General features: G+C 46.2%; 7 protein-coding genes and 1 long non-coding RNA gene across 15 annotated transcripts; 5 read left to right on the top strand and 3 right to left on the bottom strand.

Annotated features, from left to right (window-relative positions):
- The first annotated feature begins 604 nt into the window (after positions 1–604).
- LOC135366644 (uncharacterized) lies at positions 605–8428 on the top strand. Its single transcript, XM_064599439.1, has 3 exons — positions 605–2479; positions 2805–6889; positions 7768–8428. Exons 1-3 carry the CDS (start codon positions 685–687, stop codon positions 8377–8379), a joined length of 6492 nt encoding a protein of 2163 aa, XP_064455509.1. The 5' UTR covers positions 605–684; the 3' UTR covers positions 8380–8428.
- Positions 8429–9370: 942 nt separating this feature from the next.
- Positions 9371–26231, top strand: LOC135367547 (uncharacterized). The gene is made up of 10 exons (XM_064600840.1): positions 9371–9383; positions 11110–11421; positions 12621–12788; positions 14767–14886; positions 15837–16007; positions 22100–22342; positions 22646–22810; positions 23011–23145; positions 24125–24304; positions 25619–26231. Exons 1-10 carry the CDS (start codon positions 9371–9373, stop codon positions 25981–25983), a joined length of 1872 nt encoding a protein of 623 aa, XP_064456910.1. The 3' UTR covers positions 25984–26231.
- Positions 26232–32263: 6032 nt separating this feature from the next.
- On the top strand, positions 32264–38717 carry LOC135366643 (thiosulfate:glutathione sulfurtransferase-like). Its single transcript, XM_064599438.1, has 4 exons — positions 32264–32578; positions 34304–34486; positions 34613–34775; positions 35863–38717. The coding sequence occupies exons 1-4, from the start codon at positions 32416–32418 to the stop codon at positions 35915–35917; spliced, it is 564 nt and encodes a 187-aa protein (XP_064455508.1). The 5' UTR covers positions 32264–32415; the 3' UTR covers positions 35918–38717.
- A 1537-nt stretch (positions 38718–40254) lies between these two features.
- On the top strand, positions 40255–49855 carry LOC135366642 (pleckstrin homology domain-containing family B member 2-like). Of its 4 annotated transcripts, XM_064599437.1 has the most exons (10): positions 40255–40343; positions 41112–41178; positions 41313–41458; positions 42062–42171; positions 42737–42776; positions 42842–42911; positions 43493–43570; positions 45383–45445; positions 48420–48460; positions 48626–49855. In XM_064599437.1, exons 2-9 carry the CDS (start codon positions 41133–41135, stop codon positions 48437–48439), a joined length of 573 nt encoding a protein of 190 aa, XP_064455507.1. In that variant the 5' UTR covers positions 40255–40343; positions 41112–41132; the 3' UTR covers positions 48440–48460; positions 48626–49855. The 4 variants fall into 4 exon arrangements, with proteins under 4 accessions (XP_064455507.1, XP_064455504.1, XP_064455506.1 ...); XM_064599434.1 differs by lacking the exon at positions 48420–48460; XM_064599435.1 differs by lacking the exons at positions 40255–40343; positions 48420–48460 and adding an exon at positions 40375–40590.
- Positions 49856–50860: 1005 nt separating this feature from the next.
- On the top strand, positions 50861–103422 carry LOC135366321 (uncharacterized). Its single transcript, XM_064598993.1, has 14 exons — positions 50861–51243; positions 77708–78025; positions 79400–79636; positions 80397–80489; positions 81489–81686; positions 83561–83667; positions 86169–86355; positions 87909–88074; positions 96970–97187; positions 99794–100030; positions 100998–101090; positions 101183–101377; positions 101908–102017; positions 102089–103422. The coding sequence occupies exons 2-14, from the start codon at positions 77851–77853 to the stop codon at positions 102266–102268; spliced, it is 2196 nt and encodes a 731-aa protein (XP_064455063.1). The 5' UTR covers positions 50861–51243; positions 77708–77850; the 3' UTR covers positions 102269–103422.
- LOC135366640 (retinol dehydrogenase 11-like) lies at positions 52262–72217 on the bottom strand. 3 transcript variants are annotated; one of them, XM_064599433.1, is made up of 10 exons: positions 71005–72217; positions 70470–70564; positions 69632–69859; positions 66057–66302; positions 60848–61079; positions 58878–59114; positions 57756–57848; positions 57464–57649; positions 53930–54039; positions 52262–52688 (listed from the first exon to the last, which is right to left on the bottom strand). In XM_064599433.1, exons 5-10 carry the CDS (start codon positions 61062–61064, stop codon positions 52482–52484), a joined length of 1050 nt encoding a protein of 349 aa, XP_064455503.1. In that variant the 5' UTR covers positions 61065–61079; positions 66057–66302; positions 69632–69859; positions 70470–70564; positions 71005–72217; the 3' UTR covers positions 52262–52481. The 3 variants fall into 3 exon arrangements, with proteins under 3 accessions (XP_064455503.1, XP_064455501.1, XP_064455502.1); XM_064599431.1 differs by having other exon boundaries at positions 70470–72217; XM_064599432.1 differs by having other exon boundaries at positions 66057–66198; positions 70470–72217.
- Positions 72234–104251, bottom strand: LOC135366641 (uncharacterized). The gene is made up of 3 exons (XR_010414243.1): positions 104122–104251; positions 75969–76029; positions 72234–73530 (listed from the first exon to the last, which is right to left on the bottom strand). It is a non-coding gene; the product is annotated as an uncharacterized LOC135366641 (long non-coding RNA).
- A 549-nt stretch (positions 104252–104800) lies between these two features.
- LOC135366637 (retinol dehydrogenase 12-like) lies at positions 104801–116666 on the bottom strand. 3 transcript variants are annotated; one of them, XM_064599429.1, is made up of 7 exons: positions 116458–116666; positions 114318–114543; positions 113802–114038; positions 112087–112194; positions 109504–109701; positions 107437–107546; positions 104801–105062 (listed from the first exon to the last, which is right to left on the bottom strand). In XM_064599429.1, exons 2-7 carry the CDS (start codon positions 114466–114468, stop codon positions 104844–104846), a joined length of 1023 nt encoding a protein of 340 aa, XP_064455499.1. In that variant the 5' UTR covers positions 114469–114543; positions 116458–116666; the 3' UTR covers positions 104801–104843. The 3 variants fall into 3 exon arrangements, with proteins under 3 accessions (XP_064455499.1, XP_064455498.1, XP_064455500.1); XM_064599428.1 differs by lacking the exon at positions 116458–116666 and adding an exon at positions 115214–115317; XM_064599430.1 differs by lacking the exon at positions 116458–116666 and adding an exon at positions 115214–115317 and having other exon boundaries at positions 112087–112179.
- Positions 116667–116923: the final 257 nt, after the last annotated feature.

Here is a 116923-nt window from a genome sequence, read left to right as displayed (position 1 = left end):
AACCAAGAAATCAGAAAAATGCTCCTGGTAGAGGTGGTGGTGATGAAACTGCCTGCCGCAGTCGACCACGCTCGAGCAGGCAACGTCACGACTATTGCAGGGGGAGATAGGGCGTCCTGGGCCGACTTCACAGGGAAAACTGTGCCGACGTTTGTCATAAAGTGTCTGAGGAAAACCCAGGGAAAACACCAAGACAGTAGTAGCCGGTATCTCCCGGTAAATGCTCCTGGTGGTGGTCATGGTACCGCTGAAAGAGGTCACCGTTGTAGGCCTCACAGGGGTGGGCAGCGTCACGACTGACGCCCTGGGGGAATGTGCGTCCTGGGCCGACTTCTAAGGGAACTGTGCCGACATATGTCTGAAAAGCGTCTGAGGAAAACCCAGGAAAAACACCAAACAGCACAGCCGGCAACGAGATTGGAACCCGGGTACTTGCCAGTCTCGACGTGACATGGCTGTCGGCCTGGTGTCCTGATTATGGTCCACTGGCGTCTTGATTTCCAGAGCGAATGAAGTGGATTGGATCGGATGGATGGAATGGATGAATTGGGTAGGATTGGATTGGATTTTGAAAGTGACGTAAAAGAGGAAGCTTAAACGCGGCTCGTGCGCGCATTCCTTCCCTAGCTGAGCTTCGTAGTTGTAGGCTTCGTCTCAACCGCTCACTCAACGGTTACGGCAGAGATGGCTCCTGAGCCTCGTAAGGGTGGTCTCAAGAAGAAAGAACCCAAGGCCAAGCGCAAGAAGAAGGGCAAGTCGGATGATGGTACCCAAGGGGACAAGGACGACAGTAAGGAAGAGAAAAAGAGCATGAAGGGCAAGGATGACAAGGATGATAAGGAGGAGAATAAGGAAGAGAGAAAGGACAAGAAAAAGGACAAGAAAGACAAGGATGATAAGAAGGAGGATAATGAAGTCGAGAAGGAAGACAAAAAGGACGGCAAGAAAGACAAGGATGATGAGGAGAATAAGGAAGAGAGAAAGGACAAGAAAAAGAGCAAGAAAGGCAAGGATGATAAGAAGGAGGATAATGAAGTCGAGAAGGAAGACAAGAAGGACGGCAAGAAAGACAAGGATGATGAGGAGAATAAGGAAGACAAGGAGGACGGCAAGAAAGACAAGGAGGATAAGGAGGAGGATAAGGAAGACAAGAAGGACGGCGAGAAAGACAAGGAGGATAAGGAGGAGGATAAGGAAGACAAGAAGGACGGCAAGAAAGACAAGGGTGGCAAGGAGGAGGATAAGGAAGACAAGAAGGAAGGAAAGAAAGACAAGAAGGCAAAGAAATTGAAAAAGTACAAGGCGAAATCTAAGCGAAAGCTCCCGGAGGATCTGCCAGGCGCACCTGGCGGTGCTGGCAAACGAAAGAAGTCGGACACAAAGTCTTCAGGTGGTGAAGACAGCAATGTCGAAGAGAAGGGAGAGAGCGCAAGCAATATTACTGTTGCGTCTGCAGCGGCAGATGAGGTTGCAGATGCCGCAGGTGTCGGGCCAAAACCCAAAAAGAAGGACGGTGCGCCTCCTGTTACGGAACCATCCACCGCGGTCGGAGATCTACCAACGGCCCCACCAACTGGGCCTGCACAGGCAGAACCGGACGTAACTGCAACCACAGCTGCCTCAGGAACAGAGCAAGTTCCAGCCGGACAAGCACTGAAAGATTCAGAGGAATCTGCGAAGAGTGAGCCGTCTGCGCAGCCACCTACCACACCCGCCGTGCCGTCAACTGTACCGCCACCTGCGCCACCATCGAAACCGTCCGCAACTGCTGAACCATCCACAACGACTCCCAAGACAGGGACGGAACCGTTAGCAGAGTCAGCTAAAGTAACGCCGGCACGTCCACCAGATACCACTGCTGATACCGTCCCACAGTTTTCGGCACAAGAACCATCCCTGGTGACAGCTCCACTTGAAGATCAGAAACAGCCAGCGGTGGCAACTAAATCTTCAAAGGGATTCACCATTCGTATAGCGGATGCTTTGAGCTCTTTTGGAAGCCTTTTTATGCGTAAGAGCACGTCCGAAGTGTCATCTTCTAGTGTTATTAAACCACAGGGGAAGCCGCAGACAGCAGAAGTTCTGCAACAACCGCAAGCTCCGGACCAGCCACAACATAAGCCTGCCGAACCACAAGAAGTCCAACAACCAAAACCGCAATCAACCGTATCGGCACCCACGGTGCTGGAACACACAAAGACGATCAGGGGCATTATAAAAGGTACGCGTCCTCCAACTGTTGTTAAAGAAGTCGAATATGAGGAGGTCGATTACTGGACAGCGGGATCGACAAGCGATAGCGACGTCGTGCGGCCCACCACAACTGTGACTTCTTGCAGCGTCGAATTCTACGCTTCTCCTTCCAAAGAAAGCTCGTCGGAGGAACAGAACCACTTATGGAAATCCCATGGTTCGGTCGAACAGAAGTTCGAACAAACTATCGAGAAGATTTTGGCCAAGTACGGCTTACCGACTTTCCGTAAGTGGTTACTATTACCATCATGGTTAGTACACGCTGCTCCAGGTGTGGTCGTCGAGGATGGTTCAAGAATAGGGCCATAGGGTCGGGAAACTGTCGCTTACCTGTAGCGATTGCGATTATAATCTGCCTAAAGCTCTGCCAAATCGATAACGCCTTTCTACGTTTCTCGCCTTATCACAATGTGTGCCCATCCGATGAGGCCCTGATAACGTATATAAGTACGGCTTCGGTCTTGGCTTAGCAAAACGGTTCGCAAATACGTGGCAAACGCTGTTCTAGAATGGCAGTTATGAAGCTGCCTATGCTTTTGATCCATGCGCAGGCCCATCTTCAGAGTTCTCCAGCGATATCTCCGATGACTTCACTGGCTGGGGGCAGAACATAGCTTTGGCCCCAACTGAGGCATTCCGACCAGACGCTGTAGCACGAATCGAAGACCCCCTGGATCCATATGGAAAGCCGTTGGTCACATCGGACTTCATAGTATCAGCAGCGTCCAGGCGGGTAAGATGGGCCGCAGCCATGGCCGAGAACCTTCGTGTCGCCGCGCAGGCCATTCAGCAAGTCGACCTGTTCCAACGTGATGCACGCGGGCAGAGGGATCGTTTCGCTACCGAGCTGCTGCGACGTGCTGCTCTTGCAAGCAAAGACGCTCGTGCTGCCTCCAAAGCGGTCGTCAAGGCGAAGGAAGCGTCAAAGGACAGATCAAGAAGACGGAGGTTGGAAGGAACCTTCGACAGCCACCCTTCTTTAAAGGCATTTGCTGCGAATGCTAATGCATCGTTCAGTACCTTTCAAACCAACAGTAGCGCTGAATCTGCGGGAAAAAGCCAAACTTCCAAAGCAATTGAGAGACTGCCCTCGAGACAGAAGGCGCTATCGGGAGAACAGACTCTCGCGGGACGTCCAGAAAAGATTCCAGAAGGTCGGGAATTAGTTGCGAAGGCACCAACGTCTCAGCCCTGTTGGGGAGACGCGCTTGTCCAAACAACACCAGGGAAACGTACGGTGAGCGCAGGCAGTAGCAAACCATCCAGCGATTCGGTAATGGGACGAGAAACAAAGTTTACGTTCGCCGTTTCTGACAGAGAGACAAGAGGGAAGAGCACTACTTGCGTTTTCTTTAGACCCAGCAGAAGACTTCTCCAAGAGCAAATGCAGGCACGCAGCGTTGACAAAGGACGGAAGCAAACGGAAGAGTGCGAAGTTTGCGGTTTTGCAATAGAGACGAAGCCGTCCTTCAGGATCGAGCACGAGACGCCAGCAGGAACGGAATCTTTGGCCTGGTGTGACAGATGTAACGACCTCACGCGCACTCATGTCGCGGCATCTTCACCGATGGCTTCAACACCTTCATTAGCGACCTCTGCACCACAAAAGAAGAAACGTGCGGACGAGATTCCACGGGCGAGCATTGAAGAAAAATTCTACACAGCTCCAGAGGAAGTAAACGGTTCCGACACGTTGAAATCAAAGAAGATAACCTCGACCATTAAGCCTGAGCGTACTGATGCGTATACAATGGCAAGTTATTTTTCTGACAGCGTGTACAGCCCAGGTCAGCGTTCTTACATACCTGTCTCAGACAACATGCCCAGTGCCGGTCCCGCAGCAACAGACATCGTAGCAAATGTAGCACTTTCTAGTCCTATGCGTGGCGCACAGCAGACTAATGCTCTTGGAGACAGTAGGCCAAGAAGCCCACTTTCAGGTGGCGCTATCCCCGGAACACAACTTTCAAGCAATCAGTACTCAACCAGGGCGCCACTGTCTCCTGGAGACACAGTTCGAGTTTTGGATCTTCTTGCCGAACAAGGCAGGGATCAAGGAATGATTCTCGCTGCTGTCCCAGGGACGGGAGCTGGAGTTTATAGCCCCGTAGGTATGCAGGGAGTGGTACGATACCCGTTGAGTGCACATGCTGGGGAACGACCTCCATATCTCACGCGAGATTCGTATGGAAGTGTGTACTTCACGGCGAACGAGGAACTAAGTCCACAAGGCACTGTACCAGTTGCAGCGTTGAGTCCTAGGACGGGAGTAATGCCAGGAGCGATGCTTCGACAGAGACTAGGCGTTGATTCTGTCGTGCAGAGTCCACGGTTCCAAATGATGCCGGCACTAGCAGACAGCCCGACGGCAAGTATGGCTCTAGCACAGCAGCCATACTTCAGCCCAGGGTTAGCAGAAGCACAAGACGCAGGAACCGCTGTGCTGTCTTCATTTCCACAGGGTGAGGAAATCTTGATAGCGGCACCTCTCCCTGCAGGCAGAGGATTCGCTGCGGCGGCTACAGTGCGTACTCCAGTACATGGTAATCTCCCCGCTGCTCAACTAGTTCCGGAACAGTACATGTCCCCTATTGCAAACGAGCAAGACGATCTTATTAAACGGACTGGCCCGCAATATGTAGAACTTGTCACGGCAGATACACCGCAAGCTCAACTACGTGATACGCAAGCAAAAAGCCAAGAATTACGTAATGTACCCGCATTACAGGCTGAGGAGCAAGAAGTGTCTATGCCGTATGCAGCAAAAGCCCCAGATACAGTAGTGGTCGTAGAAGAAGACATTAGCGTGGCTGCTGCTCCAGCTATGGCGGAAGAAAGACCAAGCCAGCCAGCGACGCCAGTCTTGGTGCAAGGGCAAGAACCCCTAATGACACCGTTCGACGTACAGGGACCAGATCAACAAGCTATGTCTGAGGTGCCTTTGCAACAGCAGACATTGTCACCTCAAGCTGCAGGACCTGTACAGCAAATCACTGGTGCTGCAACGACCCCAGACAAAAACGCAAACGAAGTCGAAGCATCGTGGAAGGAACTCAGCACCACTGTAGTCTTGTACCCTGAGAGCGCTATAGTTTGTCTCATAGCTGTTGTCTGCGGCTTGTGGGTGATCTACCAGATTATTAATCCACCTCATTATGCAGAGAACAGCACAGTAGCAAGAAAGGCTGTGCAAGGTATTAATGTACACTACAGAATGGATCTGCCAATAGCAGGAATCCGCACAACATATGAGGACTACGACACCGAGGTCCATACACATGATTTCAATGCTACAAAGAACAGCCGCACGTCTCGTAAGCCGACAACTCCCACCATGGACCTCACCTGCACTACAGTCCTGTGTCACCGAGAAGCGAGGTTTCTCGACGGCATTTTGCGAGGAGATCCCTGCCAGAATTTCTACAATTACGTCTGCAAAAAGGTGGTGCAAGAACGTCATCCTTACACTGGCGTACCCATATCCACAGATACGATCATAGTAGATAATCTCGAAGATCGCGCCCTAAAATATCTGAATCAGATAGCCCATGAGGATGTGAAACTCGCGAGGGAAATGCTGTCTGAATGCATTAACTCGCGGCCACAAGACCATGCTGACGAGGCTACGGACATCGTACGATCGTACTCTCCAACCGGATCCTGGCCGTTGCAAGAGGTCTCTTCGCCCGACATTCCATGGACAATGGCTGGACGCGTACTCCGAGACCTGGGCATCGGAGCTCTGCTGACGGCGTCCCTGGAGCAAAACCCTCTTGCAAGCGGAGAGGTTGTTGTCAGTATCGACAAGCCATCACTTCTGTATTTAGACGAGGATACCGACAAGATTCTTAACAAGATCTACCGGGCTATCGAGGACGTAGTCCCCCTTGTGAACCCCTCCGCAAACGCCGCGGCTGTCGCGGAAATGATAGGTGACGTCGTTCGGCTGTTCGCTCGGAAGTTTACGCAGGAGTTCCACTACGACCCAGAACCGCTTCCCGTAGCGGACCTTCACGCGGGCGTCAAGAAAGTGTTAATTACCGTCTTCGGGAGCCCGTTACCTCCTGCGGTGCTCGTCAATACAGCTCGGTTTATGGGACCCCTGGTGAAAGCAGTGACCACGAATCCTGCCGCGCACACTAATTACGTCGGCTTCCTGACGTTGCTCTTTTTCGCGCCATACCTCGGTATCCCATCACTGACTGAAGTCTTCCCACTGATCCTTACAGCACCTCCTGCCGACTCTCAGCGTCTATGTTCGAGGCTCGTCGAACGTGTCATGCCCATGGCGTACATGAGGGCTTTAGCTCACGAATTCACTTCCGTGCCGTTCGCCCACGTGTGGGCCATGCGGGTAGAGAACAAGTTCTTCAAAGCGCTGTCCAGGTTGAAGTGGCTGTACGCTGCTGGGGCACACGGTGACACTGTGGACGCGCATTTGGTTAAGTTTAAGTTGAAGCGGATACGAGTGGCCCACTTCTTCCCATTGAGAACAGTCCATAACGCCAGCTGGGCAATATACGAGAGCCGACTGAGAAGAGAACTGGGCCGTGCACGAGGGCCCCTGGGTCGGGTGCTGGCAGCGGCGAAACTGAGGCAACGGGATGGCAACATCACATCAATCTTCGACGTGAAGGTGCGAGTTGGAGTTGATCGCGAAGCGATGCTTGTCTCTTCATTTGGTATTTTTTCAACTCAACGCTTGTCACGTGATGGAACGACAACGTGTAGAGCACAGGGGTGGCATCCAGTGTATTGCTCCGTAGACGAAAGCGTGCTGGGCGAACGCAATGCCTCCTGGACAGGTCCTGGTCGCATGTCACAGCAAACGTCAAGGCGCAAGTTACCTTCCTTAAATATGGCGGCGTCCGTGATCGGCGACCAAACCGTTTGTAAACGATGCGTGTTGTTGTTTCCGCGCGACATTTTGGATGTCTTTCGATAACGGTAATTATTTTTATCCGACAATCTCGCAGTCAAACGCGCAGTTTTACACACAAGGCCCCGTACTGTTGAAGACTTCCAAAGATGTGATGACTACCGCGCGTTAAGATTCACTGAGCCGATGCGATGTACTTAAACTAAGGAGAAATGAGACTACCATGTTGCGGAAGAAGCACCGCATAGTTTATGCTGGCAAAATACGTTCACCTCTTGGCCTTATGACAACAAAATATGTCGGTAAGCGGCAAAACGACATGTAAACAGTGTCACATGACCTCAAAATGACGTTTTCTATGACGTGCGACCAGGACAAAATTGCAGTTTTGCAAAAGGCACAGGATGAGGTTAGTTACAACAATGGCGAGTTCGTGTTAGCCCTGTGGTGTAGAGCTGGAAATCGAGAGCGATGCGCATAGATCTTCCTGCGCATGCGTATGTCACGCGTTTATCTACTGTTAAATGTCAGTCATTGGACCAATCTATCGTTATAGCAACAGTAATAGTTCCTTGTGAGTATGTGCGCACCTGGCAGAACCATGCGCAGAATAACGAACATTCCTTTAAATGCAGGCGTCGTACGTAGCACGGAAGAAGCTGCTCTATATTCCAGTAGGCATCGTCAACGCCAGTGTCCCCGCGAACAGCACATTATTTTACTTTCAAACCGCGCGCTTCGGGGTACGCGCCTACCGGGCGCTGCTGGCCACACTCCGCGCGGACTCTGCGGGTACCGGCGACCTCGCCTTCAGCAGCGCCTACAAACAACGTCTACGGCAGATCTACGGGTGCCTCGAAGAAGACTATAGAAACGCCCCCGAACAGCTCAAGTCTGGCTCCGCCACGCAACCGCCGGGAAATCTCCTCTTGGAGCAAGCGGTGGCAACGATGCTTGCCTACAGAACTTTCCAGGAGCTCATGGACACGACCAAGAACGTACTGGCGTCGGACTTCAAGCTGCCGGGACTTGAACAGTTGTCGTCCGATCAGTTGTTTTTCGTCTACTTCGCGCTTGACAACTGCGAGAGGAATGACTACTCCGTGACCGGCAGGCAGTCCTATGTGGCGGCAAGTGTGCGGGTGAATTTGCCGTTACGGCAGTGGGAACAGTTCGGAAGAATCTTCCGGTGTAGGGACGGGCGTGACATGGTGGCGTCCGATGCTTGTCCTCTGATTGACCCGTAGCACATACAGCTATAGTATATATATAATATACCGGTAATCATTTAATTAATTTTATTGTTCTGCCATAAACTACATGATGTATTAAGAATGATCTGCAATGATCACCTCGTGTGTGGTGGTGATGGTGAAAGGGCTTGCCGTTGTCGGCCTCACGTATGTGGGCAACGTCACGGCTGACGCCCTGGGGAAATGTGCGTCCTGGGCCGACTTCTAGGGGAACTGTGCCGACATATGTCTGAAAGCGTCTGAGGAAAACCCAGGAAAAACCCCAGACAGCACAGCCGGCACCGGGATTCGAACCCGGGTACCTCCCAGTCTCGACGGTTTTGTACCTAGCCTGCTTGACAGCCAGTCATCCGTAAGGGATGCAGGTGCTGGGATAGTGTCGACAAGAATGTTTGGTCAGAATCGCGAGTCAATTATGGATAATTAAATTAGTCATAATTAAAGATAGGCAGCAATGCAAAGTAGTTGTCATGGGAGTTCTCCATTGCCAAATAGTAGGTCGCAATGCAACAATCTGGTACCAAAGCACTGTCGCGAGCTCTCTTACCGCTCGAAATATTTCAATTAAATTCGCAGCCTTTGCTAATTGCATTTTATAGCCAGCGTTGTCTTTACCCTGACGTCGCTGCCGGTAGCAATCACTTGCACAACTGAGGGGTGACCGTCGTCTTATCCCGCGATAAATAATGGCATCGCTCCAGTGGACGACTATCATTCCTTCGGCGTCTCTGCTTGAGGAGGGAAACATGCCTCCACAAGATGCTGCGTTGACTCATCCGACGCGATTCAATGTCACATATATCCGGTGTGCTACGACATACCGACTGTGACAGGCGAACTCACCGCGCTGGTGTTCACTGTGCCGGCTCGGAATACCTGGATCACGGCTCTCTTCAATCTCCTGATTACCAAGGTTCTTAGAGCTACGCTTGCGTCTTGTCAGAACACAATTCCCTAAATCGGCCAGACACTTGATATGTAACGAATGGTCAAAACTGGTCAGTCCGTGGTCCGTGGGTCCTCAAGTTCGGCTCATCACAACAGACTACCCTAAAAGCGCTGCGTATCTTGCTGGAAGGTGTGGTAGTTTGGTCCTCATTCGGAGGTTCACCACCATAGGCTTCGTCAAATAATCGCTAGTATCGCTTCTTGCGATGAAAAAATCTGCTCATATTCATCGAACTCAAATGTTTACATCAATGAAGGACACTGCTGACCTACGTTTTACCTTTAACATCTGGATTCATAGCCATAATTTTAGACCACGTTCAAACGTCTCCAACCTTCAGTGCATGGCTCCATAGCTATAACTGGAAGATATAGCGACAAAACCACACAACTAGACAAGACCTCCGCGGCGTCGCACTTTCAACTAATTTAATGTCAACACACGGGGAAACGCGGAAACATGAAAGCTACAATCCACGAACCCTGGCGGCAAAAATCCTTACCCCGCCCCCTTTCCTTCTCCTTGATAACGCGACTCCCCTTATCAACGGAACGTCACTCCTTTTTCTTTTTTTTTTTCTCCTGTTTTCGAGAAAGGATCCCAAGCAGCACAATGTACTGAAAGTCGAGTGCAATAGGGGTGGACGGTATGTGTCTTATCGATGTTCCTTAGTTTCAGGAGTCAGTTCAAGGCCTTCCACCTACCCGTCCACCCCTATTGCACCCGACTTTCAGTACATTTTGCCGCTTGGAATGGCTGTGGATGCACTGGTTGTGTGGTCTTGCCGCCATCTTCCAGTCATGTACCACCCGGCCCCATACTTCGTGAATTCATAGCCATAATCTGCCATGCACATATAGTCACAGCCATAGCCAGAACACCTTCAAACATCTGCAACCTTCAATTCATGGGTCCATAGCCATAGGGCGCGTTAAGTAGCGGCTCCGGAGCGCCATGGGTTTTTTCTTTCTTTCTCTTTCTTTTTTTTTTTTTTTTTTTACTAAACGGGACATTTCCTTTTGCGGAGTGTGGCGCTCCCGCGCTCCTACCCACGAGTCGGAGTGCTTCTCGCGCTCTCCAGTCTCCTCTCCTTTTAAGACAGCCGGATCGGAGGACGGCTCTACCGGGAGAGAACATCCAGTAACACCCAGAGGCGCTTCGCACACGCAACGTGCACACACCACGTGCGCACGCAAGGCTCCCTTGGCTTAAAAACCCGTTTAGCAGAGGCTCCGGAGCGAGAGGGACAGAGTGCATGGAGCATAAAGCACGGAGCGCGCTCTGCAGAGCCTCTACTTGACGCGCCCATAACCTGCCCTAGCCCACGACCTACTCTATACTAAAGACCTGGACAGCTGGCGATCCCCTATGGGAGAGACGGGTCACGGGTTAGTTACGTTAGTGACCGCTGCAAGCGCCACATAGCATTATTGGGGAGAGGGAATCACCCTTGCCACCGCCTTTATTCTGCTACGCAGGGATACACAGGCTGTTGCTAAGCACGCGCTATTATCTCTCTTATACTGCTTCGTCGTTGTCAACACAGCCTACCATACATCGCCGCGGTTTCGACAAGTCACGTGGTAACGAATAGTGCGAGCTAGCGCCAAATCCCATAGCCAAGCGGCGATTGCCAGAACGACTACCCCGGTGCTGGGAGCATTGCGGATGTCCAGGTCTCTAGTATAGTAGTAGGTCATGCCCTAGCCTAATAATAGTAGGACGTGAATCTGTCATGCCTATAGTCATAGCCATAGCCGTAGCCATATTCTGAGCCCACCTGTGCCCTTTTGCAGGTGATGAGGAGATCCCAGGACCACCGGATGGCACGATAGATGGTGATTTTATACCTCCAGAGCAAAGTCTTGGTTTCGCATGCGTACTAGCGTTGCCCTCCGGACTTCTCGGCCCGGAGGCCTATCTGGGAAACCGAAAGCTTGCTTCTGGGAACGTAGTTCCCCACGGTGCTGTCGTCCGGTTCCACTGCCCCATACCGCGCTACTACAGGCTAGATGGCGCTGCTGCGACTCAGTGCGTGGACGGAGATTTCAACCAGACTTCTCCGACATGTGAACCAGGCATCATAGGTAAGATAATATAACAAATTTCAGTGTGCTCACGACGCTACCTTGTGGCGCGTAAAAAAAATAACATTAATGGCAAGTAATGCGTGGAATCTGGAACATTTCACTTCTAAGCACGTGTCTTCTGGAATTAAGTATGACACGAGTTCTTGCGGCCATATCGTGGCATCCATCTTGGTTTCTGGTTATTATGAGAGCTCCGTTTAAAAGATTAAATAAGATTATTAATTAAGGTCCATGATTAAAGTGCCACTACGGACTACCTACCAAATGTCATGTTACTGAAACCTTCTTGTCTCGCTTTAGAGACCTGCAAAATATTTTGGCTCCACGTGACGTGAAAGCTAGAGAAAATTATTTTTTTTTATTTTTGAGAACTGTAACGTTATGTTAGGTTCCGACGGAGCGCCCGGCTCTCATCTGGCAACCTTGTTGCCCTTCGCGTCTTCCGCGGAGCTCACTTTTTGCACTCCGTCAGCGGAACCCCCACGTGACATATATCATCCGACCGCTGCGACCCTCGCGAACACACAAAGGAGGGAGAAGACATCTCTCCCATTATCCCCATATAGAATCCTTGAGGCACCTTCTTTTCATGGACTAAAGAAAATAAACGCTGATTTCCGAGTCCGGAGTAGTACTTTTGCATACCCTGATAGACGGCACTCCGGTACAGACACCAATGGACCAGCGGGTTACGAGCCCGATTGCAAGGTTCCGTGCACGACCTTCCAACGTTGCTGGCACGACCGAAACCGTAGCCGAACCTGCACCGAAAACCGTTATAAAACGTTACGTTTTGCTGAACCAGAACTGAACCGAACTGAAATTGTGTTTTCCGCTGCTGAACCGAACCGGTCATTGAACTGCAATAAATATGAAACATTTGCCGGTTACGAAATGGTCAGGAAAGTTTCCGTAAAGTTACTGTTTCGTGGCACGACGCGAGCAAATCGGAGAATGTTTAAAAAACATTGTAAACTTGTAGATGAGCGGCTTTTACAAAAGAATCCAGGAACTGTAGCACACAAACATGACAGCCCACGCGGCCAATGCTTTAGCTATGTTTCAGTTCTATGGCGAAGCCGTGAAACAATGTTCTTTTATTTTTTTTATTTTTCATGGTATCACCTGCTGACGTAGACGTGGCGTTGCGCCCCGTATGACTGCATCAAGCACTCATCACTGCTCTAACTTTCTAGCTCGTAGGTTGGTGGTCGACGTGGAAGCCGAATACGTAATCGGTCCCGGTGGGCTGTACGTGGTGCCGCCTGGCGTGCCTGTAAAGATGGACTGCTACAAAACTTTGACAACTGGTGGAAAGGCACCAGAATGGCAATGGGAGGCGAACAGAGAGGTATTCGTGAAGGGTAAGTGCAAAGACACGTTACGAGTTCGGTCGCAACGGATCACGTAAAATATGTCTGCTGATGAAGAAAACCAGTTTTGCTATGCTAAAAGTCTGTTTACACGAGCGACATCCCCACGGAATATTCTAAGAGAAGAAAAAGCAAAAATACTGCTCACGGAATGGAAGTTTCACCGCGTCTTATGTTGAGCATGAGCATGCGCCAGTATATCGGGAGTGGCTCACTGCGTACGTATAGCAGACGACGCCATCGACCCTGTCGTCTGCTACAAATATCTTGCGGTTGAGCCGCTGGCTGCTCCCCATGGTTAGAAAAACACGAAAACATATGACGATGAGCGCTCGCGCTCACGTGATACAAGAAAGCTCTGACGTGTTGTGCATCTCCTGCTGGAATATTCTGGGGAACGTCGCTCTGGGGAACGTCGCTCTGGGGAAAGAGCTCGTGTGAATGCAAGTTATACATTTGAAAACTTCAACGTTCCTCCCAAGCTCTCATGTTTCCTGTTTACTTGTTTGCGACAGATAACTTCCTATGGTCTGACAGTGGCATTTAGCATTGGTCCAAACTCCGCTTCATTCCATCCGCTTCTCCTTCAAATTTTGCCCGTGATGGATACGGCGTGGCGCTACTTGCGGCAGACTAAATACGTCACGGAGTGACGTCAGCATCTCTCATTCACTTACAGGCTCTCTTAAGGAGTGGAGGGGTTTCTAGAGGGTGCGTAGATCAAACCCTCTCGCTCGCGCTACATGTGAACTACGACCACCGTTCTTACGAAGGAGTGCATGTTACATATTGCACATTACGCCGCAGGAAGAAGGGAATAATTTATGGAGGTGCCTTAGAGTTGCTGTACAGAAGTGCTAAGTATACAAAAATACGAATATATGCCGTTAGCTTGACATCAACACTACGACAGGAGTCATCTGTTGCGTCGCTCGTGAATTATAAGCGACAGAATGCACTATGCGCGCTTTTCCCCTCCCTCTCCTTCTCAAGAAGGTTGACAACGCGGAGCGCGCTTTCATTAGTCTCAGCAAACGCTTTTGTCCAATCATCGTGCGAGATCGTTCGTAGAGACCAATCCGAGGCCTCTCCACATCGCCGCGCTCTGCGAGAAAGTCGGGGAAAGCGTACATTGTGGTTTCTTTCGCTCATAAAACGCGAACGACGCAAAGGATGAATCCCGTTCCTTTTGTGTTAGTATCAAGGTAATGGTATCTTCCGTTCCGCGAGGATAAATTTTTGCACTTTAATGGCTTATTACATCGTCCACCACAGCAAGCGAATTTAGCGCTTCAGTTCTATTACATTCGAAACTCCGCAGGTGCGATAGCACAAGAATACGTGGGTAGGTTCACGGACACTCAGGAATTATGGTGGCTGCGATTTATCTCACGGTTTTCGGAGTCGTAAACTGGGAGGTGGTAGGTTCGAACCCAAACCCCGGCAGCGATTCCAGACGAATGTCGGCACAGTTGCCCCTGAAATAGATATCTACCCGAGAAACGTCATCATGACGTTGGTAAAAAGACTGAAACCGAAACAAATCGGAAAGGGAGGGCTGGGTTCCACGAATGGGCACTTGTTCGGCGCCTCCTATCGAAAGAAAAGTAGGAACGAAGGTCGCGTCCCTTTCAGGGACCATTGTAATCCCCTCAAGACCGTGGCTTTCGGGCGCGACCTTGTTCGCCTCTAGCTTCGAGCGTTGTTCAACTCTACCAAACTGGTGGCGCTGTCGAGCACTATGACGTCATTTGTTTACAAACGTGGAGAGGTCTATTGGCCCCGGACGCATACTAACCCCCTCTCCCTCTGCCCTGTCTCTCAGTCCTTCCAGCTGTCCTCTCTCCATCTATCCACGTCTGTATGGCGCTCAAAGCCAGTGTTGCTTCGCGGCGCTAACACGAAATAAAGCAAATTCAAGCATGCAACACTGTCTCACTGGAGACGTGACGTTTATTTCCTCTTTCAGAGGACAGTTTCTTGGGCAGCAAGTCATCGTCTCTTCGGCTGGACACCGTGGAAGGCACGAAGGGTGTCTTCGTCTGCTCAAACCAGCAGGAGGAAGTTATTGTTCGCTTGGAAGCCAGAGGTACAGTATGCCTATACTGTTGCTGTCATCAGCGAAGCGTTTGCGAATAACGGATTTATTGGGAGCACACAGAGAGATGCGCGAATGTCTACTTCGCTGTCGCCTCCCTCCAACTGGCATCACCGTAATATAAAAAATAAAAATAAAAATACGATTAGTAAAGTGGAGAATTATGACAGCTTGTACTCCCCTTAGATTGCAATTAACACCCCATTTTAGTCAACTAGCTCCTGCACTTCGCAAATTGTCCTTCGAATTGAATAGCGCAATATGTGCGGTACTTTGATGGACCGAAGCATATAATTAAGCAGGTTTCTTCCTACAGAGTAAGAAATACGTATTGGTTCGCTCTTAGCGAGTCGTAAGGTGAGATGTGATGTGATGTGAATAAAGAAAAAAATGGGGATGTTAGTTTCGACGAAGTCAAACTGGCTACCCCAGTACACTTAATACAGAAAGTTCAAACCGATGATGAGATGATGAAAACACAAAGGGATGATGTCCAGAGACGAACAGAAATGATAATGGAGTTCAACATGTCGTAAGGTACCTTCATTTATGCACATAGGTTACGTGCATTGTGATGACAAAGTGTGAAATCAGATCATTTTGACCCACGCATTTAGTCCCGAAATGGACTAGTGGTTGTAAAAATGCATATAGTAAAAAAAAAAAAAGACAACGAAATAATAATAAATCTGAGCTTTACGCCACGAGACAACAGTGATCAAGAGCGAAGAAAAAAAATCCCTTTTCGTTTAGAGTACACAGTTCTACTACGGGCTCCAGTAAAGGGGCCGCCAGTGTTGTTTGCAATCATGGCAGAAATCATATTGTAACACGCTTCCACGTGAGGAAGTTCCGGAAACGCCAATAACATTGACCACGAGATTTCTGAACGATGCATACAAGCACATTGTTTTCAGCTGCCCTATTATACGTGCTTTTAGGTGACCGCTGTCTAGGTATTCCTCGCTGCCCGGGACTGAGGGTTCGTTCGAACACCCTCAAAGCGGACTTTGCTTGTCAACCCCCGGGAATCCTGCAGGGGCCCCTGAGTGCGCGCTGCCAACATTTCAGAGACTGGGACGTGCCTGCGCCTAAATGCCTCTACAAGACATGTGAGTTTTTATTGACTACAGCATAGGCGAGGTCAGCTTCCGGTGTGCTTCCGACATTCCAGCGACTTTTCAGTCTATACGGCAACCGGACCTCACATCGGGACTTGCGTTTGTTTTTGGGACTTTGAATACAGTCAACCCTCGATTTATGAACCTTCGATTTATGAATTCCCTCGTTTTATGAACACTAGCACGAGGAACCAAACATTTTACATGCATTTCTCCCTCGTTTTATGAACCTCGATATTCGAATAATGAATGGAATTTCTGGAAACCAACTAGGAGGTGCCCAGCGTTTTTGCCCTCAATTTATGAACGGATCGTTCCGAGGCCAACGAAAACCTTCAAAGGGATTATTCGTGGTCTTATGAATAACGCCTGAACAGAGAAAACGTTTTCGAGGTATTGCACCCTCGGTTCTTAACCCCTCGAAATCCGAACAACAAACGGGATTTTGCAGAAGTGTTCCTTACCTCAATTGACACAGCGGAAGGCATGGTCCAAAGCAAAATTAAACTATTTAGTATTGCATAATAAACAGAGTGTGAATGCGCTAACATCTGTGTTTTGTGAGACTGATACAGCAGAAGGCATGGACCAAAGCAAAATTACACAATATATTGCATTATAAACACAATATCAACTCGGAAATACTGTTCCATTTGCTCGATAGTACTCACTTAACGGAATTTTCGATTTATGAATCCCTCGATTTATGAACGATTTTTCGGGGAACCGAGGGTGTTCATAAATCGAGGGTTGACTGTATAGCCAGAAACGGAGCCAGTTTTTATTTTCACCAGCTCCCGTGTCATTGTGGCTATAGGATGATCGCTTTCCACGCCGAGACTGGGAGGTGACACGGGTTCGAATCCTGTCACCGGCTGGGCTGTCTCAGGTTTTTCCCTGGGTTTTCTGAAGACTTTCCGCAGACGAATGTTGGCACAGTTCCCCCCTGAAGTCGGCCCAGGACGCATACTAACCCCCCTGTCTCCCATTCCTTCCTGCTGTCCTCTCTCCGTCTGTCCACGTCTGTACGCTGCTTATAGCCACAGTTGCATCGCGACGCTAACACGGAATTAAAAAAGCTTTTATTTTATTTCTAATGTGCTACGGTATGATCCGCGACATCCACACGTGGTTCATTCATTGATCAATTGACGAGGAACAAGTACATAGCTGTTCTTTGTTGATGTTTGCTAGCATATGGCACACGTTCAATGCCACCTAGATAACAAAAGGCCCGAGCTATCTTTCGATAACGTCACGCACCTGGCCAATGCCACCTAGATAACAGAGAGCCTGCGCACTATATGTTTCATTTTACGGCACGTGCCTGAACCCACTGTCGCTGTTGGCGATAGATGTGTTATCGAAAGAGGAGTGCTCAGGCCTTTTCTTATCTAGCTGGCATTGACCTGGACAACACCTCCTAGACAGCAGAATGCCTGCGCCCTGCGTCACGCACGGAGGTCTGCGTGAGCTTCGCGAGCTGCTTCGAGCTTTTCTCTTGTTCGCTCTTTCAATGACGTCATAGCAGCGTCAACTGTTGTAACAGCAGACCTCCCTGTGCGACGTAGTGCGCAGGTCTTCTACTATCTAGGAGGTGTTGACCTGTCCCGGCTGCCGTGCATTTTCAATGAGGGAGCTTTTCTCTTCTTCGCTATTTCGGTGATGCCACATCTACGGCAAACAGCGATAATATGAGGCCAAGTGCGTGACGTCAATTGAAAGAGTGCTCAAACCTATCTAGGTGGCATTGACACGTTCCATTATATTCTCTACTTCTCCAGGTTGTCCATAAATAAAGACCTACGCACTGGAGAGAAGTTTGAAGGTTTGAAAGTGAAAACTGCTTATAAAAGAGTTCTCACCTATACGTCACATTGTGACGTGGCAGTGACGTAGCATGCTCGTAAGCTCCTCCCACTGGTGACCACTTTGCGTGCTGGCGGCATTGAAAGATGACAAACTGTGCTATTCTTCAATGCAATAACCATAGTTTTCATAAAAGAAAATGTGAGAACGACAATGACGAAGTGTCTTCGGGATAAAAGGAAGGGTACGGACGCGACCGGATTTCAAAACACCATTCAAGGCTTCGTTTCCTAGCAAATCCTAGATAATCTCGGCAGATGCGTCGAAAAAGTGAACACCACCATGGCAGCCATGGTTGCGTTTGACGTCATGTGGAAACACCCTATAGTGCTAGCTGTGGTCCGAAGCGAAGCTTACGGTGTTTCAAACGCTATGTCTCACTTCCATTAATGTCCTGTATCTGCCCGGTTTTATTCTTTACTTACTTGTAGAATGGATGCTCACGGAAGCGTGGTGGACTATAGGGGTGTTCAGCCGAAGAGAGGCACGTTTATAGCTCTTCGCTCCGCTTGTTCCTACGCGCCATATGCAAGTAGGTCAGCTCTCTGCCCGGCTCCCCAGTTTCCCTCTTTCCCCTATTGCCAGTGGAGAGACGTCATTGGTCCCTCTCCTAAATAAGGGGGCGACATTTCAAGGTTGAGACGCCCGGGGTTTCTTCTGTGGGCCCATGCCAGTCTATGAGTACCCTCTTAATCGCTGCCTTGCGATTGGACAGACACTTCGTCACGTGGTTTTTCTGAACTTTGCCCTCTCCCCTGCGCGGGGAGATACTGTCGTAGCGTATTGGCTTCAAAATAGCTAGCCCCATCACCCTACGCCGAAACTATAGAAGTCATACTTGCGTGACCCGCTGGCGCAGCAGTACCTTTTCACTCCGGTGGAGTAACTCAGTTGGAGTTGACGGGCTACGTTTAGTGTCGTTCTTAGGTTGAGCACGAGTACTTTTTTTTTTTTTTGACGTCACGTGACCCGCCTCTCCACTTGCTCAGAAAAAACACAAACCACTGAAAAGAAACTTAATGTACCGGGCAGAGCTTGAAACAGGGTGGTCCGTTTTTGACGACAAATGTCTTATCCCAAAGTTTGGTGGTCTTCAGTTGGTCTGAACTGTGTATCCGCACGTGAACGTGATGACATGTGTAGCATGTGATAGAATGACAATGGCACAGCAGTGGTATAGCAAAACCCGATAATGTATTTTTCGTACGAGTTGTCCCTATACACAAAAACGCGATTCAAGGAATGAGCGCCGCCATTAGTGCTGCCACCACGTGGTAGTCGCAAGAACTATACACGTGTGGAGTGCCGTTTCCCGAGTGCCTTCCCAAGCAGCACAATGTATACTGAAAGTCGAGTGCAATAGGGGAGGACGGGTAGGTGGAAGGCCTTGAACAGGCTCGCGCAACTAAAGAACATTGATAAGACACATACCGTCCACCCCTATTGCACTCGACTTTCAGTACATCGTGCTGCTTGGGTTCATTTCCTGTGTGTGTAGTTCGTTTGCGTGTTCGTTCGTGTTCATTTCGTGCCGGTTCACTTTATCCCGCTCGGGAACCGGTGTAGAACCGATATCGCGTCGTCCAGCACTCCTCACGTGAACAACTGTGCATATCGCACGCGGAAGCAAAGCAATCTTCTTTTCCCTTGATCTTTCAAACGTTGATACACCACTCAGACGTTTACCAGATGACTATTGTTATGTTACTATAGTATGTTACGTTATCGTCAGTCGTACTCATTAAAGACGGCGGCCACCAATATTCATACCAATGGGAAGAGCGATTTTGGCAGTCCACCCCTGTTGTGTCGTCGCTGGGAACGAGGCTAAGGAGCGCACCGAGACTAGTGGTTTGAGAGTAACGCGACAAGGTCTTTTTTCTTTGGCTTTCCAAAGTTTCAGCATTGTTATTCTTTACGGGGAACGAGGCGCCCCGCAGTGCGTCGTGCCAAATATTATACGATGTCTCGGAGGGTGCCAAACTAAAATGTGCGGCGCGCGAAAAGAGATTGCCGATAACGGGCTGCCGCCGGGACCGGACGCCCCAAAATAGCGGCGGCGCGAACCCAAATCGCCAGACGATAGCTATCATCCCCCGAACGGGGTTTCCCCCTTCCTTTCATGATTTACATCTCAGAACTTTGCTCCACCGCGCCGCAACGCGTTGATGCGAACGGAGCCCCGGCCCGATTTAGTAGATTCAACGATGGGCTCCGCATTTATTTGTTTTCGTACGTAGCCCCTTCATAGGCGTTCTAAGTACATTGTGATCTCCAGTTTTGGGGGGGCGAGATATATGGAAAACGTAAACTCTGAGGCCATCTTGCGCTAACAAAAGAAGCCGTCGAAAGGTACACGTTGCGAGCTTCTTTTATTAGAGCGAGATGTGCTCGGGCAGCATTATCTTATTGTTAGTATGCGATTCGTCAACGTCAACGGACTGCAGTCAGCGCATCACTGACACGAAGACCTGTTTTGTCGTCTTGAAGTGAATACGACAGTAGATGTCGTTTTTACTTTTCACATACGCATGTCGTCTTCCTTATTTCGTCGCAGTAAAACGTGCGGGCTGGATGTTTTCTGTTTAAAAATTTTAATGAAACTTCGATTAAAGGAACTGATCGTTCGAAAACTATGGAGTCAACTGTGCCTTGTAGGGAACCTGAGTAACATACTACAAATTCTTTTACCCATATATCTAGACAGAAAAAAAAATCGAGTTCCTCTAATTGAACTCCGAAATTATTCCAAACCCTTGAAACCTTTAACCTGAACAGGCTAAAAACGGGAAGCCTTCTATGTTTTTAGAGTTCGAAATAACGTTTTTCTTTTTGGGCTCACCAGACACGAAACCCCAGTTCATCATCATCACCCTTTTGTTTTTCAAAAATCAGCACATGCCGGCAAACGCACACATGCAGAAATTATGCGGATTCGCGACCATTAAGGCTGCCTTCTGCCTCATTGCCTTCTTAAGAATTAGCGCGACAATTGTGGGTGAATTTCACTGGTCGATTACCGTTCGGTCGCCAGATCCAGAGATCCAGCAGGAGTCACCGCAGCTGAACTGAAACATGATATAATTTTGGATAAGGTGAACGGACGCTGATCAGTTTGTTGCATACTGCTCTCCGGGACCTCATGCTTCTGCCGATAATGACCACCGCTCCAAGACGCGAAACTTTTTCACCCGCCGTGGAGCAAAACAAGGCAAGGGGGACTTAAGAGAACCAGGTCTGTGCGCGACAAGTGAGGACAGCAACGTTGTAGGGTTTTTCTCGGTTTGTGTAGTTCGGTAGAGGCCATAAATTAGTCCTGAACTAAAAAACAAGCACTACAATCTGCAGTAGGTCGTGATTCCGAAAAATCTTGAAGTGGTTGCGTCGTTTTGTGCGCAGCATGGTCAATCGAATCCAAGAACAGACATTCAAATTGCAGCGCTGTGCACTGTGCGAGATGTCCTCTGCTTCCGCCATTCCATGGGGGACGTAAACCCATGTGACATCACCGGCAACAGGCACTTCACATGGCACATGGGCGACATTCCCATAGAATATTCTAGTGGAAGGAAAAAGCATAAAAATGCGTCTCACGTTGAGCATTCGCACGTCGCCGGAATATCAGGAGTACCGCGCTCATAGCAGACGACAGGGATAGCAGACGACACCATCGGCCCTGTCGTCTGCTACGGGATAGCTTGCGGCTGAGACACAGGATGTTCCCAATGATTAGAAGAGCACAAAAAGACGTGACGTGGAGTGCTCATGCTCATGTGGCAGCAGAAAGATATGACGTTTTGCGCATCATCTGCTCAGCATTTTAGGAATGCCGCTCGCACCTCTCCCTGTTTGTAAACAAATGACGTCATAGTGTTCGATAGCGCCACCAATTTGGTAGAGTTGAACTACGCTCGAAGCTAGAGGCGAACAAGGTCGCGCCAGTCACGGTCTTGAGGGGATTACGATGGTCCCTGAAAGAGACGCGACCTTCGGTCCTACTTTTCTTTCAATAGGAGGCAGCGAACAAGTGTCCATTGGTGGAACCCAGCCCTCCCCTTCCGATTTGTTTCAGTTTCAGTCCGCCCCCCAACGTCATGATGACGTTTCTCGGATAGAGATCTATACGGTGACCAACTTCCGCCGTTGGGCAAAAATTTGCTATCTCAATGGTATGCGTCGCAAGTACCTTCATGCACACTTTCTTTCTTATCTAGGCAGTCCACAGGACCGTTCGACGCCTCCACGATTCCCTTGCACCCTACCAGAGATTTCCGGGGCCTTGGTAGCGTTCGCCGGCAACGCAGGGCGCGTTCGGTCTGGCGATGTCATTGAATCTGGCCAATGGGTGCAGTTCCACTGCCATCCCGTCGGCATATACTTGTTGGCTGGTCAAAACAAACTGACATGCGACGATGGAAAGTGGGACCATGATGTGCCCATCTGCGCTCTCAGCACAAGTAAGTACCAGATAAAGTACAGTGAAAAGCGTGATTAACTCACGCGTCTTGTGTCCAGCTCACTTGTCAGCGAACATATGTTAGCTTCCAGTCGTAGGTAATGTTCGGTATTACTGAGAGCTGGTGGTGGTGGTGTCGGTGAAAGGGTGGGGAGGGTGGAATACTGAGATAATACGTCTGAACGTAAGCGTTACTCAATGAAGAAGGTGCAGAGCGTGGTGGTTGGAAATGAACATGATGACCGAACTGAGCAAAACACGAGGCAGACATTGACTGCCTTTAACGATTTTTGTTTATTTCCAGCCAACACAGTGTTGGTGATGCTGGACTTTGCGCACAGCATTGGGCCCGGCGGTGTTGTGCACGTGCTGCCTTACACTGACGTCATCATGCGATGCGTGTCGACTGACAAGAAGGCGCCTCCAAGTTGGACGCACGAAGTCATCGATACCAAAGTTGTCGAACGGAGTAAGTACCTCAGCACTCCTGTTGCTTGCGCTCTAAAGACAGAAACCTTAGACATTCCCCCTACGAGGGGCAGTCCATTATCTGAAAGTACGAAAAATCGAAAGCTCTGTGCGAAAAATTTTATGTAAACTATCCGCGGAATTACGCAGGACGTGACCGTAGCAGTGCAGAAATATAACCGTTTTGCACTCCTTCTACAGAGACGTCGGAGCGGCATACTTCGACAACAAGACTGATTTTTCGAACAACCGAGAATACAACGGGAACTTTTACTTGCCATTCGAAAGGCGCCAGACGATCGCCAGAGACAAAGCAGATACGATTGGTTACAACAGGTAAGAAACAGCTGTTCGTGTAATAGCATAATGTCCTTTGCGCTGTCCAGTGTGATGTGGAGGCATGTTGTTGGGATGGAAATATTCGTAATGGGCCGACTTCATAGGTAACTGTAGTGTCGACATCTGTGTACAAGTGCTTTTGGGATAGGGAGGGTATAGAACCCAGGGATCGTATACGTGTGAAGCGGATGGGCGTCACGGCAGACAAGTGTGTTCCAAGTATGACTTCTGGCGAATAGACCTTCTTTATAATTTGCCAATGCGCATGCGCGTGGCGCCTGTTGCCAACAACGACCGCTCGCTCGTGCTCGCAACATTGTCTCGTCTGCACTCGATAGATGCACGTAGATGGCGCAGAAGAAGAAGACAGGCACTGTAAATCGACCCAGTGATTGATTGATTGATCGAAAAAGAAAAATATGGAGATGTGAGTTCCGACACAGTCGGGACAGAGTCGGCCAGTGAAATTTGCTATTATGTTTCGCATATCTGGTGATAACTGAGGTGCAGATAACGTATTGTGATACGTGCTTCCGTTTGATGTGGTGGGACGAAGACAAAAAGCCGCTATATACGAGTGCGGCGCACTAGAGATGATATCTAAGACGTCATGACGTCTTAGCCATCATCTCTACTGATGATTCTTGTACATCTACTGTATACAACTACTTTCACCGCGCACGTTCAGTTGAAACATTTGGCCATGTATGTAGTGTGTCACACGAAGATGGCCCAATTGGCTAAACGGTGAGCGGTTGTACTTGATCAGAAGCTACATCTATAATCAGATTGAAAAGCTATTGCGTACCTCTAGTGCTGGAAGTGCATAAACCCTTACCACAATATGCGTGGCACTCGTATATAGCGGCAGGTAGGCAGAGGTGATAGCAATTATCCATGCGGAATAATGAATGGGGCACCTTCTAAAAGAGTGAGTAACCGGTAGACAGCGTGCCTGAAGAAGCTTTCCTCGCAGCTCCAGTCTGCCCAGAAATAGCAGAAAGCGGAGGCCTGCGCGTACGAGCCAACTTCGAGATGGCTGTCTTCGCGTGCGATCCACCAGGTGTTTTGATTGGTTCACCCGTGCTTCGCTGCCAGGTCTTCGGTCAATGGAACCATCCCGTGCCGTACTGCTTTTACAGGGAGTGCGAACATGGTAAGCACTTTATTACGCACGAAAGAAAAGGAGAGGCCATTCATTGCACAGCGACGCAGCAATAACTTTCAGTGTTATCCAAACCACGAGCTACTAGATTATAACGACGAAGTCATAGGCACCCCCTTCCGAGCGCCGCATTTCGAAGCTAGCGGTGGCGCTACGCATCGGCCCGGCTATTGCTTACTCAATTTCTTCAATACTTTGTACTTCACCTTAGCTTAGTATTTTTGCACATGCGGTGGATGTCCCACGGGAGATGCTTTTTTCTAAAGTTGATTATCATCATCATTCTACGCGTTTTCATAGGAGCTGTTGCTGTCGTCTGCTACCGTAATCGTGCGCCCGTTTCTGCGCGTAACATGCCAAAACAGTACGAGCTTACTTACTCAGCATGTTCCAGCGGAAGATGCGTAAAGCGTCACCTATTTCCGCGCTCTTCTAACCATGAGCCTTGTCGTCTGCAACGCAATATCGATGCTCCGTAGCAGACGACAAGGCCGATGGTGTCGTCTGCTATGTGCGCAGTATAGCGGAACTAACGCCCCACGGGTAGTTTACTTTTTCTTCCACCGGAATATTCTGTGAGAATGTCCCTCGTGTGGATACCCGGATACAGTCTTCGCACTATCTGGTGCGTCAACACATTAATAGCACTACGCTTATCATAACGAATAATACGGAGACGAACACACGCTATACAGAAGCCGAGCATCCGCATACTCGCCGCCTCTGTACATTCCTTCCGATATGGACTATGCGCGATTACACACCAGACAGCAAAAGGCCATGTCGCAACATATCGGGTGAGAATATTATCGCCCACCGCTGTACTTCACAGGTTGTCTGTTAGCTGAGAGGTTGTATACCCAATCTGTCGATAAAGGGACATCCAATTGGAAGATAAACGGCTACGACATACTGTAGGTGGTCAACGTCGCTGTCTTGAATTCGCGAAATCGCTATAGGCGGGACATTTGTGTGGAGTTTTATATCGTGGATTTCATCTGAATAACTGTCTGGATATCCGGACAATCGATGTGCGCTAGTGCGAATATCGACAAACTGCACCGCGTGGGTCAGTTCGACTTGGCGAAACGCTCAGACATTTACAAACTAGAAGTATTCTAGGCGTTCCCGTCATCCTTATCAATATTTCGCGGGACATCAAACTGGCGGAAAAAATGGCAAAATGACCGAACGAGTGGTAAATTATAGTCCTTCGCGAAAATTACTATTTTTACAGTAGTCTCAACAACCCTGTGGGTCTTTTCTTTGGACATAATGCTCTGTCCCATTATCTTGTTCCACTAGGCAACGCCTCGCAGCCAACGACCCCAACGCCTTCAACCAGCTCCTCGCCAGATGACGAGCAACTTACAACCGCGAAGCCCCCAGTCCCAACGCTACCTGCCGTCAGTAGTACGCGGCGCCCAGCCACGACGTCTCCTCCGAAGAAGGCTGTCCCGGACAGTTCTACCGCGAGCCCACCGCCGTCCGACCAGTCTTCGCTTCCGACGTGCCCCGAAGAAAGCGGCATTTTTCCTCACCCGAGCGATTGCTCAAAGTTCGTGCACTGTTCGTTCGGGAAGCCGAACGTCATCCAGTGCCCCGGGGAAACAGTTTTCAACCCCGTTCACAAGGTGTGCGATTCCCGAACTGCAGTGACTTGTCCATAGTCCATAGTTCTTTCTGTGTGTCATGCCATATACACTGTAAACTGGAAAACACCCTTATGGGTGTAAATGGCTTGTCCTATAACTGACACCTCTTTTTACACCGTACATGGTCTGGAACACCCTTTTTAGAGGGTGTATTCCGTGTAAATCACCCCTGGAAAGGGCGCTTTTCTTTGAAAATGCCCTCTTTTGCACCCTTTAAACACCCTTTTAGGACGGTGTAAGATCGTTAAACACCCTCCTAAAAAAGGTGTATAAAGGGTGCAAAAGACGGCATTTTCAAGGAAAAGCACCCTTTCAAAGGGCGTTTTACACGGGATACATCCTGTAAAAAGGGTGTTCCAGACCATACGGTGTAAAAAGAGAAGTCAATTATAGGACAAGCGATTTACACCCATAAGGGTGTTTTTCAGTTTACAGTGTAGTTTCGTTGCAACAGGGCAAACAGGCGCGGTGCTATACGCCGTTATAAAAGATCGTGGTGAGACAATCCACTCGCATGTTGATGTCGTCATTTTTCCAGTGCATTTTCGATAAATTCATTCGTATGACATTACTCGCAAGGGAGCGCTACAGTTCTTAGCGGATTTGCAGCCATGCATGAAGCGATGGAGCCCTAAGCCCTTGGAATGCTGACCCTCGCCTCGCATTCACAATTCGTTTGGTATTTCTATGTCGTACTGTATGTACAGTATTCCTAGTAATTTTCGTGTTTTCGTCGATCAGGTTTGAGGTCTTTTACGCGGCATTTTACAGCGAAAGAAAACCGGAACCAAACGTCGTTGGACATATACCGTATTTTCACGCGTATAAGCCGCACCGCAGATAAGCCGCAGGACGCGTTTTTAGGAACGTTTTGAAAAATTTCCGGCAGATAAGGCGCACTCGCAGATAAGCCGCGGACAATACGAGACGACTCCTATGTGCGACAAAGGTGTGTGGTCCATACTCCGGGATCGGCACAGTGTACAACAAAGCTGCATGGGGGCAATCTACTCGAATGTGGACCCATCCCTGTTAGGCACTGTTCGTGCATCAGCAGGGCAGTGCTATTCCTGAGACACTGTCGACCCTTTCGTTAAAATCAGTGTATGGGGAAAATACCTAAAAAAAAGTCATCAGATAAGCCGCACCGGTGGATAAGCCGCACAGCGCCCATGAGAAAAAAAAACGCGCATAAGCCGCGGCTAATACGCGTGAAATTACGGTACATACGTGAAACATGAAAGAACTGATGTTCTGAGGCTGGAACAACATAGAACCGCCTGCGTCGATCCCGTCGTATGAATGTATGTGTGAGTGAGCAAAAAAAAATGTAAGAGTGAAAGGAGTATAAGTGAGAGAGAGTGGCTGGTTTGTCCCTTCAGATGACGCACCCTGGAAGTCGCTGAGAAGGCGTGTTAGCTTAGCTCAATTGGTACAGCCCTGGACCGGCAATCCAGAAGATGTGGGTTCGAGTCCTACAGCTGGCTAACCTTTTCAGTGACTTTCATCTTTCTTCGACATATACATACCGGTGGTCCCGTCTTATCAAAGCTAGTTCCCCCTGGAGGGTGACGCCAGTAAATTGACGACCTTATTAGGGCCGACGGACCCGATAGCGGCATGCTAACATGACTTGTAGAAAAGTCAATTTTCCACAGGGGCCGAACATATGCTTGCAACGCATTTCTTAATTGTGCGGTACGTTGATCCTATATATGCCGCCTTTTCAATGATTGCCTGAAGTGATCCAAGGGCGTCGAGACCCAGAACACGAGGCAAGGTCGCAGCCTCCCTATATACGCGGCCAGAAAAGCCTAAAGTGGAGAGTATACGGTATACGTAAAGTGCAGCATGTACAGGTTGGGACAAAAGTTTACGGAACACGCGAGCAACGTACTCTTTCCCCGGTGCGACACCCTAGCGGCTGCCGGAAGCGAGTGAGTTCACTGTTTCGGAGGGGTGGAAGGGTGCGCTGTTAGCGACACACAGCGGTAACTTGAACTTCCCAGGCACGCATAAGCGACACTGGAACCTGGAACCACCACTGTGTGTCGCTAACAGCGCATCCGTCCACCCCTTCGAAACAGTGGACTCACCCGATTCCGGCAGCCCCTAGGGTGTCGCACCGAAGAAAAAGTACGTGGCTCGCGTGTTCCGTAAACTTTTGTCCCAAGCTGTACTGCTTGCGACACGTTCGTCCGAAATCAGCACCACGTGGTTTGTCACATCTCAAATCTCCAGGTGTCGGAAGATCATTTATTTTGAGCAATAAATACGTGCAGCGTATGGTCTTTCCTTTAAATACGATATTGGAACAACATTTCCGAGGGCAACCAAGGAAATATTGGCTGCAGAACTACCGACAGGCGATTCCAAACAACCGAGTCGCAAGCAGTACCATTTATGTCGTTGCTATATGCAGGAACGCTGCCGGTATGGTGAGCTAGCCTTCTAGCCTGAGTGAGCCTTCTGAGTGAGCCTTCTAGCTCACCATACTGCCGGTTCCGTTGTGGTGCCAGTGTGTTGTGCCCAACTGTCTGAGTACTGCTGCAACCGCATAGCCATCGCAACTGCAGTCACCACTTCGAAGCATTTCAAAGCACAACAAATAAAGCAAGACGAAGGACATCAAGGACACACCTTTAGATAATGATGTAGTGCCGTACAATGGAATTCTGGAGCAGATCCTGCTACCTCGATCTTACAGATACAGGTGTTGAACACATAAAGCACAGTACAAAGCGTGGCCCCTTCCGACAAACTAAAGAGAAAGTGAGATCAGATGAACAGCGTTCGGCCTCTACCCGAAAAACATCGTCATGACGTTGGTAGACAGACTGAAACCAAAACAAATCGGAAGGAGAGTGTAGGGCTCCACGAATGGGCACTTGTCGACTGCCCCTCATAAACCTCTACCAGAGAAACGTCATCATGACGTTGCCCAGACAGCAAAATGTCATCCCGCAAACGTCTCAGGGATATTCCTCTGTGGTGGCGCTGGTATATGGAGCGCGGCAGAGCCTCTGGAGCGCGGAAGAAGGACGAAGAGAAGCGGCGGCGGCAGTTCCTTGCAGGTGCAGCTCGAGAGAGCTACTATATTATCTCTATCCTACTATATTATCCTACTATATTATCTCTATGCGAGAGAGGGTGCGGACTGGCTTCGGTGGAAAGAGGAACTGGACGGAACTTCTGGCTCGAACCGCAGACTTGCAGCCACCGGCCCTTAGTGGACTTCAACCTCCACTGCACTTCCCCGTCTATCCCAGCTGCCGCCTCACTGTCACGTCGTATGAGGGTTCTCCATCAGTTCGGCCATTCATCCCACATGGTTCCAGTTACCCTGGGCGGTACCCGAAAGGGTCCGGCGACATCCCTGGCAGCCCATACCACCGAGGGAGTAAAATCACGTTCAAAACCCTCTGTTGTGTCTGTGTCTCGATGTTTCCCACTATGCTCCCCACACCAGGTGTAGGCCAGCTTACCGTGAGGTGAACGGGCTCATTCACCACATCCTCTATGGATATTCAATATCCCACCTGCATTCCAGAAATGTCTCTGGGTAGGCACATGCATGTCCCCCTGGTACCCCTTTGGACATTCCTAGGAATATCCCAAGAATGTATCACTTGGATATTAATGACCCTTAATGCAACTACCATTATTTGATGTGTCCACCCTACCAGACGGTGCTCCAAAACTTCACATTATTGCTGTAGTGTACTGTGCGCAAGTTCCAGACGTTTCGCACACCCGTGTGAAATTACACTGCATTTCTTCGATCGCCACGCAGACGTACACACATATGAGGACAAATGAGCCAGATTCCTGAGTCAGTGTGTAATGCCCTGGCAAACTTTATTTACTCTGGTAATCTACAAAAATTACAAACTTCCAATTACATTCGATTTGCATGTTGTAGGACTGGATGACTATCTCCAAAGCGTTTACTTCTCGGAGGCCTACATGAGAGGCATTTTTGGGGATTAACTTGCTATTGTCGCCACATAGACCACACTACAACAAGCGTCACGTGTGTACTGGAGATCTCTAATCCAAAGTGCGCTCGCGTTCATGTATAGTGCGTTCGTTATGCGTCTCCAATTCACAACGATCGCGTTCAATCGGGGAACGCAATTATCTTCTGTGTTAGTTACTGCGTTATTACCCTGGCGTAAATCTGCACTGATTTTGCCTCATAATGACGCAGTATACTTCTCCGATAGCATTTCCATAAGCAATCCAAGCGGGACATGATTGTTTAAAAACTGGTACTCTGACCAATTGTGGTCACGCCATTATGTAAACAGCCTGCATTTACTTTCTAAGGCTCTATACCAGTGCATTATGTATACGTTATAGTACGGCATACTTACTTTTACGAAAGAAGAAACTTTGAATGAACCAGTCCAGCCAGCCGCGTCTACTCCCGGGGTTTCACAGTTTCACATCACTTTCAACTAACTGAACAGCGTCTTGACAGGGCTTCGTGCTTCATCGCCAAACAGGCAACTTCGCCATTCGTCTCCCGGCTCGAAAAGTGTCACGTGACTACTGCCAGCGCGAACCCCACTTGTCCCTCAACACTTCCTCCCCCAGAGGAGTGAAAGGCCCGACCGCGGTGTTCTCGGTGCATTTTTGGATATACATATCTTTGTGGATGCTACCCGAAATGCCCTCTTCGGCAATCTTCGAACATTCTTTGGATATACCTTCGCGACCCTCACATGGAATGCCCGCTTCGGCAATCTCCGAATATTGTTTGGACATATAAATTTTGTTGTGGTTGTCTGGGTGGTAGACAGACCGAAACAGGTCGGAAGGGGAGAGCTGGTCTCCACGAATGGACACTTGTTCACTGCCTCCTATTGGAAGAGAAGTAGAACCGAAGGTCGCGTCCCTTTCAGGGATCATCGTAATCCCCTCAAGATCGTGGTTTTCGGGCGCGACCTTGTTCGCCCCATAGCTTCGAGCATAGTTCAACTCTACCAAACCAGTGGCGCTGTCGAACACTATGACGTCATTTGTTTACAAACAGGGAGAGGTCTATTGAAAGAAAAGTGGGACCGAAGGTCGTTCGCCTCTTTCAGGGACCATCGTAATCCCCTCAAGGCGCTTTCGGGCGTCGGGCGCGACCTTGTTTGCCCCCTAGCTTCGAACGTACTGCGTAGTTCAGCTCTACTAAATTGGTGGGCTGTCGAACACTATGACGTCATTTGTTTACAAACAGGGAGAGGTCTATAGTGGACCGGTGCTTCGCCGGAAGAGCTTAAAAGGAAATGGCGTGGCAGTCAAGGTGGAGCAAACGGGTATCCAAAACAAAAAGCTATGGTGCATGAGGATGTCTTTCTAGTTCACCATAGGAAGGCAATCGTGCAATAGGAGCCATAGAGGAGCTTGAAGAATTCTGTGCAAAGCAAAAAGTAATGCAGTTCCAGAAAGAGTAGCAGAAGCGCCTTCTACCCCACACCATTCTACCGCAGTGCGTAGATGATAGCCCTAACTGCATTAGGTTATCGATTGGTCTGTTTTGCTTATATTAGCTCCGAATGTGTAATAAAATATTTAGATACGAATATAATAATTAGAGTCTCCAGTGGCGCCTGGATATTTGGACCGGCTGCCACGATGACACACTCCTGACAACAGCCCGTCAGTCCTCTGATATTCTTACCATATGCCCCCACAAGAACTCGATGAGCTCCGGCGTTGTAAGGTGATCCGGTGCGCAACAAAGCTATCGACCACTTTAGATGGCAGTTTGCTCCTGGTATTTCCGGTAAGGGCGGGCTTTCCCAGCTACTCAACCAGGTGAGTGGAAGTACCGTCCAGAACAGTGCGAATATGTAGCGGTGCGTGGCACTTCGTATTCATGTAAACTGTCACAAAACGGCGAACGACCTACGGCACATTCTAGACCTATTTTCAGAACAACGTGAAGTGCACCCAATATTGCTTTGAATTGCACCTTGGACTTTAGACCCCAGCTACAAACGACCGCTAGAGGGTAGTTACGAAAATGGCGGACATAGGGCCCCACCCACTGATCTCTATACTCTATAGAGATCAGTGGCCCCACCTGTGGACCCCAGTCTTCTGCGGTGAACGAAAGCAGTGTTAAGCCTAGCGGCTTCGACAAACCAATACCATGATAACAAAAGACAAAGAAAAAACACGTCCGCATTTGAAGAGCGTTTTTGTCGGAAGTGACTGTCTCCACGGCAGATCCGAAACCGAAACCAAATCCACACGAAAAAAAACGCCGTTACCTGTTATCCAAACAGCGTTCCGTGGTTGCCCAATCGGAATACTGCTGCTGCTGTGAGTGGTCACGCCGAATCTTGTCTGCTATTCAGTCCATCCAAGTGTACGAACTTCGAAACTTCTGGACGTAAAACCTAATTTCCAACATTCTCCTTCACCGCTATAACATTTCATCAACTGCAAATGTTTGCCAAGGCGGCGGTAACAATTCCTCGCGTTGTTTATCGCTTCGCGAGGGCACCTGCGCTTTCAACCTCGAAGAGAAACATCAGTATTCTCGGCGTAACATGGCACAGAAAGTTATCCACACACGATGCGAGGTCACATTACACCGTTATTCGCGATGGTGAGTAAGCTTTGCATTGTTGGGTGTAAAATATACTAGACAAAGCAGTACATATGAGAAATAGAAAAATGGCTAGCAAGCAAGCGAGCTGGTGAATATGATGTATAATGTAAAAACCCCGAGACTAGGGAACACGAAGGGACAGACACCACAGAAGTGTCTGTCCCTTCGTGTTCCCTAGTCTCGGGGTTTTTACATTATGCAACATACGAGATGCTGTGCTCATCACGAAAGCTTTTTGTTTTTGACGTGAATTTCGTCCTCGAATTTGCGTATCGGTACACGTTTATCTGTTATCTTACTGCTCAATTTGTGAGGCTTCGCGAATTCTTTCCTCGGTCGTTTCGCGCTTGGAAGCGAATAATTTCGTGTTTTTAAGACTTATGTCGAGTGTAATTAGGAGATATGTTGAATACATGATTAATAACACGAAATGGCGCACAATGGTTTGTCAGGAAAGCACTGTGGGGCTGTAATAATGACATACCATAGATGGATTGATAATGCCCCTCACCCCCCCCCCCCCCCACACACACACAAAAAAAAAAAAAGGAAACTGAAAGAAGGAAAGAAACGAGGAAAAAAAAAAAAAACATTGGGTGGGCGATCTGGATAATGCACTATGCCTGCATATGTACTTTGCAGTCTTGAACAGAAATTTACATTTTGGGTGTGGCAACTCGGCCAGAAAATGTTTGCAAGTGGAATCACTCAACAGGTGCCCAATTGCACTTGCAAAGTGGTCTTTATTAGGTACGGAAATTGCTTTATAAGCTGTCGGTAGGTCATGCCACTTGAACACATTTTTCACCTGGGGAAGCCGATCTCGTTTTATAAATAAATAATAAACTTAATTTTTCTGATTTTGTAAAATAAATTTTTCAGGACCATTTTTATTCTCAAGCACATACTAGTTGGGCAACCCTGTGTCACTTTAGAGAAGTATAGAATATTTTGTCAATGAAACATTTTAGAAGTTTCCCATGGGCCGCAACACTGAGTATTTACTTATTTATGTTACCCCAAGGGCCCATACGGGCAACACTATGAGTAATCGAAATAGCAGACACAACGTAAATTGCAGAGATAATTGCTGTTTGTAGGCACAGGTGAATACAGCAGGATTCTGTCAGCAGGGAAAGCTGGGCCAGTTTGTTAATACACAGCTAGTAAGAAAAAACTCTGTTCTGCTCAGTTCAGCTCCTACTGACAAACTACCCTGAACAAACCATGTCCCTGTACAAGCAAACAAGCTCGTACAGTGATATAGCAGCACTCCAGGACAACCAATGCAATAAATATATGCAGTATTACAAAAACACAGTACAGTCTCCTGACAATAACCAATTAATAGTGTGCATTAATGTTTATATTACTATGCCAAGTGGATTTCATTATCTGTAATAAGCTCCGGTCCACTACACAATGAAATAGATAATCATCAATTTGTATCCTGCAGCACATTTACGTCATAACTATACCAAAACAGGCTAAGCTACTCCGATTACACCGTAAAACTAATTAATTATATCTCTGTTGGTCAGACCTAGCACTCCAACTATCGAATGTTGAACACAGAATGGTGAAAAACTTCAGTGCTCAAAGCTTGTGAATTCCGAAAAAAACATAGAAGCCGATAGGGGCCACAGAATCACCCACAAATATAGTTACCAAGAACATAGTTCACCAATGAATTTAGTATTACTGCACTGTTTTGTTCTCTAGGTAATATTACCGCAGGTTACTGCGGTTGCCGGCATATCAGCACTACCGACATCTCTTTTAAGGACATCAGCCTTGAAGATCTCGAAGCATTGATACAGGGTGGTGACATTCAACTCATAGATGTCAGGGAACCATCCGAAGTTAAAGGAACTGGCATGATTAGCAAAGCGGTCAACATTCCTTGTAAGTCTTTCCGTAAGTTTTTTTCCGTAAAGTAATTATGCACCTCTGAGATCACTTCACTTGATTCGTTTTACTTTTATTTATTACCAAAAATTAATTAGTAAAAAAACTTAATTTGAATTTCAGTGGGACAGGTTAAAGAAGCACTGCTCTTGCCCGATGAGAGCTTTCAAGACCGCTACAAAGCACCCAAGCCACAGGCTCATGACCACAATGTTGTCTTCTATGGCTTGGGGCCAATAAAAAGTGAAGCTGCACTACAGCTGGCCAAAAAGGCTGGCTACCTTTAGTAAGTTGCTGCTCAGTACAAATATACGATACATACAAAAAATACAAAAACGTATCTGCATTTATCTTTCACTAGAGGTTGGTAGTGTATTTTGACCAGAGCTGTGAGGTAATTAGCTACAACTAATTAAGTTACTGTAATTACTTATTTACTGAGTAATGAATTACTGCACCTATATGCTTTCAAACATGGGTAGCTATAATTTCATACATTTTAACCGTTGTAACCTGGACTCTACAAACAATTACTTTCTACTGTGGTGGTTACAAATTTCTGTTTGTAGTACTGTCTCCTTCTAAAGGCCGGGTCTTTTCTGCTGCGGTAAGGTTTTCCATTTTTCTCGTGGCTACTGATTTTGCACAAGTTATAGCATTCATTTAAAACACTCATCACATTCAACCATTACGTATGTCTATTTCTAACATCTGTTTTCATAAATTTGTTTCGTGGCAGTATGTAGGCACTACTTCAATGATGAGTACCATGCCTAGTGTCATGCACTGACTAATTTAACATCGATCTTAAATGTGCTTTCTTGGCTCTGTTCAGGCATTCTGTTTTCTGGAATAAGTTTCATTGTAATGGTCTGGTTAATGGGCACCACCTGAAGTGACTCAAAAGTAACTCAGTTACATCTCATCGGTTACTAACTTGGTTACAGTTTGGTTTAGGTAATTTTCCCTGTAACTAATTTACTTCCTGAGTCATGTAACCAACTTAATTACCTTTGCTGAGTAACTTATGCAGCTTCGATTATGATTACTTTATCTCTACTACGTCAATTTCTTTGTAGGAGTTTCACATTTTACGTGTAGGCGTTAAAACCCCAGTGCTTCAGAACACAAACACAAGAAAGAAAAAACATACACGGCAAGGCACTGACTGACAAACAATGATGTTTTAACGTTTCCTATGGATAAAAAAACAGCTCAATTTCTTACTCTGTAACATTTTGTGTGTTTATCAATTTTTTTCTTAAATGATGTGCTGTAAGTGATGTACTTTAGGACCAACCAGTCCTCATTGAAAGCAGAAAAAAAAGAATGAAAGAAAAAGAATCGACGTCGACTCTCTTTTTCTATTGCAGTGCCCGGCAGTACAGCGGCGGATGGGAAGAGTACAGTAAAAAGAGCAAGGCGTAAGGTCCAACCTACCAGTGGCAAAGTAGCCATACAATTTTATTTTTTTACGCTGTACACTTACAGGTAGATTGAACACAGAGTTTGGGGGGTCCAAATATTTTATTTTGTGGATTGAAATAACAATCACAAAAAAATTGTTACACACGCTGAAATTCGATTTCCCAGTTATAGCTTTTTGTTCAATGTTGAAATCCAAAGCTCATGACTCATGACATAAGCAGTGAAGTGCTTCGTTGCAATTAACTAGGGTACTTAAATTTGTGTTACAGTTAACATACTGTGATTAGCACTAACCCAATTGCAATTGGTCTGTATAGTGTTACTGAACAGTATTCACATTTCAAGTTGTTTTTTGTCTGTGGCACGTTACCACTCTCAACGTTTAGTGACACTTAAGAATCTGCATAATGTTCCTATGCATGTGCACATCAACATTGCACCATTTAAGATATGGAACCGGCACAATGCAATGCATATAAACAGTGAGGGGTAGGTCTGGAATTTTTCTAACAGCAGGTCTAGTCTAAGACAGGATGCTATTACACTGCCTGAAATCAATCGAAGCATGTGGCACGTGGCAGATTATTGATGGAATATCCGCCCCTGCCAGCGATCGGCTGTACCTAAATTGCATTGCATTGCACTGCACGCCAGATAATTAATTAATAACTATTTTTCTATGTGTCGAAGTTTGCGAGATAGAAATCCTTGAACAAACTTCCACATCCAGTTCCATGTCAGAGGAGCAATATCCACAGCGATCCATTGGCCTTCAAAATCACATGACCTCTCCCACAGCTGCCCCCCAACTAGCGGGATGGTCACGATGGAAATTGATGTTCTGAGGCTGGAACACAGAATAAGGGACAACTACACACACGCCTCAAGTGCCTAAAAACAATGAATGAAGAAGGAAGTCACTGAAATTGTTAGCCAGCTGTAGGACTCGAACCCACATCTTCTGGATTACTGGATCTGGATTAATTTCCATCGTGATCAACAGATGCCGCTTGCGTCGCCCCCGTCGTATGAATGTGTGTGTGTGTGTGTGAGAGAGAAAACATGTAAGAGTGAAAGTGGAATGTGTGTGAGAGAGTGGATGCGGTTTGTCCCTCCAGATGACGCACTCTTGAAAGTCCTTGAGGAGGCGTGTTAGCTTATGGTTAGCTCAATTGGTATAGCCCTGGACCGGTAATCCAGAAGACGTGGGTTTGAGTCCTACAGCTGGTTAACCTTTTCAGTGACTTCCTTCTTCATTGACAGCAGATGATGTCTGCTGTGATGTTGCAGCCGGAGGAGTTTCTGTATTTGCGGTGCAGATTTTCTACACGTCTATTACTTCCATTGTTGTGAAAAGTGAAATGCATGTTCACGTTGTGGCAACTACCATGAAACCGGTGACCCACTGTACCGGCACTGGTATACTGAAACTGCTCCGGCTACGATGCCACTGAAGCCTCTGTCAACGAGGCAGCGCGGGAGTGAAAATGTGCTTACTACTGCCATTGGGAACGACTGTAGCTTTCATTCCTCTGAACTTATAGCTTTACAGCCTAATCATCTTGACACGAATCATGTGCTCAAGGGTTCCCCAATCAGGGCTCAAGGGTGCCCATGAAGTACAAGATGGAAAAATTTTTTTTTCCTCAGTCCTCTTGTGTGCAGAACAATGTGTGCATCAGGGGCGGATCCAGACCTTTGGTTTCACTTTAACATGCATTGCTCACTCTCAGTCTCGGGTAAACAGTAGCTGTGTTCGTAATGAATTCCATTCCATTCTGAATAACTGCACATATCTTGCAAATTGAGTTGAAGTGCAGTTTTTTAGTTAATTAATTTTGATTAATTTACACTGCTATGTTTATGTCGTAACAGTCAGCCAACAAGCAATTTTCAAGCGATGAGAATTGGGAAGATTCCTTGGGTCTCAGAGGTGTGTGTTCTGTTTACCTGCCCACTGAGCAAAAGCTTGGATAGCGGAGCTCAGGTTATATTAAAATTTGCAAGTTTAAAATGAAATTGTTTAGACTGAAAATTACTGGAAAAAAAAAAAAGGACCACTGCTACTTCAAAACTAGCAGAAATTGTTGAACCGTTTGCCAAAGCTAAATTCTTTCATCATAAATGTGCAAAATGTTATGTCATTATTCTAGGAGCTTGGTCTGTAAACTTTAATGTGTGTGCATGCTGCTCATCTTCCATTCCAGCCATCAATGTACTACGGCATTAACAATCTGCATCTTTTTGTTTTATTCAATAGCTCACTTTAAGACTTTACATTTCTGGAGTGACTGTACAGGGCATTCAAGTTTGTTATGAGGTCTGAAAGTAACTACTACGTAGCTTTGTCACTAGTGAACAGACATGACTGAAATTGCAGTACTATAATTACTATTTTTCTATGAGCAGTTTTTATATACATACATTTGATATCTTTCTGACAGATATACATGTACAAAAAAGTAGCTTCCCAAGCTAAATATACTGTATTATTAAACTTCTGGATACGTAGTAATTAATACGACGTACACTTGTTGGAAGCTAAAGGATGTACTAGTGCATGGCACATTTGACCAAATGTGCAGCTATTGGACTTGCAAACATAGCTACGAAGGAAAATGCCAAACACTTCTCATAGAAGATAATTGTTTCTGCATCATCACTTTGCACCTGGGGAAAATGTATCAGTACAACACATGCTAGTCGTGCCACTGTTCTTGGATATGTACTTAGTGCATGAATGCAAAGAAAGCAATCAAGTGGGTCCAGGTTGAAATAAAAGCTATTTTTGTAGTTTTTATTACGCTGTCAGTGGACTGTGCTGCCGTATGACATTTTCGACATTCGTATGTAATGTCATGCAGAAATGCTCATCATTAGTGACAGAAGAGCAACAACACTTTATTTGGATGATGATGAGTGTGGTGTTCAACAGTGATATGCTACCCCATTCAAGACTACGGTGAACCCGTGGCCACCTAGTGGCGACTTGGAAAAGCTGACAGAGCAAGTCTGAGAGCACGTTCTGGCAGAGGACGCGGTACACGTTGCTCCTGTTTTTTTGGATAGAATGTCGAAAACAGATAATGTGTCGAAAACGAAAAGAGTTACGTTGCACACCTAGCTGCTTCTCAACCTGGTGGAAATGCCCCACGCTTTCCTTTCATCATTTCCTAATCAAAAACGACTGAAGTCCCGCTTGTTGATCCATCACACGAGATTCCTTGTCAACTCGTGTCACCATTAGAGTGCCCCTACGGACTAACTCTCGTGTCTTAAGTATCCTACCAAAGTTTTGTTACTGAAATCTTCTTGCCTCTCTTTACATTCCTGCAAAATATTTTGGCTCTACATGACGCGAAAGAACTGTGACGCCATGTCAGGCTCCGATGGAGTGCCCGGCTCAAATCTGGCAACATTGGAAAATCTGGAAACTTGTGGAGGCTCAGCAGATCTTAAAAAAATGACAGAAATGCACAGCGTTCGTAAACAGGGTTGAAATTTCTCGTATAGAATCCTTGAGGCACCTTCTTTTCACGAACTAAATAAAATAAACGCTTCCCCTTAGAAATGTGGCTCCTGCAATCGACGTTGATCAGTGCGCGCTGCATGTGTGCCAGCGGACCACATTTGGTACTTCTCACTAGAGTACTGGACGAGCCATATTCTTGGGCCCAGGCCCTGCTTAACTTTCGTTTGCCTGCCCGGGCCCAGCCCAAGCCTGAGGAATTTCTAGGTTTCTCAACCCCGGCCCGACCCAACAAATTTCTGGGCTACCCAGCCTAAGCCAAGTGTCGCTTCTGCCCAGTGTAAAAGTTGGCCGTGGCTAGCTAACAAAGTGGGGTATCACGAGCTCAAGCACAATCTAGCCTGAGCCCCTAAAGTTATACCAGAGGCCGGCCCAGGCCAGCAAAAAGGCTTTACCCGGTCCGTGGGTGGGCTCTCTGGTAAGCATAGGCCCGTGCAATGCGCTACTTCTACCCTTCTGCACTCGTATGGAGTGACAAGTGTGACCACGTGTACCTCTTCCACGTGCTAAAAAGTTTCACTAAAAAGTAATGCTGCCAATGAACCTTGCAAAGAGAAAAGTGTTCCTTGATCCCTGTTTTCCGCTACATACTTGCCGGACGACACAGACGATAGCTTGAAGTGTAGCAAAGTGTTCGTCTGCACTTCAAAAATGGGATTATGACGTCACATGTTACCAGATCGTTGCTTCCAAAAATTATTAATCACATGCATGGTAACATATATAAACCATAATGCAGCAGATATTTTTCAGCTATTCTGTTTCGTTGTTTTAAAAATCTTATTATTCCTAAAATTCTTATTATTTTACGAGTCAGCAAGCCACCAGGGTGCCCGCTTACATACAAGTAGTTTCGTTTCTGCGCGCTTTCCGCTGTACTTCCGTCTTCCAGAGGTGGTACGCATGTTTTTGTTTTTCTCGCATTTGGGGAAATGTTCCGACGTACGTAGGAGAGTAAGCTTGCTTTGAGAATGCACACTGTCAGACCAGAAGGAGTACATCAACGCAGTATAGCGAAATCATCGTCACTGAGCATCAGTAAACATAAGTAGGGCTAAAATCCAGTGCGCAGAAACAATGACTACACGAAGTACTCCTGTAGACGCTCCTCTGTTTACCTAAGCAGTACATATCGTTGATACGGGTGCGTTTCCACATTCTTATTTCGTACCTACCCCTTCCACAACCTTATTTCCTACGAAGGGGTGTAATCGGAAGTGTTTACTGTGACTGTAGCTGTAGACCGGCTCAAATGTCAAGATACCGTACATAACGCAAGGTGTTATTCGATTGGAAGTCATTGCGGTTGTATAGATATCTTAATCGCGCGGGATCGGAAACATTCGATTCGCACCCGCAAATCAAGATTTTGGTGCGGATACCTGCTCGGATCCGCGGATAATATGACCGCATCCGCGCACACCGCTAGTCATTGTTGTTGGGCGATTTGAAGTGTTCGGAGTTTCAGAGGTAACCTACATGTTTACAGTTTGTGTAGTAAGAGTCAGGTTATTGCAGTTAATCTATATCGTTGTTCGTGCACATACGTAAAATATGTGATTCGGAGTAAATCGGGAATAAAAGGTTACATGGCCACACGACTCATATTTCCAAAGATCGCTTGCTCTTTTATCATGCTTGCTTTGCTATCGTTAATCTGTTCAGGAAGTGATCACACCAAGAGAGATGGACAACTCCGTGATTGCCAAAAGTGGATGGCTAAACAGGCAAAGTAAGTATCTTTCAAAGGCTATACTTGTAGTATTATTCTATGTTAGTATATGCAGAGCACTATATGCGTATAAACTGTAACATACGACTTAGTTTTCTGAAAAATTTAGCTCGACTGTGTTGAAATGTTTACAGGCAAAATTCTCAAGAAGTGGAAACGCAGCTGGGTTGAGCTGTATCGTGATGGTCACTTGAAGTACTACGAGACGAACCACAGTCCCAATGCAGAAGATGTCATATTCATGCCTACGGAATGTGTCGCAGTGAAGACAGGTGCTCAGGTAGCATATGCGTCGTTGTAATTGTTGGCATTAGCCCAGAAAAAGCTGTCAGCATGTGTTTGCCGAGTCAGTACATCTACCAAACGGTACAAGGGTCATCCAGAAAGGGAATTCCAGCCGGTTGTATAAAAGGGGAAAGATGGAAAGGATAAAAACAAACTCGAATATTTGTTTGTTATATTTATGTACCGTATACGAATATTTTTTGTTTATTGTTCAGAGATTTTTAATAAAAAAAAAAGGCTATTAGAGCAGCATAGTGTCGTTTTTGAAGTTGAGTTATACAGCTCAGTGGACATGGTCTCGAAGAGAGTATGTAACCGTGATCATTTGAACTCTGTTCTGACTCCCTCTTTCATCTGCTTGGCGGTGTATTTACATCTTATAATTGTTACTGACTATTTATTAGTAACAGTTTTTGGTATCTGCAATAAAATATTTTCTACGAAAAAAAAAAGGCCATGTAAAGCATGCAACATCTATTTTTCTGGTCGTGGGCTTGATGGCGTAGTGGAACATTATGCATCTCTAACATTTCATGTGAATGTGTAATGCCTATAATACTAAAGTAAAATGTCTGACATTTTCTGAATTTGCACACAGGTTGAAGGAGCTCAGGTAGTGCCTACCATGAATGCACAGTGTCTTTTTTCGGTCATGGCAACAAACGGCAAGACCTGGATCTTCTGCGGAGAAACGCTGGATGATATGAGGTACATGCATACCTGGTCGACTGACGAATCGTCATTTAATGATGGAATCGGAACAAAAACTTAATTGAATTGAAAATGATGTCATGTAGCATTCAGGTACCTGTTGCAAAAAGCTACCCAAAAACCACAGGATATTTCATGTCAGATTTGTTCCCATCCTAGTTTTCAAAGAAATATTTTGCCGCATGTTTGCAACATTTGTCCAGCAATATCTAAATCTACGTGTAACACTTTTTTTGCTCATGAAAATTATTCCACTTTAAGTCAGATGGACATTAGTTACCAGCGCTATCGACTTCAAACATCACGAAACACAATCGGAAGTGACCTTTGATGAACGAAGGACGATGCAATGTGCATTTTGTGAGGTTTGAGGTCGCTTGTAGTTTTTATTTGTCTACTTCACATACATGACTAGAAAAAACATTCTAACCATGTTATCACAATGTATGTTCAAGGGGAAAAAACTGTTTTATGCGTAATACCAGTTTCATTTTAGTGCCTGCACCTAATGCATTGCAGGAGTCCTCATTGCCATTAATGTACATTCAATTGTCTCTTTTAGAGCCTGGCAGCTGGCATTGGAACAAGCGAGGCTGATGGGGGTAAGAGCGATCTAGCATTCTGTGCGAGAACATGAGTATGAATCGTGTCACTGTGTGCCTTTCAGGTGCAAACGAGGGTCTGTGCGCAGAATCCATACTTGCAGCCGCCACCACCTTACAGTGCAAGCTGCCGAGGTTAGTGAATCAACTAGTGATTATGGGAACTACCTGGCTCTTGTCTAAGGAGTTTCATAGTGCAAACTCGTAGCACAATTGTACTGCCGCACCCAAAAGCTTACGGTGTGGAACTGCGGAGCGTACCGAGGAAGTAAGTTAAAGTTTGCAAGTTTTGCACTGCTCTACTGCGGGACAATTCTCTCACAGTTTGATGGAGAGAAACGACGAGAAATGTGATGGAAGCAGTGATATAGTCGAAGTAGCACACTGTACCTCAGTTTCGTAACATGCAGGATTTGTTCTAAGATGTGGGTCGCAAAAGCTGATGCCTCACAATGCTGACTGCATCAGTTACAGTGGGATCTGTGTAGAAAACAGTTCAAGATATGCGGAACCCAGCGAAAATAAAACATTTTGGAGGCAATGTGTTCATGTTTCGATGTCTTTTCAGTAGTGAACGGAACTTACTTTCTGGATACGCCTCGTACCAGCACAAAATTTCTGTCGAGAAATGTGTTACGGTATTGCAGTACGTTGCCTCAAACTTAATCTTTGGCGCGCTCGCATTAAAGAAACACTTCTTGCATGTTCTCGTTCAGTTGTAGGTGAACCGTCGGTGACCTATGTTTCACAGACAAACGTTGGCTACCCTCCGTACTATGGTTACCCTCACTTGAGTAAGTATGGAAGCCATCCATAGTTTTTAATTTGTACAGTGCTCTAATTCAGCAGGTCTTACAGTTGTAACGTTAGTACTTTTGCAAGGCCCTGGGATTACTGAACGCGCATCATGTCATCGATGAGTTACTCGTGGCGGATACTGTGCTTTGTGCAAAGTATCACATCTTCAGAGAGTACATAAAAGCAGTTTCAATATTAAGGAAATTCAGTCTTGAACTACACGAATATGTCCGTGTAGCATAAAATCTACAAACTAGTGATTGGGGGGAGAACACCAGTTCAGCTCCTTGAACACTTTCGATGAGCCGGTACTAACCAACGGACCCTGCATACAGAATGCCTATTCGTTGCCGACACTCACTCCTTCGATTATTAGTCGGAATTCATCTGCGATTCGGCGTTCTGCAAATGATTGTAGCTCACCTGGAACCTGCGGACCTAAATATTTAGACGAAAAGTGCCACACGCCTTCCAGAAAATGAGTTTTGAGAAAGATTAGGACCATTTTGCGCTTTATTTCCAAGTTTTCCCATTTAGTGCGCGGGGGACATTCAATCAGCTTGCAGACGACAGTGGTTCGTGTTCGTGGCCACGACCGCTGAAAGCACGTTCGTTATTGGCTACAGCTGTTGAAAACACTATCCTCGTTGGCCGACTCTTAATTGTTGCATCATGGCGACAAGTAAGCAGGCTTTCTGTATTTAGCTGCTGTTGTACTAACATGCCACACATGAGCTGTCTTCGATCGTGCTACACTTTCTGCACTAGTGCAAACGGTGCAAGTTCCCGCATTCAATTCAGCGGAGGTGCAGCCTCTGCACTACACTCTACCATTCGATTGTAAAAAGTGCAGAGGAGTGCAGCACGTGTTCACAAAAACGCTGCACTGTCTCCAACGTCCGTGCAGCGTTTCGTGCACAGTAGAGCAGACGACGTTAATAGGGTAGCTGTCATTTTTGGCGGTGTTTTATCATCAATATGTAGCATACTGGCAATTTTTTTTTGGTTGAGATTAGCCTTGTTTTACTGCCCGGGTCAATTTATAGACGATAATCACTCAGAAAATTGTGATGCAGTGTAGACGTCCTATCTGAGGCCGATACTTTTCTATTCGATTGGGCTCGGTGTACTTTGCACGAGGGCAGCACCTGTCCTGCACTTCGCCTGCACTCCTTTACCAACGCAACCTAAATACAGAAGGCCTGCTTATTGCCTCCTCTTCCTCCTTCGCTACGTGAACATATAAAGTCGGAATTCGTCTGCTGCGATTCCCCGTCCTGCGAATTGAAGAACTCACAAATGATTGTGCACCTAACTTTGAACCCGCAGGCTTAAATTGGTAGACAAAATATGCAACACGCTTTTGAGAAAGATATAGGATCGTTTTGCGCTTTATTTTAAAGTTTTCCCCATTTAGTACACGGGGACGTTCAATCACTAGTTGCAGACGACGGCGGTTCGTCTCCATGGCTACGGCTGCTGAAAGCACGTTCGTGATTGGCTGCGGCCATTGAAAACACGGTCCTGATTGGCTGAATCTTAGTTGTTACGTCACGTTGACGAGTGAGCAGGCTTTCTCTATATGGGTGGTGTTGGCTTTACACTGCCTCTTGCACTTTTTTGCAAATCGAAGACAGCTATCAGCTTAGTACAACGTGAGTGCGTGTAATGTTTGTACTAGCTTTGTGTGCCAGCACTCTATCATATTTGGGCATTTGATATGGGAACTTTTTACTCACATTTTAACGTGAACATCCTGAACTCACATTTTACGTGGTAGGTAATGAGAAAACTACGTTAATTTCTAGCTTTAGGTGTAGGTGTGGTACGGCACGTTCCGCATACCACAGTGGTGGTACATAGAAGCCGTGGTAAGTTGATCGACATATTGTCCTCTCCTCGGATACTCCCCCTGGTGGCGGGTTCTCTCTTTGGAAACAGACGGTGGTGGGCTTCCTCTCTCTCTCTGCTTTGCACGTCGCATTAGTTCGCTCACACAAGCTCGAGGTCAGATCTGTAGTTCTTCAGTAAGTAGAGAGCACGGCAGTGTCATCCACCACCTGGTGGTACCGGCACACAGTCTAGCATAAAGTGTGAGGTAGTGAGGACTAGCAGATGTGTGGAGGATGTCAGGTGGTGATGTACTCTGAGGGTTGTACAGCTCCCGTCAACCTTAATAATAACGCTGGAGAAAAAAAAAAGTCTCGTTCCCGAGCGCGATTACAGTAACCCTTGGGGCCACGAGGAAATCTTAGTTGAACAAAATTGTTCTGTTAGTTTAACGCGAGGATTTTGTTCACTTAGCATTCCCCCAGGGTGGCTGTTATGGCGCTCGGAAATGATACAGAATTTTTTCCAGTGTTATTATTAAGGTTGAGGGGAACTGTACATGGTACTTGAATAATGTAATTCATTACCATTACTATTACTCTTGTAGCAAAAGTAATTTTCTTTTACCATTACGAAATACTCGAATAAACTCGAGATAATACTCTAAATAATACACGAGTAACAACAAAAAAGTAACGTGCTCCTTTGGATTTGTTCAAAAAATTTGGGTCATACTATACCCGAACACTGGCACCTCAGTGAGAGCGACTACTGAGAGACCTGGAAGAATCACCCCAAAGGGGTGCACACTGCATAGACATTTTATGCACCTATCTATGCATGTACCTTTCTAAACATACCAGAAGCACCAATGGTACACATAAATATGTACATATGCACAAAGTAGCTAAGTTGTATTTACATATGAACAAGTCCACTGCTTTGGAATGATGCATTTGTTAAGCTTGAGCCTCTCAAAACTGTCGTCTGCCAGTTACTGCGCATTCTTGTTAAGACTCTCTCTATGGCCACGCTCAACGGAACTTCCGTGTTTTAGGTCACAAAGAGCTTATGTAGTAATAGGTGCTCATCAAGAATTTACAATGGAGTATTGTCAGGCCAGGGAAAGTCCAGAGTGTTGGATCAGAGTGGCAGACCTCAAACCAAAGTGTCGAACTGAAAATTTTATCGGTTTGACTGGAGTCCGGGCTCAAACATAGAGTTCGGCTCCGATTCTGCCTCAGGGCAACACGTACCGGTTCAAACTGGTTCTTTGTATAAAATATGAACAGTGAAACTGTAGATACAACTTAAAAACTCTTCTGGCATAGCAATATGTGCAGTAACAAAATTAAATTGTGAAGTGAGACCACAGTGGCGGCAGAAGTTTCTTGAAGTTTTAGAACATTGGTGTGAACAACAACAACTTTATTTTAAGATGATGAATGGGAAGCTTCATCGTCAGGGGCGATACGCTACCCTAATGCTGGTGGTGAAGGGGGGAATTAAATAATGAACTTTTGTGTGGATTCATAATACGAGCGTAGAAAATACACCCAATAGCACACTTGGGTTGTCATTCTATAACAGAAGGGTGTTTGCAGTCCAAGGACTGGACAGGGAAACATCATGCCCGAAATTTCACTCCACTTTTGCGCAGATTTCCTGAACGTTTTGCATTAATTACTAGTGGTAACGGCATTTTGCTACATGTTTTTAAAACACAATAGCATCTGGGTAAGTGACAATTAATGCTCGAGTTCTAGAGAACAGGGATTGCGATCGTCTCAAAACTGAGATTTGAATAATTTGCAAATAAAATTGGTTCGTTTTGGTGCAGCTCGGGACAAAAGCTTACGGAACACGTGGGTGTCGCATTTCTCCATTGGGGTGACACTTTCATAGCAAACAGAAGTGGACGCACAGAGGGCGCCACTCAGATGATGAAATACGTCACTGCCATGTTCCGTAAACTTTTGTCCCAAGCTCTACTATAGGTATGTTCTGGTTCTTAGATTAAGTGCTAGGGGTTAGGGATTTCTTGGGTGCAGATTTGAACCCAGAAGGTTTTGGTCCTCAACATAGAGCACTCGGTCACTGTTTTTTAAATTTCTTACTGGGACAAGAACGTAACCAGAAGTGACTGACAAAAAGTCATTCTGTGTACAGCATCGAAGCATCTAATTTTGTAGAGATGTGCATGTGCCTAATTTTGCATGCATCGGTAGAATAGTTAAGGTCTCTGTCAGTGACATACAGGTGGGACTTCTCGCATTGTGGGGCCTGGACCTCTTTCATGACAGATACTGAATTATCTGGTTTATTTTCGTTTTTAACCAGGGTTTGTTACCGGAAACTGTAAAAAGAAACATGAACTTCCCTAATTCCGTGGGAAGCAAAAATATCTTTGTGTTACCGTAAACTGAAATGAAACTACATCCAAGTGCAGTCACAACAACGGAAAATGCATTCACAAATTTGTGCTTCGCCGAATTCATGCTTTTGGGCATCGTCACATTTTGGTGGATTCTACTTATCTCATGTTTACCTTATCCACATGAGTCAGCATGAGGAACTTGTGCTATAGAAGAGGAGTTGTGGTGAAGAACTCATGTTCCATAAATAACATGAAAAAATAAGAAAAGAAACTGTGCATGGCATGCGGTCCGTGCAGTTTTGAGAAGTTGCGATGTGGTGAGCAGAAATTGTGGTTTTGCATACGTGGCTATGGCTTTACCATGTCTTGTAGAGCTTTGGAAACAAAATGGTGAAAAATTGATATTGAGACTACCTCAGAAACAAAAACAGAAACAAGATACACTGCTTCGGAAGCAGAAACTGGTACCAAAGGTACCTTTCGAAACGGAAACAAAAAAGTTTAGTTTTTCATGTACCAGACACTGAAACTTTAAATAATTTTGGATAATTTCAAAAAAATTTTTATTCAGATATTTTCGGTAACAAACCCTGTTTCTAATTTGAAATTTGAGTTCTAATAGTATAACCTTTTTATAGTGGTGACTAGGCGACGCTGATTGCATTACGAAATTGGATTGGTAAGAGTGGTGACTTTTTACTCGAGCTTCTTGAATGAAGCCAGAACATTTTTCTAAACATCTGAGCTTCTTTCTAGCAAGTAGGATGTTCGTCTGGATAACAGTAGAAGTAGCTTTTTAATTTAAAATCTTGATAGTTTTTACAATTCATTTCTCGTTTTTCAGGCATGATGGGAACTCCACTAGTTTATTCGGAGAGGTACTACTCCAACCCAGCCATGCCGTACTTGTGGGGTCCGCTCGTCTGGTGGTGAACCGGATGATTTGCGACAAACAAGGACTTTGATGTAGACTTTCAGTGTTTTTAAGGACACGGAGAAACAGTTGAACATTCTTTGTGGACCTTTTGTAAGAACAGTAACAGAACCCTGGACTGTTAGAAAGTCAACTTTTGCAGTCCCACAGTCAGCACTATCTTTGACACAAAGCTATCTAGATGTGTATGTTTTAACACATGCAATCTTATTTTCCATGCACCATGGTGCCTGGGGGTTTATAGCTGAATAGAATTTGAGATAGTGACAGCTGTCTACAGCGGCTAAGATTAAAAATTTGAACGGGGTCGTCATGGTATTCAACGCGGACATGTGGTTACTGGCAAAATCACTTATTGAGATGTCTTGAGTATGTAAAAGCAAGATGGCATTTTACTTGTTTTGAAAAACAATGTATTGTTCAGTGTAGTGAGAAATTTATGCACATTTGTGTGCATAAATTGGTCTATTGCATTCTAGTCAGCAAATCGCACACGTTTCAGTGTGATGGCTTTAATTTTTTTTAAAAGGCCACTAGGGTGCAGAAAAATTTCTCACGGAATGAATGATGCCGTTGTCTTGACAGCAACACAAAAAGAAATTGGATTAATCTGTTGCATCGTTCATGATTAATGAGTGAAAGAATTTCACATTTTCTCTCTCCCTCTCCTTCTCAAGGAGGCCGACAATGCGGAGCGGGCTCTCATTGGTCTCCTCAAACGATTTGTCCAATCACAGCGGCTGATCGTTTGAGGAGACCAATCCGAGGCCTCCCATTGATGAATCCCATTCCTCTTGTGTCTGTGTTACGGCAACAGCATCTGTAATTCCGGTAGGATAAATTTTTGCACTTTAGTGCCCCTTTGAACTAGAATAGAAAAGACTCACGATTGATTAGTGATGTTTGTGAAGGGTGAAACCATATTAGCATGGACATATATCGCACTATATTGAGAACTCGCTACTACTACAAGTATAACTATAATGAAGCATGGTTTACAGCATTCCTGTTTTACGTATGTTGCTATTTTATGTTACGTTATCTACTTTCCTTTCAATATATTTTTATAGGTTTGCAAAGATCCCGAACAACTTCAGTGTCTGTTCCTGTGAAATAAACTAGTCATCATAGTGGATTGTATCTCTTTTGCCTGTCTTCATGCGTGGTACAGTGAATTTGAACTGCGATCACTCGGGGGGGGGGGGGGTGAAAATAGGTTGTAAGGCTCGCGTCAAAGTTCACATGAACACTGCTCCGGCCTTCAAAGCGGGAAGAGAGCAACCCTGGGAGCGCCTAGCAGAAAACAACACCTTCAGGGTCGCCCCCCTGTAACTATAAATAGATGACCAAGACACCCTCTGCCGTTATTTCTACTAAGCACCACCAGGTGTCCACAGGTCGGAATGGTGTTCAAGTTAACTCTGATGCGAGCTGTACCAGGTGTAACCCTAATAAATATGGTGTGTTATGCTTTTGCCACATTATGAAGACTATTTTATAGTGTTACATAACACATCGATTTACAGCATGATACCATTATAGGTTGTCTGCAGACGGTATCCAGGACTTTTCGGTGTGCAGCGTATACAGGGTAGGGTATCTCCTTCAACCTAAGCAAGCGTTTTTAAAAGAAAGAGGATTAAAACAGGGATGAAACCAACGAGATCTTGTTGATAGTTTGTCTTGTGCGTACAGATGTTTTTTTCTGCTTTCTTAGCTTTATTTGTTATTTGGGGGCCTAGGTTGCAGTTACAAAGTTTTATCCTTGGGAAAATAGCGGATTCCGTTGTTTCCAACATGCTAACTGTGTCGTTAGTTCTTTCCCCGCGCTTGAATGGAAGCCCGCAAAATATGAAAAAAATAACTACAAACTTTAGTACAGTAACTACAAACTTTGCAGCAATCAATATCTGTAGCTGAACACTTTATTGGATGAGTGTAATTTAATTACAATTTGCGCGCAGTGTGTAATCGAAGAACAGTTACTTTTCGAGCTACTTTTGGTTTTCGGGTTCTGACACTGCATTATTCCCCCCCCCCCATTCTTTTTTTTTTTTTGGTGTGTTGAGTTCCGAGATTGGCGGTCGCCTACGTTGTGTCGGCAACGTTGATTGATCCATAGGCGTCCCGCACGGATCACTAAGCAAGCCAAGCCAAGCCAAGCCAGCAATATCCTGTTTGTATACACGCTTTTCCGACCTTTCTAAACTGCGAAGCTTTTTTCGAGGACGACGAAGACGGGGACGGAGACGACGACTATTCCTTAGTCTATACGACAAAGCTACGGGACATACACTACTTCCCTTTTAGACTGATCCCATGTGACTGTTCAGTTGCCGTTGCTCTTGGCCCCACACATATGAAGAGCATCTCCTCGTGTACTTCTTCATCTTTACATCGACTAGGAAGTTTGTAAAAAAAAAAAACAAAAAAAAAACATCAATAGTACAGTATAAGCTTTGTGCCAGCAGACAAAGGGTTTGGAAACATCCAAGCAGATTACCACAAATTTACGAAAACATCTGACGGTGAGTACGCAAAACTTCTGATTAGCGAGTTTTAGTATACGTCGGAAGAACTTTACAAAAACGATACGACGAAGGATGTCATCAAATCCAAGCTCGGCAATGTGATTCACACGCTTACGTACGTTTTTGGGAACCGTTATATCGGAACACCTTCCAAACAACTACAAGACGCTATACCGTTGTGTAACGCGACCGTGAACGCGACGCGCAACTCACCCGGTAGCTAACGGGACCACTATTGCGGAACCAAACGGCGCATGCGCGCCGGTCCTGTGTTGCGTAGCGGTGCGGTGCGGTGCGGTGCGGTGCGGTGCGGTGCCAGCTCGGCACGGCGTATGCTTCGCTCCGTGTGTTACCTGCATGAGAGATCTGCCTAGATTCACGCACGCTAGCGTAAAGCCCCTAGCAATTATGTTTACTTCACGATGTCTGCAGAGGTTGAGCCGAAGGTAACCCAGTATAGATAAAGCGCAAAGCAGTGCATGGGTTTCCCAAGAACGGAGCGCTGGAAATGTGTGTGTGCACGTGCGATTGGGGGGGGGGGTATCATTACGGTTAGGTTGTAACAGCTTTATGCATCATTGCCGTCATGTATCTAAAGCTGAAAAACCAAAGACCCGCCTCGTAGGGGTGCAGCGGAAAGGAAACTAGGGGTATGTCGCGAAACATTTGGAGGGTTAGGGGGTCTGGATAAATCTCTCATTCAGCGAACGACATGTCATGACACAAAGAGAAGATGAACACCGTTGTTTTATACGTACTGGGCGTATATTGCTTGCACAATCCCGCCCTTCTACAGCTTTTTTTTTTTTCATTCTTTTTCTTCTCTGTTTTCAAATACATACCGGAACAGCAACTAAAGGAAATATCAGTGGAGCTCAAATAACCATGGGTAATTGAACGCGCAGGGCCACTTTTAAAAACGTCTGCACGCCAACATTCACGCGCGCGTTCATTTGTGGGCACACGCAAATAAATAGTCGAACACCTGTACAACACCTGAATTTCGTGGCAGGGGTGTTCGAGCAGAAATTCGTTTATTACCAACCCTGCACGTTCAGCCTCGTCGTATAGTGTTGATATATGCAATATACCGTACCACCGACTTCTCGAAAGCGCCGAGGTGCTCGTCCGTACGGACGTGTGTTCTCGGCTGCCTTTTGCTTCGATCATGCAGGATGATCGGCACTTGGCGCCTAACAGTTCTTACGACAATTGTCGGTTCGGTTTACGACTCGTCACTCTTTGGAAGAAATGATTCCGAGACCGTTCTTGATGCCCGTCATTTGCTCCGAAATCTCGTACAAGCGCTTCGCCTTGTGCGAGTTCCTGGCCCATGGCACGGGACGGGAGGGCCTGCAGTCCGAGAAATAGCGGCCGCTCGTATGGGCGACATCTTCGGATATTGCCAGATGGAGGATCGTCTGCGTGCCTTGAAGAGTGTTCTGTAAGAGATGGAGCGGAGATTGAAACGATGCCGCAAGGTCAGGTTGCGTGGTTGCGAATATCGAAAGGTATTGGGCTTTCAAAGCGCGGAGAAGATGCCTGGCGTGACAACACTTATAAATAGAGGTCTGCGCGGATACCCGCACCAATCTCGGATTTGCAGATAGGAAATGTGGCTTGATGCAGGTGGCATGGTAAAGTGCGGGTGGCTGGTAAAGTGCAGGTGCTTTTTCGCGAAATAAACGCCCAAAAGATCGGACTTCCAGTGCGTTTTATGATAATTTGATAACCGTTCATTCAACAATTATGCGTCATGTATGTATTTTTCCTTTCATTTAGGGGAGAGTAGCAGAATTCGTAAGGTGACGAATTCAATATCTTATATTATTTTGTATGTAATCAAACTCAAACTCAATTATGTATCATGCATTTCATGTACTAAATATAAAGTGTGATTAAGCGAATACTAGCGCTTTCATGTTTTTCTTCTTTGCGCTACAGTACTCGAACTTGTGCAGCTCGGCTGCACGCTCCTGTAGTGCGGGTCTGCGGATATTTCTGCACGACCCGCGGATGCGGACTGGGAGATCGTGTCTGCATGTTGGATGCGAGTGCGGGTCGTGAATTACATCCCCGCGCAGACCTCTACTTATAAAGCCGTTACAGTTTGCAGAATACTTCGTTCCATAAAGGTGGTATAGTGACGAAATTGTTTCGAGATCGGCAGTCCAGGGGCTTGATGCTGAACTAGCTGAACTTTTCGTTGTTCAATTCCGCGCGATAAATGCGTCGCTTCCTCGTGATTCGCCACGAGCTCCCGCGACGTTTATTTGAAATCCCGACCGACCGAAACGATTTTCTCGTGCCACCACCAGCTCCCGTGGCTCAGTGGTTAGCGTGCTGGCTATGTCACGTCGAGACTCGGAGGTACCCGGGTTCGAATCCCGGTGCCGGCTGTGCTGTCTGGGGTTTTTCCTGGGTTTTCCTCAGACGCTCCGACAGACATATGTCGGCACAGTTCCCTTAGAAGTCGGCCCAGGACGCACATTCCCCAGGACAGTCGTGACGTTGCCCACATACGTGAGGCCGACAACGGCAAGCCCTATCACCACCACCACCACCACCTTCTCGTGCCACCGCGTGACGTTTGGAGCGTGACAACATGAAACATGAACTAAAATAACGATAACGAACGGTACGTTCAGTTCAGCATCGGGCCCAAGGCTACGCATAGTCTTACCTTTCCGTACACGTTCAGAACTTGGTTGAACAACCACGTCTGAATGTCCGAACGACGTGCAGCAAAGTCCGATCTGACAAACCCTGGATGTCCGCAGTTTACGGTCACACCTGAAATATTCGCAAAGACACGTGGTGACAACTCCTGCTTAGCATTATAAATTATTTTGTTTTGTACTCTGAACGGCAACCCATATACACTGCGTGTTTCACTGCGTGTTTCACAGCGTGAAATGGTGTGTCTCACGCGGCGTGCGTACGACTGTGCGTCAAAAGCATGGTCAAAGGGTCCTGGATTTCGCGCAGTGCCAGTGCATTAAAGTGCAGCTCCGCTGCTGTTCCGAAAGTATGAAGACGGTGTGATATTCAGAACCGTGGTCCCAACTTCATTCATAAACGCACATTGCTTTCCAAATTTCCATACTCCTTCGTGAGAAATTTGAGAAAAACTACCGGGCGGCGGTTCCACTTGTGACGTCATACTTGGAACTGCGCGGATTGGATAGCCACACCTAGCCAGCTCTGCCTGGCAACCAGTTTGTGTTTACACTCCGTCATGGCCGCTGTATCGTGCTGAAATAGCTGTCACGAGCTATCGGGGACCACCGCACCGTTTTATCATGTTTCTTATAAGGAATACTTCGTCTTCGAGCACGTTCTCGTTCTCAATAGCTTTGGTGGTGCTTTCTGCACGCGCAGCAAGTCCGCGCATAGTGCGCTGCCAAAGCTATTGAGAATGCGTAAGTGTACGTCACACGTCAGGTGTTAGGTCTTGTTGGTAGCATGAAGCACAGTGCGGGCACAGAATGTCCGCTCACGACGGCCGTCGTTGCACAACGAGGCCATCCTGTAAGGCTTGTTAAAGAAGACCGGCAAAACTATCTTTGAGGCTATTAACGACAGCAATTATCACGGAACACACCCAAAACATTCACCTTCGCCCATAGATCTCCGCCATCGCATCGACGATTTGGCGCTAGCCAAGCCACGAGCGCGGCTAAGCCAGGACGAAGCCGGGATTGGTCAGGGTTTGCCGACCACAGGACCGCCGTGCCAGGGAAATTTAAAAAATTGTTTTCTTAAAAACTGCAAACAAATGGGTGAAAATTTTTCACATGTATGCTCCCTGTGCGGAAACGAACGCACAGCCCAAGCATGGCTCCATTCTGTCGCAGTCGAAAATCGGCGGAGCTGAGCTTTAAAAGCAACGCCACCTAGATATAGAACGCCTCCGTAATGCTTTATCTTCATCTCCTTCGAAACGTGGACATATAAGATCGGCATTTTAGCCAATCGCTGCGGACGATTTCAAACACAGGCTTTCTGTGGCTACAAGTAACTCCCCATGCGACTCTTGGCGGCTCGCTCGTCTGCATGGCTACGGCTATCGGTAAAAGTCGCGGGGTAGCCAGTAACAACGAAGAACGACAAACTGTTTCCGTTTCTTTTCTGCGTCGACGTTTTGCTCGACAACACAGCGCATCTGGCTTTTTCGCTGGGCCACAGATCTGCGTGGCCATGCGGCCCTATCTTTATATATTACGTGCGGCCGGAGGACTTGAAGGATTCTAGCCTTACCTGTTAACTATAGCCGTGATATTAAAAGTATCGTAAAATAATACGAATTACAGCAGACAACGAAACGAACAGCTTGAACGAACAAAATCCGGTCTTGGCATGGCTCGACGGCACGGCTGAAGTGGAATGAACTTATTAAAGTCCTGACTAAACCTAACTAAAGTAAAGGGACTTTAGAATGAACGAGAGCACATTTTTTGTTCAGAGGGCGCTGTGTGCTAGAAGGCGCGAAGGCGCTAGTATCGAGGCACTCTTGCAAGAGACCAACTACAACGACACCTATGGTTGATCCACAAGGTTTATAGGCCATTAGGATTGTTAAGAGGGCAGATGTATACAGTGAACCCTCGTTAATATGACCCCCGATAATCTGACATACGCGCGTTACGACCATACTCCTGGGGAACAATGCAGTGAAACCTCTGCAAATCCCCCCCCCCGTTAATACGACAATTCCGCATTATGACCAAAATTTTCGGAAACGACCATGGTCATAATAACGAGGGTTCATTGTATAATGTTTTTGTTTCTACAATGTATCGGCAGGGTACTGGACCAAGAATGACAATGTTTACTTTAAAATTTAGCACGTACTTTGAATGATGGCAGGTGAAGAAAGGGCACCAGCAGTATATGGGATACGAACCCACACCCTCCGATTGCCGGTCTGGGATGCTACCAACTACACCAAGCTCTAACTACTCCCTCTTCACAAAGCCACGCTATGAAACACGCACTCGGCATCAACACATTCTCTCGTACATTGTTGCCTGCAGTCACCCCCATCTTCACACAGACGGACACACTCGCGGCCGCCATCTTTGTCATGTAAAGTTCTAGTGGATGAGGCAGTTAAACATAGAAGGACAAACACGACACAAGCCTTAGCGCTCAGTGGCGTACTTCAATGGACCTTTTTCACACACTCGTCGTACCCTAGCGGCTGTCCAGCGAAACACGTTCTCCGCGCACCAGAATACAGCCGGCGCCATCTATTGAATAATCAGGGAACCTTCTCCGGCGCCGTCAGCCTCATAGAGCATGCGCAGAAGCGTCGTGAAAAAGGTCAATTCAATGACGGCGCGGTTGAAGAAATTATCCCACTGCTCGTGCCTTTTCTTCAACTGCCACCATTCAACCATTCTTCAACTGCTACCATTTATGTGGGCGTTGTGAGGCCTGTCTTGTATTTGCCCTATGTTTATTCATTAATGTTTATTTACAATTAATTAATGTTTATGTTTATTTACAATTAATTAATGTTTATGTTTATTTACAATTAATTAATGTTTATGTTTATTTATTATGTTTACTTACATGTTTATTAATTCGTTTTATGTTCACCACGAACCCCGGGGTTTGTCGAGAAGATAAATCGAATTAACGCATTACCCGAACGCATTATGAATTACCCAGCGCAAAGTACGGCCGTATACTTTGCGCTGGGTAACTCTGTATGTTTCAGAGGTACAGCTTGGGACAAAAGTTTACGGAACAACGTGGTGTTGCACTTCTCCATTGCAGAGGTACCCTACACTCTTAAAAATGAACTTCTCCGCATAGCACGTTCCTAGCCAACCATCATCTCAAATAATATCGTTATCTGCCCTGATTTGTTGAAAACGGGAGGCGTACGCCTTTTCTGTGAAACTTATGCTGTTCATAATTGTCACAGAAAAGGCGTACGCCTCCCGTTTTCAGCAAATCAGGGCAGATAACGATATCATTCGACATGTTTGGCAAAGAGCGTGCTATGCGGTGAAGTTCATTTTTAAGAGTGTAGCAGCAAACAGGGGCGGACACACATATACTGAGAGATGGATATAATAACCGGTCACCTGTTTCTTAATAGATTTCTTCCTGATAGCTAGTAGGGGACCGCTCCGACGAATAAATACACCAGTGCCGTGCTCCGTACACTTATGTCCCAAGCTGTATGTCACTAAGGTTCACTTGCCTGTCCCTTTGAGCCTCTTGCTGAGCTCCACGGTGAAGAGCATATTACACACTTTAGTGCTGCAGTAGTTGAGGAGCGGGAACCAGTAGTCCTTGAACTCGAGATTATCACAGTCGACCCAGCCCCACGTGTGACCGCAGGAGCCCACCACAACGACCCGACTAGGGGCACTCTTCTTCAGCATGTCTTCAGCACGCACGGACATGGAAACACATGTGTGTAAAGACGTTTGTTATATTACGCTATATGCGCCATTATAATGAGCTTTGAACTGCTTCGTATATGGGCTCACCGAGAAGAAGATGTGTCAGGAGGAAATGGCCGAGATGGTTGGCTTGGAACGTGACTTCGTAGCCGTCTTCAGTTACTTGATGAGTCTTTGGTGCTACGAAGAAAACGCAGCTGTCTACACACGCTCTTAAAACAGAGATGTAGGTGGTGGTATAGTGGTGAAAGAGCTCGCCATTAACGGTCTCCTACACTCTAAAAACTGAACTTCACCTCATAGCACGCTCTGCGCCAACCATTGCCACAAATGATAGGTTTATCGCTTCTGATTCGAAGACAGAGGGGGGCGTACGCCTTTTTGTGTCAATTTGGATACATGGTAATTGACACAAAAAGGCGTACGCCTCCCTCTCTCGTCGAATCAGAAGTGATAAGCCTATCATTCTCGACAATGGTTGGCGCAGAGCGTGTTATGAGGTGAAGTTCAGTTTTTAGAGTGTAGAGGTGGGCAACGTCACGACTAACGCTCGGATGGAATGTGCGTCCTGGGCCGACTTCTAAGGGAACAGTGTCTTAATACAGAACTTTACCACATCGCACGCTGACGGCCAACCATTGCAGGGAATGATAAACTGTCATCGTGATTTTTGGAAAGCATAGGGACGTACGCCTTTTGGTGACAATTAATCGTAATCGCCACCACCGCCACCTAGTGACAGTTAACATAGATGCATACGCACGTATCCAAAAAAGGCGTACGCCCCATGCTCTTCACAAATCAGGAGCGATAATGGTTCTCTCATTCAGGGCAACCGCTTCGTTGGTGGTAATCAAGGACGTGCTGAGGACTGGGAGGTGGTGGTTCGAATCCTACCACCGGCTATGTTGTCTGAGGTTTTCCCTAGATTTTCCGAAGACTTTCCAGACGAATGTCGGCACAGTTCCCCCTGAAGTCAGCCCAGGACGCATACTAACCCCCCCCCCCCCACTCCTTCCTGCTGTCCTCTGTTCATCTGTCTACGTCTGTATGCCGCTCATAGCTACAGTTACTTCGCGGCGCTATACACGGACTTTAAAAAAAAAAAGTGGAATGGTTAGCCTCGAGCGCGTTATGTGGTGATATATTGTTTCAAGGGTGCGGGAACGCAGCTTTTTACAATTTCCATATTCATCATATCCCACTCACAAAGCATCCCAGCGTTGTTGATGAGGACATCCAGTCGTTCTTCCGTGGCCACGATGTCATCCGCAAACTTCCTGACGGACTTGAAGGAACAGAGGTCCAGGTGCTTGGGGAGAACCTCCTTGCCAGTCTCTTGCCTGATTTCCTCCGCCGCCTTTCGAGCCTTGTCCATGTTCCGACAAGCCAGGATGACCCGGGCGTTCCTCCTTGCCAGCTCCATGGCCGTTGCCTTGCCGATGCCTGTCGTCAAGCCATCCAGGTTTTACGCGCCGCATATATTACTACGTTGTGGGTCATAGTCCTCTATTTAGGGCGCGAATATGTCTTAATAATGCAGCCGCCTATATGGCTCGCGAAATATATAGTGACTTGAAACAGGAGGTCAAGAATATAATCTTATTTCAACCGGCTGTCGCTATTTTTTTTTTTTTTTTGCCTGTCAGTTGTTTGAATGCCTCAAATTCTCAGCTGTAGTAGTTCTTTAGAGAGGAACGTGACATGCGTAGCGGTGTGTGAGCGGCTTATCAGGGACGACTGTCAAGGTGTACCGCTTGCCGGATTCGTAATGTGGTGATGCGAGATTTCTTCCCAAGTTATCCCGGATAAACGTGAAAGGCGGTTCGCTGTGTACCCGCATTTCAAGTTTTAGAGCAAACCAGGGGGGTAATATCGGGTCCTCTTATAATCGCGGATCCGCGCAAATATCCGCGGTACATATCCTGTAGAAACATGACGTTTGAAAGTGCGCGTGGATAAAAACGTGCACGCTGTAAAGTGCAAACGTTTGTAACATAAACGTCAATTCAGTTCAATCAATCAATCAATCAATGGGAGGAGCAGGCATCAGGCAAGTATTAAACAAACAAAAAGATGCATTGATACAAGATAAGCACACTTTAAAAAAAACGAAACAATATCACATTTTTTGCTAAACTACTTTGCGCTAAACGAAAAAAAAAAATAAAAAAAGCTAAACGTTTCTGTCATGTGTGTTTTTTTGTTTTTTGTTTTTACAAATACAATGACGTTTTTTTCACGGAGCCGAAACGGACCCGTTGGAACCTTACGGGCCTCTATTGCGCTTAGGTTCGATTTTTGAAGCAAACGGACGACAAAAACGTGTGAAATGGACCTATCCCAAAAAGGCGTACGCCCCGCACTTTCCGCAAACCAATGATAATAACGGTATCACTCTGTGTAATAGTTTACCTTCAGCACGCTATGTGGGGAAGTTGTTTTTTAAGAGTGCATTAGTTGTCAGCCTTCTTAACTATACCCTTGGTCCTTCAGAGCTTCACCACATCGCATGCTCGAGGCTATAGCCATTGCACAGACCACCATAGCACGCTCCCAGCCAATTACGATTCCGAATTATACTATTCCGTGTTCCGATTCGCTGAAAATGGGAGAACGCATCTATCTTAAACACATATTATTCGCGCATAAGATAGACGCCTCCTCCTGTTTTCAACAAATCAGGAGACAGAGAAAGCCTGCTTACTCGTCGACGTGATGTAACCACTAAGAGTCAGCCAATCAGGATCGTGTTTTCAACGGCGGTAGCCAATCACGAACGTGCTTTCAGCGGTCGTAGCCATGGAGACGAACCACCGTCGTCTAACGAGTAGTGACTGAATGTCCCCACGTACTAAATGGGAAAATCTTTAAAATAAAGCGCAAAACTGTCCCACATCTTTCTCAAGTCTGATTTTCTGGAAAACGTGTCGCACTTTTTGTCTACAGATTCAGGTCTACAAGTTCCAAGTTAGCTGCAGTCATTTGCGAGTTCTTGAATTCGCAGAACGGCGACGTGCAGTAGCAGACGAATCCTGACTTTATAGGTCCACGTGGCCAAGGAGAGAGAGGAGGCAATAAGCAGGCCTTCTAGGTGGCGCTGGTTGAGCTAGGAGCGTGCTATGCGGGGAAGTACTCTTTGCAGGGCGTGGACGGCAAAGGAATGACCTACGGCTCACCTGTATTGGACCCCGTGATTATTACTGTCTTGCCGGTCATCATCCTGGTCGACGTGCAGTATCCCATCGTCAGTGTCGTGTACAGCTTGAGCAATACCAGGCAGAGCACCAACACACCCAACAGTCCGATGAAGGCCCACAAGTAGACGAGCCCCTGTGCATCCTGCGACGTCGCAACGACCGGTGGCAGCAAGGGCTCTGTTGTGACAGGTTCCATCGCACAGAAGAAGAGCTGCGTTCGAAGACGGGAGACATCTTTTTTCCCCCTTCGAGAAAGAAGCGCATGCGTGGTCTACGCCCTTTCCCTGATGGTCTCGGAGGGCAAACGGAAACACGTGTCCGGTACACAAATAGAGCATGACATGTTCTATTTGTATGTTACAAAGTAGCTCGCATAGGTGCCACGGGGGTTCTTAAGGGGCGATGGAGTACGTGATTGGCTGCGGGCGGTCCGGGCGAAACGGTGGACCCGGAGAGGGCCGTCCGCCGGAAGTACTTACCTCATCACATACATGAGAGGAGGGGGGGAATCGCAGCTCAAGTGATTGATTGATTGATTTCAAAGACAATAAAGTTTCTTGGTCAGTGCAATGTGTTTGTGTCTGTCTTTTTAGCTCATTGGCACTGGAGGTTTAGCGCTTCTAGTCATGATTCACGGAACAGGCCAATTTTCAACCCTCTTTGATTGATTAGGGGTCCTAAAGCACGAAAATTTATCCTCGCGAAATGAAAGGTACCGTTACTGTGACACGAATGCAAAAGGAACGGGAGTTATCCGTTGCGTCGTTCGTGATTTATGATGGAGCGAGAAACAGCAATGTATGCTTTCACTCTCCCTCTCAAGAAGCCCGACAACGCGGAGCGGGCGCTCGTTGGTCGCCGCAAACGATTCGTCCAATCATCGCCGGGTTATAGTTTGACGAGACCAATGGCAGCGCGCTCCGCATTGTCGCGCTTACTGTGAAGGAAAAGGAAAGAGTAAATTGCGGTTTCTTTCGCACATAAATCACGAACGACGCAACCGATGCATCCCGTTCCTTTTGTATTGGTGTCAAGGTAACGGATGGGTGGAAAGGAAGTGGTTAACATCTCCATATTTTTCGTTTTCTTTCCAATCTAATCTAGGAAATGGCTAACTTTTCTGGACATCTTTTGGGCTTTAATGGACATCTTTAGGTTTGGAATGTGTCTTTTATTTATGTATTTATTTTTTTGCTGACTTTTTTTTTTTTCAAGCTAACTGCGGTAAGGAAAATTGGCGTAAGCGTGCGTGCAAATCCTGTAAAAATCTGCCTTTCGAGGCAGTATATACTCTCAAAGCAGAAACTTCATCACATCACACGCTGAAGTCTTGCCGCGTCCTACACTCTTAAAAATGAACTTCACCACATAGCACGCTCCTAGCCAACCATCACCCCGAATGACAACGTTCTCGCCTTAGATTTGTTGAAAACGGGAGGAGGAGCCTATTTTGTGCCGTGCATAATGAAACAAAATAAGCTCCTCCTCCCGTTTTCAGCAAATCAGGGGCGAGAACGTTGTCATTCGGGATGATGGTTGGCTAGGAGCGTGCTATGTGGTGAAGTTCATTTCTAAGAGTGTACCCTGCGGCACGTGCAGCATGTCGCCACACAGCACTCTTTGGGGGTAACGGGGGTGGCGTACGCCATTTTTGTGCCAAATGTGAACCGCATCGAATGCCACAAAAATGGCGTACGCTCCCCGTTTTCAGCAAATCAGGGGAAAAGAAGGATGTGACTCGGGGTGGTGGTCGTGCTATGTGGTGAAGTTCATTTTTAAGAGTGTAAATCTACTCAAATTACCTATATTCATTCGTTTTTATTTTCCACACATTGTGGCGGAACCAGGGACAAAAAGCTCTTGCGAGCTTGACGAAGGCCCCCTGGTATACCTGCAGTACCAGACAGCATAACACGCATCTCCACTTTCCATCTTAATAATCAAAGACATAACAGCATTTTCACACCACCGTATACATTTGTTTCAATTCATTCTCTATAGTTCGTATCGTTCTCTCATAACATACCTCTCATATCATTTATCTATTATCTATTTTAAAAGTATAGGATAACCGAATTATGCGTAACAAGGCGGTGGTGGGGATGATGTCTAACAAAAAGGCGTACACCTCCCATTATCAACAAATGAGGAGAGAGAACCACATCATGTTCGGAATGATGGTCGACTATACACCCTTAAAAATGAACTTCACCTCATAGCACGCTCCTAGCCAACAGTCATCTCGAATGATATCGTTATCTAACATGATTTGTTGAAAACGAGGGGCGTACGCCTTTTCTGTGACAATTATGACCGGCATAAGTGTCACAGAAAAGGCGTACGCCTCCCGCTTTCAACAAATCAGGGCAGATAACGATATCATTCGAGGCGATGGCTGGCTAGGAGCGTGCTATGAGGTGAAGTTCATTTTTAAGAGTGTATAAGAGCGCGTTATCCGGTGACGTTCTGTTTTAATTGGATGACTTCAGCCTGTGCTACAGAAGGATTTAAATGACGCTTGGCGAGGAGATCGTTCTGCCCTTGACGCGGGGTAAATAAGAGCAGCCACGTTTTCGTAATGCTTTCATAAAGGTCAACAAGCAAGGACGTACGCTGAAAACTGTTACGGTGGTTTCGCCATGAACGTCGTAAGTGGGGGAATCTGAGAGTATGAGCACGATTTTTTGCCCTTCTATGCGAATGGGGTCAGTGAGAAGGCTTAGGATTAGGTGTCCCATAACCATAATTAAAGATAATTAAAGCAACAGACGGGCGGTTTATTGTGTTGGCGGCGTATAGTTTAGCAGTATGTTGCTTGTAAACCCTGTGCAACAAGCCAATTCGTCAAGCAACAATGGTCTATGTGTGTGTGTGTTGAAAACGGGAGGGTACGCCTTTTTGTCACAATTATGAAGATCATAGTTGTCACAAAAAGGCGTACGCCGCCCGTTTTCAACAAATCAGGGCAGATAACGATATCATTCGAGGTGATGGTTGGCTAGGAGCGTGCTATGCGGTGAAGTTCATTTTGGAGGGAGGTACCCGGGTTCGAATCCCGGTGCCGGCTGTGCTGTCTGGGGTTTTTCCTGGGTTTTCCTCAGACGCTTTCAGACATATGTCGGCACAGTTCCCTTAGAAGTCGGCCCAGGACGCACATTCCCCCCAGGGCGTGAGTCGTGACGTTGCCCACATACGTGAGGCCGACAACGGCAAGCCCCATCACCACCACCACCACCACCGCCACCACCACCACCATCATTTTTGAGGGTGCACGCTCTGCGTCAACCAGCATGGACACGAATGATAGGGTTATCACTTCCGATTCGAAGAAAGAGGAGGGTAGACGCATTTTTGTGTCAATTATATATCCAAATTGACACAAAAAGGCGTACGCCCTGCTGTCCTCAAATCAGAAGTGACAACTCTATCATTCGCGTCAATGGTTGGCGCGGAGCGTGCTATGCGGTGAAGCTCTGTTGTTTAAAGTGCAGGAGTTAGCACACTTTATTGCAACAGTAATCAGCAGCAAGAAATGAACAGCACCCTCTATTCTATTAATAAATTTTCTTTCTTTACTATGATCTTCAAAAAAATTCAGTAGTTGTCAGTCACATCTGTAAACTGATATTGTACTGTCCCCATGTATTCTGTCATGCGATACCTGTAGCTTATAAATATTTCTGCAAAATATTGAAGCCCTTGTCATAAACTGTGTTTTATATTCCAGACAAAATGATGTCTGAACCTCAGAAGGACCTTGAAAAACCCTCGATTTTTTAATGAAAAATTCAGCGGGAACCATGCAACTATCATCCCGAATGACATCGTTTTCTCTCTCCCGATTTGTCGAAAACGAGAGGGGTACGCCTTTTTGTCACACTTATGCAGTTATGGTAATTGTCACAAAAAAGGGTGTACGCCCGCGCTTTCCACAGGTTAAGAATTACAAAGGTATATATCACTCTGTACAACGTGTAATATGTCAGTGTGATACAAACAAGAATCCCAGGGAATCGGGACACATGCAGATTCATGTACAGATTTTTAAAATTTTTATTTCAGTCTCAGGGGCTTCATTGCGGTCGATCAGCATTCTCTTAATTTTGTTTCCTTTTTAACAACAACAACAACAGTTCTCTTTATTTTTTTTTTGTTACGATGGAAACAAACATGTAATGGTAGCGTGCTGTTGCTATATACGAATTTTGAGCATGCCGCGACTTATATGTTACGCACGCGTTATGTGTGCTTTGTTGCACCATGACTTTATACAATATTCCGTTCAACAAAATTTCTTCGGTTTACATTCGTATATAGAGCGCTTCATATATTACGTTGCTAAGATTAGGAATAATCAGTAAAAACTATATTAGTAAATATGGCATCTAAAGTGTAGCATGCTATAGTATACCTGTACTATGCGTTGCAAAATGTTCCGTTGCTACACTGGGCTCACACAACTGGATTCACACGCCCATATAGCTCAGCTCTGCACGCACACAAATTTTTTCAGAGCTATAGGCATGACTTCGAGTTGCTGCCTGGTGCAGTGCCAGAGACAATGTCGACACCTGGACGTGCCTTTTTATGCACCTTCGTGAGCCACAGGGCATGCTGGAGCCACGTAAGATCTACCTCTGCTGTGATCATAAGCTTAATTTAAAGCGCAAAATTTAAAGCTTTCGCGAAGTTTTCGTTTAGGTTCTGTAGACAGTTGGATATGTCTTTTTTATGCACTTTCGTGACCCACAGGGCATGCTGGAGCTATATACGTAAGATCTACCTCTGCAGTGATCATGAGCTTAATTTAAAGGGCAAAATTTAAAGCTTTCGCGAAGTTTTTGTTTAGGTTCCTTTGAACCACGTTTCGAAACAATTCCGCACATACGCGCAGAAGAAAGTGAAAAAAAATATATATATAATCTGAATTAAAAACATGAAAATTGTGGCTGCAGCAGTGTGAAGCTAACTGTCACAACTCGCTCGTAATGTTAAAGAAAACGCGAAGAACGTCTTGTACACTGTAGTCCGTGTTGTCTTATAGGCCGTGGAAGAGGATATGGGAGACCGCTTATGACAGTAGAAAGGAATCTTCCAGAACCCTAACTTCGGCCTTCACCCTAGCAGACGACACCCAAAGACGCGATACGGTTTGCGGGATACGCGCATTCAAGGATGCTGTGCTTACCTGTTGCACAAAACACTTCTGTAGCTCCTCCGCTGCAGGTCGGCTCAAACTGTATCAATCCGACAGAAGCACCTTCTCTTCACCCCGGACGGAGCAGCGCATTCCACAGGGAGGCCCCTTGGACTGGAAGCGGGCAGTCTCTCTGGAAACATCGAGACTGGCTTGACGGACAGTTCACGGCGGCCTTGACTGTCGGTATCTATATACGTCACTAGTCGAACGTGTCTGTATACCGAGACGAGGAACCTGCAAGTTCATCCATCTTACTATTGTCGAGCGGTTCTACGTAAATGAGGATGGATAACAAAGAACGAAGGCGAAATTTGAGGAAGAACCTTGTGAAAATATTCTCTCGTTTCGTGCTCGTGCATGTATACTGCTGTATGACTCCCGTACAATGGACTTTCTTCTTTTTTCCCCCCTGCTATTGTGTTGGCGACAAATACTTTCGCGTGTACAATCTGCGAGGGACATCTATGCGAAGTGTAATTATGAGAACTTTTCAAAGCTGTTCATGCTCCAAACTTTGCCACGAGTGGTAAGGTAATTACTAGGGCCCGGAAGTATAGGCATTAAAAATGATAGAAATAGGCAGGCATTTAGGCCCTGAAAAACACTAAAATAGGCAATAAAATGCCAAAAGGAGGCGCGTCCTTTGGCTTTGTTACTGTTTCAGAATGCTCCATGCAGGAAAATGTGTTACAGAACGTGTTACGAAAATGTGCAGTTATGTGTTAGAGGCTATACCGTAACAGCATGAATGCTGAGGCCGCCTAGAACGAAGCTATTCAATAATACTTTTAGTTTTCCGCCCCAGATGATCTCTAAAGGACAAGCAAGGGCAAATCCTTTGATCAAATATACATGAGCCCCTTCTAGCAAACCAAGGTACTGAAGGGAAGCCAAACGAAAAAAATAAATAAAAGGGGCAAACACGCAGAAACGAAACGCAAAATGCAGCACTTAGCATGAGTCTGAGGGCACTGTCACCCTGGAAAAGGCTGCTATGGCATCTAAAAATGTTCAAAAAGGCTACAATTCAATAGTGTCGATAAAAAGGCAGGCATCCCCGAAAGTGTCGCATTTAGGTGTTTATAGGCATTTATAGGCAAATGCCTAAAATTCCTGGCCCTAGTAATTACCGCTTCATGGGGCTTAATCGCTTGCACGCGTTACGAGCTAACGAGGGGCGGGGCGCTCGTTGAGAAGGGCACGTGATAAAACACGTGCGCGATACGTGAAGGGCGTGGCATACGTCACGCACAGTGTGTCACGTGCCCATCTTTTTGAATTTCCCGCTACTCGTTAGTTACCGTAACGACGATGGAGCGATTAAGCCCCCTGATTCGTAGAGAGACTTGGGGGGTGTACGCTTCTTGTCTCAATTTGAATATGATACTTGACACAGAAAGGCGTTCGCCCTCCTCTCTCTTCGAATCAACTATAGTATAGTCTGCAGCTATACCCCCAATTTACTCCTTCTCTTTCTCTCTCTCTCTCTTAGAGTGCGTGTATGACCCTCTTTGCTGCAAAAACTTGAAATGTGGCATTCTCATCTATGTGAACAACCGTCTTTTATATTTATTCGTAATAATAACTAGGTGCGAGTAATAAATATAATAACTAATAAGTAAATAATAATAACTAGGAGCGACGATGGCGAAGCAACCACGCCGGCACCGCGGAGTAGAGCACTGCACGGGCACGGGCTAACCTGAAAGCCCAGCCCGGCCTGTGGGCCGGGTAAAGCCTTCTTTTTGCGAGCCTGGGAGGGGTCGGGTTTGACCATTATGGGTCCGGGCCCGTACATTGCCAGGCCTAGGTCGGGCTTGAACCTGTGTTACCCCACTGTTAATTAGCCATACGGTGAACTTTTACAGCCCTGGGCCTGACCGAGTAGCCTATAAATTTCTCTGGCTCCGGCCAGGCCTGTGCCAGGAAATCTAGAAATTCTTCGGCCTTGGGGCGCCCCGGGCAAGTAAATGAAAGCAAAACCGGTCTTGGGTCGGGCCTGGGCCTATAAGAGTGCGGTCCATGCAGTGCTCTATAGTGCGGAGCGCCTGTCAATGGTTTCCTCAAACGATTTGACCCATCATCGCGGGAGCTCCTTCGAGGAGGTAAGATTTCACGAGCGCAGACAAGTTGATATGTAAATTTTTAAAAAATTCCACGAGGAGAAATTTTTGTTCTTTCGTAGCCGGCTACATATTTGCGGAGCATGCACCCATCACTATATTTCCCTTTCTTTTTTCTCTCTCTCTCTCGTGAATCCGATCCAATGCCGTTGGACCAGCGGCATGGCCGAGCGGGTTAAGGCGTCTCGCACGTTGGTGGAAGCAAAGGTCGTGCTGAGGACTGGGAAGCGGTGGGTCCGAATCCTACCACCGGCTGTGCTCTCTGAGTTTTTCCCTGGGTTTTCCGAAGACTTTCCAGACGAATGTCGGCACAGTTCCCCCTGAAGTAGGCCCAGGACCCACACTAACCCCGCTGTCCACCACTCCTTCCTCACTGTCCTCCCTCCATCTGTCCACATCTGTACGCTGCTAACAGCCACTAGTTGCTTCGCGGCGCTAACACACAATAAAAAACAAAAACAGTGCGGTTGTTGAGAAACACAACCGCAAAGTGCCGAAGTCGTATGATGGTTGTGGTTGCGCAGTTCGTGTTCCAAGCCATCTATACCTTCCGGTTTGGCAGCACCAAAATACCGAGGCTTCTCAAAGATGGCTCTCATTTTTTCCCTTTCGTTCTTTCAGTCCCGGTAACCGCCCCACTGGGACACACCTGGCATATCGAAGAGCGAATAGAAGCGAGCATAATTTTTTCCGGTCGTGTTTCCTGCTCCGTCTTGCGGTCACCAGGTCAGCTGACACAACGCGCAAAACGGGTGTATACCCTGAAAGGAAAACTTTGGAGGAAGTGTCTATATTACAGCATCTCGGCGTTACGAAGGTGAAACTTCCAACTTCCGACACCGCTAATATGGGTGACTGCATCGTATATAATAAGGAAGTCAGCCGCTGTCCATGCTAGATCTCGCTGGAGATATAACGCCGCGAGACTCGTTTCTGAATGAACATACGTAACGATAAGGAGGCAGGGATATCCGCGCTGCCCTTCGCGCTGGCCAAGCTCGTCAAGTGATGTGAAAGTAGCTAAATAGAAGTAACTTTTTTTGCTTAGTCTGCCTGGATGAATCTTATCCCAAGCAGCACAACACCTTGTCCCAATATTGGTACAATATTGACAATATCAGTTCAATATCGGTACAATATTGGCAATATCAGTCCAATTTTGGACTCTCCAGAGAGACTGTGTATCAGTCCAATATTGGCAATATCAGTCCAAGATTGGACCAATACTGGGCCTTTATTGCCAATGTTGGACCAATGTTGGCCCAAGATGTTGTGCTGCTTGGGATTCTTCCTCATGTGGACATAACAAACCGGGCTTCTCTCGCACGGAATGCATCCTAATCAGTTCGCGTGGTTAGGCATCGCGTGGTATCCCTCCATCACACCAAGCACAGGCCGAACACTCTATACTGCAGTCCAGGCGTTCCAGTTCTGACTTACCTTTCCACTGGCGTTTTCGATGCACAGTCCCGCTCCCGTTTGCCCTCATTCCCCTTCAGCTGCTAATGTGATTGGCCAGATGTTCGGTGACGTCACAGCTCACGGGATGCAGGTCTATGGAGAGCTCACGTGGTGCGCAGTTCCTTGGTAAGGGGAAGTCCACCGTATGTCAGTTTCGTTCGTTGGTGCGTTTGGTCCGATGGTGGCATTTTTTTTTCCCAGAGCGGCCTACAAGTCGATAATAAGTGCTCTTAGACGTCTCTCTGGCTAGTCGACCTGCCCCGTGGCAGTGGGGCGAATGAGTGAATTTATTCCATACCGCATTCCGCCGCAGTATGCGCCATCTTGAATCCCACCCGCAACTGGCGTTGCGTTGACAACGCTGTAGCTATTCACATACTGCTCAAGAACTGCTCAATGTACAGCAAGGCTATTGTGTATCTAAAGCACCCAAGTTGGAAGCTTACAGAAGAACATCTTCATAGTTACTGCAACCAGATAAGGACCGAACGAGACAACAACCTTATTGTGAGATGGTGAATTTGGAGTTTCATCGCCCGGGGCGCACATGGGGGGACGACAGGGACCACTAAACTAGGTTTAGTCCAGAATATTCTAGACCAACCGGTCGAAGCTGTTACGTTCCAGAAGAACATAACGTTTCTATTGGTTTGGCAATCACTTTACTTTACAGTCCCTTTAGAGAAGCATAGAAGACATCTCGAAAATGTATTTTCGTTTTCTTTTTTACCGCGTGATATGAACATTCAACCATGAGGAACTGCCGCGCAAAACATTTCCATTGCGAAGCCCGCATTTCCCAAGAAAATTAGTTTACCGGAATGCGCGCAGCAGTGGCGACCACTCCCAGCTCCTTCTGGCGTGTTGCGACGTCACATCGTCCGAGCACTCTTATTGGCTGCAGAGGATCGTCTGCTACGGGGAGGGGCCAAGGCGGCCGGTCCGTTGTGGGAAGGGTGATGCCACATACAACCGCAACAAGAAAGAAAGGGAAAACGCACGTGCGTTACTATTGGGCGGAAGACGTGACGTCATAGGAAGCCGAAGTAACGAACATTTCTGACCCGCGAGACCGAACTCTCTCTTGTGCAGGACCGCACGCACTGCACTCGTACTTTTTGTGTGAATGTGTATCCTTGTAGTTCTAATTTCTACTACTCCTAACGTTGTTTTTTTTCTAGAGTCTTTCCGTGCTCCTTGAAGTTGCGAAATTAAGAAAGAGGGGGAAAAATATGTGTTTTGCATCCACATAGCGAAAAATAAAGAGAGAGTAGACGGAGCCTAGACAGCGAAGAAAACGAGCTCCTCATACATTTTCACGTATGCACATTCCTACATACATACATACTCACTTGTCCATGCATAGTCTCATGACTGTTAGTTATCACCTGTGCCTAACCTGGCCTCACATCTCATCACCGCCACACCGGTGTTATTACGCCCAATTGTCCTTAGTGGCTCAGGGCCATCTTTTGCTTGACGAAGAAGAAGAAGAAGACGAGGAGCATTCCGATCGCGAAGCTTGTCCAACGTGGTGTCCTCCAGCCGCCGACATGGAGCCGTCCAGAACCCGATGTTTCTTGAACACGCAAGCCTCGGAGACGAACCCGGAAGACTTTGTCCTCGGCCAGCACTGCATCCACCGGTGCTCCGAGGCCCCACTGGAAGGTCTCTGCGACGTCTGCCTTCCAGAAGACCCGAGCGACAAGTCCTCCCTCAAGACCAAGAGCGCGAAGATCAACTGGAAAGAGGCTAGCAAGTCGGTGGTTGGCTGGAGGAATCTCGGCTGCGAGAACAAGAACCTTAGTGGTGATGGCCATTGCGAGGACGCCGTTGGAGACAGAGACCTCAAAGAGAGCACCCTCGTAAGAAGGAAGTCAGAGAATCGAGACCTACCGAACATAGTCTCTGAGGCTTCGATTATGAACCTAATCGGCATGCGGCCCAAGATTGAAATTAGCGTGGAGTGCTTCAACTGTTCCGTCGAAGAGGTCATGGAACGCATGAAATCCCGTGGTGAAGTCCGTTATGTGATGAGTGAAGAGGACTTCAAGGAAACGGCAGAGCTGTCAATCAATTCGTCTGCTTCAAGCAGCACTACCGTGAGCAGCGAAGAATGACCATAGCTGATGAGGTGCAAATAAATCATGAGAGACAGAGTATTCAATCGTGTGGTCAATAGGGTATCAATACCGGTGAGTCTTGTGCGCCAGCTGCCTATGTAAAACACGGGTTGATCCAGATTATAGCTGACTGTTGGCACAAAAGCGTAGTGTTGTACATCACACAACAGTCTTTACAACCAATGATATTTTCTGTGTGTGACCTCAGCTTCGTGATACTGGGTTTTTAGGGATGCATGAGTGTTGCGAAATTTCTGCCATACGCCAGCAAACCTTTTTTTATGTGTGTGATGTTGAGATTAAGAAGTGATTGATGGCAATGGTTAGGTGACAATCTATAAATGAGTAATCATAATCATTCAGACACACGACTAAAGTGCAAAGAATTCGTCTTCATGAATGAAAGGCGCTGTTACCTTGACATCAACGTAAAGGAATGTGTTTCATCCTTTCCGTCGTTCGTGATTTGTGAGCGAAAGGAACCGCACTGTACTTGGGCTCCCATTGGTCTCCTCAAACGATTTGTCCAGTTATCGGGGGAGGAGACCAATCCGGGGACTCTCTGCGCTGTTGCGCTTGTTGAGAAAGAAAGGGAGAGGGAAAGGTTAAATAGCCGTTTCTTTCGCTCATAAGTCACGAACGACGCAACCGACGAATCCCGTTCCTTTTGTGTTCGTGTCAAGGTAACGGCAGCTTTCAGTCCGCGATCGAATTTTTTTAAGCACTTTGGTTCTTCCCTTACCGCCGCAAAGATGGCCATTTTTGAGTGGTTGGGCAGATATATTTTTTGTCACCTGACAGTACCACTTCAAGGTATGTTGCCATATAGGAAAATGTAGACAAATGAATGCCCTATCGAATGATATAAGTTTGAGGAACAAAGCTATCTATGTATGTCCAAAATTAATTTTGGGGCACCAAAAATTTGTGCAAACAGCAGAAACCTCATGAAGATACACCTCTACCTTGAACAAAAATGACGATCTACAAGTTCCAGAATATACAAAATGTGGCAAATTTTATCAGCAATAACATCTGCAAATATCAGCACTCTGGACAAAGAAGTTCGTGAGTTGTGGAAAATAACGTCAACACTCATGTTGTTTATGTAACTGAGTGATAGCGTTCATTGAAGGAGTCAAACGGAAATGAACATCGGAACTTCTGCGGAAAACAATAGTACGAATCCCGTTTTCTACAAATCAGGGCAGATAACGATATCATTCGAGATCATGGTTTGCTAGGAGCGTGCTATGTGATGAAGTTCATTTTTAAGAGTGTAGGCAACGGAATTTTTCTTCGCTGCTAGAATTAAAAAACAAAACAAAAAAAAACACTTACGCACTCGGCGAGAAGTGCGACACATTTTGTTCGAAACACTGATATAATTTCGGAGTGCACTCGGATTGCGGCCTCAGATTACGGCGTAAATACCTTGACACAACTCACAGTCGCCGTCGTCGTTCGACACTGCGAACACGGAGAAAACTAAACAGAGAAAGGAAAAGCGAGTAGACAAACTATAATTGTGTGTATGGCCATTGGCAGTAGCTAAATTCTATTTCCCACAACAACAAGCGTGTTTTTTGGTTTGTTTACCGCCCGCTCTAATTGGCTGATGTGATCTCATTTGGCGTTCCGGGAAATCCCTGAGATCGAAAGAAGGAAAGAGAGAAAATACCGCACCGTGTACGTGACATAGTACTTGATTGCCGGTCAAGGCAGCCTTCCACGTGCAGTGTCTTGGCGAAAGTGCTGTGGGGGAAAAAGAAAAGTCAGTTTTATCTATATAATGCTGCTTTCCTGGTTCTGCCGCGCTTTTTCTTGTGTTTCTTTTTTGTCTATAAAAGTGCGCATAAGAAGATTGGCTGCTTGATTTACACAATGCCGTTAGCCATCCCCAGGAACTTCATGGCTTACTTGTACTTCTGTTTAGGTAAAAAGCGCGTAGGTTCAAATAAGTGTATCCACGAGCCTATTTTTGACTGTATCTGGACCAGCTAAGACGTATACGGCCCTCTCTCTCCTCAATCAATCAGTCAATCAATCAATCGATCAATCGATCGATCGATCGATCGGTGTTTGCTGTGAAACCGGATGTCGTTTTGGCACCAAACCGGAAGCGATGAAAATGGCATGTATACTGGCTGGCTCTCATCATTTTGCCTCGTATATGTGCGAGCAAAGATAGATCGATTTTTATCCACGCGGATTTCAAAAGGTCATATTACTGTGCGGAAACGAGGATGTCGCGCGGATTAAATATCCGCGCGGTTCTGCGGACAGGGAAAACGCGGATCTAAGGCCCTTATGACTGTTCTTGGCACAAATCAAATAAATTGTTTTTATAATCGCTCCCGCGCACAGCCTTTCCTATCCCGGACTAAGACAATGTCATTTTCAAGCACCTAAACAAATACACCGACATTTCCAAACCACGAACGCGTTCTGTGTTCGTCAAAATTTGTCAGCAGGACCAATAGGCAGTTTGCCGTTCGCATTTCTGTTTTGTACGTGACACACGTGGACAGCAAGAATAGGGGAAGTAAGAAATAAAGAAACTGTTCGCGAATTGTTAAGTTTTCTGGTTTTCAAACATATCGTTCACGACAAAATAGGAGAAGCGAAGAGCAAGTTGGGTACCCAAGGTGTGGGCAGTAATACTTATATTTTGTATTGCAATGCGAATACATAATACTTGCCAGAAATCATAAATAGTGACGATATATAATATTTTAATACTTTAATTATATACAATATGAAGAGCAAGTTGGACACGAAAGGTGTGCTCGGTAATACTCATATTTTGTATTGTAATAAGAATACATAATACCTGCAGAAACAATAAATAATGGCGATATATAAGGCGTATTTTAATACTCTAATAATATACAACACGAAGAGCAAGTTGCGCACGAAAAGTGTGTTCAGTAATAGTCCTATTTTGTATTGTAATACAAATACATAATACTTGCCAGAACTCATAAATAATGACGATATATAATACATTGATTCTGAAATATTGTGTGTTACTTGAGTAGCACCATACTTCAGGACGAGTCGCGCACACACACACACACACAAATAACGCATGCAAACGTTTAACGGCTGCACGGGGCCGTTGGATACCCGAGTAAAATGTTGGCGAGCTTCCCGCTACAACTATCGCAAAAAAAAAAAGAAGAAAAGAAACAAAGAAAGAGCGAGAGAAAAAAGAACAAACAAAACTATGTCTGTACTCCATCCACTTCACGGTGGCTCTTGTGTGCTCAATGCGGCAGTAGCCCATCCCACGAAGGAAATTATACGATAAAAATAAAACCAGGAGAGTGCATATACTCCTCGTCACCTTGGGTCAACGCCAGCTCGAGCGTGGCGCTAACAACTCCGATAACCGTCTATACACGTCAGTCCGCCAGTATGTCATACGCAACTGTGGCTTACACGCGGTTGTCTCACAGCCCGATCCTCCTTGCTGGCATCCGTCACAGAGGTTTCCTCTTCGTTACAAGGTATGCTGGGTCAAGGGAAAGGAGGTACTCTCTGTCCCTGAAATTGCCGTGTTTGTGTTGTGTTTGCGAATCGGCTCTTTACGCGTAGGGCTGCAGGCTGCAGCGATGTTTTGTTTTCTTATGCGTCAGCTTCTTTCGAGGACTTCCTTGTTTGAGATTTAACTGGCTATTCGGAGTCACGTATTGCAATTTCTCTCGAAGCTGGAGATGAACCGTGTGACGTCACAGCGAAGGAGGTGTGTTTGTTAAGCATGGTAAAGGATTAAGACACTGTTCCGGTGGTGGTGGTGATGATGGAAATGTAAGCCATAGTCGGCCACGCTTATGCGGGCAACGTCACGACTATCACGGGGGTGGGGGGGGGGAAACTTGCGTCCTGGGCCGACTTCACACAGAACTGTGCCGACATTTGTCTTAAAGTGTCTGCGGAAAACCCAGGAAAAACACCTAGACAGCGCAGCTGACATCACACAGGTAACATCAGCTCTAACTGGATAGCGATAAGGATAGCGACGTAGCGGAAGTTTCGTCTTGTGTGTGGTTTTGTCGCTATCCTCCAGTCACGTAAGCAACCGGCCCCATACTTCGTCAGTCTTACTATAGTTCGGAGGGCGTTCACGGTAGTGCTTCCGGAAAAGCGAGAAGCCTGTCACTCAATACCTTGGGAGTGGCTGACATTACCTTGCTGAGCGTGAATTTGACAGCTTCTTCAAACCGTATTCGTTTTGTCCGGGATATCGTTCTGCAACAAATATGTAATAAAAAATAAACAAATAGAGCAAGGGCGCAGGCGAGCTCGTACATGATGTACACTTTAAAAACAGAACTTCACCGCATTGCCACGAATCACAAGGGTCGCTTGTGACTGGATGACAGAGGGGGGCGTACGCCTCCCTCGCTCTTTGAATAAGAGGCGATAACCCTATCATTCGTGGTCATGATTGGCGCACAGTGTGCTATGCGGTGAAGTTCTGTTTTTAGAGTGTTTCTTTGTGACACTTACGCTGTTCAGAATGGTCACAAAAAAGGCGTACGCCTCCCGTTTTCAACAAATAAGGGCAGATAACTATATCATTCGAGATTATGGTTGGCCAGGAGCGTGCTATGCGGTGAAGTTCATTTTTAAGAGTGTAGTTTTCAATTTCAGTTTTCTAAAAAGAAAATCTATGAGTGTAATTGGGAAGAAACTGTGACGTAAGGCATCTGAGGGACTCCGTATTGTAAAAAAAGAAAAACAGCCTGAGTTTGGGGCGAAAGGAGTACGGACGACACTGAAGGACTCAAACCCACCAACAACGCATTTACTACGGGTCACGATACAGCTTGGGACAAGAGTGCACGGAACACCGGGGATGTACGTCGCATTTCTCCATTGGAGCGACACCCTATAGCAGCAAACAGGAGAGGACACACATTGTTGAGAGATGGATAGCGTAGAGACGCTAGGATAAAACAACCAGTCACCCGTTTCTTGTTCGATCTCTACCAGATAGCTAGCTAGAGGGCCGCTTCGATTAAGAAATACGAAAGTGCTGTGTTCCGTGAACTTTTCTCCCAAGCTGTACGACATGGTTTGCCCTAGCTCATGCTTCTTTTTTTTTCTCTTTTTTTAAGTACGGAAGAGTTCCCCCACCAGCTCACCTGCATTTATGCTATTTTATCAGAGTACTGGGAGCTCGCGCTATATAGACATCAATTTTCTTCGATTTCACGTCTCCTGTTTCACGGTAGTTTTAAAAACTTTGACGCACGCTACAGCACTCTTAGAAAAAAAAAAGGGTGAAGCAGTTACACCTTTTAGGAGGTAAAAGTTGTCGCATATGTTGTGGCTAAAAGGTTGCACAGTTCTATATACCCGCTAGCTCACTCTCAAAGCAGAAGTTCACCGTGATTCGGTGAGAGAGGGGGGGCTACGCCTTTTTGTAGCAATTTGGATATATGATAATTGCTATTACCACCCTTTTACAACCTGTATCAGACGCTATGTTGACTTACACTCTTAAAAATGAACTTCACCACATAGCACGCTCCTAGCCAACCATCATCGGGAATGATATCTTTATCTGCCCCGATTTGTTCAAAACGGTAGGCGTACGCCTTTTGTGTGACACTTATGCTGTTCATAATTGTCACAGAAAAGGCGTACGCCTCCCGTTTTCAACAAATCAGAGCAGATAACGATGTCATTCGAGATGATGGTTGGCTAGCTAGGAGCGTGCTATGCGGTGAAGTTCATTTTTAAGAGTGTAGGTGGTAACTATATAGAAGTTACCACCTTTTCACACCCTTCTTTCCTCGAGTGTAGTTCAAACACCCTGCGAAAAAAAAACAAAAAAAAACGGACACCATTAAGGACGCTGTGTTTTCAGATCCCTTGCCTCAGGTCCCTTTCGTTCCAGTTCCGTTCATTTTCTTTTCAGTTCACAAAGAAGGAAGAGGCAGCCACGGCTTTGCGTGTATAGTCACAGTCGTATACCCTGGAGCCACTAGAAGCCATTATACTGTGCCTTCGTATATGAGGACTCAGAAAGCCTGATCGTCATCGTAGTATCACGTGCCATCAATGCAACGATTTCTCCGTCTCATGTCTTTCCTTGTGAGCGCCACGTTGTGGCTCGCTTCAGTTCTGTTCTTAGTGGCGTTTCTCCTGTGGCTGTACAACAAAATGAAACACCGCAACTGCGTTTCACGAAGGACCATGGTTGGAAAGACAGTCATCATCACTGGGGGGAACGCAGGTGAGTTTTAGTGGCTGTCATTTTAAAACTGTTGGCACTCGTAAGCTTGGGCCAAAAAGGGAAAAGCCGTTCTTTTCTTCCTCTTTTTTTTTTATGGACAGTGACCAAAATAACAAGAAAATGAGCCCGCTGACTCTGCCCGCCTTCGGTCGCACGTCCGCGGTTGTCTGCTCATCTATCGCGGAATGATAGAGAAGCGTCTCCTCCACGTCCGGAAAGATAACGTAATTGAAACAGTCATTGTGAGGGAACAGAAATTCATGGGAAATGGCATACCTGTTGGAATTAGCGTCACCAGGAACCTCAGAGCCATCAGAGGGAATGCTAAAGGGCACATATTGTAAATGAACTCTGAGGTCACCTTATCAAACACATTTATTCAAAACAGGGGGGAGGCGCCTATCTGGGACAACATAATCTGTCCCAGATACGCGCCTCCTCCCGTTTTCAACAAATCATGACTCAGAATGATATCATTCGGAATGATGGTTGGCTAGGAGCGTGCTATGCTTGAGTGCGGCCAACAACGGCAAGCTACCTCGACACCCCCCCCCCCCCCCCCCCCTCTGTTTTAACAGTGTAAGAGGTGTTATTGCAGCACTCCGCTGGTACATCTTTATCTTTCCCGATGGCGAGAAGACTCTGCTCTATCATTCCGCGATATAGATGAGCAGGCCACGTGATAAGCGCGCGCTACCGAAGGCGGGCCGAGACAGCGCGCTCATTTTCTTCTTAATTGCGTCACCGATCATCCTCTCCCATGTCGGATACAAATCTTTTTTACATCCTGAGGAGAAAACCTGACCCGGGGCTTTAAAGGATGCGTCAAACAATATATAATTTCAGAGCGGGTATAAATGTGGAGAAAATGTCCCCCGAAAAAAACGTCCCCGGAGAAATCGTCCCCGGTGTGAACCTAGGTTAGAACTGGGTCCTAGGTTAGTTTTCAGAGGTTAGGTTAGTTTAGGCTTGTTTTTGACAGTGCACCATGCGGTTCGAGGGTGGCTACCCACAGCTGGGCACGCGCTCCGTTTGACGTACTTTTCTTTATACTTTTCTTGCGGGGGACGATTGCTCCGGGGGGACATTTTTTCCGGGGGACGTTTTTGCAATGAGTGGCTGCCGCCGCCGTCATTATATTATACTTCCCTTGTGCTTTGTTGCTTGGCTGTCTTTTCCTTTTTTTTTCTTTCATTAGTGCAATACTTTTTTTCCCTGGAGTTGGTAAGTTCGTTCTCGGCTTATGCCTCGGTTTATATATGATGGTTTATAGGTTTTATATGAGACTTTCACAGATAGTCTATCGCCATCAGACACTCTACATCTCCTTTCTGATCGGTATTGATATAACTAAAAAGCCATATTCTGATACAGGTATTGGGAAAGAAACGGCCATAGAGTTAGCAACGCGCGGGGCACGGGTGATCATCGCTTGCCGAAACAAGTCACGTGGTCAAGAAGCTCTCGACGAGATCAAGCGTCTCACGGGAGGTGACGTCGTCTTGAAGCTGGTGGACCTTTGCTCCTTTGAATCCGTCAGGGCTTTCACCAAAGACATCCTGGAGACTGAACCAAGACTCGACGTTCTCATCAACAATGCCGGGAGGGGCAGTAAGTGAAATGGTTCCTTTATATTAAAGGGGCTATGAACTCTACTAAGCAAGCCCGCCGACTGTGTCGGCTCCAAACGGCTATTTTAACTTGTTAGCTGTGACACCTCTTGTATAGATGAATCTGATAGGTCCGTATCTGCACCACATATTGCGCCCTGCTAGCCAACCATCTTCCCCAATTACAATGTTCTCGCTCCTGATTTGTTGATAACGGGAGGCGGAGACTATTATGTAAACGTTATGTACGGCATTATGGCTACAAAATAGGCTCCGCCTCCCGTTTTCAACAAATCAGGGAGGACAACGTTGTCATTCGGGATGATGGCTGGCTAGGCCCATCGTTTGGCACACCGTATGAAAGAAAACTCGATGTAAAAAAAAAATATCAATTTGATGTTTGTGTTTGAAGTGATGTGCAGCGCCCGCATCTATGACGGCGCTGCAGTACACTGTTAAGAGAAAACTTCACCACATAGCACGCTCCTAGCCAACCATCATTCCGAATGATATCATTCTGTGTCCTGATTTGTCCAAACGGGGGGGAGGCGCCTATCTGGGACATGCATAATGTCTCCCAGACAGGCGCCTCCTCCCATTTTCAACAAATCAATACACAGAATGATATCATTCGGAATGATGGTTGGCTAGGAGCGTGCTATGTGGTGAAGCTCGGTTTTAACAGTGTAGATGAGGACTCAAATGCATAATTTGCCATTCTCGGAAGTAAACGTAATTGGTTCACTCCGTGGTCTTCGTAGGCGGGGCGAAAGTAGTCAAGACCGACGACGGGTTTGAGGAGACCTTCCAAGCCAATTATTTGGGACACTTTCTTCTGACTAATTCGCTGTTAGGTAAGTAATGTATTGTTTTCAATTTGTTCCCTATCTTTTACACCTTCATCTCTTGATATTTTTTCAGCATCATGTACATCATTTAGGTGCCATATCTCTTCTCATTTTTCGGAGATTTCTTTTCTTTGACTTTTTCAGATAATTTCCCTTTTGTTGCAGTGCGATTGCATGTGTTTCTCACATTACAATGTGTGTGTGCCCTTTTCTCGTTTTCAATTCAAGTCATATATTTCTTTTTATTTTTTTTTCTTCGTGTACAGTCTTTGTGTGTGTGTGACCGCGTTGATCGTGTCTTGTTGTTAGTGCATATTGTATTACTGTATTTGTATGTATATTGTGTCTATTTGTAGTGTATCGTATTGTATTTGTGTGTGCCAACATTAGGGTCATCACGACCGTTCTTGGGCACCAATAAAACAGTATTATTATTATTATTATTATTTTCTCTCAGGGGATTCTGTTCGTATCGTTCTGTAGATGCAGTTCAATAAAATACCAGCCACGCGACAGTTTTGTTTTGGGAATCGCTACAAAAAGGCGTACGCCCCTCTCCTCTCTCTTGAAATCAGAAGCGATAACACTATCATTCGTGGCAGTGGTTGGCGCACAATGGTACGCTTTCCCTTTCCTTCTCAAGAAGACCGACAATGCGAAACGCGCTCTCACCATTGGTCTCCTCGAACGATCCCTCGCTATGATAGGGCAAATCATGTGAGGAGACCAGTGGGAGGCCGCTCAGCATTGTCGGCCTTCTTGAGAACGAGAGGGAAAGCGTAAACTGGTGGTTTCTTTCGCTGATAAATTACGACGAAAACCCGTTCCTTTTGCATCGCTGTCAAGGTAACGGCATTTTCCATTCTTCGAGGAGAAATTCATGTAGTTCAATGTCCCTTTCATCACATTCGCATAAACATGACGTATCCATGTGGGAATATGCCTATACCCTCAACACGCATTCCGTTACCCCTAAGATTAACCGTGTTGCGTTGTTTCTTTTAGGTCTGCTGAAGAAGAGTGCCCCCAGCAGAGTAGTGGTGGTAAGCTCTACGATGCATCACTTCGGCTCCAACGCACGCCTCCTGTCGTGCTACAACCGCGACAGCACCGCCGCTATCATTACACGGTACACATACAGCGACACCAAGCTTGCCCAAATGCACTTCGTGGAAGAGCTTGCCGAAAGGCTAAAAGACACAGGTTAGTCGCAAACTTACTTGAGTTGCTATTTAAATCCCTCTAAAACGGACTATCGCATCCGTCCGGGTCGATTCCGAAACTGTAGTCCCGTTTTACTCCGCGTTCATCACTGATAAGAACGCCGAAAACACGACGCGAATTGATGGCGTTGTTCCTGCGCAGTTTGATATAAAACTTGGCAAGAGCAGACGACGCATTCCGGGATCCCCTCTCTGGAAACATCACCCGGACGAGGCCAATCACTGCGCGCGCTTTGACGCGGAGGAGACCAATCATGGAGTGGCCGGGGGGATCTTTGTAGCCTTTGCGACCGACCGACAGGCGGGCGAGCGAGCGAGCGAGCCGGAATGCTAGGGGACGGCGTCTTCTCTGTGGTCGGCTCGCGGAATGTTGTTTCTGGTTAGTGTCGAACGTGTTCGTACAGCCAGGAGCGTAACACCGTGTTTCACGGAACATGGTTACGTCGTCAGGACTCACACTGGTAAGCGAAAGTCAGCGTATTTACCGAGTACTTTTCACTTAGCGTATTGCGATGCGAACGCCAAGCAGACGACCTCGGAGACAATCGCCTGCGCTGCCCTTCGATTCGTGTGCTTGACATACGTCATCATCGTGTTGGCTGCAGATGGAATGCGAACCTTTAAAACTCGTTTATTTAATATGTAAGCTGTTTTCGGAAGAGAAATTTGGCGAAATTGATTCTGAAGCGGTGACGAACATTACCCTATCGGTATCATACACACGTTCCCGGATGCGATAGTTGCTTTAAAGGGGCGCTCGACTGCAAAAATTTCGGTGAAAGAGTGCGATGTTTGATCATTCGTATTGGTTCCCGTAACCGTGTGACCTCTCCCACGACCTCCTCTCAGAGATGCATGCCGTAATGTCACAGCACAATTTGTTTGTGTTCGTGGAGCCGGTTTCCTCAGTGTGTGTTCCTAGAGGAGAGCTCGGATGAGCTTCGACAGTATCCGCATCCGCAACAGTGCTAGTTGAAATAGAATTGGAATAGTTGGAATGGAATAGTCGAATAGAATAGCGTGGATATTGAATATATCCGCAGATCCGCGGGTATTAAGCGAAAGATTTCCGTGACCAATGTTTTATGTTTTGTAACATTTTTACCTGTAGCGTTACGTTTGTGATCTTCAGCGCGTAAACTTTTGTCAGCGGGGCACAGCAATGCAAGCGATGGCACACTTCGACACCATTCTCGATTCATTCCGTCTTCTCGATTACGGCTCCCCCTGGTAGACGTCGATAGCACTGGACAGAGACAGTAATGCTTCCTTTCGTATAAAAGCGGATATCTGGTTGCGCCACAGTGTTTCACCGCCATTTTGCGGGCGCGGATTTCAAAACGTTATATTTCGATCCACAAAACAGGAGGGCTCGTTCGGCTGCCCAGGGGGCGCGCTCGCTCACTGGCATCAGTGCCACCTGTGGTGTCGCAGATAAGTTATTTCCAGCATTTATTTCAGTTATTTCGCAGTTTCTGGGAGTTATTTCATCAGGCATTCTACACATTCATTGAAGTATAAGGTCGGACACAAGACAGAATTCACGCGATGACGTGTGAAATCGAAAACATCGTCATCTACGCTTGTAGCATATACACTGGAAAACGTTTCGTCCGCCCGCCACCAGGGAAGAAAGCCGGCGGCAGTATCGCCGTGCCAAACTCTAGCCGACCGTCCCTATAGCTGCACCCGCGCATATCTCTATATGTATTCCCTGGTGTCTATGTATACACGGTCCGTGCCATATATCACCTTGTATTACCTTCTATGAGCTTATATATGTGCCTTCTTGATCACGTCTGTGCTGGCAGTGTATAAATGCTTATGCTTAATCGTGTTATCCCACTGCTGCAGGAGTTACCGTGAATGGTCTGCACCCTGGCTACGTGCAAACGAATATTTTCAGAAAAGAACAATTGTCGGGACTGATATTCTACTACGCCTCCTACATTTTTGCGAAGGTAAGCTGTACCAATTTTGTATTGCTCTTTAGCAATTTGTGGCTTTGATGGCCTGTCACCGTTTCCATTTTTTATTTTTTTTGTCCTACTAGTACTTTCTCATTCTCAACATAATCGATCTGCTTGTAATTGAATTATGTAATAACAGTAATGCGGATTGGATTAGAGTCACTAAATAAGCTACGCTTCAGAGTATCGACACTGAGTTCCAAAAGCGGGCATGTGCCATCTTGTTTCCACGCCACGCTACGCACGCGCACTGCGCACCTTAGCGCACGATGCCATCTATCGTGCGCGGGTGAAATGTTCCTTTCGTTTACAAGCAGCAGTTGACGTGAAGGTGTGGAAACAAGATGGCGCTCCTGCTCTCCCGTGGACCTAAGTGTCGATACTCTGAAGCGAATCATATTTAGTGATGAAAGATGAAAGTCACTGAAAAGGTTACCCAGCTGTAGGGATCGAACCCACATCTTCTGGATTACCGGTCCAGGGCTCTACCAAATATGCTCTACCAGGGCTCTACCGGTAATCCAGAAGATGTGGGTTCGATCCCTACAGCTGGCTAACCTTTTCAGTGACTTTCATCTTTCATCGTTGATTTCTTAGGCAATTTGAGGCTTTGTTTGTATCTGTCCCTTCTATGTTGTTCCAGCCTCAGAACATCAGTTTCTCTCATATTTAGTGACTCTAGATTGGATAACTTAATTACGGCCAGTAATTACAAAATACGTATGATTCCTCGAAAAAAAGAGAACGCTTCCATCCTCAGCCTACTCATTCTTGTACCAGCAACTGCCTTTACGTCATTTGTAGACGTTGCATTTTTATTGCATTCAATAGTCCTTTTTTTTTCCTTCCTCTTTTTCTTTTTTTGCTTTCTGTTCTCGTAAATTCGCCGCATATAATACTCTCACGACAAAGCGCAATTCACAGTTGTTCTCTCTCCTGGTTTGTTGAAAACTGCGAAGTGTATAATCCTTTTTTGTATCAATTAACATGCATCCGAATTTGATACAAAAATCCGTACATTTCCTAGTTTCAACAAATCAGGAAACAGAACGGTGTTATTCTGAACGACGATTGGTTCTCAACGTGCTATAAAGTGAAGTTCCGTTTTTAGTTCCCTTAGAAGTCGGCCCAGGACGCACATTCCCCCAGGGCGTGAGTCGTGACGTTGCCCACATACGTGAGGCCGACAACGGCAAGCCCTATCACCACCACCACCACCACCATCCGTTTTCAGAGTGTACTTCAATTACCTGACAGTTATCCGTTCTTAGATTCCGCTCTGGGTCCGTTCCTAAAAGGACCCCCGGGTAGGTTGTAGTCACGTGACCGGGGGTTGCACCGCGTGATTGAATGAGTAACTTACTCCTGAGTAGCTTTGGGAACGGTGCAGTGGGCCGAGACGACCGGCTTACAAGCGCCATTACAGCTGGCATACGAGTGTTAAGCCGCGAAGAACGACTTAGAATTAAGTCTCAAATAACCACTTTTTGCTAGCATGCTGCGTTGTTGGGAATAAAAATAGACGATTACAATAAATGCAGGTCTTGTCACCAAAGAAGGCACACTGATACATCGTTCACAAACAGACCAGTTGAGCAGACCAGGGAGAACAGTTGACGAGAAGTCCGGACTATAGACTGTGGGAGATTAGCAGACGACAGCGTCCGTGACGTCATTACTCGCACCTGCTCACGGGTTAGGAGAGAGTCGTCTGATTAGCACGTTAGGTTAACACGAGTTACTTTTGGGTGCTATAGGTTATGACGTCATCGAGTAATTGGGTTAGGTTTTGGAACAAGGCTCATCCATTCTCGAGTAGTTTAGGAACACGCAGTGTAGCGCTTCCAGTGAGCTGAGTCAACAGTCCGCCAATCAAGACCGTCAGCGACCGTAAGCTATGGAGACAAGTCGCTATCAGCCACATGGGTAGCCACTGGCAGCCACAGAAAGCCTATGTTTCAAATGGATAGATTGTCTGCGACGACTGGATGATGTAGACGACAACCCGACCTATTATGTCCGCATGGCCACACCTGGCCATCGCCTGTTCCATTGGACTGTTCGATGTCTCCTGTTCCTCCTTCGTTTCGTAGACGTGTAGAATCGCGGTGTCGTCTGCTTAAACGAATCGCCACAGACGGCTTCGAACTTTCGAAGCTTCTGGCTACGATTGGCTGGCCCACATGGCTCATGGCGGCTTGTTTCCATGGCTGTAGAGACTAACATGCATAGCTGTGATTGGCGAGAATTGTAATGACTACGTGAGATTGTCTGACGATCAGACCTTGTACGACTATACGGCAAGCATTCCATCAGAACCACCACTCTATGGAAACAGACTCGACTGCTTTTTCACTGCTTTTAAACTATTATAAATTAAACTATTATCTAAACCAAAACTAAACTAACATATCGTCGCACTATATGTGTCTTAATAGTCCACTGAGGTCCATTTTGTCCCATGAATCCAAGTTGCACCTTTCTCGTTGCAGTCACCTCGGGAAGGTGCGCAGACGACCCTGCATCTGTCTCTTTCCGACACGGTTGCCGACACAACTGGCAAGTACTTCGCCGAATGCAGCCAAGCATCAAGTAGTAATTCTCTCCGGAACGAAGAAACCCGCAAACGTTTATGGGATATGAGCTGCCACTATGACAGGACTTTAACCCGCCTGTTTTGACGTCTTCAAGTGATACTTCCCGCCAACAATGCGACTCGACGTCGCGCACAGAATAATACTCGTGTATCTATTTTTAACGTTCAACAACATCACTGTATAGCAGTGGTATCATTGGTTATCCTCTCAGGAAAAAAAAAAAAAGAAAAGGAAAAGATGAATAGTGCTAAAATCATATTTATTCGCACGTGCGGGCACGTTGGGAGAAAATATCTGTTACTAGAACGAAAGTTTGTAACAATAAATAAAGTTGTTATGAACTGTCATACGTTGTATTAAATATATGACCTTTGTTATAATGTTTCTTAACCGTACCACTTACTTGCCTCTGGCGCAAAAAAAAAAGCAACAAAAAACAGTGCACTGCAGGGTATTCTTATGTTTCACTTGTTTTGAGTGTACATATTCCAGTAACTAACGCGTTCCTAAGTAACCATCATCCCCAATGACGTCGTTCTCTCTGTAAACCTTTCTGTGACACTGACACCCGGGATCGACACTAAAGGCGCGGATACCTTGAAAGCAATACAAAAGGAACGGGATTCATCCGCTGACCACGACAAACCACGTTTTCCCTCTCCCGTTCAAGAAGTTACCTTACTAAGACACCTTACTCTCTTCGACGCTATGTAACCAGACTTCGGTACCCCACCTCACGAACTAACTATGGGTACTTTCGTTGATAACTTTTGGATGTCAGATCTGGAATAAGTTATCAGAAAGCTTCCGTCATATCAGCAATTACAGCGAGCTTAAACGGAAGATTAGAAGTCATTTGCTTTAAGTTTGTTGCTTTATTTGTTTTTGCAGTGTCGCGGGTTAAACTGCTTGGTGCTCCTCACTCTATACCTATAACACTTCTTGTCAGTCAAACTCCTTTACAACGAAACTCAGGGGACAGCAAAAAAAATTCGTAGTAAAGGTATTTTCGTTAAAAAGGATGTCTATTATTGGACCTAGAGGCTCCAGCGGGACCGCAAAAAAAATTTGCTGTAGTGGTATTTTCGTTAAAAATGTGTTCGCTATAAAGGAGTTCGACTGTATTTGTAGTTTGGACTGTCATACAGGGCTCGCCCTCACAGTCCTGTTCTGTTCTATGAAAACGATGAAGATCAATAAAAGCGATGCAAAAGCGAAAAAAAAAAAAGTGCGGCAACGCGGAGCGGCCTGTCATTGGTCGCCTCAAACGAACTCCCGCAATATGATTGGGCGTACGAATCGCTTGGGGAAGCCAATGACGCCGCCCTCCTTTGAGGAGGAGGAGAGAAGAAGAGGGAAAGGGTATTTTTCGCAACGGTTGAATCTCGTTCCTTTTGTATTGCTGTGAAAGTAACGGCATCCTTCATTTGCCGAGGAGAATTTTTTTTTTCCGCTCTGCGCCATACTAATCTTCTAACAGCCACCATGTCATTCGAAAAGTTGCACTACGCAAAATTATCGTGGCGAAACAATCGTTACGAAGAAGAAGCGAAAATAAAAATAATTAAAAAATAAATCGAACGTGTGATGTATGATCTAGCTCCGTAGGTGGCATGTCCTTTCTTGTGTCTCCAGATTACAACTGTCAGCTTGGAGGACGCGTCATTACACGGCCACGTGATTGGATCTTCCCAAGAACACGTCTGTCTTTAAGTCTGTTCTTTTCGCACTTCGTTTTCTATGCGAGATTCGTGAGACGTGATCTTTCGAGAAGCCTTCGATGTCACACTTTGTGTCGAAGGTAAGTACGTCGAGTTTCTACTCAAATAAGCAGCTCCCGGGAAGTGACTTGGTTGCAAGTGATCACTCACTAAGCAATTAACCAATTCGCAGCTCTTTCACAGAGAGCGACTCTCGCGGTGAATTCCAGTCCGCGACAAATGATCGAAGGGGCAACAAGTTTCTCAAATTAGAGAGACGAATTTGAAAGTAACTATACGAAACTACGAACTAGTAACTACGAAAGTAATAAGTAAAGTTCGAAAGTAACTACGTAGTTTCTGTCTCGTTACAGTTACTCTAGCAATCTCGTGCTTACCTGTCAAATTTTAGAAACTAGTCGCACCTTTGTTCACTACCTGTCACAGACTTCACCGTGACAGTTGCTGCCTAAGAAGAGTGATGAATTAAGGATCCTGGCAGTGATTTATCCAGACACCCCCCTTCTACACCCCCCTAACATCCCCTACATGTTTGGCGACACCCTCCTGCCTTTATTCCCTGTTCACCCTCCACGGGGGGGGGGGGGGGCTTTGGTTTTTCGGCTGTCTGCAATGATGCATAAAGCTGTTACAACGTGACTATAATAATACTCCCCCCTCCCCCCCAACACGTGCTTGCGATGCTGGATAAACTACGGGTTCATTGCTCAGTACATTTCAAAAACAGAGCTTCACCGCATAGCACACTGTGAGACTGCCCGAATTATGGGGGCGGGGGGCATTATTGTATTGTGATGGACGGCAAGCAGCGTGGAACTTCACCGCATAGCACGCAACTAGCCAACCATCATCTCTAATGATATCGTTAGCTGCCCCGATTCGTTGAAAACGGGAGGCGTACGCCTTTTCTGTGACACTTATGCTGTTCATGATTGTCACAAAAAATGCGTACGCCTCCCGTTTTCAGCAAATCAGGGCAGATAACGATATCATTCGAGATGATGGTTGGCTAGGAGCGTGCTATGTGATGAAGTTCATTTCTAAGAGCGCAGGATACGCGCGAAAGTTTGTCCGCACTTTGCGCGGTAAGCAACACTTCAATTTTTGCTTGCTTTTACTTATATAGTATGTATTGATGTATGTTAACGTATGTATGTAATGTTAATGTATTAATATATGTATGCTTTACTTATATAGTATATATTAATGTACGTTTGTAATGTTAATGTATGTAAATTGTGTGACCAGCAAAGTAAAAGGAAAAACAAAATTAAACCGTTTCATGACATATTAAAAGAGCTTTCAATTCAAATTTTCAGACAAAAAGACATTTCTCCGAAGATTTACCCCAAAACGCGTTTTTGCGCAATGCCCAAATAGTAGCGGTCAATCATTTCTGTAGTTTTTGTCCTTTATTCACTATTTTTACAATTTATTAGTTCTTTTCTGTATTTCCTGAATATTATTAGTATTTACTCTATTTTTTTTACGCAGTAAGTAATTAACTGCTGACGGTGACCGAAGTAAAAACGCTTCAAGATTAAAGCTGACTGTCCCAGAATTCTCCTTCAAGCAACAACACTCGATAATGTTCCAAACTGTATCAGCCAAGCTTCTGTGTTACCCTTCCTTCCTTTCTTCCTTGTAACCTCCTCTCTCCAACCTGAGTGCTTGCATCACGTTCTGTAAATGGATGATGATGATGGTGGTGGTGGTGGTGGTGGTGGTGATAACGATATCATATTTATTTTTCTTGGATGCGTCCAGATACTGTAAACGTATTTTTATGCGCGATGTATTAATTTTCACGAATTTCGCGACCGCTAAAAATCGCGAAAAATTTTACTCGCAAACACAGCTTGACGTATTTATCCCGCGAAAAGAAACAGCACTGGAATCGCGAAATGAAATACTCGCGAAGAACTTCGCAAACAACTGAATGCGCGATTTTTGCGAAAATTAATACGTCGCGAATAGAAATCCGTTTACATTAACCGTGGTCTCAGTATAGAGACAAGCTGCTTTCAGCGTGTCTTCGCCTTCCACAGACAAAAAAAAAAAAAAAAAGTCAAGGGATGCGACCATTTGCTACCACTAACGTTTATTTTCTCTTAAAGTAATTGAGACTGAAGTTCATGTGTGTGCGGCTTACGTTAAAGATACTCTTATATCGGCACCACTAATTATTAAATGGATGAAGTATGCTCGCATGCTGGATCTGGCTGAGAACGCTAAATTTCAACGATTGCAACGGACGTATGGGAAAGGAACATGATAGGAACTTTTTTTTTTCCTTTTACAATCAATGAATCAACATGATAGGCATAAATAACTCCACCGGCGTACAACGTCATGCTTCATGCCCTCCTCCATATACTGTTTACGGAAACGTGTTCCCTTTATGTGCTATAAGACAGTGTTGCTTCTAGTTTTTATTTGGTAATGTGCTCGTGATGATCATACGCGGCATCTATACCAGACACATATTAGCTAATAGCTATACAGGAGATGTGTTACTGCATCTAATCTATGACATCGCAGTTGATGAGCATGGAAGTCCGATAAAAGTTTGAATTTATATTCTTATTTGTTAGTATCGTATCCATTATCGCACAACTGGATTCCAATATGCTGTAATTGGAAACCAATATTGGATAGACTGGGTTCTAATTTGTCAGTATGAGGAGCCTGGTTTCCGATATGTCATTATTGGAAACCAACATGTCACATGGAAGCCAGCATCACGTAATACATTGAAGTCAATATCATTGTATTGGAAGAAATAGTGTAAAAACGGTGAACCTTGATAGAAACCAATATTATGCAGAAATGGCAACCCTGCGTGGCTTGCTTGAGGGTGACTTTTGGTCTTGGTTTGGGACCGATTACAAGGGTTCTATGGTGCATATAAATGCATGTTTTGCACGTTGTGGATATTTCGCATGACAGCGCATGAAAAGCACACATTTTGCCTGGTGCGGGAGCTTACTTCTTTCTTTGTGGATGATTTTGCTAGTTTCGGACATAGTTACATAGCAGACGACAGCAAGTGTAGCTATGTGTGGTGTGCTTGTAAGTCAGCAAAAGTAAAAGTTTCACGTGACCCAGTTCTGCCAACTGCGTCACGCCCTGGGACAGTGCACAGTCCCCTGCCGTCAATCCTAGTTCCATATAATACCTCTCAGATGACAGCAATTATTCGCAAATGATGCAGCATGTACGATTTCAGGAATCAAGAACGGTAACCTTGCGTACGTCACATTTGCGTCTGACTCAGATCAGTATTGAACATCTAAACAGCCTTTTGCGTGTCACGCCTTTTGCCCTTGTGCAAATTGGGGCCACGGCTTTTCTACTCTCTTTCAGTGGATTACTGCATTCGATATAATTTTGTTACGACGAGGTTGACCCTGGAATAGCCTGGCTCTCATTTAAGTAGCATCAGAGAGATACTTTCGCTTGCCGGCGCGGACTGCTTCGTCGTCTGCTATGCTTGTCGTCTGCTTTCGTCGTCTGCTGTGTCGTCCGCTTTCGTCGTGCGCTTTCTCCTGCACGCGTCCGCGGCCTGACCCCTGGTTTGTCCGTTTGTTGTAGAGACTGGAATGTGCATGCGTGCTGCAAAAAGAAGTGTGATAAACACGAAGCAGGTAAGTTCGTTGAGCACGTGTCGTATATGCGAGTACATCTGGGCGGCAAAAACTGAGGTGTGTTGCGGTCAGTTTATGTATTCGCCCCGAGATCGACCTATAGGGGCCGACGCTGTCGCCATTCTAGTGTGGATAACACGTGGACCGATATTCGCAGTTGATGGTTCCTTTCCGTAATTCTTGTCTATATTCACTTGTGCCGCGATGGTACGATACTGTTCGGTTCCCCCAGTGCTCCACCTACTGCACTGAACGCGGAATAAAGCAGACGACGCGTCCACACTGTTGTAGTTCATCGTTTCTCCGCAGAGCGCCGACACCGTTCGATCTCGGAGCGAATAGGGGACTCGCATGTCTCAAAACTTGCTCATCGTATAGCGCTTATGAAGTTTACGCAGTCGTGTGAGTACTACACTCTTAGAAACGAACTTCACCGTATAGCACGCTCCCAGCCAACCATCCTCTCGAATGATATCGTTATCTGACCTGATTTGTTTAAAACGGGAGTCGTACGCCTTTTTTGTGACAATTGTGAACAGCGTAAGTGTCACAAAAAAAAGGCGTACGCCTCCCGTTTTCAACGCATCATAACGATATCGTTTTTCAAGATTTTTGTAGAAAGTATCATATATATCATATATCCAGATTGCTAAAAAAAGGCGTACGCCCCCTCGCTCCTCGAACCAGAAGCGGCAACCCCATCATTCGTGGAAACGGTTGGCGGGCAACGTGCTATGCGGTGAAGTTCTGTTCTGAGAGTGTATCGCGCCCGCACGTTTCAAACTGTTGTCTGTACACTATAGGATGGGGCAAGTCAATTAACTGCATAAGTGTTCAAAAAAAAAAAAAAAAAGCGTACCCTCCCGTTTTTAACCAATCAGTGGGCATGTCGTTCGGGATAGTGATTGGCGAAGATTATGCTATGTGGCGAAGTTCTGTTTTCTCTTTTTTTTTTTTCTTTTTGGTATAGTCGTGACAACGGTTAATTGACTTGCCCCATCCTATTCAATACAAACTGCATAAGTGAAAATAGAGAATTTATGTTACGCAGACGTCAACGAAAGGCTGAGTGCCCACTGGAACATGCAGTGCCGAACATGTAGAAAACGGAGTACGCCTCCAGTTTTGAACGATGATTGGCTAGCGGCGTGTTATGCGGTGAAGGCCAACCATTTCACGGGATGGTATGTTTGTCGCTCCTGACTTGTTGAAAGCGTGGGGCATACGTTGCCCACCTCTGTGAGGCCGACAACGGAGAATCCGAAGCATCACCACCTGTGGCAATTAACGTGGCAAAGTGCGTAAGTGTCGCAGAAAGGCGTACGCCTACAGATATCAATAAATCGGGGGAGAGGGCGATGTCATTTGGGACTAGGAGAGCGATATGTGGTGAAGCTCTGTTTCAAGAGCGAACCAAAACGACATCATAAAGGGGCCTTAGTCATGTCCATGCTCAGCGCAACGTGATGTGATTCATTCACGATGACTTTTTATAAAGTCATCGTGAGCTGTTTTTTTTTCTTTTCTTTTTTATATAAAGTCACTGCCACCGTTGCGCAAGGTCGCGATTTTTGAAATTGAATTCCGCGTCTGGCGAGTGAATCACTTCACATAGTGCATTGTTTAAAGCGTGTAGTAGCTGAAGTGCCTTCATGTGCTTCTTTAAGGATCTGCTATATGGGGTTGTGTCCACATGACCGACAAGACTTCTTCGGCTAGAATGAGCTGCCTTATTCAGACGCTTTGAAATCACCAACGTCTACACATGTGTACAGCATCTAACGAATGTTAAGCTATACGACTAAATGCTTTCCTGATCGCTTCTTCACTGGTGACACCGATGACTCCTCCGTGTTCAACTGCGCAAGTACATCGCCATGCACGTCAGCTAAATGCACACGAGGAAAATGGTGAATTTGCATTGGTGCTGCGGTGTGTGAGCCAAGCGGAGCGTCTTGCCCTGTGGCCCCAACTCCAGGCTTCAACAGCAGAAGAGTACGTCGAAGAGAATTAGTCGGTGCTACCTGCGCCGTACTCATGATGTCCTGCGTACGTCACGGATGGTCATCAAACGGTCAGCCTTACTCATATTCTCAAATTCATTGCCGGGCTGTCTGAAGGAGTAGAGTTGAATGGAGGTGAATGGAATTAAATGCACAGCCCAGAGCAGACCGCTAATTATGAGACTACTCCGTTCCAAAACTGTATATAGTTTCATTCAGCAATGTCCGGCAGTTCCGTCGATGTACCGCATCTGTTTTCTTGGGGCAAACGGTCGTGTCACGCGACAGAGGCCACAGCATAAAAAATGTCCCAAACAATCGGCCGTCACTTTCAAATTATTTGCCTTTACACTGTACCATATTGGGCTCCAACGAAAATGGCATAACATAAAAATGCCCAAAAGAGATATAACTGCTTGTGCCAACGAAGAAACGGAGGAGTCAACGAACAAACCAACAGGCTAACCAACAGAGAAATTAATGGTCCATCAAATCAACGCGCAGAACGAGATCAATATATGAAACGAAACAAAACAACGAACTACATAGCCAACACGATCGAGTATACGCATATCATCGTCTTTGGTCAAACCATAGTTAGACATTTCAGCATCGAGCTGAGTGAGATCCTGCTGCGAATATGAAGGATTTGATGACACTGTATTGGCTCATGAGCGTGCCATTGTGGAACAGCTGAAGACGAGGTACCCGATACATACATCTTTTCGCATCCACTGTTCATGGCAGTAATTTCGACAGAGTGAATCTATAGAGGACGTCTGGCCGGAAGACTGTGTTTTAAAAGCAAATTTCCCGGTTAATTTGATGAAGCTGGTATACTACTGGTGGTTTAGATCAAAAGAAAGATAATGATGGCGCAAATTGTGACTGATTGCAGGTGTTATGTTATGTTGGGGGTCGGTGAGCTGCTGTGCTTCCTATGACTTGCGCTCTCAAGAAGTACGTTGTCCACCATCACTACCATACACCACCACCACCATCCCTACCGTACACCATTCCTAAGTACACCGTCGCTACGTACACTACACAATGATATCCCTGAATGAGTAGGTAGTGGAAAAACAACGGGGAAAGTGCTTTCGGTGCTTTCATTTGCTACTGGTAGCGGGTACCGCGTTACATTATCAAATTTGTAGCGGCTCTAATATTGCGCTGCTTTTAACTGGAGCAGCGATATTCCATTCCTTATAGTTTCGGTATCGGGTACCACACCAGTCAAACATAAAACACCACCACAATGATATTTGATTTCCTATTTACAAAAAGTCAGAATCGAATACAGTCATTGTTATCAACGCCGCCTTCTGGAACAAGACGTTTCCCTGACCTTTCGCTCTCGTCGTTTGGACCCTTTCGATTTCGATTGAGTGCATTCTGTGGAAACGACCCTGGAAAACTCAAACGCTTTTGACCTCGATTCATGAGCGGACTAGTCTACATGAGCCACGTGTCCGCAATGTTGCCTTGAGGACAAATCGGCTGGCCCCATGTACCAGGAAGGGCGACTCGCGTTTTTGGGTGCAAGAACAACTGTTCTTCTCGGCATTGAAATGGACACAAAAGGAACAAAGTGAAAGCGGTCGGATGATAAACAAGGCATCTTCCAAAAATAGATAGAAGCAACCAGCCGGTGCTAGGATTGTTTGCTTGAGCGGGTTGTGATTCATACTGTGCTTAAAATGCTGCTGTCATATGCCACTGATTGATCTGCACAGAACCACCTGGGTTCCAGAAAAAATCGTCTCGGAAAAAGTGGCCCCCGAAGAAATTGTCCCGGACGGCAAGGGCGGAAAAAATGGTCCCACGTCCGGAGTTTCTCTTGCTGGCGACATGAGCAGTAGAAAGAGAGTGCAGCATGTTGATTAATTTATTATTAGGTGTTAGTCTCAGGTCTCAGTCAGGTTGGTCTGAGTTCGCCGTTGGCAGTTTCCCGCGCGCGACTGGGATGGGTTCATTTTTTCCGTCTTTGCCGTCGGGATCATTTCTTCCGGGGCCATTTCTTCCTACGCCTGAACCACCTCTATAGGTTACAGTACATTACGTTGAAGATAACGTTGAGGAGAGAGGGAGAGAGGATGTCAAAAAATTAAAAAATTATTCAATTAAACAATCAACAATTTAGAGATGAAATTAAAATTAAATTTCATTTTAAAAAGTTCCATAAAGCCTTCCTTTGATTTTTCGAAATTTATTCAACAGATCAATTTAAAGATCTACGGGCCGACACGAATAATGCACACTGTGTGAGTGACTTGCACAAAACATGCTAGAAAGGCAACAGGGACACGAAAAAAAAGAAAAGATACGCAGAGATAATTAAGTCATGGTGGAGTCCGCCTATTTCATCGAAGGCCGTTTATTCGAACGTCGTTTCATCTACTCCGTTTTATTGAGAGCCATGTCATCGAACGTCGTTTCGTACAACGCCGTTTCATCGACGCCGTCGAACTCCGGTCCACCGAACGCGTCAGCACGCGTTCGTACGTGACACGCAGATATGTTTTCAAGGTCCTTACTACGAAGAAAACGTTCGTGTTTCCTCAAAATAACTTTCATATTTGACAGTATATTGGCAACTGCAATAGACTGTTGCAATAGACCCTGCTACCCTGCAACAACTGAATTGCAGGGTGTCAAATCTTTACAGGGTTCCCGAACACTGGTACGATCTAGTGTAATGGTAGTCGATATTGCAGTATTGCAGTTTCGCATTTACTTGCCAGATAAATCGATTTCTGTTTACAATTCGATAATGAATAATGCGTTACTCAATAATGCGTACTAATAATAATATAATGCGTAATAATGTATGATAATTAATGAATTACAACTCGTTAATGAATAATGCGTTACTTAGTAATAATGCATTACAATTAATGAATTAAAAATGAAATTACAAAGATGAAACACCTCAAAAGGTTTCACTGACAAGCTTTCACGCAGGGTCTGCGCTTCATCAGGGCACCACTGGACTGTTTTTATTTTCATTACATTTTCTTCAATTAACGAATTACAATTAAAAATTACTCCTCCTTCTGTGATTTAGTTCGCTTTTCGCCTGCCGCACGTGCCGTTGAAAAACAACAACAACAACAAATAGGTTAATGATAATGAATGGGGAAATTCGCCACTTAGCCGTTGAAAAAGGACGCGACGCATCCAGGCTAATCCCACACATTGACGACAATCTCCCTTACGCATGTGTCCACAATTGGGACTCGCGGGTTTGCCCTTGACCTACACTAATTCAAACCGTTTGCACGTGTGGCCCACTGCTTGACCAGCGTGTCACTCTCATTTTCAGATTCGATAGGGAAGCAGGCAAGATGGAGAAACTGCTGGTCAGCATGGAGCAGCAAACATGGCTGGACTGGATGCTATGCTCGGTGATAGGGAACGCGTTCTTGATACTGGCAACGGTCCTGGTGTTGGTCAAGGGATACCTGATGCATTGTAAGGGGGTGTTTCGGTCGGAGCAGTCGATGGAAGGAAAGACGGTCATCGTCACCGGAGCCAATGCAGGTGGGTGCATTTTCTAGAGACTACACCTTCGCTACCGATGTAGGACAACGCTTAAAGTTCCCCTTGACAGTGTTAAAATTCAATAAATGAAGTTAAATTAGTACACTCGTGCGACTTTGGGGACCCAACGCGTGGGGGCAACTTAGGACGTCCAGAACCCAAAGCGCGCTTTTGGGGTTTGGGCCTGTACGCTACTTTTTAAGTATAGCGTACTTTTTAAGTAGCGCATTGTTTTTTCACGTTCTACGATATAGCGTAGGGCTCTAAAGCCGCCTAGCGTCGCTCTCGCGTCCGGCGTGAATCCGCGTGAGCGTGTCGTCTGCAAAGTGGTTGCGAACACTATGACAACGCATAAGCAGTTTTGTTTTTGTAATACCAATGTAGTTTTACCACTAAAGACGCAATGCGTTCAAAAAAACGCGATTCTTTTCGTTTCGTTTCCTTAGTTTCGGTTTCTATAGCCGTAACTGCGCTGTAAGCGATGAACGCAAGCGCAGCGCTTTGCATTACAAAAACTAGGGATGTGCCAACCGAATCCCCGAATCCTAGGCAGGGATTTGGGAATCTGAATCTCAGTGCCCCAAACGGCGAATCGAATCTGTCGAATCCACCAACCACGTTCGTTCGTTCCTGTTTTTTTAAAATTGGCGCCTGCGTAGTACGCCAAAAGCCTGATTGGCCTGCGAATGTTTTGGTTGTTCGTTTACATTGCTCTGGACTGAAAGGGTTCAGGCAGGAACTCTTACATTACAAGTTTAAAAGGACCATGGCTTTGCTTTTCACTGTTTCTTAATTTTATGGAAACAATTCTTCCTGTCGTCGATGAACAGCATGTTACATAATGTACATACATACATGTTTACATTCAAGAACAAGTATATGGGTATGTTTTCTCCCGAAAGTGAACCATTATTTAATTTGCATTAAACAAATATATATCACATATCACATTCTGCTTCAAAATACTTTTCAGTAGAATTGTTTTCCCCTGAATTTTTAAACTCTTCCTTTTTGTGTGTGTGTGTGTGTGTCTCAGTTGTCTCGCGACGAAAACACCCAATTATTATTATTATTATTATTATTATTATTATTATTATTATTATTATTATTATTATTATTATTATTATTATTATTATTATTATTATTATCATCATTATTGTGTCTTTTTTTTTACGAAAGGATTCGATTCGTGCGTTCGCGGAACCCCCTTTGGATTCAGAATCGGAAAATTCTGGATTCGTCCCATCTCTACTAAAAACGCTATTCCATCCATAAACCGCGTAACGTTAGAGGCCGCTGCGCGCGTTGTAGTGCTTGCGTTCTGAGTCACCTATTTTCACAGCAATTAACTACAATTTGATCTGGGAAAAATATTCCGGAAAGGGAACTTTACATAGCGAAGAGGATTGCACACTAGTTTTGCACCGTAGTTTTCGGTTTGCACATGTAATATCATTAGTCGGAAAAGCAGATTGTCCTTTAAAAGAACACTTTATTTTGAGGAACATTTCCTGTTTTATTGTTATTTGAACGTGATAGCGACGTTCGGCACCATTGCACGTGAGAATTCGGAGAAATTAAGTGAACTTTTATTTTAGGATCCCGGACGATTTGCTCAGCGGACATTTGATCAACCCCCAGAGGTCCAAGGCGCGACAAATGCTCACCAACCGTATCATTCAGCTGTTACGTTATCACTTTGTCGTATTTCGTGTCATATATAGCGGCGCAATTATTTCAAATAATATATTTCGTTATTGGAAATGAATTGACGACTCAACTTGCAAAATCTGAGGAGCTCGCTTCTTGAAACACGTTTCAATTCACCTCTGTATATACTGCTGTAGAACGTTATACACGCTTAGTATACAAATGACGACTGTCATCTTTCGACATTTCACATATGTGCAGGAATATTTTTTTGTTTGTTGTAATACGTATAGCACATACTTTAACAGTGACGAACGGTGAGAGGCTCATCTGTCTAGCCTTAGGGGGACGTGGATGATTGAATATGAGAAAGGCCATTTTTTTGTTCACGCCTTCCAGGAGACCACCTGACTTGTGTATGCGAGATGCGAGGTTAAGTTTTTTCCCGCTAATTAGTAACAGTGGAAGGTTTCTGTCCCGTTTCATGTAAAAGGTGAGCACCCGTGGATGGCCTCGGAAAAATTTTAGTTCAAAATCTCGAAAAAAATATACATATATTCCCGTGATCTTACCTATAAAAGGCCAAAGTAATTGAAAGCAAGCAATCTGAGATTCAGACAACGTTGATTATGGAAGCCGTTACCTCTATACGAAGGGAAAACCTAAGCTTCTTTTGGACGGTTATGACTTACGCATATGTATGTCAAAAGATCGCTAAAAGACAGCATTCTATGGCAGTGTAAGCTCCAAAGGTGCAGAAACTGCAAAGAAACCCTCAGGAGGAAATGAAAACCTCAGGGTGGGCTCTAGGGCATCTCATAATGATGTAGGCGAGTCCACTTCAGAGTTTTATTGGTGAGAAAATGTCCGGTGATCAAATGTCCGCGCCACTTTATTTTAACAGTGCATGAAGGGGCATTCTAAGGTTGTAGAACTGACATTGAAGTTCTCAATAGGAATTGGAAAGGAGACAGCCAAGGACTTAGCCCGTCGAAGAGCCCGGGTCATTTTGGCTTGCAGGAACCTGACGCTCGCTCGAGCCGCTGCTCAAGAGATATTTCAAGAGACCAAACAGGTGGTGTCAGTGCGACACCTGGACGTGGCCTCGTTCAAGTCCATCCGAAACTTTGTCCGCGAAATCATTCAGACTGAGGAGAGAATCGATGTACTCATCAATAACGCCGGCATGGTCTGTGAGTAACCTTTCTATGTTCTGTACACACTCTGAGAGCAGAACTTCACCGCATAAGACGCTCAGAGGCCACAGTCAGCACTCAGAATGATATGCCCTGTCTCCTGGATTGCTGAAGACAAGGGGGCGTACGCCAGTTCTGTAGCACTTTATGCGTTGCAAGAAGTTATGCGTATGACAGAACGTTTTTAATGTCCTAGCAACATTGCGGGGCAAAGTTGGGGTAAAGGGCGACATGTGCTGGGAAACAATTCCCATGGTGACTATAGGGTGTATTCACATGATGTCATCCGTGAGAGAGAGAGCCACTGTCGCTAGCAGATTCGCCGCCTTAATGTAAGTCCCCAGGTTTTCACTGTCCAGCCCCTCACCGATCACCCTAACCACTATGCCATGGGAGCTTGCCACAGGCTATCGTATAGATAAATTTTCTAGATAAATCTTGATACCTGTAAAGCTATAGATAAATCTTAAGGTTGGTTCTCCCAGCCAACACGTTACCGACTGACTCTTATCCGGAACATACGCGATCTTTGCCACATTGCATTCCACGCGGGCGCAGTTCAAGGACAACAAAAGAAGAAGTAGCAAGCGGCCACCGGACACGCCTCCTGCAAGCGGCCTGACGTCACTTGCATCGTTTGCTTACTCCAAGTCCAGTCGGCCAATGCGAAAGCGCACCTGCTTCTGAAGTCACATATCGTTTCTGCGTCGCGCCGGCAGCAGTCGCCATTTTTCGCTATGGTGTTTCGTTGACATCTCCGCTATTCTAACCAATGTTCAGTTCAGGTAGATAGATGTAGGAAGGGAAAGAAATGGAAGCGTAGGTCACGCCGGTGCTGTAGCTGTTCCATGGCGATTGGTGAATGTACAATCGCACAGAAAAAGATTAGATAAGCTTACAGTGGTTTTGAGGGTCTGTTCATGTCTCTTTAAGACAACCTAAAGTGTGAGTGTTTTATTTTCAGCCCCTGTCAAGGATCAACTGACCGAGGACGGCTACGAAGTATGTTTCCAAACAAACTACTTAGGCCCTTTCCTGCTCACTATGTTGCTCCTCGGTATGAAGATTTTTCTCTCGCGTATATTTTTCACACTGCGACTACAGCTATCAGCTACGAAACACGATTTATCTCCTGTCGTCGTGTTCCAGACCTGCTGAAGAGAGGCTCTCCTAGTCGCATCATCAACCTCTCTTCCATCATGCACCACTTCGGCAGCGCCAAAGACATCGAAAATAAAGCCCGCGGTTGTTACCTCTGGACCCATCCGCTGCTGGTGTACAGCCACACCAAGATGGCCATGATGCTGTTCACCAGGGAACTGGCAAAGAGGCTTAAGGACCACGGTAGGAGCAATGTTTCTAGACGCCTGGCAGATTGGGAGTCCCATGAGGGTCATAGCTTTCAAAACTAGAAATTCGTTGTCATTATTATTATTTATTTACTTATTTACGTACGCAAAAGACCCCCAGGGGGCATTACATAACGGAAGTGGTGAGAAACACATAAGAAAAGTACAATACAAACGCATAACAAAAATATTACAAAAAGTGGTAAATGAAATATCAAGTTGATAAGCCTGCTCTGAAGCCATGGATTGGAGGAAGGCAACCTTTAAAGCCAGCAGGGTCGTGTGTACAAGCAACATGTTTAGGCAGAAGATTCCAATCACTAATTGTTTCAGGAAATAATGATTCTAGAAAGGAAGTGGTATTGCAGTGGGATAGCTTAATCTTATGCATGTAATCCAGACGAGATGAAATGTAGTTAGCAGGGACTAGGAGACGATCGCGAGCGTTTGTGTTGTGATAAATTTTGTGGAAGAGGCACAACCTGGCATTACTATATTTCATGATATTGCGTTCACTCTGAACAGGTGTGACCGCAAATGCGGTGCATCCAGGACTGGTGCAAACAACAATTGCTACCAACGGCGATCCTTTCACATTCCTTCTCTCCATCTTCTCATTCGGTATCTTTGGCAAGGTCAGTGCGTCGCACACCGGAGAAGGTGTACAAGACAAGAGTTGTTAATAACCGTAATCGAAATATTGCAGACACCTCGAGAAGGCGCACAGACATCGATCTACGCCGCCGTGGCTCCGGAGCTCAAGGGCGTTACAGGAAAGTATTTCCTGGACTGTACAGAGGGTTACATCAGCTGGTGGGCCCAGGACGACGCGCAAGCGAAGACCTTGTTCGAAGCTACGAAAAAACTCGTCCAGCTCAACGAGTAGAAGAAGTTGTTTTGTGTGAGCGAAATGCGGTGCCGCAGGACAACCATCGCTGGCGCACGGTGAACGCAAATACCGTTCACATGAAAGTGTGAACAGCATTGCTGTGGTGCGGACTTTCAATCAGAGTGCGAGCATGACACTGCTAAGAACTTCTTTGCCTTCCCAGCTAGGCTACGCAGTCGCGCTGTAGGTGTTTATTCGGATGGCGTCACGCGCGAGGGAGCGCCACTGTAGCTAGCGTATTTGCCGCCATGATTTGTAGTTTCTCACTCTCCAGGCCTTTACCCTCATTGTAATTACCATGCATTTGGTGTCTTCAAGTTGCTGTGCCGAGGGGCACTAAAGTGTTAAAATTTCTCCCCGCGGCATGGAGGACGCCGTTACCTTGACATTAACACAAAAGGAACGGGATTCGTCCTTTGCGTTGTTCGTGATCCATGAGCGAAAGTAACAGTGAATGTACGCTTTCGCTCTCCCCCGTCTTCTCAAGAAGTGCGACGATGAAGAGAGGCATCCCATTGGTGTCCTCAAACAGTCTGCCACGACGATTGGACAAATCGTTGACCAATGAGAGCCCGCTCCCTTTCCTTTTTTTTTTTTCGCTCATAAATTACGATCGACGCAACCGATGAATCTCTTTCGTTTTGTGTTAATGTCAAGGTAACGGCATCCTTCATTCCGCGAGGGAGAAATTTTTGCACTTTAGCGCCCCTTTAATAGCATTCTAAATAACGTATCGCAGCGAATAGGAACCGAGACCAAGCTTCGCTAGACATAAACCATGGCGGCGGTCTCACCTTTTTCTAATCCGATGCCTTCTGAAAGGGTGACGTCAGTGAATAGGCTTTATACGCAGTACAACCGCAGACGGAACGAATGTAATATTGTACCGTTTTCTCTTTTTTTCTTTTTTTTTTTCCCTTTGCTCCAAGATGACCGTAACTATGCATGGACGCCGACTGTGGAAGACTCCTTCGACATGGATCATAGATTTCTTTCAACTGATTGTACTTCTAAACGTTTTAGATCTCAGCGCGAATATAAAGCGCCCAATTTTGCTCTACATCCTGTTATTCACTCGTTTCGAGGACTGCTCATTGTGTTGTTTTTTTGGTTGGATGAAAAAAAGGAGAAAATAAATTAAAAATCCTTATGAAGCTCATAAGTGTTGTACAGAGCTGCTGTTCGCGCTGGCGCCGGAGGAAAATCTGTTTACAGCGAACGAGGGTTAGTCCCTTTCAAATGGTAAATTCAGTTTAGCGGTACGTGTGACATTAGTAAGTTTTAGCTTATCGTACGCTGTCGCCTTTGCGTGCGTAAGAGATAGCGTGGTGGTTCTGCGCAATGCGCAAAGCTATGCTTGCGTCTTCCGCGTGCGCGGAACCACCAACGCGATCTGCTTCGTACTCTATCGCCTTTGCGTACGATGCACCAAAACTTCTCTATTAGATAGTTTTAGTACATCGTACGCAAATGCGATAGCGTACGCAAGAGATAGCGTTGGTGGTTCTGCGCACTGCGCGAAGCTCTCTTTCTGATATGGGCGTGCGCAGAACCGTCAACGCTATCCCTTACGTACGCAAAGGCGATAGCGTACGACGTACTAAAACTATCTAACCGAATGACCGAATCAACTGTTATAACTTCGTCGCGTAAAGCATGCTATACAATAGCATTAGTAGGATCCCGCAACAGCAACAGAACCCCATTCGAAACAAAGTGTTCATTATCATTACACAAATTGGTGAAGGTAGCATAATATGACATAACACGTTGGCCGTTCCCGCTTCCAGGGCACCTATAGATCCCTGTTAGGCCTACGTCCCTATTTTGAAATAGCTGTGAGTCCTTACCTGAAGTACATTTGCAGATACATCGACGGAGCAAAAAAGAAAGAAAAACGAAATGATGTCACCGTACCGCACTTCCACACCACCACCACCATATTGTGTGCACGCCGTGTCGACACTGTGGCGCGGACGACAGCCGTCTGAGAAATTCTCTTGCGTTATCTGATAAAGGATTTTTCCTTCCGCGGTGTCTCCTCGTGTCTCTCTTGATCGTGGTCATGACGCGGCAAATTACTATCTGGTTGTGATGGTTGATAAGTACGTCAGAGCTTGAGCGCGTGGAGAAGCGACTCGTGGAGGTCAGTGGAGGGATTTTCTATTTGGATCTCCTTCCCACTGTTTTAGCTAGTGTGGTACGAATGCTATGATGGTGAAGTAGTGAAGCGCTTACTAGTTTGCGGTGACCCACACCGTCAGAGATGCATGTGAGGTATAATGCTTTCCCAAGCAGCGCAACATATTGGCCCAGCATCTTGGCTGAATATCGGCAATACTGGTCCAATATTCGCCCAGTATCCGCAATACTGGTCTCATATATCGGTCTAGTATTGGCTGCACATTCGTACCGTGAGAAAATTTATAAATGTGACGTTAACGCGACAACATCAAAACGCACATGTAGCACCGTTTTTTTTTTTATTGGTTCTTGCTTCTCCTTTTATTTGTGAATATTTGAGCACGGTATCTTTTAAATATTGTTTTTTATTCGGCATCCCTTCCACTGGTCACCGAGGCGTAGCTGACGACGAAGTGGCTTCATGTAGATTGGTCGGTAGGCTCGTCATCCTGCAACTCATTTCCCATATCTTTTTCCTGGCTTCCCTGTCGAATGACTCGAAACTCGTCCATGCTTGGCTACACTCCGAAAAGTATTTCCCGCTGACGTTGGCAACTTCGTCTGATAGAGCCAGGTGCAGTGTCGTTTGGGCACCCTCTGATGGAGTCTGCATAAGATAGTAAGAGTGACTTAGGCACGGATTATTAAAGGCTGCTTTTTCTTTTCGATCCTTTCTCTCCCTTCGAAAAAGAACGTTCCGCTCAATGCGCTCGGCTTATTGCAGCTCCCCAGTTTCCCTCTTTTCCATATTGCCCGCCGAGCGCCCTCATTGGTCCCTCTCCCTAGTAGCAAAGTCCCTGCGTAGTAGGGGGCAACCTTTCAAAGTGAGGCGCGCGTGCTTTTTCTTCTTTCTGTATGCCCATGCTGGTCTACGAATACCGTCTTATTGCGCCCTCGTGAGTGGACGGACACTTGGTCACGTGGTCCACCCTCTCCCCTGCTCACAGACAAACTGTCGTATTTCGTATTTCGAACAATCATTTCCTTCTCAACTTCTTTTCGCAAGCGTGGAATGCTTCCCTTCAGTGCCCCTTTTACTACGAAGCGAAACTCAAACGGCATCTCTCCCTTTCCTATGTGCCGTGCACAAGCAACACTGGGTATTCATCTTCCATTCAGTGGTCCGTTTCTGGAGCCCATATACGTATAATTGCATTAAAGCATTTTTAGGTACAAAATCAAGGGCAGTAGTTTGTCTCTTAGGACGTGGGTTTGTAGTTATAGCCAGTGGCAACATAAGTCATACACTTGACCGTGCCACCACACAAGAATCGTTCCGCCCGCGCGAATGCAGTGCGGAGTGGCCAAGTGGAAACTGGGGGGAGAGAGCCGGCACTACATCGGGAAGCGGGGGCGTCGTGCAAAGGCTGGCAGCCAATCGCAGGAGCTTTCCACGGATGAGTGGGCGGTCCCAATTGTAGGAGTTAAGTTGTCACTGACTGCAGTCCTTATATTCTCGTTAGCAGACGTGTTACTGTAGAAGCACGCAGGATGAACGCAGGAAGGAATGAAACATTTGGACATACTTATCAAAGATTTTGCACCTTAGCCACTGACCTGAAACAAAGGCATCCTACACTAAGACTGACTAAGCTTTAGGTGAACGGTTTCGTAGACCATAACCTACATTTAGGACACATACCATTTTAATTAGACAGCTCCTTTCGTGTTTTCCCCTGTTTTGCCCATCAGACTCAAGCAAATGTTGCCTCCGGTTACACTACATCAGCTTGCTCGCAGCGCTCATAAAACCCAATCTTCCATTCTATTATCCGTCGTTGATGATGCAATTGCGCGAATTATCTCGCACCAGACACGGTAATCAGGCGAAGAAATTAAATTAGTCAGAGTGCTTCCCACGAGCAGTGCTGGTGAGAACAGCAGCAGCTACGTCTCCCCGAACAATCACACGGGTGTCGACGTGAAAAAGAAAATATTTTGAATAGACCTCCCCCTGTTTGTAAGCAGAGGACGTCATAGTGTTCGACACCGCCACCAACTTGGTAGAGTTTAATTACGCTCGAAGCTATGGGCGAACAAGGTCGCGCCCGAAAGCCACGGTCTTGAATGGATTACGATGGTCCCTGTAAAGCGTGAACCGCATGGCCCGAAAAGCGTCCGAATTCTTTCCGAACCGAATTCGGGACCGAACTTTTTTCGGAGAACAGATTTCCGTGCCGAATTCGGCCCGATCTGGCCAAGCCAGATTTCTCCTCCGAAATGGGAAGTGACGCCAACCGAAAAAGTAGAAGCAACCAATGGATATCCAGCCGGAAGGAGAACCATAGCAACGATGACATAGCAATGGGGTTGACTGTTGCCGTGTGTGTGCGACTTCTACCCCAATGAATACAGGGATTATCTCATTGACCTGGATGGTTGAAAGGCGACGCTCCCCAAGGCCAGAAGTCTTCAGCCGAAATTCGGAGTGCATTTCGGTAGCATGCGGTGATGCACAGAAAAAAGTTCGGTCCCGATTTCGGTTCGGCCAGTTTTCGGACAGTTTTTCGTGCCATGCGGTTCGGTTCACCCTTAACGGACGCGACCTTCGGTCCTACTTTTTTTTTTTTCAATAGGAGGCAGCGAACAAGTGCCCATTCGTGGAACCCAGCCCTCCCCTTCCGATATGTTTCGGTTTTGGCCTGTCTACCAATGTCATGATGACGTTTCTCGTGTAGAGGTCTATTGTTTCGGGCTGCCTAGAGCAGACGATCCTCAAAACATAGAAAGCAAGGCAAAGGGGAATGATGAATGAGACTCAACAAACGGGTCATTACAATGCAAATTGTCCTTAGGAAACAAGAACGAGCAAGTTATTGCAGACAGAAGGTTAGTACGTATCATTACGTTACTGGCTGATGGTATCATGGTAGCTACTGAATAAAGGCTGCATGTATGACTGAGTATGACACACGAGGTTGTGTTGAATTTGCGTTAAATTGCCGAAGTACATTCCTTCTACGTAGATTTTTTTCTCTTACCTTAGCCCAGATGTAAGAACCACACATGAGCAGCATGTTGACGATGTTGCTTCCCTTGAAGAGGATATTTGTTTGCACGTAACCCGGGTGTAGGACATTAGCTGTGACACCTATTTGCGAGAGAGCAGACGCGAAATACAAACCAATCAAAATCCACGTCGCAAAATAGTCTGATGCAAAGAAACCGTTCGTGAACCCCGATGTCAACGACACTCGTTAAAAATCCACAGTGGCGCTATTCCCGCGTTTTTATTGGACGCAAGCCGGTGTGACGTCATCGCAAAATTTCACTGGAATTGTAAGGTTTAGTGTATTCATATCCGCGACAAAATATAGTGCATTTGGCCGTCAAACGAAGCGATGTCACTTCGCCGTTGGCGTGGTCACTACAGGGATCACTTGAAGACAGCAATCCGCCAAGAAATACGGCGCTGCCGACTGCATATTCATTATCGCTGTAGCACCCTCGCGTACTCTTGCGCCTTCATCGCTCCCTTGTAATCATCCGCCAGCAAATATGTCGATCTTAAAGCGATTCTTTCCTTTTTTTAAAGTAGTTTTCTGATGTCATACGAGTGCAATGCAATATATACGGCTCCGCTCCATCGTGCATGCATGACAAGTAGACGACCTCTCGTAGTATTAACAACGAAAGTGAAGGACGTATACGAATTAATTAAGATCTATGTAAGCCCAACGTGTACACGTCGTGTGAATAAACGTAAGAATTGATGATAATCCTCTTTGTAGTTGACACTATAAGACGCGCAGCACATAATAGCCATCGTCTTGGCTCTATGCAGAATAATACGCTTATAGAAGCTGTCGGAAAATTTATTTATGTCGAGAAAGGCAAAACTAACACTGACGGGATTTCGCAGCCGACAATATCGAGTTCCTCCCGTTTCCAACAAGGTCTCTTTCTTCGTACTTTTTTTTTTTTTTTCTTGTGTGTGCTTTTGCCTAAACGAAGAAAAGAAAAAGAACACGTGACAACGCACCTACGTGCTGCGAATGTAACGCTTGTTGTCATTATTTTTATACAGTCAACCCTCGATTTATGAACCTTCGATTTATGAATTCCCTGGTTTTATGAACACTAGCACGAGGAACCAAACTTTTTACATGCATTTTTTCCCTCGTTTTATGAACCTCGATATTCGAATAATGAATGGAGTTTCTGGGAACCAACTAGGAGTTGCCCAGCGTTTTTGCCGTCAATTTATGAACGGGTCGTTCCGAGGCCAACAAAAACTTTCAAAGGGATTATTCGTGGTCTTATGAATGACGCCTGAACAGACAAAACGTTTTCCAGGTATTGCACCCTCGGTTCTTAACCCTTCGAAATCCGAACAACAAACGGGTTGAAAGATGAAAGTCACTGAAAAGGTTCTTGCAGAAGTGTTCCTGACCTGAATTCATGAATAAGGTGTCCGCTGTCACCCTGAGATTAATAAACGTAGGTTAAAAACCCCAGAGGAAATCCGAAACCAGTTGAGTGCGAGTGTGCTCTTTCCAAGATTGACACAGCGGAAGGCATGGTCCAAAGCAAAATTAAACTATTTAGTATTGCATAATAAGCAGAGTGTGAATGCGCTAACATCTGAGCTTTGTGAGATTGATACAGCAGAAGGCATGGTCGAAAGCAAAATTACACAATATATTGCATTATAAACACAATACCAACTCGGAAATACTGTTCCATTTGCTCGATAGTACTCACTTAACGGAATTTTCGATTTATGAATCCCTCGATTTATGAACGATTTTTCGGGGAACCGAGGGTGTTCATAAATCGAGGGTTGACTGTATATTTATTTGGCGGGCTTACTTCTTTTTCTTTTTTTACCGAGAATAAACAAATCGTACCCTGCAGAAAACGTCCCGGTCGAACACTTCTCGAGACACACTTCCCAATCGGCAGCTCCGCACGTAAAACAATATCTTATAAGTCAGCTAATTAGCCTTACCGAATTAACTAGCCACAACGAAAAAAAAAAGAAAGAAAAAAGACAGGCGTATAATCAGGAGTTACATTGGGGGGTTTAATACAGGAGTTCCACCGACCTGTGCCTTTGAGCCTTTGAGAAAGTTCCTTGGCGAATTGTATAGCAGCAAGCTTTGTGTCGCCGTAGAGGAAAGATCCGAAGACGTGGCCACACTTGACGTCCGAGTAACCGCTCAGTATGCGCCGATTGGAGCCCAGGTAGTGCATTATGGAACTCACGAAGATGATTCTGCTGGGGGCGGACTTCTTCAGCATGTCTGCGGAATTCAAACGAAACAGGGACCACTGTACGGGACCTAATATCTTCAAAATCATGCCGAGTTTATGTCATTGGATTGACTGATGGGAATCCACGTGTCTCCTTGTATTCTTCCAACATATTGTTTTCCTATCGTGCAGCGCACTCTTAGAAATGAACTTCACCACATAGCACGTTCCTAGCCAACCATCATCCCGAGTGACAACGCTCTCGCCCCTGATTTGTTGAAAACAGGAGGAGGAGCCTATTTTGTGGCCACTATGCACGGCACAAAATTTGCTCCTCCTCCCGTTTTCAACAAATCAGGGGCGAGAACGTTGTCATTCGGGATGATGGTTGGCTAGGAACGTGCTATGTGGTGAAGTTCATTTTTAAGAGTGCGGAAGTATTGACAGAATTGATTCCCAGTTTTGAGAAATATGGCGTCAACCGGTTGCGGAATGTGCCACGTGTGTCTGGCAGGTCCTCCAAAACCGATTTCTGTCGTCTCACCACTATTGCTGTCTGCCTTCCAACGTTGGGTGGAGAGCGGAATGTGTGCGCGCTATTCATACACCACCTAGAGACAACGCCTGATCGCCTGAGCGACGTGACGTAACAAAAAAGAGTCCGCCATTCACGGCCGTCTTTCAGCGGATGTAGCTTTAGAAGACGAGCCTCCATCAGCCACAGAAAGCCCGTGTTTCAAAATCGTTTTAGGTGATTGGCTGAGTTTGAGATTGGCCGGCTGCTGCGACTGGCTGACTTTCAATTGTTGTCTACGTGCGAACGTGTTGTTCAATTGTCTACATGCGAACCAGCTCGGGGTTAACGTGTTGGCCATGTCACGTCGAGACTGGGAGGTACCCGGGTTCGAATCCCGGTGCCGGCTATGCTGTCTGGGGTTTTTCTTGGGTTTTCCTCAGACGCTGTCAGACATACGTATGTCGGCACAGTTCCCTTAAAAGTCGGCCTAGGACTAGGGGCGGATCTAGACCCCCGGTTAGAGGAGGTGGGGGGCGGTGTCTTTGTCGGAGCGCGTAGTGGGGGAGGAGGAAATTCAATGTATAAACTGACGTTTTGGGGGGGCGATCGCCCCCCCCCCCCCCAAAGTGCTAATCGTGACGTTGTCCATCTCTGTGAGGCCGACAACGGTAAGCCCTTTCAGAAGCACAATCGCCGCCACCACGAGTGAGCGCACTAGAGCAGGCCTAGAGTCACTAAATAAGCTACGCTTCAGAGTATTGACAATGAGGGAAAAGGGCGAGTTGGAGCCGCCATCTTGTTTTTGTTTGACCTCCAGCGCCATCCATGGAGCGCCCTTCGAAGTGTTGTCTTCTTTCATCATTGTTGTCACTTCGTACTCTTCTACTCATTTCTACTGCTGAAGCAGAGTTGGGGCTGGAGGTCAAACGGAAACAACATGGCGGCTCCAACTCGCCCTTTTGACTCAATCAGTGTCGATACTCTGAAGCGTAGCTTATTTAATGACCCTTCTGATCTAGGTGACGTTGGCTACTCCTAGGAGACAGACGTCAGAGCTCGTGGGGACGTCATCTTGTCTTGCAGAATTCAAAACTATCAAGCTTTGCGTGTTGTTCCGAAAAAAAAAAAACATATATATATATATATATATCAAAACAAACATCGTCGCGAAGCGCTATGAACGAATGGTTGTCTTTTCACGTAAACTATAGCGACACCTTTTTCTAGTAGGTGACCGTGGTACAGGAGAAACATCACTTCGCTAGCGTGTCACATATACTGCGGCATGACTCGAATGACCTTGCGCCAGCACCAAAGTACAATTATAATGTAGCTATTGTTTAAAAGGTATTGTAAAGAACTCGGCGTAGGGAACGAACGTCATTTTACACAAGGAAAGTCACACTCTGCGTCACGTATATTTATCTGTCCGTAGGCCAAGGTTCCTTTCCACTGTCTCAACAGACAGATCCATATTGGGTTTGTCCTCATGACGTCAGTAGCCGGGAAGCGGTACAGTCGTTTGCAGATTTGTCCTCAGGTACTAACTGTCCAGAACCTTCACCCTCGTCGTATTCACCGTTCATTCGACGTTTCTGAGTTCTTACACCGTGCGAATATTATTTGTGCCTATCTCAGTAATTTCGACGTTTTCAACGCTAATATAGCCTTCTAAGCGGTACAAGGCAGCGAACGACAAAACCGAAATCAAACTTTGTTGGACCTAATATCATGGCGGCTGTCTTGCCTGTTCAATGCTAGTGTCCTTTATAGAGGGGTGACTTCAGCGAAGAAACTACACAAACACAAACTAAGTAAGCGCAGCGGTGCTCTACATGTATCGCAATGACACGAAAAAAACCCTTGGCGGCGCTCTGTTACAAAAAAAAGGATTTCTTTGGATGGCTCACGTTCTTACCTAAGAGTAGGTTTGTTAATAAAAAGTGCCCCAAGTAATTGGCTTGGAAAGTTTCTTCAAATCCATCGACAGTGGTGACGATCTTGGCTTGACCTGCAACAGCAAAGCCCGCAGGGCCAAATTTAAGTTGGTATGCGCTATATGGTTATGTTCAATAGACCTCTACCCGAGAAACGTCATCATGACGCTGGTAGACAGACTGAAACCGAAACAAATCTGAAGGGGAAGGCTGGGTTCCACCAATGGGCACTTGTTCGCTGCCTCCTATTGAAAGAAGAGTAGGACCGAAGGTCGCCAGGGGCCATCGTAATCCACTCAAGACCGTGACTTTCGGGCGCGACCTTGTTCACCATTAGCTTCGAGCGTATAGTTCAACTCTACCAAATTGGTGGCGCTGTCGAACACTATAACGTCATTTGTTTACAAACAAGGAGAGGTCTATTAGTACTCACTTGAACAGTGTATATGCATTCAAGACCTGAAAGCACTAATGATAGGATGTTTAATTCATTATGTATATTAATTATGCAATTATAATTATGAACCACATGATGTTCGTCGATCGGACGTCCCACTGCTACACACTATTGATTGAATTTATACTGTATACGTCTCTAAATCGTGTGTATATAGGGAAAGCTAAATGAAGAGTGTCTCCATTAACAAAACCAAGAACACATGAAGTGCTTGTAAGATAGCAGGTAGCAGGTAGCAGGTATTAGCTGGTTGTGCGGATCGCCGGCCCGGCAGGCAGCAGCGGCAAGCTTTGGTGACACAAGTGGGTACGCGTTTAAATGCGGGAAGGAAAATGTGCATGGGAGAGGATGTGGACCACATGCCGGTATTTGTCGTGGTGGTGACCAGCTTCAGGATTTCCGCGTCTTGGAGCATGCAAATTTTGCTTGGCGCAGCCATCTTTCAAATTAAATTGCTAAAGAAATGCTCAATGTACAGCAGAGCTGTTACGTATCTGAAGCGTCCAAGTTACAAGCTTTCAGAAAGATAAGATAAGATAAGAAAAGCGCACAGTTTCTATAGGTTCACCGTTCATTTTACAGTCCCTACACTGTAAACTGGAAAACACCCTTATGGGTATAAATGGCTTGTCCTATAACTGACACCTCTTTTTATATCGTACATGGCCTGGAACACCCTTTTTAGAGGGTGTATTCCGTGTTAATCACCCCTGGAAAGGGCGCTTTTCTTTGAAAATGCCCTCTTTTGCACCCTTTAAACACCCTTTTAGGAGGGTGTAAGATCGTTAAACACCCTCCTAAAAAGGTGTATAAAGGGTGCAAAACACGGCATTTTCAAGGAAAAGCACCCTTTCAAAGGGCGTTTTACACGGGATACAAAAGGGTGTTCCAGACCATACGGTGTAAAAAGAGGAGTCAATTATAGGACAAGCGATTTACACCCATAAGGGTGTTTTTCAGTTTACAGTGTACCCTGCGACGCGTGCAGCGTGTCGCCACAGGAATACTAGGCAGACTTACCTTACGTGTAAATCTACTCCCAATTAATTAATTAAACACTTCCGTGTTTTACTAGCAGTGCTCCCTCACACTATTAATAAGCAGCGACATGAGAGACATTTTAAAGCACGTAGCATTGCTCATAGTACATAGCATCGCAGTTTAGAACTGTCCCATGCCACAGACACGGACGAATCTACGAGGCAGAAAATAATATATAAAAAAGGGCTATACACTTACTTCCAATTCCAGCATTGTTGATGAGGACATCGAGCCTCGACTCTGTCGCTAAGACGTCCTCGGCGAAAGCTCTGACGGAGGCCAGGCTGCATAGGTCCAAGGACTTGAGGACGACGTCACCGCCCGTGAGCCGCTTGATTTCGTCCCTGGCTTCCTGACCCCGTGATCGACTTCGACACGCTAATATCACTCTGGCACCGCGGGACGCCAGTTCGATGGCCGTTTCTTTGCCGATGCCTGCATCAGTGCAATGGACTATCCTAAGAGAACGCCAACACCCATTTGTTTGTAGTCACGCTATATTGTTTTCTTCCTTTATTTTTATGTTAGGCCACATCTACTTGCGAAGACCGTGCTGTGGTACATTTACCTAAATGCGCACGCCCCGCGTCCTCAGCAAATCATGGTACAGCGCCCTATTTTTCTTTCGTACTGACAAGCAAACCAGCGTCGAAACGTCGTTGAAATTTGAATTACTTTTTTCGGCATAGAATGTAGAAGCGAGCAATTCCTCACCTGCATTTCCTCCGGTGATGATCACTGTCTTCCCAACCATCGTCTTGCGTGACGTGCAGCTCTTATGGGCGACCCTCTTGAAAAGCCATATGGCAGACCCCACCAGCAATACGGTCCATGCCAAGTAGACGAACACGAATAGCGATAACATAACGTACAGAGGTGTGTGGCCGTATCTTGTGTTCAAGACGTGGAGGTGATTAAGGCGAGGTTGGCCTCTTCAGCACTGTGGCGCAAAAAATGGAAAGCATGCTTGTCACAATCTCTCAGACTCTATCCTTATGTGGATAATATGATAACAGCATATACGGGTGAATGGGTAATGTCGATCCATTGACAGCTGACCTCAAACGCACATTGAAGACAGGACACACTCGCACTCCTGTCCTCTGTCCCTGTTTTCTGTGGTGGCTCCAAGGCCACGCTGAACGTTCGGAAGTCATGGATTCGAATCATCTTACCGCATGTGCTGTCTGAGGTTTTCCCTGGTTTACCCATCACCTCCCAATGCTCAGCGTAACCATGGAGAGAGCCCCAACGAGAGCGTACTATGTCCACGCGGTCAAGCCGCTGGTCCTTATAGAAATGACAGCGTGCTAGAAGTAGTCGAAGGATCCATACACGGCGAACACAACGAAACAGTTCGAGTAGGTTGTCACACGATGTGGAAGAAGGCACCGTCGCCTACACTGTACAGGAAAGTACCAGGAAGAAACAGTGCTCCGGAGAAGTTGCCGTACGGTGCTGTTGTTGTATTTCAATCGAAGGCCTCACTCATGCATAAATCCGTTTGCGCGTACGTGTGTGTACCAATATTTCGGCGTCTAGCGGCCACGATCGTTTCTGCTTCGAATGTGTTCGAATGGAACTGTGGTACTATACAGAGGAGAGCGTACCTGTTGGAATCTTCATGGCGAATATAGGCGCAGTCCACGCGCCTCCTCGACTATGCCAAGCGGATGTCTATCACGCGCCGCACACTACGTCTCACTGGCCGTGAGGCCCGCGGCAGGCATTTGGCACGACGCCAAGAACTACGCCATTCAACTTAGCGCCAGTTACTTCGTGATTTTGCACAATCGCCCAGTCAAGCTTATTAGAAGGAAGGAGTTTATTATAAGTCAGGTGGTTTACCTGGCTTCTTTTCCTGGAGACATTTCCCCATTCCTCTTTTTCTTACGCGTAATTAGGTGCACGGTTTATTCGCGGAATTTTACGGCCGGGTGGGTTAAGGCGTCCCGCTTGTTGGTGGTAACCAAGGTCTTGCTGAAGACTGGGAGGTGGTGGGTTCGAACCCTATCACCAGCTGTGCTGCCTGAGGCTTTCCCTGTGTTTTCCGAAGATTCCCGGACGAATGTCGGCGCAGATCCCCCTGAAGTCGGTCCAGGACGCGTACTAACCCCCCCTGTCCCCCCACTCCTTCCAGCTGTCCTCTCTCCATCTGTCCTCATCTGTACGCCGCTCGTAGCCACAGTTACTTCGCAGCGCTAGCACGGAATAAAAAAAAATATTAAAATAGAACTTCGTGGCACAGCACTCTCGTAGCCAGCAGCCAAGCATAATCCCGGTTGACGTCGTTGTCTCCCCCTGATTTGCGTACCCGATTTTGTGACACCTGTTAAGTTCTGTTAATTGTGACAAAAAGGCGTACGTTCCGGAGCCAGGAAAGACAACGGCATCACTCTGTGCAGTATTGTTGGCTTCCACCGTGTTGAAACAGGAGGAAAACGCCTATCTTGGACATGGCACAATGTGTCTAAGCTATGTGCCTACTTTACCATTTTCAACAAATCAGGACGCGGAATGATATCACTCTGAATGCTGGTTGGCTAAGAGCCTCCCATTTTGGAATTATCGGGAAAGAGAACGATATCGGTACGTTCCAAACACAGACCTGCTGATCATAGCTACAGCTGCTTCGCGGCGCTAACTCTGGATCGAAAAGAACACAAATAACAAACAGAACTTCACCACACAACACGCCGGGATCCAACCGGTTCACAGGGTAACATATAGCTGCCTTTTCTGATTTGTCAAAAATCGGTATCGAGCGCCCTCTTGTGCCGGCCAAAGTACTGCCCAATTTCGTTCTTTACTTCATTCCCGATCGGTATGTCTGCTCTCATAGAAAATCGCTCACCTGGATAGAGTGTCTCCTCGCAGCTGTACAACCGCATCAGGAAACCGTCAATTCAGCATGTGATGGTAGTCAACTTTCCTCCGGCGTATTTCCTCTTCAATTAAGACCCTCACCCCACTGCGTCGTTTTTTTTTTTTTAAAGACTTCCTTTTATAAACATCGTCGCTGAGAAAACGGACATCTTCGGCCTTCGGGTGACACGCGCTCCGTCGGGATGTGACGAATCTACCTCATAAAGCATGCCTAGAACTCAGACGGCCTTGTATGCATTGTTAGCAGTCACGGCCCGGTACCTTCAAGGTGGCGGATGGAACGCTCCAGTGACTAGCGGACCCATCTTTGCGGCGTGTGTGTTTTTCGCCGTACATGTATTATATGCGTGACTCGTACCTTGAAACACTATCACACACGTCAAAGATATTTGCGTGCAAATTGCAGATGAGGGGGACACTGTGCATGGTATTCT

Source organism: Ornithodoros turicata, chromosome 8, assembly GCF_037126465.1.
Source record: "Ornithodoros turicata isolate Travis chromosome 8, ASM3712646v1, whole genome shotgun sequence".
Taxonomy (NCBI): domain Eukaryota; kingdom Metazoa; phylum Arthropoda; class Arachnida; order Ixodida; family Argasidae; genus Ornithodoros; species Ornithodoros turicata.
Note: the sequence above shows the minus strand (reverse complement) of the source record. Positions and strands in the feature narration are given on the sequence as shown.

Bases quoted from the DNA above. Each gene is read 5' to 3' on its own strand.
- LOC135366637 (XM_064599429.1), bottom strand. From the start codon at position 114,468: ATGTTATCGCTATTCGTGTTCGTCTACTTGGCATGGACCGTATTGCTG. The intron at 114,039-114,317 runs GTGAGGAATTGC...GCACTGATGCAG, and splicing joins CATCACCGGAGGAAATGCAG to GCATCGGCAAAGAAACGGCC. The intron at 105,063-107,436 runs GTAAGAGAAAAA...TATCTTATGCAG, and splicing joins GTTCTTACATCTGGGCTAAG to ACTCCATCAGAGGGTGCCCA.
- LOC135366644 (XM_064599439.1), top strand. From the start codon at position 685: ATGGCTCCTGAGCCTCGTAAGGGTGGTCTCAAGAAGAAAGAACCCAAG. The intron at 2,480-2,804 runs GTAAGTGGTTAC...ATCCATGCGCAG, and splicing joins GTACGGCTTACCGACTTTCC to GCCCATCTTCAGAGTTCTCC. The intron at 6,890-7,767 runs GTGCGAGTTGGA...CTTTAAATGCAG, and splicing joins CATCAATCTTCGACGTGAAG to GCGTCGTACGTAGCACGGAA.
- LOC135366643 (XM_064599438.1), top strand. From the start codon at position 32,416: ATGTTTGCCAAGGCGGCGGTAACAATTCCTCGCGTTGTTTATCGCTTC. The intron at 32,579-34,303 runs GTGAGTAAGCTT...TTTGTTCTCTAG, and splicing joins TTACACCGTTATTCGCGATG to GTAATATTACCGCAGGTTAC. The intron at 34,776-35,862 runs GTAAGTTGCTGC...TTTCTATTGCAG, and splicing joins AAAAAGGCTGGCTACCTTTA to TGCCCGGCAGTACAGCGGCG.
- LOC135366642 (XM_064599434.1), top strand. From the start codon at position 41,133: ATGGACAACTCCGTGATTGCCAAAAGTGGATGGCTAAACAGGCAAA. The intron at 42,777-42,841 runs GTAAGAGCGATC...TGTGCCTTTCAG, and splicing joins AACAAGCGAGGCTGATGGGG to GTGCAAACGAGGGTCTGTGC. The intron at 45,446-48,625 runs GTAAGTTGATCG...CTCGTTTTTCAG, and splicing joins GGTGGTACATAGAAGCCGTG to GCATGATGGGAACTCCACTA.
- LOC135366321 (XM_064598993.1), top strand. From the start codon at position 77,851: ATGCAACGATTTCTCCGTCTCATGTCTTTCCTTGTGAGCGCCACGTTG. The intron at 78,026-79,399 runs GTGAGTTTTAGT...ATTCTGATACAG, and splicing joins CATCACTGGGGGGAACGCAG to GTATTGGGAAAGAAACGGCC. The intron at 100,031-100,997 runs GTGAGTAACCTT...TTTTATTTTCAG, and splicing joins CAATAACGCCGGCATGGTCT to CCCCTGTCAAGGATCAACTG.
- LOC135367547 (XM_064600840.1), top strand. The intron at 11,422-12,620 runs GTAAGATAATAT...CTAACTTTCTAG, and splicing joins ATGTGAACCAGGCATCATAG to CTCGTAGGTTGGTGGTCGAC. The intron at 22,811-23,010 runs GTAAGTACCTCA...CTCCTTCTACAG, and splicing joins TACCAAAGTTGTCGAACGGA to AGACGTCGGAGCGGCATACT.
- LOC135366640 (XM_064599431.1), bottom strand. From the start codon at position 61,064: ATGGAACCTGTCACAACAGAGCCCTTGCTGCCACCGGTCGTTGCGACG. The intron at 57,849-58,877 runs GTGAGTGGGATA...TTTTCTTCGTAG, and splicing joins CAACAACGCTGGGATGCTTT to CACCAAAGACTCATCAAGTA. The intron at 54,040-57,463 runs GCAAGTGAACCT...CGAATATTTCAG, and splicing joins CAAGAGGCTCAAAGGGACAG to GTGTGACCGTAAACTGCGGA.